The 144,179-nt window shown below is 40.5% G+C and overlaps 1 protein-coding gene across 1 annotated transcript; it reads left to right on the top strand.

Annotated features, from left to right (window-relative positions):
• The first annotated feature begins 23,779 nt into the window (after positions 1-23,779).
• On the top strand, positions 23,780-142,963 carry samd10b (sterile alpha motif domain containing 10b). Its single transcript, XM_061904372.1, has 5 exons — positions 23,780-23,960; positions 59,795-59,979; positions 90,229-90,397; positions 116,761-116,901; positions 139,943-142,963. Exons 1-5 carry the CDS (start codon positions 23,948-23,950, stop codon positions 139,963-139,965), a joined length of 531 nt encoding a protein of 176 aa, XP_061760356.1. The 5' UTR covers positions 23,780-23,947; the 3' UTR covers positions 139,966-142,963.
• Positions 142,964-144,179: the final 1,216 nt, after the last annotated feature.

Genomic DNA, 144,179 nt, shown 5'->3' with positions numbered 1-144,179 from the left:
AAAATGTGTGGCGCATTATGAAGCGTAAAATACGACAGCAGAGACCCCGGACTGTTGAACGACTAAAGCTCTACATAAAACAAGAATGAGAAAGAATTCCACTGTCAAAGCTTCAACAATTAGTTTCCTCAGTTCCCAAAAAGTTGTATATATATGTATATATATATACATATATATATATATGTATATATATATATATATATATATATATATATATATATATATATATATATATATATATATATATATATATATATATATATGTCTATCCATCCATCCATTTTCTACCGCTTATTCCCTTTGGGGTCGGGGGGGCGCTGGTGCCTATCTCAGCCACAATCGGGCGGAAGGCGGTGTACACCCTGGATGTCCAGGGTGTACACCGCCTTCAGCCTGAATGCAGTTGAGATAGGCTCCAGCACCCCCTGCGACTCCATCAAAAAGGGACAAGCGATAGAAAATGGATGGATGGAGATATATATATACACTTATATATATATATGTATATATATATATATATATAGAAGTCTGGGCTTCCCTGCTTAGGCTGCTGCCCCCGCGACCCGACCTCGGATAAGCGGAAGAAGATGGATGGATGGATGGATGGAGATATATATATATATATATATATATATACATATATATGTATATATATACATATATATATATAAGTGTATATATATATACATATATATATATATATATATATATATATATATATATATATATATAAATCTGATCTGATCATATAGCAGTTAAGATAAAAAAAAAAAAGTATTTTTGACAGACTTGATCCATTTGATACTGACAAATGTAATTCAATAAACTAAATGAATAATAATAGCTTCAATTTGATCAGCAATTTAGGAGCACAATACACTTTGATCTACTAAACAAAAGGAGCACAATACACTTTGATCTACTAAACAAAAATATTCAAAACATTTTGTGCTGACTTTTTTTCGTCAAAATGAGTAGGTCAGGATGAATGGCTCCAAAGAGCACACTTTGTTGTGCACAGCTTTTTGAAGCGGGGTTTGAAGCATAATAGTGGTTGAAACTAATAAAGCATTTGCGGCCCTGTGACATCGCCCTACTTTTTGAGAGGAACTGGATTGGTTTCAGTAAAACGTACAGTTATGAGATTATCAGACTCAACCATCGACTATGTGCTAACCTGTGCTAAGGACGTTTTTGAGGAGACTTTTGTTTTGTATGGAAAGAGACCTAATCTGAACCAGAGTCTGCCATATAGGGCGAGCTCGATTATATGCTACTTACAATATGTGTATTGCATTTGCAGCAATACCGTATTTCACATTATGACCATGTTGAAGTCAACATTCAAACTGGAGATTACAGTAACTGTAGAAATTAACATGGCATCCCTTGGGTTCCTCCCTTGAGGAGAAGCAGTGCCATACATCAATTGGTTTCAATCACGTTTCACTTCACACATTCTCACTCGGTGCCTTCGCGCAAGCCTTTACATTTTTCTTCATTTACACGGCCGGGAGCGTAGACATTATCATGCTCCTGGGAAAAGATGCTATCATGAAAATGGACTGCTTGGCAGATTTTAGAATACAGAACTTAGACTGTCAAGGACTAATTTTAAAGACAGAGTGCCTCAGCACCTCGATTAATCAAGCTCTTTCCATAAAGTCAGATTACTTTTAATAATATATACTATACAGCTTGATTTAACTTCAGTGGTTTGGATAATTGGTAGAAGACACTAACTGTCCGTCTCATTAGTGCTAATAAATTATTTTTATGAGTGAAAAAACACTTGTTCCTCAAGCACATATGGTCCATTTTCACAACTGTGTTATTTATTTACTGGACCTCTGCTAAGACAATCAAACATCTTCCATACAACTTCTACCAGAACAAGAAGTCGTAGTGTCGGCAATTGCAAATTCTACCTACTGTAATTGGAAGGCTATAAAGACTGAAAAATAGGGACGGTACTTTTATAGGTATCAACCAAAAACCGCCTGTACTACTCGGGATCTATTCAAGCTAAATCAAACAGTGCCATATTTCAATACCTTTGTTGCACGAGATGTCACGTTTGGTTGCAGACTCGGCTGGCTTACACAGGTGGTGGGCAAACAAGCACTGAAGCAGCACTTATAGTGGACTCAGTCAGGCTGTCTAAGAAATACTACAATTTTCCATGCCAATAAATCAAGTATGCCTGATAGAAAACACTTGGAAGTAAAGTTAGGCCCCTCTTTTCCAAAATACGCTAGCTCGATGCTAATATACATTAGATTTGCCATAAAAAGCCACTGACAGGCATTAGTGTTTTTTGCAATTTTAACACCTGCCAAATTTGGTAAGGAAAACTACAACAAAGATGCAAGTTACAATCAAACATCTGGTGTGTAATAAGTCAAATACTTACGGTATAAAATATTTGTAGGGGGCAAAAAAAGACTAGATTCTGCTTAATGACCAAGACTACTCAAATATTGGGGTATTTTCCTTAGTAAATTATATTCATGCAAGCAAATAATAACATGTGATTAATCATGACTAATCACAGGTTTAGAGATGAATTAATCCGACTAAAAAGAAGGTCCTGGGTTTAATAACCCTGCTCAAGGTCTTTCTGTGTGGAGTTTGCATGTTTTCCCTGAGACTGCTTGGGTTCCCTCCGGATACTTCGGTTTACTCCCACCGCCAAAAACATGCACCTGGGGATAGGTTGATTGGCAACACTAAATTGGCCCTAGTCTGTCAATGTGAGCGTAAAGGGTCTGTCTATCTGTGTTGGCCCTGTGATGAGGTGGCGACTTGTCCAGGGTGTACCCCACCATCCCCCCGAATGCAGCTGGGATAGGCTCCAGCGTCCCCCGTTTCACAGAGAGGGACAAGCGGTGTAAAATAGATGGATGGATAAAAAATATTTCTTGAGACCCAGAGGTTCCCAATTCTATGCTGCCGATTCTGATACCATGATTGAGATTGGTCGATATATGATAAATGCTTTTGTCAGTTTAACAATAGCACCATAACATTTAAAAAGTCCCTTATTATTTTTACTAGATACAATTGTTTGAGCAAAACAACATCAATAGTACACAGTAACGAAAAAAACCAAACAAAAATTACAACATGCTACCCATTAAAACCCTGTATTTTTGCCCTAATGTCCTCTGTCCATGGAATTCTTCCCTGAATTTAAAAACTTTGACAAAAAGAAGAATAACACTTTTTGGGGATGAATAAAATCATCAATTGAATCACTCTTGCATCGATCATATTCTCATACTACCCTTAATATCCACACCACCAATTAATGGTTTGATCCTATCCTCTTCTTACGTGTCGTGCAGTGAAATCAGAAAATATAGCAAAAACACTATTGACCAGCTTATCATAGCATTAATGGTTTAACAAAACACATTTGTTTTAAAACTGTCATTATTTGTCACAATTACTGTGTTTATCGACTTCAACATTTCTGGAGCCTATCTTAGCTACTCTCAGGCGGATCCAAGGGTACACCCTGGACAAGTCGCTACGTCATCCCAGGGCCAACACAGTTAGACAGACAACATTCGCACTCACATTCACACAATTTAGTGTTGGAATAATAACGCTGAAAATACATTGGAAATTTAGTGCCCTCTAGGCATCTGTGTAAATGTTGTATACAGCCGCTTTGAGATACTAAGAATTGCAGTTTATTTAAAGTTAAAGTGCCAATGATTGTCACACACATTAAATCACATAAAAGTACCAAAAAATGGTACCGTTAAGTGTTGATTCGTACTTTTGTTCACTTTCAGCAAAAGAGAAGCATCTATAAATACACCTGCACACAGAATTAAAATACTAATTATGTCCCTCCGTATCTGGAAATTGGATAACTTGACATCCCCCTTTTGGAATTCAATGTTGTATTTGGTTGGGTTAACCCCCTCACTTTTGGAATAATCGTTGTACTGGTAATGAGGTATGTCTGTGTGAAACATTGTGTAGTTGGTACATTTGCTGCAAACGTTAAAGGCCTACTGAAATGAGATTTTCTTATTTAAACGGGGATAGCAGGTCCATTCTATGTGTCAAACTTGATCTTTTCGCGATATTGCCTTTTTTTTTCCTGAAAGGATTTAGTAGAAAACATCCACGATAAAGTTCGCAACTTTCGGTCCTAAGAGAAATGCCCTGCCTCTACCGGAAGTCGCAGACGATGACGTCACCCGTGTGATGGCTCCTCACATATTTACATTGTTTTTCATGGGAGCCTCCTACAAAAAGTGCTATTCGGGCCTAGAAAACGACAATTTCCCCATTAATTTGAGCAAGGATGAAAGTTTTGTGTTTGAGGATATTGATAGCGACGGACTAGAAAAAAAAAAAACGCGATTGCATTGGGACGGATTCCGATGTTGTTAGACACATTTACTAGGTTAATTCTGGGAAATCCCTTATCTTTCTATTGTGTTGCTAGTGTTTTAGTGAGTTAAATAGTACTTGATAGTCGGAACAGTGTCTCCACGGGTGTCTTGACGCGCAGTGTCTCAGGGGAGTCGACGGCAGCTATGGACGGCACAAGCTCAGCTTTTCTCCGGTAAGAATTGACTTTTTAACCACGATTTTCTCACCGAAACCTGCTGGATGGCATTTGGTAGGGATCCATGTGGGATTGACCGCGCTCTGATTCATAGGAAAGTTTCACCACCAGGAATTTTAAACAAGGAATCACCGTGTGTTTGTGTGGCTAAAGGCTAAAGCTTCCCAACTCCATCTTTCTACTGTGACTTCTCCAATATTAATTGAACAAATTGCAAAAGATTCAGCAACACAGATCTCCAAAATACTATATAATAAAGCACACGAATTTTAGCTGTGTGTGTGTGCAGCGCTCATACTTCCTAAAAACCCGTGACGTCTTGCATTTTCAAGACGAAACTCCCGGGAAATTTAAAATTGTAATTTAGTAAACTAAAAAGGCCGTATTGGCATGTGTTGCAATGTTAATATTTCATCATTGATCTATAAACTATCAGACTGCGTGGTGGGTAGTAGTGGGTTTCAGTAAGCCTTTAAAGCTATTTTCCATTACTGCTTATGTAATAAAATGCATTTTGTCATGCGAGCATGTTTTACAGTGCAGTGTGTGTATTCATGTTCATCTAATGTGTGCATAGGATAGAAAACACAGAACATGTTCATATTTTTCACTGCAGCTATTTGTAGTAAGATTGAGTCAATTTGTAGAGAATATTCCAACTATTCAGACAGAAACAAATAAGATGATGTTCCATTTAAGTGTTTTGTCAATATTAAAGGACACAGAGACACAGGGTGTTGGTGGAAAGACGGACATGGTATGGTACATCAGCCACAGTACATCAACACACATAAAGCAACCAAGATGCGTCATTCAAACGGTCTAAGCAGCATCTGTGGGTTAATTTTAGCTCATTAAATCTTTGAAACAATGTCAGCAAATCAAACATCCTCATTTTTCACTATTGCACTCATATGCTAAGCTCAATTACCATTTCATGGCTGCAAGCACAGAGTGTGACTTACACTGAATAATTGCCTGAGAGGTTTCATGATTTATTTAGCTGTGATTAGCAACTGTGCAACAACAAAGAAAAGTGTCCTTGTAAACGGTCACCAGTTTTCACTTTATAAGCACTATCCAGCTGGAGAGATAGCATGATGCTCAAATGAAATTATTGATCTTCTGAGCGCAGTATAGCGACAAACCTTATACTGAAAGGATGGGGTGTGTTGAAAACTGACTGTGGAAAGGCGACAAAGCGTGACTTTGTATTTGAATAGTAATGCATGAAAGAACATGATGCTTGTAAACTGTGTGATTCATTAGGCTACTTGCTATGTGAACAGAATCAACTCATACACCCTTGTGCTGAAGCTACAAGGTCACCTTGAGTAAATGGCGTAAGGTAAAACGCCTCTTGAATACAAAATATATACAACCGCAAATAAAAGATGCTAACAAATTGGGATTTCCAATATTATTGTCCAACCGATGTTTTCAGCCAATATTGGAAAATAAATAGAATTACATCGATAATAGGTTTTCTGCCGTTGATGATATTGACAAGAGGGTGATAACCTCATTCAACTGTGGCATGTTACACAGAGCAACAAGCTTGTGAGGCCTTGAGTCATGTCTGCAGCTTGAAACTATTTGTAAATGTTACTTTGGGATTGAACAAATGCAATTTGCAAAGCGCTGGTTATGTAAGCGGCTGCAGCGTCTTTCTCCAATGAGGTACGTTCCGAAAAAACCTGCCACAAAAACTCTGTGTGCATGTCTGTTAGAGAAAGTACTGAGGATTGTCTGAAAAATTTGACTTTATCACAGGTTTACACTGTACTTACATTGTCATATTTGTAAAATTGTAGCCTTTAATGTGGTATAATGTTTATATTCAGACTTAAAGGTTTCATATTATGATTTTAATCCACATTTAACATACTTCATTGCGGTGCTTTCTTAGGTCAACATTAGCATACATGTTGTTTTACACACCCATTTTCAAGCCATTTTACGGACTATGCAAATGAACCCTAGGACCCCCCACCATACTTGCCAACCCTACCTGATTTTACGGGAGACTCCCGAAATTCAGCGCCTCTCCCGAAAACCTCCTGGGAGAAATGTTCTCCCGAAATTCTCCCGAAAGTCAGGCGGAGCTGGGGGCCACGCCCCCTCCAGGTCCATGCAGACCTGAGTGAGGACAGCCTGTTTTCACGTCCGCTTTCCCACAATACAAACAGCGTCTCTGCCCAATGACGTTATAACTGTAGAATGATCGAGGGCGAGTTCTTGCTTTCTTATGTGGGTATATTGTTAGGCAGTTTCGTTAACGTCCTCCCAGCGCGGTAACAAAACACAACAACAGCAGTCACGTTTTCGTCTACCGCAAAGCAGTTCGTCTGCCGTAAACAGCAATGTTGTGACACTCTTAAACAGGGCAACACTGCCATCTACTGTACATGCATATGGTTACAAAAATAGTGACAGTGAATAGAACAAAGATGGACATTTCAACCCTTAACTCAACAATAAGTAGATGAGTGTTATGTGTGTGTAAATGTGTAAATAAATTAACACTGAAATTCAAGTATTTATTTTATTTATTCATATATATATATATATGAATAAATATATATACACACATATATATATATATATATATATATATATATATATGCACACAACTCCATTTCCATATGAGTTGGGAAATTGTGTTAGATGTAAATATAAATGAAATACAATGATTTGCAAATCCTTTTCAACCGATATTCAATTGAATGCACTACAAAGACAAGATATTTGATGTTCAAATTCATAAACTTTACCTTTTATTGCAAATAATAATTAACTTAGAATATTATGGCTGCAACACGTGCCAAAGTAGTTGGGAAAGGACATGTTCACCACTGTGTTGCATCACCTTTTCTTTCAATAACACTCAATAAACGTTTGGGAACTGAGGAAACTTATTGTTAAAGATTTGACTGTGGAATTCTTTCCCATTCTTGTTTTCTGTAGAGCTTCAGTCGTTCAACAGTCCGGGGTCTCCGGTGTCGTATTTTACGCTTCATGATGCGCCACACATTTTTGATGAGAGACAGGTCTGGACTGCACGCGGGCCAGGAAGTACCCGCACTCTTTTTTTACGAAGCCACGCTGTTGTAACACTTGTCTTGCTGAAATAAGCAGGGGCGTCCATGATAACGTTGCTTGGATGACAACATATGTTGCTCCAAAACCTGTATGAACCTTTCAGCATTAATGATGCCTTCACAGATGTGTAACTTACCCATGCCTTGGGCACTAATACACCCCCATACCATCACAGATGCTGGCTTTTGAACTTTGCGCCTATAACAATCCGAATGGTTATTTTCCTCTCTGTTCTGGAGGACACCACGTCCTCTGTTTCCAAATATAATTTGAAATGTGGACTCGTCAGACCACAGAACACCTTTCCACTTTGCATCAGTACATATTAGGTGAGTTTGGGCCCAGCCAAGCCAGCGGCGTTTCAGAATGTTGTTGACAAATGGGTTTGGCTTTGCATAGCAGAGTTTTAACTTGCACTTACAGATGTAGCGACCAACTGTAGTTACTGACAGTGGTTTTATGAAGTCTTCCATGTGGTGATATCCTTTACACACAACGTGCCAACTCCGACTGGTTTTGGGTTTTGTAATTAAAGTATTTCTTATGGAGACTTTCATTAAGATTTACTGTATGAATTTGTAAATACACGATAATTTGGTGAAAACAGCTGAGATAGGCTCCAGCACCTCCCGATACCGCAAAAGGAACATGCGGTAGAAAATGGATGGATGGATGGACCGACAATAGGATTAAATTTGGTGGAAAAAAATGCAACGCAAACGAGCGGAATTTTAGGGTCCATAAAACGATTGCATTATATAGAAGGTCGCATTATATATGCCCGCTCTATATCGAACTTTGAGTGTAATTGTTATTGTTGAAAGAAATAGTAAACATTTTGATGCTGTGCAAAGTCTCCCCCCACCGTCCACCCCAAAAAGGTCCAGCAATACTTGAAATTATCAAAATACAAAAAGTATTATATTGTATTATGACTGTGCCGGCTACTACCGGTACATTACATATAAACTTAAAGCATCTACACAAAAGAGATATTTTTGTTTTTTTTATTAAAACACTTATCGGTGAAATGTATCGTATCCCTATTACCCGCCTCTTGCTAGCATTTATTTACGATTTAGAGTGCACAGAAAGACAAAGACACATGTGTGTTTGTCTTACACAGGGTTTGCAAATGATTAACAAAATTCTCAAAGTGCAGTTTTCCTTTAATGACTGCCAAACACAAATAGATGACAGTGAAACAGGAAGGGAGAATGGAAATATCTTACAGTGGGATTTAGAAAAAAAAACCCAACAGGGCCTAACAAAGCATAGCCTGGCCCGGTATCTTGTTCTTATTGTGTTTTGAAGAAGCAAAAGACAGCCAAAGATACCTGATATATATCATCATCCATGGTCATCTTTGGAGTTTAAAAGCAAACCTGCAAAATCTAATAAAAATGTAAACTTTGAGTGAACTCAGACTTAATTTTGAAGAAAGAAAACCCTCCACTAAAAAGTAATCACGGTCAAAGGAATTGTCTATGGGGCGCTGGAAACAGAATGACCGCAACATTGAATGCACCTGACTTTCAATGATGAAACCTAAGATGAAAAAAGATGATGAGCGATGGTGCAAATCTTACATCCTCTTTTTTTTTTTCTTCTTCTTTCTTCTTGCTATGTTTCAGTTCAATCTCCTGCTGCCTGGAGGCAAACTTTGCAGCCTGTTTTTCTACAACGTATAAGACAGGGGGTTAGGTGTAGAGACGGGCAGATCGACATATGGTCCAAGGAGATATGCATCCCATTCCTCCCTGCATGTATGTATGTATGTATGTGTATACAAATAAAATTGCCATATGGATGTGCGCGCGCACACACACACACACACACGCGCGCACGCATGCACAGACACAAGCATATACACAAAAAAAACACACACACACAGGTAAACATATGGAGGTTGCAGCATTGAAGACACAAGATGATGATCAAAAATCTAGCAAATAGACTCTCTCAAATAGGTATTGTCCTCGTTTTTGTACTAAATCCTGAATAAATGAGAGGAGATACTGCATTGTTTTAAAGAACAGGTCTCCTGCCGGCAGTGTATCTGCACAACTGCAAGCACTTCCCCGGGTCTATGATTAAGAATACAGTCCAAGACCGCAAACGTACAATATAAAGTGAATACTTCTCTGTCATTTGTAATCAGCAGTGCCAAGCTTCCTGTGGGAATTCATCAGACTTCTTTCACTTTCACCTGAAAGAAGCACCCCTTTCATATCAGATTAGCCACTGAAGAAAGCTCCATTGACGTCTCACTTCTTTGAAACTTTCTACGTATTCAAATACACCACCCAGGTTTTTTTTTGTGTATGTTTTCTTTCCATGTAGTGTTTTCTCAGCACTCACCAAAGGACAGCCATTCACCGTGACACCAGCTTTGGGATGGCTGATGCCACACTCCAGCATCAATAGCTCCTCTGTGTCTTTTCAGAAAGTCCTCCTTTCTTCTTGAAGAGCGCTCAAGCTCAGTAAGCTTCCTTTTTATTATCGCTATCAGGCCACAATGCACCACTGGAGCACAAGCATACTGCAAACTAAATGCGAAGTGGTATGCAGAAGTTTGAGCTCCTTTCTGTGTAATCATATCAAACCCTCTTGGCACTGGGACAAGCCATAAATGCTGGCTTGAGTACATAATGAATGTTTAATGGTGTCATCTGCAATGTTTATATGCCTTGCTTCACCTGTTCACAGCCCGACGACCAACCTCTTTAGGAAAATTACATGGATAAGTGTTGCTAACTTTGCCAACCAGTTTGCCCAACATCCCTCTCACTCAATCCACAGATGTAGATCTACCTTATTATTCACAGTGCTGACCAGCCTTCAAATTAAAGATACATGATTTGACTGCTCACTCTTAGACATGACCAAATGTCCTTTCAGGCCTACATGAGCACACTTCTAAATTAAGATCTGCGTCTCTGAGATTAAAAGTGTTTACAAATCTTTGGGCACATGGGTGAATGTGTGTGTGTGTATGTGTGTTTTTTTTCTTTGTAATGAAAAAGGGACGTTTTTTTCATGGAAAAGGGAGGTTTTTGTGGTTGGTGCACTAATTGTAAGTGTATATTGTGTTTTTTATGTTGATTTAATAAAAAAATAAAAAATAAAAAAAATAATGTTTTTTTGTTGTTGTTTTTTTTAAATAAAAATGAATACAAAATTATTCCACGGCCCGGTACCGGGCTGTGGGCCGGTGGTTGGGGACCACTGTGCTACACCACCCACTGTAAAAAGATATGCTATCCGCTAAACTACAGCTCTTGAATGTATACAGAGGGGGGTGGATCAATACAAATATCAACAGTGATGATACCAAGGGGCAGCACGGTGGGAGAGGGGTTAGTGCCTCTGCCTCACAATACGAAGGTCCTGAGTAGTCCCGGGCTCGGGATCTTTCTGTGTGGAGTTTGCATGTTCTCCCCGTGACGGCATGGGTTCCCTCCGGGTACTCCGGCTTCCTCCCACTTCCAAAGACATGCACCTGGAGATAGGTTGATTGGCAACACTAAATTGGCCCTAGTGTGTGAATGTGAGTGTGAATGTTGTCTGTCTATCTGTGTTGGCCCTGCGATGAGGTGGCGACTTGTCCAGGGTGTAATCCGCCTTCCGCCCGATTGTAGCTGAGATAGGCACCAGCGCCCCCTACAACCTCAAAGGGAATAAGTGGTAGAAAATGGATGGATCGATGGATGATACCAAGTACAGTATATAAGTATATGGTGGATACTACAGAGGCTAGATCAATATTTTTTATTGTGAAAAATCTGGTTGTTTTTGTTATGGTTTACAAATTCAGGAAATAAGTTACTGGACACAAGAGGACTTGAAGGGCAAAAACAAAGGATTTAAATCATAGCCAATAGTAGGAAATATTTTTGATATTTCATTTATTTTGTAACACTATCATTCTTTTGTGTTTGTCTGATTGTTAGTTGTGATAAAAAAATGCATCATTTATTGATCTTGAAAATTTTAAGTATCAGTTTACCCAAATTTGTAGTACTGCCTATAATTAACATAAAGTATTCAAATAACAGAAGAGCAAGTGCTCATTACATTTTAACAGAAGTGCAGCTATAACCATGTAACAGCACAAAGTAACCAGCTATTAACAGTAAATTAAAGAGGCTGTCTGCAGTATTTACTTAGATGCCGAGAGGGTGCTAACTTTCCAATGTATGATCTTGAATGGGATTGTGCTGAAAATTGTAAATTTCCCCTCAGGGATTAATTAAGTATTTCTGATTCTGATTCTGATTATGATATTTTACACAATTTATCCCACCCTCTTATGGCTTCTGTGACGTAATGACATACATAAAGACCTACGTAACATGTGCATGCGCATTACCTTTGGCTATTGTTGGCTAATGATAGCGATTTGAATAGCTAGCGTTAGCTGTCATTGAATGTATATTTTATCATAACAACAACATGACTGCAAATTCTTTGTTCCTTCTCTTAGACTGCTTTTGTATATGTGTGCGCGCTCCCACAAACATCCACTATTTTATCCAGGTTGGTAAAACGTTTTTCTTACATAAACTTAGTAAATGTGAAAAATATTGACAATTGTAAAACAAATGTGCGCTGTTAAACCACTAATGGTAACGCAAGCTAGCCAATTGTGTTGTTCTTATGTTTTTTGCTTAGAAAAATGTAACTGTAACAAAGTTGCAAACAGCACCTTTAACAAGTAGATTGATAATAGTATTTTAGAAAATAATACAACTGAATTAGGACCTTTGTAACCTGTTTGAAATATTTCTTTACCAGTTATATACCAAATAGTTTATCACCATACACATCGTGATCGCAGGAGGCTGCAATTTATACTGCAATATAGATCTTCGGCCATATTGCCCACCTCTACAGTACTGGAAATGCAGTTAATGCAAATGTAATTCTTTATGGAAAACAAATATCACAGTCACTGTCATGATCTTTTGTTTATGTTCCAGGTTGTTCCCTGTTTTGTTATTTGTGTGCTTGTTTGTGTCCTGATTAGGGATGTAGACCAAGAAATCCTACTTTTTGAGTACTGTTTCCTAATTGGGTCGGGCCATAAAGATTATGGGCACAGCAATCTGTTTTCTTTTATCCAACCAACCGTCATTGTTATAACACCGCCGCCGACAGCAGGGGATGAGGTGATGCCTGGTTGTCTCTAGTTAAGCGCTAAAAGTTAAAGGCCTACTGAAATGAGATTTTCTTATTCAAACGCGGATAGCAGGTCCATTCTATGTGTCATACTTGATCATTTCGCGATATTGCCATATTTTTGCTGAACGGATTTAGTAGAGAACATCAACGATAAAGTTCGCAACTTTTGGTCGCTAATATAAAAGCCTTGCCTGTAACGGAAGTCGCAGACGATGTGCGTGTGACGTCACAAGTTGTGGAGCTCCTCACATCTGAATATTGTTTACAATCATGGCCACCAGCAGCGAGGATGAAAGATTCGTGGATGAGGAAAGTGATAGTGAAGGACTAGAAAAAAGAAAAAAAGACGAGGGCAGTGGGAGCGATTTAGATGTTATTAGACACATTTACTAGGATAATTCTGGAAAATCCCTTATCTGCTTATTATGTTACTAGTGTTTTAGTGAGATTATATGGTCGTACCTGAAAGTCGGAGGGTGTGGCCACGGGTGTGGTGACCGCCAGTGTCTTCGTTGTAAGCCACGTTTCTCGACGAGACAAGGCAGCCGGGCTGATATTTTTTTGTTTTTCCCCTCCTCCATGGTGTAAGCATCCGACGGTCGGCGGCGGGCTTTGGGAGGAGGCAAGAGAGTTTGCAGCTGCAGGAGGCGAGGCACGACGCAAGCTCTCCGCTCATAACTACGGTAAGAGCCGACTTAATACCACCATTTTCTTACCGAAACCTGCCGGTTGACATGTGGTAGGGAACCATATTCGCTTGACCACTCTGTTCCATAGTAAAGCTTCACCATCAGCTTTCGGGAATGTAAACAAGGAAACAAGGAAACAGCAGCTGTGTTTGTGTTGCTAAAGGCGGCCGCAATACACCACTTCCCACCTACATCTTTCTTCTTTGACGTCTCCATTTTTAATTGAACAAATTGCAAAAGATTCAGTAACATAGATGTCCAGAATACTGTGTGATTATGTGATTAAAGCAGACTACTTATAGCTGAGATCGGTGCAGGATCAAAATGTCCGCTACAATCCGTGACGTCACGAGCACGCGTCATCATACCGTACACACAGGATACTTTGCGCGAAATTTAAAATTGCAATTTAGTAAACTAACCCGGCCGTATTGGCATGTGTTGCAATGTTAAGATTTCATCATTGATATATAAACTATCAGACTGCGTGGTCGGTAGTAGTGGGTTTCAGTAGGCCTTTAAATGTGTGGGTTTACTTATCAAAAATACATAAAAAATCGTCTCAATGCAATATTGGTCCATAGTAGTTGGAACCAAGCAACCTAATGTAACACTCATGGACTATAGCTGAAAGACAACAGCATGTTTGACTGCTAATTGTCGCGCCCCGGGCACACTCGTCTGTGCGCTCTGTTGATTTCTCTTCCAAGAGCGCACCTGCGTGTGCCACTCCTGCAGAAGCTGTGCCAGTGCACAGCTGCAATCAATCAGCACTCGTCACACCTGTAATTGATGAGCGTCCAGGGCTTCTTAAGCCAGCGCAGACCTGCATTTCGGGTCAGAACGTAGCTACCTGTTCAGTACAGTAAGCCGACATGCCAGCTCTATGCGCACTCCTTTGCTCTGTGTGTTTTGTCCCCTGTCGTGTTTATCGTCCCGTGTCCTCCTTGTCGTTCCAACAGCATTCCTCGATTCCCGCGTCACGAGATGTACGTCTCGTCTCCCCATGTTCCCTCTGCTTCCCTGACTGCTTCTTGGATCTCGACCTCCCACGTAGACACTGACCTTTGACGCCTCTCTATCGCCCCCGACTTCCTGCCTATCTCACGGACCGACGTGCCTACCCTGCCCCTATTGGACTTTGCCTCTCTCAACACTCCGGTAACACTCAGCAATTAATTCCCACACATAGTCACACACCATACACTTTTGGATTAGTTCACACACTTCATTTCCGATTATTATATATTGTGGGTATATAATAATTAAACATAGAGTCCCTCCTGTCTGTGCCGTCTCTTCCTCCTGTACACCATAACACTTATGAGTGAAAGCTCTTCGTCTAATCTCCTACAATCTAGTAGTGTTAAGTTTGTAGTTGTGAACCCTGCTGATACAAGATACTGTTATTGTTCTTCTCCCAACACATCACGGCTTTCTCGCTTAATTAGCACACAGACAACAGGTCCTCAATAAAGACTTTTTCTTTAGGGTTTTTTCTTAAAACACTTTAAACTGGATAACATAATATAAATGTCCTCATTAACTATCGTTTTTTAAACCATTTTTACTAAAACACGTAAATATTAGAAATTTAGCTTCCGTTGAAGCAATAACAGTTCCTTCTAAAGCACTTTATCTGCATCACTGTATGCAGGGGCGCCGCTAGGGATTTTGGGCCCCATGAAAATAATCTTTACAGGGCGCCTGTATCTTTACAGGACCCCTCTGTATTATAATTTCATCATCATTAGGGGCCTCTCTGGGCCCCCCTCCATCATGGGCCCTTAGAATTCGTCTCCTTTACCCCCCCCCCCCCTTTTCGGTGCCCCTGATTGTACGCATGTGTGCTGCCTGTTAGTTGGACATTACCTTGCATTGCAGACCTAGTTGATTTTTTGCATCTTAAAAAGCAGGTGTTGACAAATGACTTTCCTGCTGTGATGACGTGACATGATGTTGTGTTACCCCAATAAAAAAATATTCTTTCAACTTCTTTACAGTATTTACATCAAATGACATATACTACCGCTAAGAGTACCGATGAATATCAGTAAGGATTATTGGTATTGCTATCGGAATTGATAGAATCCTAAAGATATACATCCCCAGCCATGATTAGCGCTTGTGTCTGGACTTGACTCTTGTGTTATTATGGTGCGTTCCGTTCACCTTGCAAGTCGGAAGTCGGAGCTGGGAGTGACGTCACAGCCGACTTGTGAGTGTTCCAGTAACGAGGTCAAAAATCAAGATGGCCACATCGACAAAATCTATTTTTGTGCTTTCCATGTCTGAATATAAACAACTTAGGGGAAAATATGCACTCTTTCTGCAGCCTTTAAACACGGTGGATGAAGAGGAAACACATTGTTTAAAAACACATTAAATAAATGTAGTTTACGCTACAGTAATCTTACCATGTATAAACGTTCAACTATACATCATATATGGCTGTTTTAGTACGACAAAAATAAATCAGAAATGCTAAAAACAGATATTATAGATATCATTGTTTACATCCAGAGCAGCCGTCTTTGAAACCAACTTGGGCGGGGTGAGAACGCTCTGGAAAATCGACTTTCATGGGCGTTCCAGATTAAATTATGATTAGGAACGCGGAAACTGTGATTTCCCAGTATAAATGGAATGCACCAATGAAGTAGCTCTTTTCTTCCTCCCATGTCTCGTCCAGGTTAGTTTAGTTTGCCATGCAGTCTTTGTTTGGTCTTTGCGTTGAGTCCTGCAAGTCGTTGTTAAAAGTTAAAGTACCAATGATTGTCACACACACACACTAGGTGTGGTGAAATTATCCTCTCTAAACTATCCCATCACCCTTGATCACCCCCTGGGAGGTGAAGGAAGCAGTGAGCAGCAGCGGTGTCTGCACCCGGGAATAATTTTGGTGCTTTAACCCCCAATTTCAACCCTTGATGTGGAGTGTCAAGCAGGGAGGTAATGGGTCCCATTTTTATAGTCTTTGGTATGACTCGGCCAGGGTTTGAACTCACGACCTACCAATCTCAGGGTTTACACTCAAACCACAGATTAAACCTTTTTGAGGAGCACTCCACTGTTGCCTTCTCTTTGCTTCCCTGCAATTGCTGCCACATCCTGACCGTGACATTCACTACCTCATGACAGACACGGGCACTTAAATGGGAATGAGAATTTGTGCTGCAGGCACAACTTTTGATGACCTACTACTTCTACTAGTTGTGTCTTTCTTTTCTTTTGAAATGCCACCCAAACATTTTGCACCATTTTTGAGGTGCCCCCCAAAATGTGGCATGCTTTTAATGAGTGGACTTCGTTGGAATAACATTCAACAAGTTGAGTCAATGCATCAGTACCCAATCAGAAATTGATGCAATATTATTTTCCCAGTATTTTTTTATTTTTAATACAGAGAATTAATTAAATTGTGACAGGAATATTTATATCTAAAACTAGTTTATCAATGCTTGAATTGTATTGGAGCAATTGGTCTTTTACGTGTGACACTCCCAGGACTCTAGAATTTGGGGGAAATCAGATCTAAAAAATGCACTGCAAATGCACTGTTCTAAAATAGTCCATCATGGAGGTAATATGGTTGTTAAAACAACCAAAAAACACATAGTAAGATTCTTGCACAGTAGAGCAGTGTCTACAAAAATATTGTTGATCAAAAGGGAAGCAACTTAAAAATGTAACTACACATGGAAGCAAAATATAGATTATTTAACTATTAAAGCAATTACAGGTGGAGAACTATGGATGAGGATCATTCACAAAATCTTATATATGCTCTAAGTTAGAGGTTTCAAACGTACGGCCCGCGGGCGGGATCAGGCCCACGAACAGGTTTTATCTGGCCCGCGAGATGAGTTTGCTAAGTATACAAATTAACCTGACATTTTTGAATGAAAGAAACAGCTCTTCTACATGTGTCTACTGGATGTTGCAATTGCAATTCTTTGTATCTCTGTAGATCAGGGGTCTGCAACGCGCGGGTCCGGAGCCGCAAGCGGCTCTTGGATCACTCTGATGTGGCTCAGCTGCATACTTGCCGACCCCGCCATTTTTCCATGAGGTTTTCCGGATTTCAGTGCCTCTCCCAGAAGTGTCCCCAGGATAACAATCTCAGATTTTCACCCAGAAAACATTATTGAAGAAGTGCCGGGATGGCAATGCCTTAAATGTCCTCTCAACCATGTTGTCACGTCTGCTTTAATACTATGCCATCCGAGTGCCGGCCGGCCACATCTAGTGTGCGGCTGCTGACTCAATGATCAAGCGACTTCAAGGCATATTTGTTCAACAGCCATACAGGTTAAACTGATGGTTGTGATATAAAAAACTTTAACACTCTTAATAATATGCACCACACTGTGAACCCACACCAAACAAGAATAACAAACAAATTTCAGGAGAACATCTGCACTGTAACACAACATAAACACAACGGAACAAATACCCAGAATCCCATGCATCACTCACTTCTCTTTGCACTGCTTTGCATTGAACTGATCACTGACAACTGATAACAACACTAATTTTAGGTAACTCTCTAGGTGTAAGGTAAAGGAGCATGCACGCTCAAAACAAATTGCATCATTAGTCTGCAACTATGTATGATTAATGCAATATATTTGGAGATGAATCACTAAATATTTTTGACAGTCCTAGAATTTATGATTAAAAATCTAGTTTTTTTTAAAGAAACCTTTCAATGTGGATCTTCTACTTTACCTAAACTTTTGGAATTGCTTGACATGATGAAAAGAAGAAAAACTGTAAGAAAAATAATGTCAATTGAAGGTCACTGCAGTCACCTTTCTTTTTCCAAAAATAACAACACAACTGCCCTAATTCTCACCTCTTTAATGTCTTTAGGGGATGGTCTATTGGTGCACTGATACTGAGCAGTCTGCAAACATCTGAATGCCAAGAGAATCAATTACATGGGGTTATGCTGAGATTATACTAACAAAGACCTGATCACCACTTGCTCCATAAAGCTCCTCTTTAGTGGGCGGCCAGGTTTAGATATTTCTGGAAAAACATCTGTTTAATTTATAGTGAGCAAAAGTCACATGATGGGTATAGGTGTTAGACACGTACCATTCTTTTTTTTTTACCATTGTCAAGATGCCTTGAAGCAAGGCATTGAACTAGACCAGTGGTTCTTAACCTTGTTGGAGGTACCGAACCCCATTTGTTTCATATGTGCATTCACCGAACCCTTCTTAGTGAAAAATAAAATGTTTTTTTTTTAATTCAAGATAAAGTTATGTGTTTCTGGTAACACTTTAGTATGGAGAACATATTCTAAGTAACAAAGACTTAATTTAGAGGTTTTTGGACACTAGAGGAACATATTCTAAGTAACAAAGACTTAATTTGGAGTTATTTGGTTAGGGTTGGGGTTAGGGTTATAATGAGGCCATGCTGAATTAGGCATTAATAAGTACTTAATAATGACTAGTTAGGAGCCAATATGTTACTAATTTGCATGTTAATAAGCAACAATAATTAATGGTGAATATGTTCTCTATACTAAAGTGTTACCATGTTTTTTTTACTAGTGCACAAAATGAACCGTGCATGAACATCACCTTGTTCAAAGAACAAAACCAACACAGTGCATGAACTCACAACAAATTACACACTTGCAAATCAGTCTGACTTCTGCTGTTGCCGTATCTGTAATACGCCGATAAGGAGAAGTTTTTATTGAGACGATGAGTCGGGTGTGTTTTGACCTCCGCCGAACCCCTGAGACCGACTCACCGAACCCCTAAGGTTCGATCGAACCCAGGTTAAGAACCACTGAACTAGACTGTATCTATATTATTCAAATTTGAATAATGCTGTATAATAAACTGTATTTATATTATTCACAAGTAAAAAATACCTAAGTGTTCACAGTTTATTGTGAGCGAAATGTGGTGCTGAATTTGAAATAAAGTACTTTCTATTTTATTCTATTCTATTCTATTCTATTCTATTCTATTCTATTCTATTCTAAACTCGATATTTTTTTGGTATGTATCTCATGCAGTACATAAGTATTTGTGTAGCACCAATCGCTCTGACATGTGTCTATTAGTGCATATCTGTATGATTGTGTTATGCGTGTATGCTCGCATGAATGTGTGAATATCCGAGTGTATTTCTACACTTTTGAGTCAGAGGGTGATGCTGACACATCTTCTGTGCACTAGCATCCAGGTTTTGTGAGGATTGTGGGTCCTAGAATACGTAATCGTACAAGGCTACAACCTGCACAAATAAAATGATCTAGTTTTCATTGTAACTGCCAGAGAACAATAATACAGCAAGATGGTTTCTCTATGACAAGTTTCGGTGAACTTCAAAAGGCTCTGACATTCATCAAAGATGGACATTTGTCCACCTTCTTGTAACTCTAAAAACAAACAAACAAGCAAGCATTGATGTTTCTTCACGTATTTTCAAATTCAAATTCATAAAAGCACATATAAAGGAGGTCTTTGAAGAGACAGAGACAGATGGACTGTTTGTATGTTTCCGCATTGTTGTTGTTTTCTCCTGCCAACCAAAAAATGGACAGCTGAGGTTGTTGGTGATTTTTACACCGCTTACCCATTTGTGGGTCACACCCCATCTATTGTGGGGCAAATGTCCCTTAGTAGAGTCACGCTTCATCATAGCTCCTGGCGAGTGCATAATTGATAGTTATCAAGCTTTAACATACGGTGGTTTATTTAAGTAGTAAGTATTACAAGTTTGTACACTTATTTGATGATTAAACATGTTAAAATGTTTTCAAAACCTTCCCCATACAAGTGTAAAGTTAGTGGTTTCGCATAATGGCATTTGACCCTGGAACAGATAAATTAAATTGAAAAAAAATAATAAAATAGCAGTGGCAAATATTTCTTTTTAATATGAACACATTGGTATGGAATGATTTATCTGTTTAAAACATGCTTAACAATTTAAATTAGGGAACATCATTTGGCTACATTTGCACAATTCAACACATTTGCACAAAACTACAGTAAATTTTCTGTACGTCTATAATTGGTAATAGATTCACATCACCATAACTGTTATATTATGTAAATGTTTTGTAAATGATATGTTTATTTTTGTTTGCACTTTCTGTGTGAAAGAAAGGAAGGTATTGGAAAAATATCAGTGAGAATTTTGCAGTTAAAAAGGCACTAAATATATATATGTATATATATATATATATAAATGTATATATATATATATATATGTATAAATAAATATATATATATATATATATATATATGTATACATTTATATATATATATATATATATATATATATATATAAATGTATATATATATATATATATATATATATATATATATATATATATACACACACAAGCCCTGTTTCCATATGAGTTGGGAAATTGTGTTAGATGTAAATATAAATGCAATACAATGATTTGCAAATCCTTTTCAACCCATATTCAATTGAATGCACTACAAAGACAAGATATTTGATGTTCAAACTCATAAACTTTTATTTTTTTTGCAAATAATAATTAAGTTAGAATTTCATGGCTGCAACACGTGCCAAAGTAGTTGGGAAAAGGCATGTTCACCACTGTCTTACACTGCCTTTTCTTTTAACAACACTCAATAAACGTTTGAGAACTGAGGAAACTAATTGTTGAAGCTTTGAAAGTGGAATTATTTCCTATTCTTGTTTTATGTAGAGCTTCGAGAGTCATTCAACAGTCCGGGGTCTCAGCTGTCGTATTTTCCGCTTCATAATGCGCCACACATTTTCAATGGGAGACAGGACTGGACTGCAGACGGGCCAGGAAAGTACCCGCACTCTTTTTTTTATGAAGCCACGCTGCTGTAACACATGCTGAATGTGGCTTGGCATTGTCCTTCTGAAATAAGCAGGGGCGTCCATGAAAAAGACGGTTCTTAGATGGCAGCATACGTTGTTCCAAAACCTGTATGTACCTTTCCGCATTAATGGTGCCTTCACAGATGTGTAAGTTACCCATGCCTTGGGCACTAGTGCACACCCATACCAACACAAATGCTGGCTTTTGAACTTTGCGTTGATAACAGTCTGGATGGTTCGCTTCCCCTTTGGTCCGGATGACATGATGTCGAATATTTCCAAAAACTATTCAAAATGTGGACTCGTCAGACCACAGAACACTTTTTCACTTTGCATCAGTCCATCTCTAGATGCCATCCATCCATTTACTCACGCTTATTTCCTTTTGGGGTCGCGGGGGGCGCTGGCGCCTAACTCAGCTACAATCGGGCGGAAGGCTGGGTACACCCTGGACAAGTCGCTAGCCATCTCTAGATGAATCGTGATTAATCACAGAAAAAAAAAACACCCCAATATTTCGACTGAAATGCAATTTTATCGTCAGAAAATTAGACAGGAACATTGTTTAATCTAGCTCAGCGGTTCTCAAATAGGGGTATGCGTACCCCTGGGGGTACTTGAAGGTATGCCAAGGGGTACGTGAGATTTTTTTTTTAAATATTCTAAAAAGAGCAACAATTCAAAAATCCTTTATAAATATATTTATTGAATAATACTTCAACAAAATATGAATGTAAGTTCATAAACTGTGAAAACAAATGCAATATTCAGTGTTGACAGCTACATTTTTTGTGGACGTGTTCCATAAATATTGATGTTAAATATTTATTTTTTGTGAAGAAATGTTTCGAATTAAGTTCATGAATCAGATGGATCTCTATTACAATCCCCAAAGAGGGCACTTTGTTACGACTGGTTGGCATAGTGATGCCAAATTGGTCCCTTCGTGGATGTGTCGACATGAACACAGCAACGGTAAGTTTAAATGAATTATTAAACTTAACAAAAGCAGACTATGAACAAAAACACTGGAGCTAACAGACAAAATAAACCAAGGGCGCTAGCATGAAAGCTAGGAATAGAAAATACAAAAACTATACTTGGCACGAAGGCACACAAAAAAGAAAAACAATTAATCAGCGTGAGAGCTGGAATAAAACAAAGGCTTAGCGGAAAAGTTAGCGAGAATATACAAACGGGTAATAGACAGTCGTGAATGTTGCTCGAAGGCAAATTAGAGTCCCAGAAAGAATAATGAAAAGGGACGGTTTTAAATATGGGAAGTAATCAAAAAGTGACAGGTGTGCAGAAACCGTGATTAGCAGGTGGGATCAATGAGCAACCATGGTGACTGACTAAACAGGAAATAAGAGGGTAGAACGACAGAGTAATACAACAAGTGGAAGTATAAACAATAATATGTGGTGATCCAAGTCGCAGATCGCAACACACTTCAGGTTGATGATTACTTCTACAGTATGTGTAGAAATCTTTATTTATAATTGAGCCACTTGTTTATTTTTCAACAAGTTTTCAGACATTTTTCTATCTTTTTTTCCAAATAGTTCTAGAAAGACCACTACAAATGAGCAATATATTGCGCTGTTATACAATTTAATAAATCAGAAACTGAAGACATAGTACTGTATTTTACTTCTTTATCTCTTTTTTCAACTAAAAATGATTTGCTCTGATTAGGGGGTACATGAATTAAAAAAATGTTTTTTCAGTGATGTACCCCCTGTGTATATATATACATATGTATATATATACACATATGTATATATATATACATATGTATGTATATATATACATATATATGTATATATATATGTATGTATATATATATATATATATATATATATATACATATATATGTATATATATGTATATATATATATATATATATATATATATATATATATATATATATATATATATATATATATATATATATATATATATATATATATATATATATATATATATATATATATATATAGGCCAAGTCTACTTGGTCATAAGCCGGGGACCATATCTGGTCCCCGGGCTTTAGTTTGACAACAGTGATTTAATTTATTAATGGAGTATTAATTGTTACCAGTATTCATGTCATTCACTTTACGGGCATTCATTAGTCATGGCAGCTCATTTTAAATTAACTTAACTTAAGGACAATACATTTGTATATTAGACTTTTGCATAATGTTAGCCACGTTCTGCTTGAAGAAATGACATCTTTCAGATAGAAATAAAAACAAAATACAGAGAGTGACCTCAATCTGTGGTCCATCAGGTGCTGAGGAGAGGGGGCGGAGCTTAAGGGTTTGCCGCTTCACGAGTGCCGGCTGCTGGCTTCCTTGACAACAAATGGTCGAGGGGAGCGAAAGTGTGTGGTCCTGCTCTTTAGAGGACCTCTTCTTCGTTATTCGTCTGACTGCCCGAACATTTCCTTGCTCCGGCAGCGGAATGGAAGAACCCTGGTGACAGCACCACGGACAGACCCACGCTGAGACCGAGGATGGCGGTGGACGGTGAGCACGCTTTGTCTTGATGTGACCCAATACTTTTTCTTAGTACACACGGATGACAGCAATTATATTTATTCCATATGCCAAATAGGAAAGCTTCAAAACCTGGAAAATAGTTGTAGATAATGTATTTTGTCTTCAGTTTTGCCTTTCTGTATATTTGTTGTTTTGTGTCCATTAACACTTTTTCTCTTGAAATGTATGAATTGTCCATTCGTGACGTCATCACATGCTACTTTCATGAAAATATTTTCACTGTTGGTTTTGTTCTGCACTTGTTATATCTGCCTGAAATTCACCATTGTGTGGCAGCTTTTAAATTAAATACCGCCTGCCTCCTCTGAACACATTACATGCAGTATTTAGTTGAGGAACACAATAATAATGAAGTGGCTTTTATTTATTCACATTCTTTTGTTTGGCTGTAAATAGATTGTAAGGAGATGAATATTTTTGTGTAAACGAATGAGCTATTACCAGAAGATTGGCTTGTTTAAAAATGTATTTAGTTTTCATGGCCAAACCAAACTTATTTCGGTCCCCTGGGGGGTAGTTGCCCACATATGAGGTCCTCTCCAACTCTCCAAGGTTCTCATAGTCATCATTGTCACTGGCGTCCCACTGGGTGTGAGTTCTCCTTGCCCACTGGGTGTGAGTTTTCCTTGCCCTTATGTGGGTTCTTCCGAGGATGTCGTAGTCGTAGTGGTTTGTACAGTCCTTTGAGACATTTGTGATTTAGGGCTATATAAATAAACATTGATTGATTGATTGATTGATTTATGTCATTCAATATTTCAGATTGACACCGAACCCTATATTACAGGGGTCAGGAACCTTTTTGGCTGAGAGAGCCATACAAGCCAAATATTTTAAAAAGTATTTCCGTGAGAGCCATATAATATTTTTTTAAAGACTGAATACAACTAAATGCGTGCACTTAAGTAAGACCAACATTTTTAGAGTATTCTTTTTAATAACATTGTTATTCTGAAGCTAACCAACAATAAATAAAATACTTCTTACCATTGATGCGACATCTTGAACAGGTGCGGTAGAAACTGGATGGATGGATTAAAATGCATGAGAATGTTTTATATTTTGAACGTTATTTTTGACACTGTGATTACCAGCGGAATTATTCATTACTTACCGTGTTAAGCAATGTCAACTAAGATTTATCTGAGAGCAAGGTGCAGTCGTCAAAAGAGCCACATCTGGCTCTAGAGCCATAAGTTCCCTACCCGAGCTATATTATATAGATTTTACAGTTGTAACCTCAAGACAACTTCCCATTAAAGTAAAGTAAAGTAACAATGATTGTCATACACACTCTTGGTGTGGCGAAATTATTCTCTGCATTTAACCCATCACTCTTGATCACCCACTGGGACGTGAGGGGAGCAGTGGGCAGCAGCAGTGCCGCGCCCGGGAATAATTTTTGGTGATTTAACCCCCAATTCCAACCCTTGATGCTAAGTGCCAAGCAGGGAGGTAATGAGTCCCATTTTTATAGTCTTTGGTATGACTCGCCCTACTTGGTCATCAAAAAAAATAAGATATACTTAGTAATGATATGTTGAATTAAATCAATGTTATGTTTGCTTATGTGAGTGGTGCAAGCTGATGTGACAGCACAGGCTTTTGGCGTGTTGCTTAGTGGTCTCGTCCTCAATCTGCAGCCCCTGGTCCAGTCCCTGGGCAGTGTAAAGGGTTGACCATTGGTTGCACATACAACAAGAAGAAGGGCATATAAAACATTGTCATGGTCACGGTTATTGACAAGTGTCATAACCGTGCATCACCTTCAATAATGAAAGACCAGCCTTGATAGTTATGTTTTTTTTAGTAAGTCTATGATTAAAGGGGCTGTTTGCAACTTGCTCAAAGTTAAATTTTTCGGACCAAAGAATACAACACCACCACCATGTTTCCATTAGTGGTTTGACAGAATCTATGTATTTTAAAGGGTGTATTTTTCCACAAATACTCATTAAATTGAATACAAATGCATTGTTTGTCCAGGGAATTTATCTAGCATTCAGGCCTGTCGCTCACCGCTGTCTCGTCCACAAGTATACAAAGGGAGTGTGTGCAAGTAAAAAAAAAAAAACAGTCTCAGAAATGCTAAAGATTAACTAACAATTTGTAGTCATGTTTTTGTTATGATAGAATATATATTCAATGATAGCTAACGCTAGTAGCTAAACTTTGCTATATCACTATCATTAGCCAACATAGATAATGCGCACAAGCGTGTGTTATAGACTAGTGTTTTTTATGTCAATATGAGCTAAAAGTCAGAAGTCGAAAGAAGGTGTATAATACCAACAACACTCTGGAAAGTTAAAACCCTATGGGTATCCACATAAATGTAGCAAACAACCCATTTAACCCATTTTTAGCAGCCTTTCCTAGTTTTCCTATTTGGGTACACGCTGTATCCTAAACACATGACCATTTGATTCAGAAGCTTGATGTCTTTGCATTCAAATCGAAGTCATACTTTGAAACAATAGGGGAACTACACATAAAACAATACTGGATGTAATAATGCTATTAACTTACATTATGCCGTACAGTGTTTCCCACAGACTAGCCCACAGGCTACTAATTTGTGGGGGTGAAGGTGTGTCAAAATTACGTCAATGGCCTGTCAATGGGCTAGTCCATTGTATGTTAGAATTAAGTTTGCGGCATAAGAGACACGTACACTTTGTCCTGTATGGTTGTATTGCTTTTCTTCATTTCATACCAAGTTGTATTGTTGATTTAACATGATTCCTACGTGTATGTGCAACTCATGTGTTTATTATTGTACTTTCCTTTGTGTGCTTGGTTTTACTGTAACTAATTTCATTGTGGAGACGATCAAATAACCAAGTTGGAAGTTTTTAATCTCTAATTTAAAGGACTTTTTACCCATCGTTCAAGCTAAATTCCAGCATTGATGTAGGGCAAAAGATATATAAATGGGTTAAATGGGTTGTACTTGTATAGCGCTTTTCTACCTTCAAGGTACTCAAAGCGCTTTGACACTACTTCCACATTTACCCATTCACACACACATTCACACACTGATGGAGGGAGCTGCCATGCAAGGCGCCAACCAGCACCCATCAGGAGCAAGGGTGAAGTGTCTTGCTCAGGACACAACGGACGTGACGAGGTTGGTACTAGGTGGGATTTGAACCAGGGCCCCTCGGGTTGCGCACGGCCATTCCCCACTGCGCCACGCCGTCCCATATGTAATTAAACCAGGAGTGTACTGTAGAAAGTGCACATTCCCATACATTGGCAACTATAGGATGTACTGGAAACACTGTTGAACACTGATATACATTTTTCATTCATGAGTATTGAGTCTTTGTGTGCGTACTTGCGCATGGAGATTTTACTACAACTACAACCAATTTTACACACAACTATGTGCAGAAGTGGATCCCAGCGAATGAAACAGCCCCAAAATTTTGTTTTTAAGGTTTACTATTGCTGAAGTTTCCTCTGTGTCCTGTGATTGATTGGTAACCATTCCAGGGTGTACCCTGTCATTGTGCTTAAAGTCAGCTGGGATAGGCTCCAGCTCACCCATGACCCTTTTAGGACAAACTGTATAGAGAAAAGGAATAGTCCTATACGCGGTCCATATTCGTTAATATATTACGTACATTGCGTAAGTTGGTTACGTAAGTGAGTTGAAAAATAAAGCTAACTTAGAGCCATGTCTCTACTTAACAGCCATAAAAATATTGGAACCCTCGCAAATATATTACACTGTACAGGTATATATTAATTCATACATTATATTGCTTTAATTCATTGTCGCAACTTTTTTGTTCATTTACGCAATCCGGTAAACTTCCTCTGTTTTCACTTTATTAAACTGGCATGCAAGTGACGTCGAGGCCACATTGGGGTCACATTGGGGCCTGTTCATGTTTACACTGGAGTTTGATAAAGATCACAGTTTACTTGCAGTGTAAGAGTCACCTAGAAAAAGATCCCATTTTGAAAAAATCTCATATGGACCTGCAGTGTAAATGTAGTCAAATACATTTAGGGTTTCTGACACACAAGTATAAACATATTACAAACATTCTCTGCATTTTATTATGGACAAACAATGGATGTTTTTCACATGCTCCCAATCTCACAGTTATAGCGGATAATTGAGTATCATTGCCATTGATATTCTAATAGACTGATGAAATACATTGCTGCTGGCTGCAATCCCTTATTGTTTGCTTCTTGGTTATTTACAGAAGGTGTAATTCGTCATGTCTTTGTTAAAACTACTCAGGATATTTTTCATAGCTGAGATAACCAGCCATGGCCAATGTCCAGTGTGTATACTAAAGAGAGCCCCATCCGTTATTCATAGCAGGAATTGCCATGTTTTTGTAGAGTTGTGCTGGTGTCTCCAGTCCAATATGCTGGCCTGGCCATGCTCAGCATGAGGCTTTCCGAGATCTCTCGCTGTTCTTCAGAATTAATATCGGCTTCTTTCTATACAGCTAGACATATGTAAAACACACACACACACACACACACACACACACACACACACACACACACACACACACACACACACACACACACACACACACACACACACACACACACACACACACACACACACACACACACACACACACACACACACACACAAGCTGTGCTCATCACCATCCTGACAGTCCAGCATGAACAGGAGCACAGCTGGATCTTAGTGCAAAGGCAACCCATCTATTTATCTCCACCCGCCCCAAGTCTCTTTGTGCATCAAGCTAAAACATACACGGTCCAAAAGTAAATATACTTTATCACCATGAGGACACCCACTGGTTTATGCATTCTAGTTTCTGCTGCTTCAAGTTAGGCATTTTGGCCTTTGCCATTGTCTCATAATCATGATTATACCTGGATGAGAGAGTGTTCTAGCACTGCTAGAACACTCAAATCTGTATGTGCATGTCATTGTGTGCATTGTGTGTTTGTGTTGCCTTGAACAGGCAGATGAAGCAGAAGGGCAGCCAGGACCCCCTGTGGGTGGGAAGATGGAGATAGGCAGGGTGTTAGTTTAAAAGACAAACACACACTTTATTGCTTTCTTGGTGTGCCTTGCGTCACCTGCTGGGAATGTCCATTTGGCAAATCCAACACTTAGTACGTTTACATTTACTAAAGAAATTAGGTATGATGTGAATTGACTTAAAATCAGCTTCTAAAGGAGTCATATTATGACTTTTTTTCTCGACATTTAAAATACTTCCTTGTGGTCTACATAAGACGAAATGGTGTTTCTTTGGTCCAAATTTTGCAAAGTTTATGTCTTACAAACCTTTTTCAGGACACTTTCTTACTGTCTCTTCAGGATGCGCCGTCTTGTGGCAGTCTTTTTTGCGTGCCTCAACTTTGACTGCGTCTTCTCCTCGCCAGCGATGTGGTAGTTTTATCGCTTCCATTTTGAGTCTACTGACAGATATAAGTTAGAACTATACACTATATATACACTGTATTAGAAATGGCACAGCAGAGGATGCATGTATGAGCCAGTCTGCTCCACAACCAGAGAAAAGAGAAAAAGAAGGAGCTTATTGACTATGCTGTCGGACTACATTGGCATACGCGCAAAGATATACAGCTACATTTCTACCATAAATGAAGATATGCGCTGACGTCACAGGGCAGAGCAAAATCCAAGCAGCTCATTTTTAGAAAGAATGAAGGAATGCAATAATATTTTATAAATATCTCCGCCATGCTTCAATAGTTTGATTGAACATTTTTGGGATTTATGGGGATCTCGAATTCACAAAAGCAGGTACCATCAGGTAAAAAATGTTGGTTTTGAATAATAGGTTCCCTTTAAAACCCATGTAAAGGCCTTAATTAGATAGTGTTGCAATTTGTAAAGATCAGATTAACATACCAAGATCATGCGATTGGAAATCCGTTCCCTTCCTTTAATCTGAGAGCGTTCCATTCGCCAGTGTCAGTGGAGGATTAAGACACTGCTCGTACCAACATTAAACTCACCAGCGAAGAAGACAAAGCTAGAGGGAGGGAAACTGCTTACACCAACAATGCTCCAAATGAAAGATCCAGAAGCTGAAATAATTTAACATTTTAAAGCATTTGATCAAATAAAAGCTTACCCGTATATTAAGTGTCAGAATGTTCTCGAAGAAGACAGTTTTTAAATGTGACATGACCGCTAAGCTCATTCAGGTGTGTGAAACGTATCACACAGCCATATTCGAACACCAACACATTATTGTACTCAAGAGAATGCTGCAACTAACGATTATCTTGATAGTTAATTAGTCAATGATTATCTTATCGATTAGTCGACTAATCAGAAAATTGAAATGCTCGCGTATCACAGATGTACTGCCATGCAAACAAGGTCCACTTGGCAAAATGAGCAAGGTATTCATGTTTTCAACCTGAATAAGAGGAAACTTTACATGTTATCACTGGTGTTGTGTTTGCGATTGACCCAGTGATGACGTCACGACTATTGTCGACAAAGATAATTTTCGGCGACGAATCTTATTGTCGACTAATCGTTGCAGTCCTACTCACGAATGCGATGGAATTAAAACGTAATAAAAACATTTTTGTTAGTCAGTGACAGACCACAAATATATCTGGCAAATTACATAAAGCATATTGTCTGCCTGTCAATTAATATATTTTAGTGATTGAGAAAAACATCAAAAAGTAGCATTTTTAAATATACTTTATTTTGTGACGTAAGTGTTATGTCCAAATACTACATTGTGGACAATTTGATTGACATATAATCCAGCAGTTAAAAATAATTCACTGCATAGCAAAAAGTTAGTACTTAAATATTCAAAGCAATTCATCACAGTGGCAATGTTTTCAATGCCTTTGAGGAACACCATAACCTCCAAAACCAAAGATGTAATTTTTAAACACGTATTAACACATCACTAACAACACAAACTAGCTGAGGAAAGTTATAGTATCTGTTAGACTTGAGACTTTATGGTAGTGTTAACTATTCGCCTGTAGCCTGCTCATCCTCTACCCACAATCATGTCTGAAATTACCTCAACCGCCCTCTAACGTGCGGGACGCACTCAGCATTTCGCCAACAGTTGTATTAGATAGTATGTGTAAATAAGGTCTTCACATAGACAGTTACAAATAGAAGAAACCAATGTATCTGTAAAATTGGGCTAATTTTGTGCATGAAAACGTTGTAATTGACTCCAAATGTCTTTTTGTCCTTAGTTGTAAAGCATGACATGGTGAAAGTCTGTGAACCCTTTCACTTGCAGATCTTGTGCATGCATTTTAAAGAACGTGCAAGCCGTTGACTAACCGCCTCCCACCTCTACTCACAGCACGCTGTTTGTCACTCCGATTACTGTGCAGAGATGTAGAATATTGTTGAACTCATACATGTATATATGCAATCTTCTGATTCCCACAGCTGGCCCAACTGGCTCATTTCTGTATTTTTTTAAATTTATTTTTTATTACAGCAAGATAAAGATGCAGTGGACATAGTCCAAAAATGGTGCTCGTATGGTGTGGTGTGTCCTAATGATGATAGATAAAAGTCACCCTATATATAAGCTCTCTGAGCTGCCACCTTACCGTGGTAGAGGAGTTTGCGTGTCCCAAATTTCCTAGGAGCTATATTGTCCGGGGGATTCTATGCCCCCTGGTAGGGTCTCCCAAGACAAACAGGTCCTAGGTGAGGGATCAGACAAAGAGCAGCTCGAAGACTTCTATGGATATACAACAACAGAGACTCAGTTTTCCCTCGCCCGGACGCGGGTCACCGGAGCCCCCCTCTGGAGCCAGGCCCGCAGTTGGGGCACGATGGCGAGCGGCATGGGGCCCGGCCGGGCACAGCCTTAAGAGGCAAAGTGGGTCACCCCTCCAATGGGCTCACCACCCATAGCAGGGGCCATAGAGGTCGGGTGCGTTGTGAGTTTGAGCAGAAATATGTCATATAGGAATTAATTATGCACAATAAAACATTAACAATGTGCTATGTCACATGAATGTTTTTTGAAGTATTACCTTTGTGACATGAAAAAAACAAGTAATGTAAATAAACCCCGGTGTATACTTTTTGATATCAAAGTAAAACATAAAGCAGTTTAGCTAATGACGATAACGTCACATAAACAAGCTTCTCCAATGCCTCCTATCAGTACAACAGTTTGGCCAACAAACATAAAGAGGAGTGAAACCTCTCACATCGAATACACATTACTAACAGCCTGCGCTCAATTCAATGAGATGACAAAACATTTGAGCTAGTGTTGATGTTATTTGAACACTGATACAATTTGCAGTTAAATAAAAGACAAGTGAACATCCCACTAAACAAACGAAAGACTTTACAAACAAGTTGTGGTAACGTTCCTGACACATAACCTGCTGCATGTTTCCTCACCTCATTAACTCTCACATCAGCTGATGAACGCTGTATTGAGAAAATAAACGCAACATCAAATAGTTTTCTCCTTCGCTGTATACTTTTAGTGTGGGACAAGAGCGTCTGTCTCCAATATTGTCCACACCTGTCTCCATCTAAACACAGCAGTGCGCTCTTAAGCGCACGCCTGGAAGCGAGGGAAAATTATGTTAAACCAAACGCTTGGCTCTGTGTCCCCCGAGTGGAAATCTCCACAGCAAAGTCTGTGTCGTTAGTCCTCCATGATTATCAAGCCAAACGACACTAGCGCACATGTGCCTGACTCCGTGTTGCCTAAAAGGCATTAATAAATGACGGTTTTTCAGTAATTAAAAAATTAGATGGTGTTACTAACCGTCTGGAATTTTATCCCAAATGAGCATTATACCGTTTACTGTTACATTCCTAGTCCATTAACAAGTAACAAGTCAAGGGTGGTCACGGCATGTTCTTGCCGCCAATGTTGGTCAATTTTTTTAGGGCATGATGGCAAATGACTCGGGTGTTCGCGGCGGTTCTCGCGGTTGCCTTGGTTAAATTCAAGCCCTGCTGGTTTTGATGTTCATTGTTCTCATGGTCTGTGAGCACACCATGTTGGTGGAGAATAAGGAAGTGTTAAGTGTCTGGGGTAGTATGGAGACAGACATGTGTGCACGGAAGGGAATATGTGTTGGAATTGGGCTGGATGTTTGTATATCATTGGCAATAAAAGTTAAAAAGACTGTCGGACTTTGTGTCTCTTCTTCTTATATCACTTTAACCTTTTTTAATGTTAAAAAACAAAACAAAACAAAACATTTTTAAGGTGTGGCGACATATATTTTGCTGTGGCTGTGCGCCATGATCAAATACATTAAGGGAAAACCCTTAATGTGTAATTGCTGCATATGTTTTGTCATGGCTCTACTATTTGTAGTTTTTAAAATAAACTTTATACTCCTGACCATCAGCATCTAATGGTCATAAAACCTAGAGGATACTACGTTATAATGTATTTCCCTTAAATTATTTACTGTCATATCTGTATATTTGCTAAGTTAAGTATGTAATATATTTGTCAAGTGTTTCCCTGATCTCTGGCTGAATGGATGAATGAATGAATCACTAAATATATATCTACACTCACTGGCCTTTCAGGCAATGATGAGGTAGAGGAGAGCAGCTTTCAATAAAAATCAACAGCGGATTAACACGTGCGTGTGCGCTGTATTTTGGATGCTGTTCGTCACGCTCCGACTGTCTCATCTAGTCTGCCCTCTCCGCTCACCTTGGTATCCTCCAGTATTTCCACAAGTGACAAGGCCTCGCCTGTCTTATCCAGTGCCTGCTTCTTTAAAACAGACTTTTTACACACCCTATTCAGCTTTCGGTAAATTACAGTGCTCATAGGCGCGTGTCCAATTTCTCCCCTTTAATTAGGTAGACAGGGCAAATGGTCTGAAAAGGTGCAGGGATGGGAGAAAAAAGGATGCAATATTTTTTAAGCATTGTACCAATTGTAAAACAATTCATGCAGATCTTATAAGCTCTCATTAACCCCACTGTTGATACACATCAACAATTAACCGGAAAGTACTTTAGCTTAATGAAATATGGTATTTCATTAATTTTGACAGTTTACATCTTTAATTAGTTGTATCTTTTTCTGCCCACTTTTACCATCTAGCTTGTGGAATTGAAATTCACAAATACAGCATTTTCTCAGCTTCATCTTGTAATGATGACTTTCAGCCTGTAGTTTCAAGGAGAGCAGTTAGTATCCCCTACAAATCCCCCCTACCCCCACCATTTGCAATCTTTTCATTAGAGCCTCCTAAACAAACAGTCTAATTAAGTGTACCCTTATGTGATAAGGTGAGCCCGGAGCTTCCCACTCTTTGTTAATAGGTTGGCCTTCTCCTCCAACTAAGTGCTGGGGGTCAGTGCAGTCTGTGGTGCAGATTGCCCATTAAACCAAATGGCTTTTGGCTTCAACTTCCCTTCTCATGACTCTGGGAGCACAAATCACATTCATGCACTGGAAAAAATATTTCAATTGCCTCTCAAAGTCTTAACAGCATGATTTGTGGCTGTTCTCATCAACATGTGAGGCAGTTATAACTACTATAGCTTTCTCTCTACTCATTCTGTCCCTGCTACTGCTGACCCTTTTTAAATGTGCTGATTCTATGTTGCTCTCCATCTGTTGCCTTTCCATTAGCTTGCACGTTCTGGTTCTCCTTATGTTATCTAACAACCTGATGTGCATTGCAATAGTGAATGGTGTATATGCTGTTTTGACTATCTCAGTGCTTCACAAAAGGGCCATCAAATTACAATGTCACCCAGCAAGTTTTGCAGCCAAAGTGTGTTGAGTTGTTTGAATGCAGATCAAATTTGACTTACTTTAAATTACAGAACCAACTGCTCTCACACACTCTGCCACCCCTATTCTACATTTTGTTGCTGCATTTGTTTTTGCATGCCAATTTTAAAAACAGTGGTCATGTAATGAACATCCTTAACCATTCTCGGACATTGGCATAATATCTCATTATGACAACATGCCTTTACCCTAAAGATAGAGATGTCCTGGTACCTTTTATTGCACATGTCTCTTTTCTTTGATTTTTTTCCCCTTGTTTTAGTTTTTTGCTTGGTCAAGCTATGACTCGTGTGTCCATGACTCTGTGTACCCTTAGTGTACAATAATGCTCTTTTGCTTGTCTGCACCCTTTTGACCCGGTTTTGTAGAAATCCACCGAGATATGTGGCTGTTGTACCTTATCCTTAGATTAGCAGGGATTTGTCCAATCTGAGTGTCAGATAAAGGGCATGTGCCTAAGTGTTACATTGGAACAAATAAGGCAAAATCCTCATGTGATCCATGAAGTAGCTGCACCTGAGGGCCTTGCTATTCTCGACAGTTGAAAATGAACGGCCGTTATATCCATCTAAATTCTATTTCTCTTCATTTTTTTCTATATTTTCGCCCTAGTCTGCCTATGATGAGTTTTCACCTGTAAAAATTGTTAGATTAATCAAGAAATGACAGCTGTTAAAGCGGAAGCAAGACCAAAATGTTGTTGTAGGAGGCAGCTGAGGTCACAGAGCTGTCAGTCAGTTAGAGGGGGTGGACTATCTGCTGTCAGCCCAGCGTTGCGGTTTCGCCCTACATTTCAGGTCATTGGTGCTATGCAGGAGAATACATACACAGCCAGGCATACGTATACACATGCAAAATTCCTTGACCACCTCATTACGGTATTCACAATGCTGGCTTGCCGGTGACACTGAGAAAAAAAACTTGGAAAAACTGACACAATGTACAAATGTCTTTAAATTCCTCATTCATGAATGGTGTAGTATATTCCAAATAGGGCTGGGCGATATATTGATGTACACGAAATATCGCGCGTTAGCCTCTGTGCGATATAGAAAATGACTATATCGTGATATTCGAGTATACAGTCTCACACAGTTGCTTTTAGCTGCGGGCATTACATTACAGGGTCTTCTCACTCTTTCCCGTCTCTCCTTCTCACAGACAACAAGCGCACCTTCTTACATACGTCACATACTGTCATATCATACGTCACATACGTATACGCCCTCATGGAGCAGGGAGGTAGCAGACTGGGTAACATTAGCTGTGGTGCTAGCAGAGCCCTGCGAGTGGTAATACGAGAGAAAGAAGGTGCAAATGAAAGAAGAAGTAATTCCCAAGAAAAACAGCAGGGGGTCCATCGTCTGGCAGTGGTTTGGCTTCAAGTGGGAATATGTTGAACAGACAACCGTAATTTGTCAAGTGAGGGGCAAAAGCGTTGCTACCAAAAGTAGCATTACTAGCACAGTATTTTAGGTTTTAGCTAACTACAAACAAAGGTCGGTTAGTGTTCTACCTTTGCAAAAGACCAAAAGGCAAAGCTACTTGTAATTAGAATGTTTTGAGAATACTCACATAAGTCTGGTGTTTACTTTGTTGCAGTGTTTGGAATAATAATTGGACTATCTGCAGGAAATAGAGAAGTGTTATTCTATCTCCTAGTTTGATGTATTTTGCCAATGGCGATACTGCATTTCTCCACTTACCTGTCTCAGCAGTATTGCCTCAGATTTGCTGTGTGGCTTTTACACCAATTTCTGCATGTCTTACCTACCTTTCTTCTTCCTATGTCTGTTTGTTTCTTTCCCTCAGGGAATGGTTAGAGCTTCTTGCATCAAATCACTAAGGAGCACAACAAATCTAGATTACTTTAAAGTTTTGAGTTGCAATCTGTGGGCTTCTTGAAGAAGAAGATGCAACACAACCATTCCCTCCACCCAAGCTTTTTATGAATTAAATAGTGAACTATTTTTGCTACTTTCACTGGGCCAGTCTATCTCAATTGTAAATGCATTGGCACATTCCCTGGGTTTCCTTCTGAACCCCTTAATCCATCGTTGGCTAGGGAACCTTAAAGCAACAACACATATGTTTTTCCTAGTCCTCCCAACACTAACAGGACTTACCAGTATTTAAATAAATAAATTATATTCTCCATATTTAGAGACTATGACTATTGTGATGCATCATGTTGAAATAGTATGCATGTTTGAAATACACTCAAACCACAACCATGACCATAACCTTTGTGCATTTGGGCCATCAACCGAGAGTTAAGAACCTTCACAGTTGTGAAGTGTAATTCCAGTTATTGAGCATTTTTAGTATAACAAACTGAAGCTAAGCATGGTGCCCGCTAATGAACGTTCTGGGTGTATAGCAACACATTTCACATAAATGTAGTCTGATCATGTCCATCTCTCACTTTGTGAGGATACTGAGCTGGTTATCAACTAGCTCTCACTGTGGTCATTTATTAATCCCTCTGTTCGCAAACCACTTTCTTGATCGCTAACCATTGTATTTGTACAAGTATATGTGTGTAAGTGTATCTGCTTATACATTTAGTGCTATTAACTGGGTTATTTTAGCCATGCTACATCACTGAGACATTTCTGCTTTAATTTGTCACCGAGATCTTTGACACTCACGCATCAAGAGAAAGTTATGCTTGCATAATAGACATTGGTTAAGGACACTCTAAATAGAGTATTGATTAGTAAACCCTGCCCCACTCCGTTCACTCAGCAGGCCACAGCATTAGCACCGTCCTTTGATTTATGGATTCCATGTGACAATCCCAAAGAAGTGAAGTCCATTAACAATTGTGGCAGCGCCATTGAAGTGCAATGTTCTTTTTTGTTTTTTGTTGTTTTGTTTTTTTAAACAATAACTTGTTTCTGGCTAAAGAGGCCACCCAGCTGACCAGTTTCTCACTGGTCACAATTTGAGGGTGTTGAATACCTGGCACTGGCTGGCAGTCTATAATTGAAGTTAATTGTGTTGTAACATGTTATGTTTAGGTTGAAAAACAACTTTTACATCTGAATTGCTGTCTAGATGCGTGTTCTCACATGTACCAATAGATCTGCTAATCCTCACAGGCAGTATATTTAACCAGTATAGAGAACAGCTGTAAATAAACACAAAATATTTATAATTAAATGTGAGCTTCACCTAATTTTCACAAATTACTTTTAATTATTACTGTCCAGTGGTGAAAGTTGCATGTCAGAGCAAGTCTACTAGTTGGACTGATATGTTTCACCTGATCTTTACAACATCTTCCATTGGATGCAAGTGTCATGTTTAAAATTGTGTTAATAGTTACGCTCTGCCTGATGTGACCTTTTAATATAATTTTCCCAATAATGTGCATAGTCTGAGGCTAATTTGGATGGATTTGTTAAAGGTTTACATGAATTGCATGTTCCTCAATAGCAATTGTGTGCTCACTATTCATTTGATAACATTTCAAATTCGGCCAATACATCTCTATGTCAAATATATCAGGAAAACTGGGAATGAGAGGACATACAAATGGTTATATGCCTATTGCAAAATTGAAATAAGGCAAAATTGATCTGTGCATCCACATTTAATGACAGCGGCACATCGGTTCACGAGTTTAATTGGTTTTGTGACGAAGCTTGTAACCCAAAATAATAAAGATCAAACCATCCATTCATCAATTCATCCTAAATCAAATCTCAAATCAATGTTCCCTGTTGGAATGCAATTAAATCAAATGACTTGGTGCTTTGCCCTCCAAAAAAGCACAATTCTACATTAAACATTTTTTTGTCTATTCAAGCGATCGGCTGATTATCAGCCAGGCCAATTATTGGCACCAATATTTGGCATTTAGATGTGTATCAGTAACGGCCTGTTTTTTAATCAGTATCGGCCAATTGTTTTTCTTTTACAACTACAACAGAACCACATCAACAAATGCAATTCATGGTTATGGTTATAGTTTGAGTTTATTTCGAACATGCATACAATTACAACATGATACATCACAATATCCAGTTTCTCTTTTTTACATGTTTGAGAAGGAGTAGGAAGAAAAAGAGCTTATTTAATCCTTCCCTTTTTCCATTACATAGCAATAGCTAACACTTTTGTTCACTTCCTGTTCTCAATTAACATTACAAACATTTAATAAATAATAATAGTTACAAAAATAAGATTATCATTAAGTTCATAATGTTTATCATTGTTCTTCTTTGTAGTTTGCAAACACTATGAACATAGGGCTGGGTGATATATCGATCTACTCGATATATAGCGGGTTTGTCTCTGTGCGATATAGAAAATGACTATATCGTGATATTCGAGTATACATTTTCACGCAGTTGCTTTTAGCTGCTGGCATGACACTAGAGGCTCTAGTCACTCTTTCTTGTCTCCTTCTCACAGAGACATAAAACAAGCGCACCTTCTTACATGCATCATATACTGTCATACGCCCTCGCGGAGCAGAGAGGTTGCATCATGGGTAACGTTAGCTGTGGGGCGAGTGGTAATACGAGAGAAAGAAGGTGCGAATCTGGTAACAAATGAAAGAAGAATTACTTCCCAAGAAAAACAGTAGGGGGTCCATGGTCTGGCGGTGGTTTGGCTTCAAATGGGAATATGTTGAACAGACAACCATAATTTGTCAAGTGTGGGGCAAAAGCGTTGCTACAAAAGTAGCAGTACTGCTAATATGAGGCATCATTTGAAATGTCACCTGCTAGAGAATGAAGAGTGCTTTCTCCGCATGTCAACATCTCCATTCGGTGCCACATGCCCGCACCATCAAAATGCCGAGACAAACATTTCCAGATAAATACCATATGAAAAAAATAGTCAACAATAAAAGGAGATAATGTCTGCAGTAATCTACCACATAGCGAGGACGAACACTATTTGATTTCCTACTACGTAGTTGATTTTTAATTGACACTTATTGAAATATCTTGTGTGACATCATGCACAAAAGTGCACTTTATTTGTTTTTAACTATTGTAGTGGCGTTCAGTAAGAAAAGTGCACTTTAATTTAGTGTTGTTTTGATATGTCATCTTAGTGACATGCACAAAAGTGCACTAATAGCTTGTTTTAAAATGTCTCTGACAATCTTGCACTTTCTGTTTTGAAATGACCTGAATGTTTGTGCCACTGCTTAATAACTGTTTAGTAAATACAGTTTTGGTCAAGTGACTTATTTGTGATTTCCCTCTCTGCATGAAAGTTTAAAATGAGCATATATTAATGCAGTATGAACAAGAATGTTTAATGTAGACACATAGAATCATCATAATGGTGTGATTATACAAACCTTGTTTCCATATATGTTGGGAAATTGTGTTAGATTTAAATATAAACGGAATACAATGATTTGCAAATAATTTTCAACCCATATTCAGTTAAATATGCTACAAAGACAACATATTTGATGTTCAAACTGATAAGCATTTTTTTTTTTGCAAATAATCATTAACTTTAGAATTTGATGCCAGCAACACGTGACAAAACAGTTGAGAAAGGTGGCAATAAATACTGATAAAGTTGAGGAATGCTCATCAATCAATCAATCAATCAATCAATCAATGTTTACTTATATAGCCTTAAATCGCTAGTGTCTCAAAGGGCTGCACAAACCACTACGACATCCTCGGTAGGCCCACATAAGGGCAAGGAAAACTCACACCCAGTGGGACGTCGGTGACAATGACTCAGTGGGACGTCGGTGACAATGATGACTATGGATGTCGAGCGGGTCTAACATGATACTGTGAGAGTTCAATCCATAATGGATCCAACACAGTTGCGAGAGTCCAGTCCAAAGTGGATCCACCACAGCAGCGAGAGTCCCGTTCACAGCGGAGCCAGCAGGAAACCATCCCAAGCGGAGGCGGATCAGCAGCGCAGAGATGTCCCCAGCCGATACACAGGCAAGCAGTACATGGCCACCGGATCGGACCGGACCCCCTCCACAAGGGAGAGTGGGACATAGGAGAAAAAGAAAAGAAACGGCAGATCAACTGGTCTAAAAAGGTAGTCTATTTAAAGGCTAGAGTATACAAATGAGTTTTAAGGTGAGACTTAAATGCTTCTACTGTGGTGGCATCTCGAACTTTTACCGGGAGGGCATTCCAGAGTACTGGAGCCCGAAATGAAAAAGCTCTGTAGCCCGCAGACTTTTTTTGGGCTTTGGGAATCACTAATAAGCCGGAGTCCTTTGAACGCAGATTTCTTGCCGGGACATATGGTACAATACAATCGGCAAGATAGGATGGAGCTAGACCGTGTAGTATTTTATACGTAAGTAGTAAAACCTTAAAGTCACATCTTAAGTGCACAGGAAGCCAGTGCAGGTGAGCCAGTACAGGAGTAATGTGATCAAACTTTCTTGTTCTTGTCAAAAGTCTAGCAGCCGCATTTTGTACCAACTGTACTCTTTTAATGCTAGACATGGGGAGACCCGAAAATAATATGTTACAGTAGTTTAGGCAAGACGTAACAAACACATGGATAATGATCTCAGCGTCTTTAGTGGACAGAATGGAGCGAATTTTTGCGATATTACGGAGATGAAAGAAGGCCGTTTTAGAAACGCTTTTAATGTGTGACTCAAAGGAGAGAGTTGGGTCGAAGATAATACCCAGATTCTTTACCGTGTCGCCTTGTTTAATTGTTTGGTTGTCAAATTTTAGAGTTGTATTATTAAATAGAGGTCGGTGTCTAGCAGGACCGATAATCAGCATTTCCGTTTTTTTGGCATTGAGTTGCAAAAAGTTAGCGGAGATCCATTGTTTAATTTCATTAAGACACGCCTCCAGCTGACTACAATCCGGCGTGTTGGTCAGCTTTAGGGGCATGTAAAGTTGGGTGTCATTAGCATAACAGTGAAAGCTAACACCGTATTTGCGTATGATGTCACCTAGCGGCAGCATGTAGATGCTGAAGAGTGCAGGGCCAAGGACCGAACCCTGGGGAACTCCACACGTTACCTTAACGTAGTCCGAGGTCACATTGTTATGGGAGACACACTGTATCCTATTAGTAAGATAAGAGTTAAACCAAGACAGGGCTAAGTCTGACATACCAATTCGTGTTTTGATACGTTCTAATAAAATATAATGATCGACGGTATCGAAAGCAGCGCTAAGATCGAGGAGCAGCAACATAGATGACGCATCAGAATCCATCGTTAGCAATAGATCATTAGTCATTTTTGCGAGGGCTGTCTCCGTGGAGTGATTTGCCCTGAAACCGGATTGAAAGGTTTCACATAGATTGTTAGACGCTAAGTGTTCATTTAACTGCTCCGCAACAATTTTTTCGAGGATTTTTGAAATAAAGGGAAGTTGAGACACCGGTCGGTAGTTTACAATGAGGTCAGGATCGAGGTTTGGTCTTTTAAGAAGAGGATGAATAACCGCTTTTTTGAATGCTAGGGGAACAGTGCCCGGAGGAAAGTGATAAGTTTATAATATTTAGCACTGATGGACCTAATAATACAAAAAGCTCCTTGATCAGTTTCCCAGGAAGAGGGTCAAGTAAACATGTTGTTTGTTTTATTCCATTTACACTTTGTAACAATTCCTCTGATGTTATTTCCTCAAAACAAGAGAAACTATTTTGGAGGGCAGTATCCGCCGTATATACAATCCTATCAGTGTTAATAGAACCCAGTTGTAGCTGGGACGCATTGTCTTTAATCTCCTTTCTAATTACTTCAATTTTCTTACTAAAGAATTGCATGAAGTCATCAGCTGAGTGGGTGGAGCTACTGGAAGGAGTTCCTTGTTGGGTTAGCGATGCTACCGTACTAAACAAAAATTAAGGATCGTTTTTATTACGGTGGATGAGATTTGACTAATATTTAGCTTTAGCTAAGGTAAGCATGCGTTTATAAGTTATTAAACCATCACTCCATGCTTGATGGTGCACCTCAAGTTTAGTCATGCGCCATTTGCGTTCCAGCTTTCTACATAATAATTTCTGAGCTCTAGTTTCTTTTGTAAACCACGGGGTACGCTTTTTTGGAGCCTTTTTTAACTTTAGCGGTGCTATGTTATCAATGGTTTCGCGCAGGGCGTTGTTAAAGTTGTTAGTGAGGTTATCAATAGAGCCCACATATTTTGGGAATGGTGCCATTACCGAGGGCAGTAGGTCAGCAAGAGTTGTCGTTGTGGCCGTATTAATGTTGCGGCTGCTATAGCAGTTATTATTATTATTAGTTTGACGAACATGCGTCTGAACCTCAAATTTTATAAGGTAATGATCGGACAATACTTTAGTATACGGGAGTATCGTAACTTTGGAAACGGTGATACCCCTGACAAGCACTAGGTCTATCGTATTACCGTTGCGATGCGTGGGTTCATTTATTATTTGTGTGAGACCACAGCTATCAATTATAGTCTGTAGCGCTACGCACGGTGGGTCCGATGGGGTATTCATATGGATATTAAAGTCCCCCATTATGATTATATTATCGGCGCGTGTCACTAGATCAGCAACGAACTCTGAGAATTCATTGATAAAGTCCAAATAGGGCCCTGGGGGGTGGTAGATAACAGCCAGGTGTAGAGGCAGCGGTGTGACAGACCTCATAGTAAGCACCTTAAACGATTTATTTTTATTATTTATGTTAGGACTAAGGTTAAAGTTTTTGTTGTATATTAGTGCGCCCCCCCTCCACCCCTTTTAAGAGGACGGGCAATATGCGCATGTGTAAAGTTAGGAGGACATGCCTCATTTAGCGCAAAAAAGTTGTTTGGTTTAAGCCAGGTTTCGCTGAGACCGATGACGTTAAGATTGTTGTCTGTGATGATATCATTAACTAACAACGTTTTGGGAGACAATGATCTTATGTTTAAAAAACCTATATTATAGGTAGTGGGCTGTTTTAGGGAATTTTTGATCAAATGATCCGTAGTAGCAATATTAATAATGTTGTGTTTATTATGCCCTGTGCATTTAGTATAATTACGACCATATCTAGGAATTGATACGACGGGAATTTTCCGATTGTTTGATTGTTGCTTTGATAAACTGCACGCATCATCGTTTGCCCACTCAGTAGAACGCATGTTCCGATTGTTTGTTTGTTGCTTTGATAAACTGCACGCATCATAGTTTGCCACCTCAGTAAAACACATGTCCAACTCTGAAACAATCAAAGCAGAAAAAACTTGTTCTAATTTAACTGACTCCTTTCCCAGACCAGTAGTCTCGTATCTTCCATTTAAATCCGGCTTCAGGATGGAGGGAAGTGGTGTTCTGTGGGGATTAGCCTTCTGCTTTGTTTTTAGCCCTGCTCGACACCTGCGTTTCCGATCACACCGCTGGCGTCTGCTCCGTAGACGGCCCCCGCTGCTAATATACTCCCCTGCTTCACAGGCCGCTGGATGTAGCCGCCGAAGTATTCCCATGCTAGTTAGCACGTCTAGCAAGCACGCGTCTATCAGTCCAAAACGGCCAGATATGTCCACATCCAGAAGTGTCTGGCGGTCGTACGTGATCACGGAGTGACCACGATGTGAGCCAGCCATGAAGTTTGCAGAATTGTCCGGTATTTCTGCCAAATGTTCCATCTTTAGCAAGAGCTCCGCGATGTTGCAGCCCGTCCGGGCGCCGCCATCTTGGAACACTTATAAACACTAATATGGAACATCCCAAAGGTGTGCAGGCTAATTGGGAACAGTTGGGTGCCATGATTGGGTATAAAAGCAGCTTCCATGAAATGCTAAGTAATTCACAAACAAGGATGGGGTGAGGGTCACCACTTTGTAAGCAAACTGTCGAACCGTTTTAGAACAACATTTCTCAAAAAGCTATTGCAAGGAATTTAGGGATTTTACCATCTATGGTCCGTAAAATCATCAAAAAGTTCAGAGAATCTGGAGAAATCATTCCACTTAAGCGATGATATTACGGACTTTTGAACCCTCAGGCGGTACTGCATCAAAACCCGACATCATTGTGTAAAGGATATCATCACATGGGCTCAGGAACACTTCATAAAACCACTGTCAGTAACTACAGTTGGTCGCTACATCTGTAAGTGCAAGTTAAAACTCTACTATGCAAAGCCAAACCCATTTATCAAGTCCGTATGTTTAGTTGTTGAACTTAAATCCGTGGTGACTGGCTAGTTGTTTTGCTAGCAGCTACACTAGTATGTCGCGAGAGCGGCGATGCTGTGTACACATGATCATGTCCGTGTTGAGCAGATGCGTGAGTAGACATAGAGCTGGCATAGTCCTTCGACAACATGGATTCTTTTCCCCAAATTTTATTCTATTTGAGACACTTTTTATGGTTTTATTTCAGGATCAAAATGAGAATGAAAGGAATGAAATCTGGATTCTCACCAATGCTACTGTTTAATTTTTTTCTAGTCGCACAATCAAGTAAATTTATCGCACTGTACAGGCCTGTGACAGGACTTCTTTCCCTAGGAACAGATCCCAAAAAGAACAAATACCTAGGGAGTGTGGAGGGTTGACCTGGTAGAGCGTCGCCAAACTGCACCCTCGCCACAAAAGTCTGGAGGAACAGCTCACATCCCAGCCATGTGAGCCTGAAGCTAACCAGGGAGTGTCTGATTATATACCTCTTTCACTGATCCAATTTTGTACAATGAGATGTGTGTGCTGAAGCACAAGTATGGGATACAGTGTAAAACGTTTTGTCTGTAAAATATATCATTACATATAGTTTTTAATAACATTTATGAATTATTTAACTCGATAAACTGCTTTTTCTGCTAACCAACCTGTAAAACAGCAACACACACGCATAGTAGGCTCTTAACGACATTGACTGGTTGCATGTAAATTGCATCACAGGGTAACAACCTGGCAGTTACAGTTATGTAAATTGTTGGAGTTGAACGCATAACTTGCTGAGCCGAGTGTGTGCGTCTTCTGGTGCAATTGAAAGACAGGGAGCGGTTGTTGTCAATAATACCTATATTTTGTTTGTTTTGGTATGATTACGCCAGAAATTGAACCGTTTAGCTAGATAGTAGTTTTGTTGTTGATGTTGTTTTGGTGTGGTTATGGCCGACAAGAAGTTTTGATCGACAACATGATTGTTGATGCTTTTTACATGATGATCACATCCTTCTCCTCCTTAAAACGAATCGGCAGACGTCAACATTGTCTTATCTGTTGACCACTTGTCACCCGCCACTGAGAGAGTAGCATTGCAAAATGGAACGGAATTAATGGCTGTTTATTTTGTTTACAATTTAGTTTGGATTTTGTGCACAACATACATATTCCGTGCGCGGAGGATATGCAAGCAGTGCGCAATTGTGTAGGCCCACACCTTGGAGGGAACATTGCTGGTAGCTTTTCAATAATCAGCAGTGCACACCTGGTATCTCCTGGCCGTAAAAACAGCCATACTTTTTTGGGAAACCAAATATCTCTACATATTGTAAAACCGATACTAGCTTGCTTTTCCAAGAAATTAGCAATATCACTGGTCCATGAGTTTATGGAAGTGCTTTTATTAATCACAGTTTTTTACGATCATTTTAATTTGGAACAGTAATACTAACCGTCTGAGGTTTTACCCCGGTTTATCATTAATATCGTTACATCCCTAGATATAAGTTTTGAAAGTAATTTGTCTTGGACCTCCTTCTAGGAGGATCTCATGGCATGAACATTTCTTATCACGGTTATCATTATTATTGTGGTATTTTTAAATGTGCTCAACATTTTCAAAAATTACTTAAACTGAAATGATATCTCACACATCTAATACTTGTTCTTTGTGCCTCAGCCTTTTGATGGTTCAGTCTGCGTTTATTTTGATGAGAGCCAGTGTTGATGTTATTGGAACATTGACAAAGTTAGAATTTAACTAAAGGACAAGTGAGCATCTCGGTAAAAAAAAGGCAAGACTTTATAAACAAGTTGTGGCAAAGTTCCCCAGACAGACTGCTGGATGTTTCCTCTTGTCATTAACTCTCAGTCACAGCAGGATGCTTTGTTGAGAAAATCAAAGCAATGTCAAATATTTTCCTTCCCCGCTGTATACTTTCAGTATGGGACAAATGCGTCCATCTTAAATATTGTCCACATTTTTCGCACTTGCCATCTAACAGCAGCGCATTCTTAAAAGTACGCCAAAATTCTACAATATTGAAGTGAAGCGAGGGAAATAAAGTGAAACGAAGCTTTCGGCTCTGTTTACTCCGAAGGAAAATCTCCTGGAGCAGTGTCCGTGTAGTTGCTTTTTGCCGTGTTTTGTCGAGAAAAAACAGCGCTGGTGCGCATGCAGCGGCTTAGATTCCAGGAAGTGAGCAGTTTTCAGACGATTTTTCAATATCAAAAAATTTTAGCGCTGTTACTAATTATTATACCGTTTACTGTTACATCCCTACTAGAGCCTGGCTTATCCTGTTCTTCTTCCACCAGCCTTTAGTGCTCAGAGATTATATTCTTTTAGGGTTTAGATGACCTGTAGAATTATAACAGGACTGCCAACCCCACATGAGTTCTTGAACTCATTGTGTGACATAACTGCCCTGCAGTTTGAATCTAGAATCCAGCCAATAGCCACATGCTTGCTTGTAGAGTCTTTAGCGTCATTCAGACCTATTAGTCCAAACCAAAGCAGAAGATGATTATACAGATGCGGGAAGCCTGTGTCCTCATGCTGTCTTTGTGAGTCATATTCATATATGCTTTAGCTTGCCAGCCTGGACTAACACACACATTCACACAATACACTGATTTAGTTTGTGTTTTCCTCGCCTCATGAGAGTTGGTGTGTTATCTTCTATCAGCCTGTATTGTGGGTGCCTATACATGCCTAGTACAGTGACAGTGATAGCTTGTGAAAAGTAAACCTCAGCCCCAGCCTCTGCAACAATGTCTCATGTCAGAGTGGATAATGGACTGCAACGCATCATGGGAAAAAACCCTGGTTCTGGGTTTTATATATAACCCCCCAGCACGCTCTCAAAATTGAGTAATTTCATGGTTCATTCCTGGGGTTAGGGCAAGGTATAGACAATCGGAGGTGTTGTGAATAACTTTTACTTGACGTCATACATATTACGGCACAAACTAAAGCTGATTATGTACAGATGTACTAGAGACATGTTGAGAGTTGACACAGTTTTTCGGCCTGATGCTACACTTTTAAATTGGGTTTAGTTTGTGCTGCTGGCTTGAAGTACTAACAATAATAATATTGATAATAATGATAATAATAATAATACATTCTATTTTTAATGCAATTTCCATTCCAAAGAAGTCTTAAAATGCTAAAATCACTTCTATTGTGAAGTTTTTCCCCTAGCTGGTCATGAGGATCACAGTGAATTTTGCTGTTTCTTATAAAACTTAGACACTGAATAGAAAAGCCCTTTTTCTTATGTATAAGAGGTGTCATGTTTAGATAAAACTAATGCCAAAATTACTTTGATCAAATACACCATTGCACTGTTTTACCGATGCTTGAAATAAGGTGTATTATTCCATTCTATTGTTTTAAAGTGATGCCAAGGGGTTGGAGAAATCCAACTAAAAAACAATACTTGACCATAATGATGGTCTCTGCACATCGCCATCTGAAAATGTTATAAAATTAGACTCAGTAGCCTATATTGACAATATAAAGTTGTTTTCACCAAATAACTTACGCAATTGTTTGATATGAATGTTAACCATAACCATTCATGCATCACTAATTCTCTTGTCTCAAGGTAGGCCTAAAAAAAAAAGCTACCTGTTGCGACCTACTGATTTGGAAGAGTATTACATGGTTACTCTGACAATCTCTCAACAGCACAGATACTCAGCAACGGCACACTATTTGCGGATTATAATTATTGGCTTGCAAAAAACATTTTTTAGACCAATTAGGTGAAATTGCATAATTTCCCATGGCACACCAGATAATATCTCACGGCACACTAGGGTTGTCAAACTCCTTTTAGCTTAGGGGCTGCATGGTGGAAAATATTTTCCTAAGTGGGTTGGACGGATAAAATCATGGCATAATAACTTTATTTTACTTCAGCCCAAACTAGAACAACAAGAATATTCTGAAAATGTACAAATATTCCTCTTGACAAAACACTTCAAATTGGTTGAACATTCTGAGGAAAATTTGGTGCAGTTGCAAAAACACCATGAAGAACACAATGAATTTAGACTTAATCTCAGTGTATATACTTTGTACAAAGCAATTCTACTTTTAAGTCACAGCACACTGAGGACTGAAAACAAATAAAAATAAAGCATAAACAAAATCAATTCTATGCATCAACTAATAAATTTGTCATAATCACATATTAATTTTGTGCTTACTTCACAAGCCATACAAACTGAGGTAGAAACTATTCAAGAGGGTTGAGTTAATCCCCGCATTCCAGGCATCACTGTGTATTGATAGAAAAATAAAAGCTGTGCAATGTGTGAACAATTCTAACAAACCAAAAATAACAACTTAAAAGACTGACAGTAAATCACACACTGTTCACTTTCGTTCAATCTGCACAGAAGATAATAATTTTCATAGAACTATATCAATGTGCAGCCTCTCGTGTAGCATTTTAAGTGTGTTTACCAATTATATATTTTACTCTTGTTTGTTCTACATAGGGTCGAGGGGGAGGAGTCGCAGCTCCGCTTTACTGCGTACTTCTTGCTTGGTATACATGCTCGCACCGGTATAAACTATGTGCTTGCCTAACAGAATTGCTATTTCAACATCCAGTGGACACATTTAGAACAGCAGTTTCTTTAATTTAAAAATGCAACTCAATTTTATACGTACCAAACTCATCTCTTGGGCCAGATTTACATCACTGGTCTAACGTTTGCGCCCACACACATACACACACGCACGCACGCCATTTTACCATGAATTGATTAACATGGACCCCAACTTAAACAAGTAGAAAAACTTATTTGGGTGTTACCATTTAGTGGTCAATTGTACGGAATATGTACTGAACTGTGCAATCTACTAATACAAGTTTCAATCAATCAATCAATCAATCAATCAATCAATCAATCAATCAATCCACACACACACACACACACACACACACACACACACACACACACACACACACACACACACACACACACACACACACACACACACACACACACACACACCAGAGGTTGCTCTCAATTATGGTGCTCTTTAACTTCAAGTGTTCTTTTTGCTTCTTGTTACATCTTTCTATTTTTGAAGTTAGAAAATCTTACACTCAACATTGACATGTATTACAAATCCTAATGATATTGAAGTTCTCCAATATCTCTTTTTTCTATCTCGGGGTCAACTTAGTCTCACAGTGTAGTAAAATGCACAGTTGATAATCACAATTAATCGAGCCAGGATTTTCACATTTTATTTTAATAGTATCCTGGTACGTCTTCCTTCTAGAACTGTTAGTTTTCAGACGGGGCATAATTCAACTCCAGTTAGTGACAAATAGGACAAAGTAGATTTGGCAGTTGCCCAGTTTCTGTCTCAACACTTGGGTGTTGAGACAGAAAGGTGACAGATGACTCATGATTCTGACCAGGGATTATCCTCGAGTATAAGGGCACATTCCAAGACCTGACTTGCGGCTATTCTTCCATTTTAGTACCAGCCAGACTCCAAGACCAGGTGCCATTGTTTGCCTTTATCCAACCTGTCTGTTTGTATGATGTACTCACTGATCAATATTTCCAACTGACTTTCTTCAGGGATTATATTTTTTTGTCAAAAAAAGAGACAATTAAGAATGCTAAAAGTTTATAACCGCACTAATGTTTAATGTCAAATGTTGTAAATCTGACTTGTCAGAGAACATTTCTCATGTACAATCTCTCTTGATGTTTCCTCCCTCATTCCCAAAACATGCATTTAATGCAAGATAATGAAAGACTCTAAATTGTGTAGAAGTTATGAATATTTATTTTGTCAGTGTAGTTTAGAAAAAAATATAGGAATCTGAAATATTAACTGTGTTGAAGAGTCCATAATGGTTTTCACACTGTTCTGAACTTCAAAAAGCTATATGCTTAGCAACATGTTAGTTCATTAAAATAATCTAAACAATATATTTTTGTACAGTTATTATTAAAAGACTTGGCAAGAAGTCAGAAAAGGGTGGTCTCAAAGGGGTTGTTGAACGGTATAGTTATCTAATTACTTCCTTCTTACTTTAAATTTTCCACTATTCCTTCTGCCCCAGGGGGTTAAGTCGAACAAGTCTATTACAGCTTGCTATATGAGCGCTTTATCTTCTTTTTATGACTTCTGGAGCTTGAAAGATCTGGTGAATTGGCAGCAAGCGAGACATCAGTGGAATCGAGATGGAATGATGCTGCACTTCTTCACAGATGTATATTAAGTGTCGGTTGGATAATTGGGAAGCGCTGTATTTAACACATTATCAAATGAACTTGGTTAATGGTTTATTGATGTTTTTCCCTACTGTGCTCTGTCATCACATTCTACTGTCAAACTGCATAGAGTGAATGTGAAAGCGATAAATGGTAACATCTCACGCTCTTTCTTGTCTGTCTGGATTTGGCTCTTTTAGGTCTTTCTCCGCGATTGGCAGGTCTTTAGGGTTGCAAGGCGTTTCAGCTCCCCACGTTTCTTCCTCCTGTCTCCTCCCCCACAGTCTGACTGGCAATAATTATATTGGTTTGTCCCAACGACCGAAAAGACCTGCCAGCTGGAAAAAGGCAGAGATAAATTCAGAGGGGAAACAAGTTAAAGGAAGATAAAGTTACAAAGGGAGCTGCATATAGGAAATGGCTACACAAAGACAGCAACATCAGTGATTCCTGCAGGCTGTACTTCTTGTTTTCATATCTCCTTTTTTTTCTAAATCCATCGAGACTAGACAAGCAATGTGTTCGTGCTGCTGCTGACTTGAAAATACTTATATAGAGTTAACACGTTAGGTATCAATAAATGGTCTGTAGAAAAATACTTCTGGAAAATATGTTTTTCTTGGGTGGAATGGCAGGTTTGCTCATTTTTGTTTTACGTATCTTTTTGAAAATTTACTTGTAGGTTTACTCATGTTGCAGAGATAAGTAGAGCGATGGGGAAAGGGATAATAGGGCCCAAAATGAATTATGGAAAGGCATATAAAATATAACCGCTTATAAAAATGTATAGTTAGTAATAACTTCAGGGTTTCCCCAGATTGCCACTATATATGCGGCAGTGAAGGCTGGGCTTGGGGTGTGGTCAATATGACATCATTATTAATGACATGATCATTTTGATTTGCAATGAAGAATATATTTTCTTTACAAATGCTAAAAAAAATGTTTTATCCATATTCAAAAAATATTATTAATTTTAGTTCTTTATAATACCATTAATAACATTAATATTAACATTTTTTTCAATCAGCTCTAACACAAAGATTTTGACTTTTTCAACTGTGCTCTCTTTGTTCAATGCAGTGTCAATTGTTGCTGCCTATTGTAAAATGTAACAAAGGCTACACCAAATTCTGCCTTTCCTGAATGTTGAGATTTAGTTCACCAAATATGTACACAGTTCTTTGAGTTCGAATTGGAATAAAATAACGTGTTTTGTTTATATTCTTCACAATATAGTCACTGTAAAACTAACCACTCTAAAGAAAGTATGTTATATATACAGATTAAGTGCACAAACATGTAGGAATCACGTTAGATTAATAATATATTTTGGAATAAACTGAAAAAATCAAAACAACTATGCAGGATGACGGTAATGCCGCTAGTTTAATGCTAACGTACAGTGACTAGCTTATTGACAAGCTAACTAAAATTAGCATGGCCAATCGCAGGCACCTATACTGAACAATCCTTCATACTAACATTCATAACTTTCGACAATTTGCAGTCTCCAATGAAGCTAACATGCATACTTTCGGAATGTGGGAGGAAACTGGAGTGTCCTGAGAAAACCAGACACGGAAGCGGACAAATGCACACTCTACACAGCGATGTCCAAACGGAGGTTCAAAGACGCAGACGGCGTTAAGCTTGACATTATTGTTGGTAGTAATGTCAAAAGATTTAGGGTACTTTACATTGGCTTGAACAAAAACTGCATTAATTAACTTAAAATACTTTTTTTTTTTTTTTTTTCTCTTCTATCTTTTGCCGGGTGTCAACTCCTTTAGGTGCGCGACCAGCTGACGCGCTTCTGACACACAATTTAGATGCACGTTTTAATTTTGTTTTGTTTTTCATAATAAAGCAATGAGGAACGTTTTAATGATGAGCTGTTTTTGAAACGTTGTATAGCCATCCATCCATCCATGTTGGCCATGTTGGGAGTGGGATCACCTGACTAGTTGTGTTTAATGGCCATGTTGGCAGAGAGTCAGCCGACTAGTTGATTTTAATGGCCATGTTGGCAGGAGAGAAACGTGACCAGTTGTGTTTGATGGCCATGTTGGCAGAGGAGTCAGCTGACTAGTTGTGTTTAATGGCCATGTTGGCAGGAGAGAAACGTGACTCGTGTTCGGTGGCCATGTTGGCAGAGGAGTCAGCTGACTAGTTGTGTTTAATGGCCATGTTGGCAGGGTAGTCACTTGACTTGTTGTGTTTGATGGCCATGTTGGCGGGGAAGTCACTTTACTAGTTGTGTTTGATGGCCATGTTGGCAGGGTAGTCACTTGACTTGTTGTGTTTGATGGCCATGTTGGCGGGGAAGTCACTTGACTAGTTGGGTTTAATGGCCATGTTGGCAGGGTAGTCTCTTGACGAGTTGTGTTTGATGGCCATGTTGGCAGGGGAGTCAAGTGACTAGTTAGTTGTGTTTGGTGGCCATGTTGGCAGGAGAAGCAGCAGTTAAAATTAATGTACCATGTAAGCTTCCATCATTCAGAGTTTACTCCACATTTGACTCACACAAATATTGAAAGATACAACAAAATCAACATGTATAATGCACCTAGCATGGTATTTAAATATATAGAGTCAGCAATAAGGATGTGAAAAGTTTTCAGATTCTACAGTATTTGGAATGACCTCATTAGCTCTCTGTCGTCCTACAAGCTTTTTAGTGCATCAGATATTTCTCCTCCGCAAATATTGAGACTGCTGAGATCAGATGTGTAAGTGGAACAGCATTGGCTGTCAAAGTTGCATCCGATCTGAGAGATGACATCAGATGTGAATGTGGGACAGTCAGAGTTGCTAAGAATTAAAGGTTCATAGAAGTTTCCATAGAAACAGCTTTGGGTCATTGTTGGCCCTAATTGTGGAAACGTAGGTCGTGATACAGGAACTGCAATTTCTTAATATTAATGAAAGAAATTATAAAAATACAAATGGCCTAACGCCACAAATATCTTTTAACCTCTTAAAAACTAAGAATCATCTTTTGATATGATGTACTTAGTCCATAATTAAGAAACGTGTAATTCATGTATAGTGACATGCTAATTGTTATTTTTACACATTTTTTCCCAAATTCCATTGTATGTTATACTCTTCTGATACCAACAGATGTCAGTATAAGTGTCCACATAAGGTCCATAAGACCCCAATTCAGTAGTGTACACAAATTCGGAAATAAGAGCTCAAAGGTGCTGTCCACGCATGTGGACACTAAGGCCTCTAGAACTCTTCCCAACTTTTGTTTTAAAGATTTTGACGAATACCCACCCAATTTATTTCAAAACACAGATTTTAATTGAGGTCATTTTAGTGTCAATTAAGTGTCGATAGTGTAGCATTCATCCTTGCGGTGCCATCCTCAATCCGTGCTTTGTTTAAGATGCATTTTTAAGCTTGTTGTGCGCCGATGATGAGAAAGTTTGTTTTATTAAACACATGCATTAATGTGTTAACGTTGACAGCCCTAATAAATACCATATATTATTATTAATATTAATATAACATACATTAAACAATATAATTAAAACATGCGGAGTGGGTACCACTAATGCAGGAACAGCATCCTCTTTTCTGGCAAGACATTATATAAGATGTCTTTTGAAATAAATGATGTCTGTTCAGCCAGAAGAACATTTCAGGGTCAGGGGTCAATTAAATTTCCTGGCTCACAAGTTTTGTTCTAATCAATTCAGTGGTGTGTGATGTGGCTGTGGTCGGGGCTATTAAAGGGCAACAATGTTTGTACATCTAAAACACTTCTTTGTGGTCGAGGGAACATGTACTGTATTGTTAGCACATTATTGCATTATTGGAACAATTGTATTGTATATATTTTGGTGTAAATTCTGCCTAAATTTTGCACCACAGTCACATTTTTGACCCGTTTCTCAGTATGCCCACAAATCTGATTGTAAATTAATCCTTCCTGCCCCCCTCCAAAAATATCACAAATATAAACTGTTGGAAATATATATCTTGAAGATTTTATACAAGTATATATATATATACATATATGTATATACTGTATATATATATATACATATATATATGTATATATATATATATATGTATATATATATATATATACATATATATATATATATATATATACACATATATATGTATATATATACAGTATATACATATATATATATATACATATACATATACATATATATATATATATATATATATATATATATATATATATATATATATATATATATATATATATATATATATACACAATACGAAGGTCCTGTGAGGCAGACGCACTATCCCCTCTTTCACCGTGCTGCCCTATATATATATATATATATATATATATATATATATATATATATATATAGGGCTTCACGGTGGTAGAGGGGTTAGTGCGTCTGCCTCACAATACGAAGTTCCTGCAGTCCTGGGTTCAAATCCAGGCTCGGGATCTTTCTGTGTGGAGTTTGCATGTTCTCCTCGTGAATACGTGGGTTCCCTCCGGGTACTCCGGCTCCCTCCCACTTCCAAAGACATGCACCTGGGGATAAGTTGATTGGCAACACTAAATTGGCCCTAGTATGTGAATGTTGTCTGTCTATCTGTGTTGGCCCTGCGATGAGATGGCGACTTGTCCAGGGTGTACGCCGCCTTCCGCCCGATTGTAGCTGAGATAGGCGCCAGTGCCCCCCGCGACCCCAAAAGGGAATAAGCGGTAGAAAATCCATCCATTTCTACCGCTTATTCCCTCTGGGGTCGCGGGGGGCGCTGGTGCCTATCTCAGCTACAATCGGGCGGAAGGCAGTGTACACCCTGGAGAAGTCACTACCTCATTACAGGGCCAACACAGATAGACAGACAACATTCACACTCACATTCAAACACTAGGGCCAATTTAGTGTTGCCAATCAACCTATCCCCAGGTGCATGTCTTTGGAGGTGGGAGGAAGCCGGAGTACCCGGAGGGAACCCACGCATTCACGGGGAGAACAAGCAAACTCCACTCAGAAAGATCCCGAGCCCGGGATTGAACCCAGGACTACTCAGGACCTTCGTATTGTGAGGCGGATGCACTAACCCCTCCTCCACCGTGCTGCCCTATATATGTACATACATACATATATATATATATATATATATATATATATATATATATATATATATATATATATATATATATATATATATATATATATATATATATATATATATATATATATATATCCATCCATCCATCCATCCATCTTCTTCCGCTTATCCGAGGTCGGGTCGCGGGGGCAACAGTCTAAGCAGGGAAACCCAGACTTCCCTCTCCCCAGCCACTTCGTCTAGCTCTTCCCGGGGGATCCCGAGGCGTTCCCAGGCCAGCCGGGAGACATAGTCTTCCCAACGTGTCCTGGGTCTTCCCCGTGGCCTCCTATCGGTTGGACGTTCCCTAAACACCTCCCTAGGGAGGCGTTCGGGTGGCATCCTGACCAGATGCCCGAACCACCTCATCTGGCTCCTCTCGATGTGAAGGAGCAGCGTCTTTACTTTGAGTTCCTCCCGGATGGCAGAGCTTCTCACCCTATTTCTAAGGGAGAGCCCCGCCACACGGCGGAGGAAACTCATCTCGGCCGCTTGTACCCGTGATCTTATCCTTTCGGTCATGACCCAAAGCTCATGACCATAGGTGAGGATGGGAACGTAGATCGACCGGTAAATTGAGAGCTTTGCCTTCCGGCTCAGCTCCTTCTTCACCACAACGGATCGGTACAACGTCCGCATTACTGAAGACGCCGCACCGATCCGCCTGTCGATCTCACGATCCACTCTTCCCCCACTCGTGAACAAGACTCCTAGGTACTTGAACTCCTCCACTTGGGGCAGATGGCATTCCACCCTTTTCCGGGCGAGAACCATGGACTCGGACTTGGAGGTGCTGATTCTCATTCCGGTCGCTTCACACTCGGCTGCGAACCGATCCAGTGAGAGCTGAAGATCCCGGTCAGATGAAGCCATCAGGACCACATCATCTGCAAAAAGCAGAGACCTAATCCTGCGGTCACCAAACCGGAACCCCTCAACGCCTTGACTGCGCCTAGAAATTCTGTCCATAAAAGTTATGAACAGAATCGGTGACAAAGGACAGCCTTGGCGGAGTCCAACCCTCACTGGAAATGTGTTCGACTTACTGCCGGCAATGCGGACCAAGCTCTGGCACTGATCGTACAGGGAGCGGACCGCCACAATAAGACAGTCCGATACCCCATACTCTCTGAGCACTCCCCACAGGACTTCCCGAGGGACAAGGTTGAATGCCTTCTCCAAGTCCACGAAGCACATGTAGACTGGTTGGGCAAACTCCCATGCACCCTCAAGAACCCTGCGGAGAGTATAGAGCTGGTCCACAGTTCCACGACCAGGACGAACACCACACTGTTCCTCCTGAATCCGAGGTTCGACTATCCGGCGTAGCCTCCTCTCCAGTACACCTGAATAAACCTTACCGGGAAGGCTGAGGAGTGTGATCCCACGATAGTTGGAACACACCCTCCGATCCCCCTTCTTAAAGAGAGGAACCACCACCCCGGTCAACCGATCCAGAGGTACCGCCCCCGATGTCCACGCGATGCTGCAGAGTCTTGTCAACCATGACAGCCCCACAGCATCCAGAGCCTTAAGGAACTCCGGGCGGACCTCATCCACCCCTGGGGCCTTGCCACCGAGGAGCTTTTTAACTACCTCAGCGACCTCAGCCCCAGAAATAGGAGAGTCCACCACAGATTCCCCAGGCACTGCTTCCTCATAGGAAGACGTGTTGGTGGGATTGAGGAGGTCTTCGAAGTATTCCTTCCACCTATCCACAACATCTGCAGTCGAGGTCAGCAGAACACCATCCGCACCATACACGGTGTTGATAGTGCACTGCTTACCCTTCCTGAGGCGGCGGACGGTGGTCTAGAATCGCTTCGAAGCTGTCCGGAAGTCGTTTTCCATGGCTTCCCCGAACTCCTCCCATGTCCGAGTTTTTGCCTCAGCGACCGGTACCTGTCCACTGCCTCTGGAGTCCAATGAGCCAAAAGGACCGGATAGGACTCCTTCTTCAGCTTGACGGCATCCCTCACCGCTGGTGTCCACCAAGGGGTTTTAGGATTGCCGCCCCGACAAGCACCAACTACCTTGCGGCCACAGCTCCGATCAGCCGCCTCGACAATAGTCCACTCGGACTCAATGTCCAGCACCTCCCTCGTGACATGTTCGAAGTTCTTCCGGAGGTGGGAATTGAAACTTTCTCTGACAGGAGACTCTGCCAGACGTTCCCAGCAGACTCTCACAATGCGTTTGGGCCTCCCAGGTCTGTCCGGCATCCTCCCCCGCCATCGCAGCCAACTCACCACCAAGGTGGTGATCGGTAGAAAGCTCCGCCCCTCTCTTCACCCGAGTGTCCAAAACATAAGGCACTGGAACTGCGGCCTAGGGTGTCCTGGTGCCAAGTGCACATATGGACACCCTTATGGTTGAACATGGTGTTTGTTATGGACAAACTGTGACGAGCACAAAAGTCCAATAACAAAACACCACTCGGGTTCAGATCCGGGCGGCCATTCTTCCCAATCACGCCTCTCCAGGTTTCACTGTCGTTGCCAACATGAGCGTTGAAGTCCCCCAGTAGAACAAGGGAATCACCCGGGGGAGCACTTTCCAGTACTCCCTCGAGTGCTCCCAAAAAGGGTGGGTACTCTGAACTGCTGTTTGGTGCATAAGCACAAACAACAGTCAGGACCCGTCCCCCCACCCGAAGGCGGAGGGAGGCTACCCTTTCGTCCACCGGGTTAAACTCCAACGTACAGGCTTTGAGCCGGGGGGCAACAAGAATTGCCACCCCAGCCCGTCGGCCCTGGCCCTATATATATATATATATATATATATAGGGCCAGGAAAATAAGGAAAGAAAAGGCATATGAACAATAATATCCATTTTCTACCGCTTAATCCCTTTTTGGGGTCGTGGGGGGCGCTGGCGCCTATCTCAGCTACAATATATATATTATTATTTTAATCTGACTCTTATTGTTCATATGCCTTTTCTTTCCTTATTTTCCTGGCCCTGGTCCAAGGCAGCCTATTAAGTACATTGTCATGTTGTCATTTGTTATGTATTTACTATATATGCAGATGCCATTCTCCTTTATTGTCCACTACAGAACAAATCTAAGTTCGGTACAAATAGTCACCTTAAACCTTTAACTTTGAACTTTTCGTATGATGTGGGAAGCGTAGAATTGTCCCAAAATGTATACAATTTAAGATTTGGATGGAATTAGGTGATCTACCTGTACCACTGATGCACTAATTGATTGAATAAGAAGTGTGCCTAAAACATGTCATTCATATGCACTTCAAGTTCACTTGTATGATAACACTGCTACTCTTCATGTCATTAACATTGTTTTTCATGTATGACTCACACAAAGCATGCAATCTTTAATGAATGCAGGCACTTTAACCTTTTAGAATATTGTAATCAGCTGCTATTGTGCCTCACTTGAAAGAAAAGTACTCATGAAAGTCATTACAAAGTGACCATGTATTTGCTCCCCCTACTTACGTCCCTATTTCTTTCTCCTCCTTCTCAACCTTTTGCTCCTCACAGCGGCTTCCAGCTTCAGCTTTTGCCGCGCCTCCCTGGAACACACACTGTCGGCTGAAGAACTGAGCTACCAGCTGCCACGTCGCTCGGGAGGCAGCAACCTGACCTGGCACGACGGCCGCGGCCAGACGACGGCGCACGCACGCACTGTCAAACTTTTGCAGCAACCCGGCACGGAGGGCATCCAGGTATAAAGACGTCAAGCCAAAATGGGAGATTAGAGAATACTAAAAAAAGAGATTTCCATCCATCCATTTCCTACCGCTTGTTCCCTTTGGGGTCACGGGGGACGCTGGTGCCTATCTCAGCTACAATCAGGCGGAAGGCGGGGTACACCCTGATTTTTTTAACTATTTCAAAGTTGTTATAAAATTATACCTGTATCCTTTTCAAATATAGTATAATTGTTTATCTGGGTTGGCCCTGCGGTGAGGTGGCGACTTGTCCAGTCTTGTGTACCCCGCCTTCCACCCGGATGCAGCTGGTGTAGGCTCCAGCCACTCCCGTGACCCAGAAAGGGGAAAGCGGTAGACAATGGATGGATGGATGTTCTAATTGACCATGTATTCCCCACTAACATTGCAATGCACCTTCATGCTTGAGTGGTCTTGAGACACACTAAAAAGTGAAACAAAGGCGGTGGGCACATTTGCATTCAGGAGGCGTCAACACGTGTCCATGTAGTGCAACTTACTTATTTCCTGCAGATGAAATGAAAACAGAATATTACTGATATACCAACATTATTGGCTGTCAAAAATGGCCCAAACATAAAACTAAATGCGTGTATTACCAAAACAACACTGCTGAAATCGGATGTCATGATTGTATACTGTAAGCAGGAAGCACACACATATCTGGAGTGGAGTCAACATGTCAGTGGGGTGGACGCACTTCAATAAATCAGAGAAAGACAGCGATTTGCAAAACATGCAATCTGGAAATATCAAGGGGAGTATATTCTTGCTAAGACATTCTCCATGGCGGGTTTAATCACCTGAAATCCAAACATTTTGATCGCCATTTTGATTGTGTAAACAACACCGAACAGAAAAGGAAGGTCTTCTACGTTAGTCAATTATTTGACCTGTAGATAATTTTTTGTCATTTTATATTGTTGTGGCTAAATATTTTAATAATTTTATGATTGTTTCAGTTTTTCAAGGAAACATTTGGGCAATAACAGTGCTTTACATTTTTGTGAGGTTAGTGCACAGTCATACCCCTAAATTGTGATTTTGTTTGACTATTTATCTATAAATAGTGCAATTGTTTAGAACACAATATGTGTTTATTATTATTTATTATATGTTACCAATGTTTATTTCATTACAGTTTGCTTTTGTTACTGTACAGTATCTAAAAATCTGCACTGCAATCAAATAATTTCTCCATTGTGGGATAAATAAAGTTTATCTTATTCTATTCTATCCTATCCTATCCGATCCTAAACGATGATGATTGGCAAACATTTTTTTTCATTTTTTTTATTTTTTTTGGCCTTGGTTTTTTTTAATTTTTGGTTTTCAATTCTGGTCAAGAATTCGATGCAACCTTACATACAAAAAAATACAAATCATCAAAATACTGGTTGAGATGTCTGTGTTCTAATATCAGTGGAGTATGTTACGGGGCGGCATGGTGTATGTAGTGGGTAGAGCGGCCGGCCAGAAACCTGAGGGTTGCAGGTTCGCTTCCCACCTATTGACATCTTAAAAATCGCTGCTGTTGTGTCCTTGGGCAGGACACTTCACCCTTTGCCCCCGGTGCCGCTCACACTGGTGAATGAATGATAGGTGGTGGTCGGAGGGGCTGTAGGCGCAAACTGGCAGCCACGCTTCCGTCAGTCTAGTGGCTACTGATGTAGCTTACCACCACCAGGTGTGAATGAATGTTGAGTCCCACTTCTCTGTAAGTGCTTTGAGTGTTTAGAAAAGCACAATATAAATCAAAGTTATTATTATTAAATCTAAGTTATTAGTACATATGCATATTTGATTACAAATTCTGATTTGCCTGTCTGTCTGGGAATTTTGGTCAAATCTCTATTGGAACAGTTTGCATGTTCTTCATGTGCTTTCATGAAATTGTCTTAAGCTACTCTGAACTTGTTTTGTTCCACAACACCAAAACTTATATTATCTGTTCAAGTAGTTGTCCATCGGTCAGAATGTGAGTTTAAGTGGTTGTAGTTTTTATGTCTCCTGTCATGAGTTGTACAGTATACCCATCCCAATTAGGGACGGCGTGGCGCAGTGGGAGAGTGGCCGTGCGCAACCCGAGGGTCACTGGTTCAAATCACACCTAGAACCAACCTCGTCACGTCCGTTGTGTCCTGAGCAAGACACTTCACCCTTGCTCCTGATGGGTGCTGGTTGGCGCCTTGCATGGCAGCTCCCTCCATCAGTGTGTGAATGTGTGTGAATGGGTAAATGTGGAAGTAGTGTCAAAGCGCTTTGAGTACCTTGAAGGTAGAAAAGCGCTATACAAGTACAACCCATTTATTTATTTAATTAAGTACCGCTGTACTAATGAATTAAAGTATGTAAAGTACCATACTGCCTCTAAAAATTACCGGTAATTTTATTACGGACATGATGGCGCTCTGTCGTTATGTTGTGACATTGCTGGCAATATGAGCAGAGGCGCATGTTAGTCGACACACAAGCACAGAGCACTTACGAGCACACAGCATGGGGAAATAAAAGGGACAAAAAACTTTTATCTGACTACTGGTTTGGAAATAGTAACACACTAGATTTGTCGTTTATGAAAAACGATGTCATACTAGACTAACGTGTTACTAAGTAACGCGCTACCGGCATCAGTGGTCTGGACATATGAAAAGGCGAGAAATGCAGCCCTTGCAGAGAAAAAGACAAAACGGAAGAGAAGGGAGCACCAGCCACAGCAGTCAACCTCCTACATCTGCACCAGAGATTTCTACCCGCGGGTTGTGCTCAAGAGAGATAAAAAAAGGAAAGTAACAAGACATTAACAGTAAATGATCAAGTAGGTAAATAATCCATCCATCCATACATCCATCCATTTTCTACATAGTTGTCCCTAGGGATGGGAATTGATACGATTTTTCCGGTTACAATTCAACTTTTGATTGTGCTTAATGATTCAGTTCCTTATTGGATCTCTTATTGATTCTCATTTGGAAAAAAAAAGAACAAAAAGATGGATTAGATCAATTTTGTTTAGTTCAGAGGTAACGTGACCTTACAAAGCCAACAGTGAGGTCTTAAGAGGCACATTACATAAAAAAAAATTGATTAGTCAAAATAAATATAACAAATAAATATTCTTCTAAAGCAGGGGTAAAGAACCTATGGCTCTAGAGCCATATGTGGCCCTTTTGATGACTGCACTTGGCTCTCAGATGAATATTAGCTGACATTGTTTAACACAGTAAGTAATGAATAATTTTGCTGGTAATCACAGTGTCAAAAATAACGTTCAAAATATAAAACATTCTCATGCAACTCAAGATATATCAAGCCTTCGTTTGATATAATTTTGATGATTATGGCTTACAGCATGCATTTAATTTTAGCAAATAAAAGTGCTCTTCCCAACCGCTGGCATTGTTAAGGGAATAGTTAGGAAAATTGACAAGCAATTCCAAGGAAGTGATACACTGGGAAAAGGTTCTGAACAAGAACCTGTTTTTGATTCCAATCCTCACTTGTCCCTCATAATTTTGGCAAAATAATCCAATGGAAAATGACACAATGTGTTAGTGCAGTGTTTTTCAACTTGTTTTGAGCCCAGGCACATGTTTTTCATAAAAAAAATACTGGGGCACACCACCAGCAGAAAAGGTTAAAAAATTAAACTCAATAGCCTACAATAAAACATACAATAATTCTCATCAAACACCTGACACAATTTTTCGATATGAATTTAACCATTCATGCATCACTCATTCTCTTGTCTCAAGGTATGGCCTAAATCAATCAATTAATCAATCAATCAATCAATCAATCAATGATTATTTATATAGCCCTAAATCACAAGTGTCTCAAAGGGCTGCACAAACCACAACACAAACAACGACATCCTCGGTAGAGCCCACATAAGGGCAAGGAAAACTCACACCCAGTGGGACGTCGGTGACATTAATGACTATGAGAAACCTTGGAGAGGACCGCATATGTGGGCAACCCCCCCAGGGGAAAAAAAGCAATTAGTTACCTGCTGCCACCTTCTGATATGGAATTCAGAAGTATTACATAGTAATTCTGCCAATCTCTTGACAGCACAGACACTGAGCAACGGCACTTTATTAGCGGATTGTAATTATTGGTTTGCAAAAAAATATATGTAAGACCAATTAGGTGAAATTGCATAATTTCCCACTGCGGCACAGTGGTTGAAAAACAGTGTGTTCATGCATACGTCAGCAAACAAATTAGGAGCCATTTTAACCCGTTGGCTAACCTACAGCAGTTGTTCTCAACCTTTTTTCAGTGATGTACCCCCTGTGAACATTTTTTTAATTCAAGTACCCACTAATCAGAGCAAAGCATTTTTGGTTTAAAAAAAGAGATAAAGAAGTAAAATATGTCATCAGTTTCTGATTTATTAAATTGTATATCAGTGCAAAATATTGCTCATTTGTAGTGGTCTTTTTTTTTTTAACTATTTGGAAAAAAACATATAAAAATAACTAAAAACTTGTTGAAAAATAAACAAATGATTCAATTATAAATAAAGATTTCTACACATAGAAGTAGTCATCAACTTAAAGTGCCCTCTTTGGGGATTGTATTAGAGATCCATCTGAATTCATGAACTTAATTCTAAACATTTCTTCACAAAAAAAGAAATCTTTAACATTAATATTTATGGAACATGTCCACAAAAAATATATCTGTCAACACTGAATATTGCATTGTTGCATTTCTTTTCACAGTTTATGAACTTACATTCATATTTTGTTGGATTTTTGAATTGTTGCTATTTTTAGAATATTTAAAAAAAAAATCTCACGTACCCCTTGCTATACCTTCAAGTACCCCCAGGGGTACGCGTACCCCCATTTGAGAACCACTGACCTCCAGTACACTAAAACATTGTGTAGTATGGTCACTGTGTTATTTAATGCCAATATTGTTGTTTGATTGCGATAAGAAATGTATGTTTATTGTAACATAACATTTCCTGTTAAAATAAAGCCAATAATGACCCAAAATACATTTTGGTACCGATACCAAAATATTGGTATTGAGGCAACTTTACTCCTGCAATTGATTTTCACCAACTTCACCATAGTCTCCAGCTCCCCCTATTGCAGTCAAACCTTATAGAAAACGGATGTAAATAGTTATTCTTTTCAAATATCTGAACTTTTTGGGCATTTTGCTTATCGTTTACAATCGGCATCCTAATGACAGCGGACCTTGTACAGCAGGGTTCCCTAACCTTTTTTTCACCATGGACCGGTTAAATGTATGCAATATTTGCACGGACCAGCTTTCTACGTGTGTCAGATAGAAACAGCAAAAACATTAGCTTATGACTACAATCTGGCACATTAACATTTTATTTGGCCATTAATCTAATGTGCATCGTCCCGTGTACTATAACAAAGGACCACTGTTGTACAGTATGTGATGTTTTATTATATTTCTTGGCTCTCATAAAGTCTGCAGTGAGCAGTTATCACTAACATTGTTGAAAACAAAGTGAAAATTGTAATGCTTTTTTTAAACTAATGCCTAAAATTTGCAAAATACACAAATATTACATGTTATTACAAATGTGCCTTTTATTACCTTACATATATACTGTACTTACATCATTTATATAAAACCTTAATGGAGGTGTTCAGATGTTTTTAAGGGCTCTATAAGCAGGAAAGTGCAGCTCCCATAAACTCCATTGTAAGCGGACTTGTGATCGCATTTATTTACTATTGAGAATGCATTAAAAAAAAGTAATTCATTTCATCATGATTGTCAACGATACGCAACAATTAAAAAAAAAAAAAAGTGCTGTTCCCCTTTGTGAGTCTTGAATTTCACGGACAAATGTAACCTAGATTACCTTTTAGTGTTTTGAGTTGTCAAATTTTTCAAACCAAATCTCTAAAATTTGTAATGAAGGCTCAGATTACCCAACACATATGATCATTTCTTACTGAAATAAGGTTTAAGTTAGAGAAACCCAGTTCCGTAATTTACTGTCAAGTGAAGGGCAATTACTGGTAGCAAATAAATGTTACATTCCAAGTAGCTGGGAGGGAATACTACATCCATATGTAGAATGCACAGTATTTTATTGTCAGACACACAGTAGAGAACATCACCGCCTCAGAGTCAGTGACATATTAAATGTCACTGGTGATAGAAGGGCTAATTGTTTCTCTGTTCTTACCTGACAGAAACTTATGTAACAGGAAAGTGTAAGGGTTGTGATGTAACAGCGCAACGGCACATTGACTTTCCTTCTCTCTAATGCTTCTACTACAAGTCTTACGATAACTGTCTGAAACGGTCATTGAGTTCTGATGTGTTTTCTTTAAAGCTCAGTAGCAGCACGTTACTTCAGCTGCTGTTTTAATGGTTGGAAATCTGCTTGGTAGCTCGTCATCTCTGCAGTAGAACATTAGCACCGCAGCCAGCGTGCCATTAACATCCACATGTCGCTTTTGTGAAGATTTGAATCCTATCTGTGCAGCCCATGGAGGGACAAAACAAAGTGTTGAAAAAACATATTTCAAAGCGTTCCGCCTGTGTGTGACCCAAAATAGCACATGACACAACAGACTCATTTTCTGGCTCTAGCTGCTCACGTGAAAGAGAGCCGATAGACCAATGGAGTATTCCCTCTTGTCTAAAGGACATTTGCAACAGTGAGGCTATAAGATGTACATTTGCTTTACAAGAGTGTTCAGTAATTCTTAAAAGAGTTCCCCCTCAGCTATAATTGCTATAAAAGGCTGAATAAAAGATGAGCGGAAAGCTGTTTCCATATGATTACACAGCAGAAGGATAATTAAACCTCCTCTATACCATGAAATTTATCGTCTTCATTATTTAAAAAATAGCAGAGCGGTCCGTCTCTCTGAGTTGTGTGCATGTCTGTGCATCCATGCTTTGTTCTACAATCAAAGCCCGCGCCTGTCTTTTTGAGAATCTTTGGGCATGCACATGGTGAGTAGACTTCAGTCCTCTCAGGAGTGATGATTAGTTTATTCTTCATTTCACTGTTAATGCACACATCAGCTCTTAATGAGGTAACGTGAAGCCAGCTCAGTGTTGATTGAATTTAAAGTGTGACCTTGAGACTATTCCTGGTCTGTGTTACAATGTTAACAGAACACATTGTGTACTTCTCCATGCATGTGCACACTTAAACACATACACTTGCAGACCAGACACTCGGGAGAGTCAGAACACAAGCAAAATTAAGGACATCTACACATACTTTGGAATATCAACCAGACAACAGCTATGTGCTCACACAACTTTGTTTACTAATGCAATCACTCACATGCACTTTGCTCTCTCAAAACCACGTAGGACAGCTGCTAAGGGCCATTTTACCCCTTGATTATTTGGATTTCCCATAGTAGTGCGATGCTTTCAGTTACACTCTGCAGACGGAGGCTTTGCATGCTGAAAAGAAAATTAAACGTATCATGTATCATGTCAGAACAATGCCATGTGTTTATCTATTGACACAAAAAACAGGTGGTTCCTGAATTAATTATTGGCAAGTACTATAACTTTCAACTTCAAGGCATTGCAATTCATAAACTTAAAGAAAACAATGTGTGAGTTAAAAAATGCAAATTGTGATTAGAACTGTTAATCAATTTTCTTCTATTGATTCTGAGTTTAGTTGTATTTTTTATTTGTTTTACATTGTTAAATGTTGGCGTATCAAACTTGATCAAAAGGGTTGTTTTATTAACAAACATACCAAATCTATTGGCGGACTTATTGAGATGAACGATAGGTGTGTTTTTATTTGAAGCGTGACAGTGACAAAACACCTACATTTACATCTTAACCAAGGCAGAAACAGTGGCAGCTTTGCACAGTGTGGGTGTGTGTTTCCTCTTTGCTCTGACGAGAATGGAATGGAATTCATTGTCATAGCATCCAAAATTACAAAGAAATGTGTTTTCAGTACAAGCTGTCTAAGAGCAGACATTCAGTAGTCTGAGGAAAGGCTCAAAGCAGCACTGCTTGTACGTTGAGGACATTACAGTAATACAGGCTTTCATGTCTCCAAACATCCAAAAAGTTGCTAGATTTGTCGCAAGTCGCTTTTTAGAAATAAAGTCCATCCATCCATCCATCCATTCATTTTTTACCGCTTATTCCCTTCAGGGTCACGGGGGTCGCGGAATTGGAAAGATACTGTTATGTATACAGTGGGAGTAGTGATGGCACAGTTCCACAAGGGGTTGATGTTGCTTTATGTTTTATTATATATATATATATGTACAATATATACATGTATAATAATACACAATACTAAATATGTATATGCTAAACAAAAGAATGAAGTGTGACTAATCCAAAAGGGATGTATGGTGGGAGACTGTGTATGAAAGATTAGCTGTTGAGTATTCCCGAATTGTTTGATGAGGAAGCAGGGGCAAGCAGAAGAAGGTCCGTGGGGCTGAGAGAGGCGTTAAGGGGTCCGTGTGTAAAACAGGGGTCGAGGATCGAGGGAGGCAGTCCAAAGTCCAAAGGGGAAGTCGAGGAACACAGCTCGATTATGGAAGACACGGGAAGAACTTCGGGAAGACACAAGGGAGATCAGACAAGGGAACTTTGAAGACAGGAGAGCAATCAAGCACACGGGAGGGAAGCCAGACACAGGATGCTTACTACGAACAGAATACTGAGTTCCGGCCTGGATCTTTGGGTCCACTGGTCTTTATACAGCTTGTCCTCATCAATCCCAGGTGTGCAAATTGCTGATCGCCCACAGCCTTGCTGACATGTGGGCGTGACGCGGCCAGCACGTGCAGGGGCATGTGTCGGCGCGCTGCCAGCGGAGGTGCCGGCAGACCCAGCAGGTTTGAGCCCGCGCCGTGCCAGATACTAGATTTAGCGAGAAAGTCGCCAAATTGACAACACTGCGCTGAGGTGTGTGTGAAAAATAAAGACGCAAAGACCACCTTAGGTTGCTTCTCATTGGTTTACACTGCGTGGTGTCTTCTGTGGTTGCCTAGATCTAGGCACAAGAATTTAAGGATTGCATTGATCTGTCGTGTTCAGCCGCATACGACAACATTGCAGAAGTCTCATAAGATTAGAGCGGCCATATTTTGTAACAGATCTACAGTCAACCGATTCATGACTTTCCAACCAGACATCGACTGACCCCTAATACATATATAGATCGATCCAGAGGCTCACCAAACGATGTACTCATATCTGTAAAGTAGTATTGTACGGTATACAGGTACATAAAGTCCTTATAAAGTATTGCAGTACTAATTAATTGAAATCGGTACTATACTGCTTTTGAAAAATACTGGTACCACTTTTTCATCCACATGCTGCTGTGCGGCGGTGACTACAGAGCTGAGGCGCATGATGTTGAGTGCGTCAAAACGAACATACAAAGCGCATGCACGCAATAACATCGTGGAGCGGAAGAATGGCAAAAAATGACCGCTCTGCAAGTGCTACTTTAAAACACGCCTTGCCAAACGTGCCGATTAGTATTACCACCTTTGCTTCAAACTTAGGTAAACATTCAAATAATAGGCATTCAGATTTGCACAAGTAGTTATAAACAGGTTGTTACACCTTTCCTGCTGTTTGGCTCCCATGCAGATTGTAGTCGAGGAGCACAGGGCAGACTTCCCGCCAGGGCCAATGTTTTTGTTGGGGGTAACACCCTTCACTTTATCCGGCAATGAGTCTGCTCAGCACTACTTTCAGGTCAGAATGACGAGGCCGTAGATTTGTGACAATCACTTCATTATTAATTTAGCAGGACACAAATGGCAACTGGACCCGTTCATCACTCTACTGCACAGTGCACACTCTACCTCTCTCTTTCTTTACTTCCTCACTCCCTCACTGACGTCACTAAGCCGACACTTTGACATTCTTACAAACACAGATAAGCTACTCTCATAACATAGTTAACCAGCTTCCCTGCTGTGCACATGTAGATACGTAGATGAGCCCACAGCTTTTCGGGTTGATGCCAAATATTAGTTGTGTTAAAACTGCCCAATTAGTGTTAACAAATGCAAGTGAAATGACAGAATTGTGTAACAAATTCCTACAATTTGTGTTTTGTCTTTAACAATGCATCCATCCATTTCCTACCGCTTATTCCCTTTTGGGGTCGCGGGGGGCGCTGGCGCCTAACAATGTGTGTTTTGCATGCCACATGGCTTATCTGTGTACTTGTATCCATAGTTTACTAAAGCACTGATGAGGAGGTGCAACTATAAATCATGAAGCATATAATATAATGTCCATCCATCCATCCATTTTTCTACCACTTATTCCCTTTGGGGTTGCGGGGGGCGCTGGTGCCTATCTCAGCTATAATGTCAATACAACTTTTTATTCTATTCTAACATAATGATGGGCTTCACGGTGGTAGAGCGGTTAGTGCGTCTGCCTCACAATACGAAGGTCCTGCAGTCCTGGGTTCAATCCTAGGCTCGGAATCTTTCTGTGTGGAGTTTGCATGTTCTCCCCGTGAATGCGTGGGTTCCCTCCGGGTACTCCGGCTTCCTCCCACTTCCAAAGACATGCACCTTTGGATAGGTTGATTGGCAACACTAAAAATTGGCCCTAGCGTGTGAATGTGAGTGTGAATGTTGTCTGTCTATCTGTGTTGGCCCTGCGATGACGTTGCGACTTGTCCAGGGTGTACACCGCCTTCCGCCCAATTGTAGCTGAGATAGGCGCCAGTGCCCCCCGCGACCCCAAAAGGGAATAAGCGGTAGGAAATGGATGGATGGATAACCTAATGATTATAGCAGACTATATGTAATTTGGAAAATTGTAAATTATTCTTCGAGTGCGACAAGAAAAATCCCAATGTGTTTTATGCCTTTATTTTTATTTTAACCATCTAAATTTTTTCTTGGAGTGCAATAGAAAACCCGTGTTTACTGTAATGTAAGATTTTCTGTTAAAATAAAGCCAATGTATATATATATTTTTTAGTTTCCTATCTTTTAAAATTGATTGAAAAAGTATCGATATATATTTTCACACCGGTACAAAATTATTAGTATCAGGACAACCCTACTCTAAACTTAAAATCGGCAAATTGCCTTCTAAGAGATCGGTATGAATCCAAAATCGTTTAAGAAAAAAGGAAAACATTTGATTTAAGAACGATAAACTTTGTATGAAGTTTAATACGTTTAATAATAAAGATATTAAACAGTACTTCTATTTTCTATTTGGTCGAGAAAGGTTGTAACAAATACAAATGCTGCAAGACAATATTGTAGTATCTATGACACGTGTCTGAGTGCCTTTAACAGGTGGTGCTGTCATGTGTGAAGTGTGCAAGAGCGGCAGAGTGAACGGAATCGGGCGAGAGTTTGGGTGGCTGTGTGTTGAATTTCTAATTGTGAGTTGTCGCAAACAGCAACTCTTCTATATGTGTTTTGACTCCCTGAGTTTGTTACTGCTTGTTAAGAAAGCGTCTGAGAGTGAATCTCTGTCTGTGTAATCCCTTACAATATAATAACTTTCGGGCTTCACGGTGGCAGAGGGGTTAGTGCGTCTGCCTCACAATACGAAGGTCCTGCAGTCCTGGGTTCAACTCCAGGCTGAGGATCTTTCTGTGTGGAGTTTGCATGTTCTCCCCGTGAATGCGTGGGTTCCCTCCGGGTACTCCGGCTTCCTCCCACTTCCAAAGACATGCACCTGGGGATAGGTTGATTGGCAACACTAAAAATGGGCCCTAGTGTGTGAATGTGAGTGTGAATGTTGTCTGTCTATCTGTGTTAGCCCTGCGATGAGGTGGCGACTTGTCCAGGGTGTACCCCGCCTTCCGCCCGATTGTAGCTGAGATAGGCGCCAGCGCCCCCCGCGACCCCGAAAGGGAATAAGCGGTAGAAAATGGATGGATGGATGGATAATAACTTTCAGCTACAGCATGATTGCAAAAGCCACAACAAATAAACCCCACAACACAATAAAGCTGCATCACAACTTTTAAAGGGGAACATTATCACCAGACCTATGTAAGCGTCAATATATACCTTGATTTTGCAGAAAAAAGACCATATGTTTTTTTAACCGATTTCCGAACTCTAAAAGGGTGAATATGGCGATTTAAACACCTTTCAACTGTTCGCTGTCGGAGCGATGACCTTTCACCCGTGACGTTACAATGGGAAGCAATCCACCATTTTCTCAAAAACATTACACACACAAGTCAAATAGCTCTGTTATTTTCCGTTTTTTCGACTGTTTTCCATACCTTCGGAGGGTGTAACAACACGATCAGGGACGAATTCAAGTTGTCTTACGTGGAGTGTGCATCGATTAGCACGGCATGCTAATCAATGCTAACATGGCAGAAATGGCAAGAATGTGTGGATATCCTGCGACACTCAAAGCAGATGCATTTCCAACGATAAAGTCAACGAAATCACAAAGGTGAGTTTTGTTGATGTTATTGACTTATGTGCTATTCAGACATATTTGCGCACGGCATGACTGCCAGCTAATCGATGCTAACATATTATTTAGGCTAGCTATATGTGCATTTGTAGCTATATTTGCATCCAGCCTTTCCCTCCATCTACATTTAATGCCAAACAAACACTTACCAATCAACGTATTTAAGTTGCTCCAGTGGTCAAAAGATGCAATCGTTGGTTAGCAGGCGATCGCCGAATAGCTTCAATAGCTATTCGCTCAATAGCTTCAGTTTCTTCTTCAATTTCGTTTTCGTTATCTGCCTCCTCACTCCAACCATCCGTTTCAATACATGCGTATCTGTTGAATCGCTTAAACCGCTGAAATCCGAGTCTGAAACCAAACTAATGTCGCTATACCTAGCTGTGCTATCCGCCATGTTTTTTTGTATTGGCATCACTATGTGACGCCACAGGAAAATGGACGGGTGGATTTCCTGATAGTAAAAATCAGGCACTTTAAAGCCTTTTTACAAGTAATGGGTGAATGGGGCTATGGAAAACTAGGAAGCCAGTGGCCAAAATCATCAACCGGGATGAGGAAACATAAATGCTTCTGCACACCTGGGATGCTGTTCTTTATTGTCGATTCCAGAGTGTAGAACAGATACTGTATGGCCAGGTCAGGGAATTTTATTTAAAAGGGTAAATCTATTCCCAAAATGTTGGTTACTGTACTTTTATTTGAAAAAAAATACTTCAATGTTTAACATGCAAAAAATGTTTCCTCTTATTGATTCAACTTAAAGTGTTGGTTGCACGTTGCGATATTATTGTGGTATTGTCTTATAAAAAAAGACTTGATAAAAATGCCATAGTGTGTAAAATGAAGTGGCAGGAATGTTTAGGATAAACAATCTTAGTGTAATTGGACACAAACATAATGTTTAAATGTTCGAATCACAAACATGTATTTTCAGGTGCAAAACATTGAGCGGGAACATCCATTGTTTCAAGCGTATCAAGAAAAAAAAAATTACAGTGTCATGTCTTCAAAGTGAGAATGAAACAGCAAGTCTAAAACAATGTTCAGTTTAGTGTATTTCAACTTTTACTTTCTGAGACGCAGTGGACATATTTTTTTTATAAGTTTGGAAAATGCTTTTTTTCAGAAAAATTAACCGACAATTTAACTTTCAATATTAGAAATACCTCAAAGATTTATGTTTAGCCTCGCTAACTTCAAATATCTTTCCGGGGTAATGGTTTATTAATTAGCTTCTCATATTGTATTCCCTGCAGTGTGCCGTTTCCGTGCTCCCATCAGGCGCTTTCCCTCCGCACTGTGCGCTGTGACCAGCTCCGTGTTGGCCACAAAGATAGCGCACTTTGCTTTGCAGTACACATACTTTTTTTCACCTTCGCCAAAGAGGTTATGTTTTAGGCAGGGTTTATTTGTCTGTTTGTTAGCAAAATAACTCAAACAGTTACGGATACATTTTGATGTTCAGGAAATTTCCGAGTAAAACAATTGTAAACACACTCTTCCAAAATGCTTCCTCATTTTATCCCCTTTACGGCATTCCACACCCCACCTTGCTTTTTCGTTAAATACCGTAACACGTCACAAACTATAATACAGTTGAATTCCTAATAATTATCGATATCGACTGAAATAAAACACTTGTATAGAAATATCGTGATACTGTTTTCAGCCATATCGCCCAGTCCTAGCAGGAAATCCATGTTTTTAATTGGTCATTTGCTGCTAAGCCCGACCCTTACGTGAACACGGTAATGAAAAAAAAAAGGATGTAACTAATCAAGTTATTATCCAGTTTTACACATCTTTAATGTTTGCCTATGTTAAAACAAAAACATCCAATAACATAATTTAGATCACCCCCGTTCCCCTGTCTTCTTCTACAGTATGTTTGTTTTGTTTTTTTATCTGCAAGCCCAAGTCTAGGTAAAACTACTAAATTTGGTGTCTCAAATGGCTTCACAAAATACAAATTATGCATGTTTTCCATTTTAGTCATTTTCTAATTGTATATAAAATTGGAAGTTGGAAAAATTATTTGTTACGCTTTTTTTGTTTTGGGTCTGCATACAAATATTTAAAAAATTAGTACCGGAAGTTATTTTTATTGGTTATGCAATGCTGAAGGCTCGGAACAACGCTTTTAAGTCTGGCGACATGGTATCACTTAAAACAGCCAGAGCCAACCTGAACCGTGTCATTGGGGTTGCAAAGTGTACTCACAGTCAGAAAGTGCAGAACTTCTACAAGAACCCCACAAACACTAGACGAATGTGGCAGGGCATACATGTCATCACGGACTATAAAGCTACCCCCCGTCGCTGTGACAACATCATCAGCTTTCTTAACGACCTAAACAACCACTTTGCAAGTTTTGAGGCACTTAACACCACTCCGGTGAGGAAATCCATCCCTCGCCCTGATGAGCAGCCGCTCAACCTGGACACAGCAGATGTCTGAAGAACCCTGAGGAGAGTGAATCCCCGAAAAGCAGCGGCAGCTGATGACATTCCGAGCTCTGTTCTTAAGGGATGTGCAGACCAGCTGGCTGGGGTTCTCACAGACATCTTAAACACCTCACTAACCCAGGCCGTGGTACCATCATGTTATAAGACATCCACAATCATTCCAGTGCCTAAAAAACCCACAATCTCCTCCCTCAATGATTATTGCCCCGTGACACTCACCCCCATCATAATGAAGTGCTTTGATAGGCTGGTAAAGGAACATATTGTCTCCAGACTTCCCCCCACATTCGACCCGTACCAGTTTGCTTATCGCTCTAACCCCTCCACAGTGGACGCCATGTCCTCTGTACTTCACCTGAGCTTAGAACATCTGGAAGGAAAGGACACACATGTGCGGATGTAGTTTCTGGACTTCAGCTCTGCGTTCAACACCATCATTAATCACCATCAGCAATTGTTGAGCAAACTGGTCCCCCTTGGACTCAGTACCCCCCTATGCAACTGGCTGCTTGACTTCCTCACAGACAAACCCCAGTCTGTGAGAGTGGGCGACAGAACCTCCAATGCAATCTCCCTGAGCCCCGGCTCCCCCCAGGGCTGCGCCCTAAGTCCGCTGCTGTTCACATTGATGACCCATGACTGCTGTGCCAGGTCCACTACTACCCACATTGTGAAATATGCGGACAACACAACAATAGTGGGCCTCATCCGTGACAACAACAACATGGACTACAGGAGGTGAAACATGGAGGAGGTGAAAACATCTGGTTGACTGGTGCATAACCAACAACCTGGTCCTGAACGTCGACAGGACCAAGGTGATCATCGTCGACTTCAGGAGGCACCAGTCGAGCCACACGCCATTCTTCATCAACGACACAGCAGTGGAGATCGTAAGCAGCACTAAGTTCCTGTGGGTGCAGATAACTGACAATATGACCTGGTCCCCGACACACCGGAGCTGTTGTCAAAAGAGCTCAGCAGCGCATATACTTTTTGCGTTGTATGAAAAGAGCACAGCTCTCTCCCCACATTCTCACCACATTCTACGGAGGCACTATTGAGAGCCTACTGACCAACTGCATCTCTGTCTGGACTGGAGCCTGCAGTGCCTCAGACTGGAAGTCTTTGCAGAGCGTGGTAAGGATGGTGGAAAAGATAATCTGGATTCATCTTCCTCCTATCCAGGATCTCGCAAAAAGCTGCTGCCTGACCAGGGCTCAGAAAATCTGTAGAAACTCCTCTCACCCCCACCAAGGACTGTTTTCACTTCTGGACTCAAGAAAAAGGTTCCACAGCCTCCTTAGCAAAACCTCCAGGGTCTGTACCAGCTTCTTCCGTCAGGCCATAAGACTCCTGAACGCATCATAATAATCCCCTCAATTCCCCCCAAAAACAGATTAGCTTGCTGGAATATAAAGACGATACATCATACATCCATAAACGTGGATGCATATGCAAAAGTTCAATATATTTATCTGTACAGTAATCTATTAATTTATATCTGCACCTTATTGTGCTTTCTTCTGCACTACAACAAGCTAATGCAACAACATTTCGTTCTTATCTATACTGTAAAGTTCAAATTTGAATAACAATAAAAGGAAGTCAAAGCCTGAAATTTAAAAAAAAAATAGTACCGATAGTTTTTTTGTTTTTGTTTTGTATTATAAAATGATTGAACGAATGATACACAGATTCTCTTGCAAAATGTCAGTTAATGACGACAATATTGGATCCTTATAAGCAGAGGAAGTTTGAATATAAATCACTGCTAAAATGCAGTCTGCATACAATCTTTGGATCTTTAACCTATTTTACAGCTTCAAAACCCAGCAGACACAGACAATTTCAGTGAACGATGAGAGATATTGAATTCCTTTTGTCAAACCTTACCATAAAAGCATTACCTCCCTGGCATTGCTAGTATTGTAGGGCCTCATTGTCCACAAGAGATAAAGTTTAAAATGGATTTGTTTAAAAAGATTGCATTGCTCTGTGTTCACCTCCAAGCTGACCTATCTACTACTGAATTGATTTTTGATTGATTCACTCTGTACCATCTTTACAGCACACATTGTTTGCTATACAGGGTGAAGGAGAGAGGTTTGTGGTTGACCCATTATGCTGTCTGATGAACAGTATGTACTGTAGAAGCACCTTTGAATGAGATTGGGGAATTGCAGCAGACAAAATGTAGGAAGTTACAACGTGCCATGTACTTTCATTTTTTAGACAAAAAAGGACTCAGGCTGTTAGGGTGGAATGGGCCCTTGCAGGTTATTTTCCCCAAAGCTTGAAGGTCACAAAGCCAGTCAGATTTAATCTTTGCTCATGTTTTAAACCTAACCAAAAAGCTTTACTGAGTTAACAGTAAATAATATCTCAAGGAACAAATTAGCCTTGAAATTAAAGCTTCAAAATCATTTAGATGGTACACTGATTTGTCATAAGGGGAATAGTACAGTATCTCGTGTTAGGATCCAGCCAGAGGGACAAAAAAGGAAGGCAACAGAGGGGATACGTGAAGCGATCAAGTGGGAAATTTAATTCCAAAAATAGGGAGTAACAAAAAACTATGCCACTACCGAAAGAAGGCAGTGGCACGACAAATCTAGGAAAAAGAGAAAGACAAAAAAAAAAAATTATAAGGAAAGGGGAACACTTTATTTATTTTTTATTTTTTTTATTTAGCCAATAAAAAATCCAAATGAGATTAAAGACTATTTTTTAAGGGAGTCCTGGCCAAGACAAGTTACACATAAAATTACATTCACATCACACATTAAAATGACAGGATGGACATCAAGTAAACCAGTTATAGATAACTGAGGCTCCTTCAAATGCTCTGTTTAGATTTTAAAAGCATTTAAGGATGAACATTTAGTCAGCTTCCAGTCCCTTTGTAACATGTCCCAAGCACAAGGAGCTGCATAAACAAAAGCTTTTTTTCTCGAGATCAGTGCAAGCAAAAGAGACAGAGAGCAACAGCTGATCGTTGGATCTCAGTGCGTAAGAGTTCGTACATTTGTGTGTAATCAATGTACAAATGTAATCTGGCAATAGTCAGAGAAGAGCCTTGTAAATAAAAGTGTACCAATGACACTGTTTGTTCGTGGACAGAGAAGGCCGTCCCACCCGAGTACATGTCACAGTGGTGTGTCATGGCTCTACAGTGTGAGATGAACCTCAAATAAGCATTGTGAACAGAGTCCATCATCTCAAGACCAGAATGAGTAGCATTCATATAAAAAATATCACCATAATCTAGCACAGATAAAAATGTGGCAGACAAGCCACTTTTTTACACCAAAAGAAAAACATCTCTTATTATGGAAGACAATCCCAATTGAAGTTTTAGTTTCTTCACCAGTTGATCAATAAAAGGTTTAAAAGTGAAGGAGTCATCCATTAAAACACCAAGGTATTTATATTCATTCACCACTTGTATGACATTTCCTTCAAGAGTGGGCACTACCGGGGAAGTTTGAGGCACTGTCCTATGTTTGGTCTTGTCAGCATTGAGAACCAGTTTTAAGTCAATAAGTGAATTCTGCACAGAGACAAAAGCTTTCTGCAGGGAATTAACAGCCTGTTTAACAGATGATCCAGAGCAACAAAAAATTTTATCGTCAGCATAAAAATGCATATTAGCGTAAGAAAAATGTTGTTTGAGACCATTGATGTATAAGAAAATAAGAGGGGCCCCAATACAGATCACCGAGGCACCCCTTTATGAATAGTGACAAATTCTGAACAAAGGCCCTCATATTTAATACACTGGGTCCTATTTTTGAAAATCAAGCGACCGTATGTTCTGACAGTCCAATGAGAAACAGCCTGCCTTTTCAAATAGCGTGGTCCACAGTAGGGCTGGGCGATATGGCTTTTTTTAATATCTTGATATTTTTATGCCATATCGCGATATACAATATATATTACTATATTTTGCCTTTGCCTTGAATTAACACTTGATGCATATAATCACAGCAGTATGGTGATTCTATGTGTCTACATTAAAACATTCTTATTCATACTGCATTCATATATGCTACTTTTAAACTTTCATGCAGAGAGGGAAATCACAACTAAGTCAATTGACCAAAAGTGTATTTATTAAAGTTATTAAGCAATGGCACAAACATTCATGTCATTTCCAAAACAGAAAGAGCCCAGACACAAAACTGGTGTGGAAGGAACATTAAAATATTAATACTAACCGTTGAGAGTTTTAACACAGTTATCATTAATACTGTTTATTGTTACATCCTTCTTGGAGGTAATACAAGCGTACTACTACTTAAACAACATTTGAGACACATGTTTGGCTCATGGTAAATATAGGCCATTATAATAATCATATATTTTAAACGTCTTTGCTGACTCCCCCTCAGTAGGCATTTTTATTTGCGTCCTGTGCAGGGACTGACAGTAGTTAACACTCACGCACAAGCACAACTCCCGTATTCAAAAACATTTTGATGCAAAATTGTGCCAGACTAGACCGGGCTTGTTAGATAACACATTCGTATCAGCCAGAGACAGAAAAGATTTGGTGTCAAACAGAGGATGTGAATGAAGGATAAAACGTGTGGGAGATATGCGTGATCATGTATCAGGGTCTGCCAGAGTGGGATCGAAGAGACGGATAGAATCTAAAAAAAGCAAGTGAACTGAGATCATCTGACAGCCGAAAGAGATGCTAAGCAAAGCAAAAATTTGTCTAGGCCATATCTTGTACAGTATTGTTCTACACAGGAAAATTGTATACGTACACACTGTTGATGTAAATATTTTTCATGAATGCCTCTACATAGAGAACATTGGAGATTATTTAAACATCTTTGACATTTAATGCAGGCAGAAAAGTAAAGAGTTAAAATTAGAGATGTCCGATAATGGCTTTTTTGCCGATATCCGATTTTCCGATGTTGTCCAACTCTTAATTACTGATTCCGATATCAACCGATACCGATATATACGGTCGTAGAATTAATACATTATTGTGCCTAATTTTTTTTGAGGCCCTGCTGGATGCATTAAACAATGTAACAAGGTTTTCCAAAATAAGAGAAAAACTTCAACTCAAATTATGGTAAAAAGTGTCACCAATGCACTGCCATATTTATTATTGAAGTCACAAAGTGCATTATTTTTTTCAACATGCTTTAAAACAACAGTTTGTAGTTTAGAATATGATCTCCGTGAGATAATCCTGATACCCACTACAACTATGGGAAATACTATACTTTGACTTTCATAAAGTCTAAGTCTAAGAAAGTGCATTATTCTTTATTTTTTTAAAACATGCCTCAAAACAACAGCTACAAAAACAATGAAGGCACACTGTTTCAGTCCAGAGTATGCTAGAGTAATAAAGTAAACAATAACATAGTTCTCATTTAGTGCAAGACTGCCTGGCATACTGTACTGTATATCAAGAAATTATAAACTGGGCTCAATCTGCCCTGCTCTACCATATTTGTATGAGTAACATAAATGTGGTGAGTGCTTGAAGTGTCCTACCAGTCAGCCAGAACTTTTGAAATGCTGCATTGAGACGGGGCATCTCCGTTCATCGCAAGCTGCAAAGTGTGCGCCATACAAGGCAGACTATCCACACCAAACTCCACCGTCGTGCGTTGTCCCTGACCACAACGTGAGCTTTCAACCAGGGTGTTTTTTGTTGTATTTTTGTTTTTTGCCAGCGGAGTCTTTAAGCGAACACTGGGTGGTACTACTTTTTTCGGTGTTTTCTTTTCATCCATCTTCCGCTTGTATTCATCGTGTATCTCCTTATGATTCTTGAAGAGGTGGTAGATCAAATTGCTCCTATTAAAGAAAGACGTCTTGGTTGCTCCTCGCATAGCCAACTTTTTGCAGTCATTGCAAATTGACAGTTTTTTATCCGTAAGACACACTTTAAAATAATCCAAAACAATAGACATGGTGTCGTTAGTCAGTTACCGAACGAGCTCGCTTTTTAGCCACGGCTACAGCACCGGCAACAACACACTTGTTGTCATGCTCCGCTTGCGGCGGTTTGATGAGGTCATCAAGCGTCGCTAGTAAACCTCTCATGCCGCAGTCGTCAACTCCTGTGTTGTGTGTGGGAGAGGGCAGAAGGGAGGAGCTGCACACTGGGTTTATATCCTTGTTTTACCGGATATGTACCGCTGCGTACAACGGTGTTTTAAAAAGTCATTAATTTTACTTTTTGAAACCGATAATTTCCGACATCACATTTTAAAGCATTTATCGGTCGATAATATCGTACGTCTCTAGTTTAAATTAACACCTTATTTTAAAATACTACAAAATATATTTTTGTAGTTTTTTTTTAAATAATAATGATCAGGTATCAGTGCAAGGTTGATGTTGAATATTTGATATTCATGCAAGATGGCGACCTTACAATCTCCTTTTTTGGGCTGTATTAGAGGCCGGTATGGGAGCCCTGACTTAATACAGTGAAACTCTTTGAATTTGCCTCTGGAGTTAGTTAAAGGAGCAAGTCTACTGTACCAAACCAAATACTTTAGAATAATTTACTGCTGAATATGAGAAATTATGTCTTATATCCCACAAGAGTTCCATGTGACATAACTTGACTAGATACCAGGGCTGGTTGAGAAGCTAGTAGAGAAATCAGGTGCCCACATCGAATTTTAAAGGAAACCTCATGTTAAACGCTTTTCCTTTATTCATTCATTGTAAAAAAAAAAAAAAGGAAAAAAAGAACTACATATGCATTTTAAAATAGGGAAATACTTTCTAATCCTGTAACAAAGCATTTGCAGAATTGAAGAGTACATGCAATGCTGTAAAATGCTTGTCTAGTGCACCTTTCAAGTAAACAGGATGGGTGGAATTTAACCAATAACAAATATTTTTCCCAGATGGTCACATGGGGAGAGAACAGAGGAGGATCAAGGATGCATTTGGTGCATTTTTTTTAAATCTCTGCCAGGAGTGCCGTTAGTTTTGTCTATTTTTCAGTTAATTTGTTATAAAAGTAACTCAAAAAGCTATGGGCCTGTGGGCTGCCTATTGAGGTAGCCTATTTTACATTTTGTATTTTAGTTGACTAAAAAACTTGCTAAGTTTTTTATATAGGAGATAAGTTGATAACATAGCCTCTACATAAAAAAATGTCATTTAAAAAACACCTAAATACATCTATTTAATTTGTTTGAATCAGGTCCTTAAATCAGCAGCTGTACAATTATGAAATGATATTTCCGAGCAGAAAATATGTCTAGTATTTACATTTTGGACAGTTCATATTTGTTGACAAGCATACGTAGGATGAAGCCGCAGCGTGTTCACTTCATTTCTCACTGTCGTGTGTAACTGTGTCAGTTTGCACATACTTTTCAGACATGCTAAATAAAGATACAAAATACTTTAGCGCTTGTAGTTGAGTTTTAGTAATGATACATCACAAAGTGTGTGCTAAGTGAGTGCTGAATAATTATATTTACATTTTCTCCTACTAGTACTGTGGGCCTTTTAATGATCAGCATATATTCTGCATGTTTATGAAGACAAACACACTAAATGGATTGCTCTCCATGTTCTGCTCAGTAAAGAGACATATCCTCTGCGCACAAATTTAGTAGATCAGCTTTCCATGTGCGCTCACGTTTTTGCATGTTTTAACACACGCAAACCTTTAGTAAATCATATTCTACGTTTACTGAATTAGATTAAAACTAAAATACATTTTCACCAAAAGACTATGACTAAAATTTAATTTAAATTTTTTTGTCAAAATTAACACTGGTCCCTACAGCAAAAGTCCAGGTGTGGCTTCTCTGTGCAGGCTGCTTAGTCCAACATGGCTAACTCAACAGTAAATTGACAACATTAAGGGGTAAAAAAAAGAATAATATGTACACCGCAAAGTGGTCCGGGCGTTTGTGAGGCATCATTCCTCCTTCTACACCTTCATCACTCATAAAGGAGTGAGTACACATTAATGACAATGGTTAACTTATATTTATATATGTTATGGTAGCTGAGAATGCAAATTTGTTTTTCTAGTTCATAACAGTTCACAACAGAATGGCCTAGTGTGAGTACACCCTTATACTGTACTATACTATCCTATCCTATAGCCATCCATCCATTTCCTACCACTTGTCCCTCTTGGGGTCACGGGGGGTGCACCAGCACCCCCCGGATATCTCAGCTGCATTCTGGCGGAAGGCATTGTACACCCTGGACAAGTCGCCACCTCATCGCAGGGCCAACACAGATAGACAGACAACATTCACACTCACATTCACACTCTAGGGCCAATTTAGTGTTGCCAATCAACCTATCTCCAGGTGCATGTTTTTGGTGGTGGGAGGAAGTCGGAGTATCCGGAGGGAACCCACGCAGTCATGTACTATAGTATACCATAGTACCATTCTATAATTTCAAAATCCTCCACACATTAATTTTCTTCAGACACAGATGACTTGAAGTATTATACAGAAAAGCAGTTACTAAAAATGTTGTTTTATATATGCAGAAAGACAACTATGTGCGCACTTTGGCATGCCGATTATCTCTAACAATATGAACCCTAAGGTTTAAATGAATGACCTATGAGGTACACAGTACATACTGTATACTGCCCATCTTCCGTTTCCTGGTCCTTATCTTTCATTTCTCATTATATTTCCGCTCCATATTGAGCTTGAAATTCGCCGCCTCCCCCCTCATTCCCACTTCTCCCCCGCTGCTCCCTGTGTATGTAATGAATGAGGGAGCTCCTCCCACTGGACAGAATTAGGTCTCGGGTTGTGTGAACAGGATCAACAGAGAACTGGCCAGATGAGATACACTGTGATGAATGGTCGGAAAAAACATGCGAGAAAGGAGAGGCACGGAGAAAAGACAAATGGTAGAATGATTCCAAACTTATCACTTTGGTACGACGTTTCTCCACGATGAAGGTCATCATTTCTATAAAGTACCCCGGCAAACCATCTCGTCTAATGCTTTAAGTCTTGTTTCTTGTTTGCCCTTTTGAAACATAGTTTATTATATCTACGACAATCTATTGCCACATATGTACAGTAGGGAAGGGATTTGTATGGCCCTATTTCTGGGTGGGTCTTTCATGAAAGGAAGGTCGGGGTTAATCCTTTTGCAATGCAGTCTGTTAAAAATGATGAAAAGCGCCATGCTACATAGCAACTGACACTGTGGTCAAAATTGGAATTGGCACAAACTGTCAGAGTTATTAGTTGTCAAACCCCAAGATGCAGAGAAGGAGGCAGGCATTTGGTAAGTAAACATGATTTAATTAAATACTAAGACAAAAACAAAACCAAAAGGGTACAAACAAAAAGCATGCACGTGGGCGGATATAACAAACTAAGGGCTATGAACAAACAAATCGGAAGCAGGGAACAAAAAACAGTAAGCTACAAACATCTACCAAATATAGCTTACCGCTACGCTGCAATCACACAACCAGTAGGAATGACAAGTAGAAAATGACATTGACACGACAATAATCCAGCCCTGACTGGAGGAGAAAACAGGTCTTAAATAGTGGCTGGCTGATTGATCCCAGGTGTGGCCAGGTGCCAATCAGCCACAGCGGAGGGTTACACAGCGCTCATGGAGACAAACAGGAAACAGAACCAAAATAAGAGTGCTGACAGGAACTAAAGACAAATGCAGAGGAAAAACTAAGACATCGACCAAAACTGTCAGGGACAAGCCTGACACAAACCACATTTTAAGATATTCAACACTGGAGTGGATAGTTAAACCATAATGAATGGGGCCATATGAATCTTCTTCCTACTGAACATAATCTTAAATAAAATAAGCAAACTGAACAAACTCTACATGTAAACCATTCATCTTTTTGGCTTCCATGACAACCAAAATAATTTTAAAATGATCTTCATTCAATCAAACTTCAAGTTTCAGTGTGCTGCCAAACACTTGATTCTGTACTCAGATGCAAACTATCAATCAAAAAAAAAACAAGAGGAAGACAGAGCACAGCAATAATGTGTTGTCTGAAGTTAACAAATAGCTGATGATTGTCCTGCATGCACTTGCAAGCCTCACTTGCTCTAACAACCACTGTGATTAATCCTCATTATGAGGATTGTTACATTGATTGGATACATTTGCATGCTTGCAGCTTCACTGCGGACACATGTGGCCGCGTCCATATATCAGGGAGTATGTTTAGCTTCCCTCATTCACACTCAATCTTTTCTCACCTTTTCCAAGTCAGTTGCCGTCAACGAGAAGTTGATAGATGTATGTGTGTGTTGTCAATGATCAATTACACCGGAGGTCAGTAATTGAGCCATGGAATGAGTGGTCTGGCCTTTACTTGATTGGGTTGATTGGTGTTGGATCTGATGGTTAAGTAAGTGTAATGTAGAGAAACAGATCCAATTATCATGTCTGTTAATATATAACATAGCTGTCCTATTAATCAGTGTCTAACATGGACTGTATTGAAAAGTCTGCCAACTGGTTGCAAGTCAGAATTTTATATTAAGCTGCAAATGTGCGTGCATGCTGCACTTGTTTGCATGACATGTCTGCCTAAATAATCCCTATGACATGTCGTGCGTAATGAGGTAGAGTATTTGGCAACAGTTAAGTGTTTCTCTCACGTTTTATGCTTGGCTCAGCTGGTATGGTAATCCATGGATTTTGTATGTGTAAATGAGGTAGATTATAACAAAGGAAGAGCTGAGGAGTTCAATTTGACACCATGACACAGGCAAGAGTAGGGAATAAAATGTATACCGGTATTTAGAATTAGAATATAAATGTGTTGTTCTTTTTTTCACAGACGACTGCATAGAGAAATGTTAAAGGGCATGATGTTATGTTTCTAGGATGGACATATATGTATATATATATATATATATATATATATATATATATATATATATATATATATATATATATATATATATATATATTATTGTTACAATTGCACAAAAGACTGTCTCTGTAACGCTTGTTTTCTTTTTGTGTCATTGGGTTTATATATAAATATATGTACATATATGTAAATATAGAATGTATACATATATGTGTATATATACATATATGTATATATATATATATATATATATATATACATATATGTATAAATATATATATATAGATACCCATCCGTCTAAACATATGTATATATATATATATATATATATACTGTATATGTATATATATGTGTATGTATATATATATATATATTTATATGTATATATATAAGAAGTTGGGAAAGGTGGCAATAAATACTGATAAAGTTGAGAAATACTCTTCGAACACTTATTTGGAACATCCCACAGGTGTGCAGGCTAATTGGGAACAGGTGGGTGCCATGATTGGGTATAAAAGCAGCTTCCATTAAATGCTAAGTAATTCACAAACAGGGATTGGGCGAGGATCACCAATTTGTAAGCAAATTGTTGAACAATTTTAGAACAACATTTCTCAACGAGCTATTGCAAAGAATTTAGGGATTTTACCATCTACGTTCCATACAATCATGAAAAGGTTCAGAGAATCTGGAGAAATAACTGCACTTAAGCGATGATATTACGGACCTTTGACCCCTCAGGCGGTACTGCATCAAAAACCAACATCAATGTGTAAAGAATATCACCACATGGGCTCAGGAACACTTCACAAAACTACTGTCAGTAACTACAGTTGGTTGCTACATCTGTAAGTGCAAGTTAAAACTCTGCTATGCAAAGCAAATCCCATTTATCAACAAGGATTTGCAAATAATTGTATTCCGTTTATATTTACATCCAACACAATTTCCCAACTCATATGGAAACGGGGTTTGTATGTTGACAAGCATTCTTGAATTAATGTTAAAGTTAAAACACCAATGATTGCCAAACACACACTAAGTGCGGTGAAATGTTTCCTCTGCATTTGACCCAACCCAATGTTCACCTCCTGGGAGGTGAGACGAGCAGTGAGCAGCAGCAGTGGCTGCGCCCAGGAATCATTTTGGTGATTTAACCCCCAATTCCAACCCTTGATGCTGAGGCAGTGGGTCCCATTTTTATAGTCTGGGTTTGAACTCACAACCTACCAATCTCAGGGTGGACATTTCTAACCACTAGGCCACTGAGTCGGTCATAGTATTCGTAGGATGAAGTTCCACTGCAACCGCCTTCTTTCTCACAGTTGTGTGTGTGTAACTGTGTCAGTTTGCACACACTTTTCTGATGCAAAGATGCAAAATAGCCCTTGCAGTGGAGTTTTAATCTTGATAAATCACACTGCGTGTGTTGAATAATAAAATTAAAATGTTATCCTCCCAATAAGGCGTTCTGATGATTAGCATATATTCTGCATATTCTTGAAGACAGAAAAGCTAAATGGATTGTGCTGCTTATTCTGCTCATTTAAGAGACAAAAACCTCTGCGCACAGTTTTAGTAGATCAGCTTTGTGTGTGCTATCAAGTTTACATGTGTTTTAATTAGGGCTGTCAACGTTAATGCATGTGGTTATTGGACAAAATATTGACTAGAGGTAGTTTGTACAAAAATGAGATCAGCGCTGTCATCTGAAAAAGTAAATAAACTTGTTTGTGCAATCGAGAGTTAGCAATTAGATGAACGCCAGATGGAAAGACAGACCATAAGAAGGGAATCATGAGGCACCTTTTTTTTGACAACTGTCATGTCTCTCATAAACACACTGGCTTCCCATCGAGGCACCTTCTTTCTCTCACACACGCATGCACACCACACACACACACCCCTTTCGGCCGCACAATAATAGCACGACAAGTCACATCTGGTCCAACAAAATAATGGCTTATATTTGTTTGAACTAAGAAGTGCAAATGCTTTTGTAAATACAAACCCCGTTTCCATATGAGTTGGGAAATTGTCTTAGATGTAAATATAAACGGAATACAATGATTTGCAAATCCTTTTCAACCCATATTCAGTTGAATGCACTACCAAAACAAGATATTTGATGGTTGAACTCATAAACTTTGTTTGTCGTTGAGAAATGTTGTTCTGAAATTGTTCGACAATTTGCTTATAAATTGGTGACCCTCGCCCCATCCTTGTTTGTGAATTACTTAGCATTTCAAGGAAGCTGCTTTTATACCCAATCATGGCACCCACCTGTTCCCAATTAGCCTGCACACCTATGGGATGTTCCCAATAAGTGTTAGAGGAGAATTTCTCAACTTCATCAGTATTTATTGCCACGTTTCCCATGTTCTTTGCTGGCATAAAATACTAAAGTTAATGATTATTTGCACAAAAAAAAGGTGTATCAGTTTGAACATCAAATATGTTGTCTTTGTAGCATATTCAACTGAATATGGGTTGAAAAGGATTTGCAAATCATTGTTTTCCGTTTATATTTACATCAAACACAATTTCCCAACTCATATGGAAACGGGGTTTGTAGATAGATAGATAGATAGATAGATAGATAGATGGATGGATGGATGGATGGATAGATAGATAGATAGATAGATAGATAGATAGATAGATAGATAGATAAATAGATAGATAGATAGATAGATAGATAGATAGATAGATAGATAGATAGATAGATAGATAGATAGATAGATAGATAGATAGATAGATAGATAGATAGATAGATAGATAGTACTTTATTAATTCATTCAAGAGAGTTCCCTCAGGAAAATTAAAATTCCGGCAGCATTCAGCGGAATTGAGATCAAATTCAAAAAGTAAACAGTAAATAATGGGGGTATAAATGGAAATAAAATGGAAAATATCAAAATAAGTTTAAAAATAAAAAAGCAACAATTGCAATAAAAATATAACAGTAAAAATAAGAATATAACAACAGAAGAATTGCATTTATTTCCAAATATTGAGGTATTTTCTTAAGCAAATTTTATTCATGCAAGCAAATAATAACCCATGATTAATCACGATTAATTATGTAATTAATCATGTGATTAATCGTGATTAATTACAGGTAAAGGGTGTGATTTTTCTGATTTGAAGAGAAGCTATGCAGTAGTGACCATGTTAATAATGCGCTATGTAAAGTTGTTTATGGACCTCTTTATTACATTATCTATTAATACACTTTACATCTGTACCCAGTTTGCTATGTTATTGCAGAGACTTTCAAAGTGTGCATTGAATTTTTGCTATTCTTACTGTCCCCAAGTTTTGAGCAAATCAATGACTTGCAGTTCAGTAAAATATTTAAAAAATGTTCCTGTATGACATTCTTACTACCAAATTGCATTTACTGTATTTCCAAGTATTGGGGTATTTTCTTAAGCAAATGTTATTCATGCAAGCAAATAATAAACTGTGATCAGTCATGATTAATCATGCGATTAATCATGAATAATTACAGGTCAAGGGTGTGATTTCTCTGATTTTAAAATTAATCACTTGACAGCCTTAGTTTTAATACATGTAAACCTTCAGTAGATCAGGCCCTATGTGTATTAAAGATGCTAAAACCAATCAGGTCAGTTTCTGCTGAATCATCTAAATAACACATTTACATTTTAGCTTTGTGTTTTATGTGACAAAGCAAATTAGTGTAACATCTAGCGTAACACTGCTTCAATTTTGATCATATAGCTGTAATAATGGATTCATGTTATCTTTTTAATAATGCTGAGGGCCAATACAAGTTTTTACAAAGGGCTGACAGTGCGGGCAGACACTTTGGAAAGTTTTTAAAACACATTTGCACTGTATGAACACGTGGTTGAAATGATGTGTCACTTTGTACAGGATAGGTCTACATACTTTTTTTATGGAAAAGGTGAACAATTTTTATTACGCCTAAACTTTATTTTAAGTTCAATTGCTTTTATGTACATACACATCTTCACTAAAAATGTGGTAGATTAACTTCAAAATGTGTTCTTAAAATGTCCAGCTCACCTAATATGTGCAGTTTGTTGCACCAATTTGTGAGGCATTTTTTAGACTAAAGTCATATTTCAGATCATTTTTAAATAATTTATAAATATGTACAATCACCGTTTGAATAATTGCAAATTTATTGAATGATCATTGTTATCTTAGTGAAAAGTGACTCTTTAGCAGCACTCTTATCTCTGCTTTTGTTGGATTGGGCAGGTGTACACAATGTTGTGTCTGATGGCGAGTGTATATAGATGCATAATTAAAAAGCAGCTAGATCAAGGGGCCTAGTGGGGCTATGTTCCTGCTTTTACAAATACAGTATAAAAATGTTTTCCCTGGCTTTTGTTTGGTGTTTGTGTCTACACACTCCACACGTACAAACGTCTCTTATACAATAAGTTGTGTGCTTGTTTTCAGCTGCATCCAGGTGAAGCGTTTACTGTGTATCACACCAGCCCAACGTTGTCGAGTCTGTCCAAACCTGTGGTGCTGTGGACTCAACAGGACGTCTGCAAGTGGCTTAAGAAAAACTGTCCTCACAACTACCTGACCTATGTAGAAGCCTTCTCTCATCACGCCATCACAGGTACACTTCTAAAAATGCATGACAAGAACGGCAGGAAGGGGTCTTGTTTAAATAGAACGTCCGTCAACCTTATGCACCACTAGCAGCAGTGTTTGTCAGCTTACCTTAAAAAAGTAATTCATTATTTATTTTCCCAAAAAGTAATGGAGCTAGTAAGTCAGTTACCTCATCATAAGAGCAATTGGTAACCCAGCCAAATAAATGTGATGTTATTTTTTCATGTTATATACGCTAAACATTTGATCTATCTAATAAAACTACTATAGACAGAATTTTAGAACATTTGGCATTCATCACAATAATTTGCAGTGTACCATATGATATGCATAGAAATAAAGACGTATGGAAAAATAAATATCCCGTAAATAAACAATATTAAATATTGAATCAATACAGTACCACAAATTTTTACTCAGGTAAAAAGACACAAAGAAAGATGTGGCCTTCATGTAGTGTCTATTCTCTGTACCTATATACCACTAAACAATAAAAAAAACACCTATCCTATATGTATGTATAAATATTAAGTTTGCAATGATACACAAAATTCATGGTTCGGTTTGGTTCAAAATTTTAATGACACGGTTTGATTTTTTTTTTTAATACAAAAAAAGAGACATATCCAAGCTTTTCTTTAACTTGTAGTTTATTAAAATGATCAACATTTTTGTTGAATGTACAATTTTGACATTAAGCAGGAGTTTGTATGTTCTCCCCGTGACTGCCTGGGTTCCCTCCGGGTACTCCAACTTCCTCCCACCTCCAAAAACATGCACTTGGGGATAGGTTGATTGGCAACACTAAATTGGCCCTAGTGTGTGAATGTGAGTATGAATGTTGTTGTCTGTGTTGGCCCTGTGATGAACTAGCGACTTGTCCAGAGTGTAGACCGCCTTCCGCCCGAATGCAGCTGGGATAGGCTTCAGCTCCTCCCGCGTTCCCGAAAGGGACAAGCAGAAGAAAATGGATGGATGAGTATCTGGTGCAACTATACCTGCCACGTTTTGTACTGTGTTACTTGCCACCATGTAAAAAAAAAAAAAAAAAATTTAATTAATGCACTGTTATGCACTAGGCAAAGAGAAGGAGGCGGCAGCAAGGCAGAACTGCGTTTTGAAAGTTTATTTAAACCTTTAATGAATGTGTGGGATGTGTATGCTACCACTAGTGAGTGAATGCTGACTATGTGTGGAATTAACCAATGTGAATTTACCTGACGTTGTTGTCGGTGCGTGTTGGATGTATCGTTCGTCGAATCCAAAAGGGGTGAGGCGAAGGGATAGTCAGCGGGAAGGCAAGCAGTCAAGGGCTGGAGAGAGGCAACGATGTCAAGGTCCAAGCAGTGGTCAAGGATCGGGGAAGGCAAGCAACATTCCGGGAGGAGGTCGTGGGGCAAGGACACAATCACTGAAGACATTGTGGAAGACACAAAGGACATCAAGACGGGATTGAGGAAAACACAAACAAGGCGAGCAAGGAATGAGGGAGAGGTGCCAAACGTGATGCTTACTCATGTGAGATTGGCTACGTTCTGGCGAAGGTCTCCTGGCTTCACTGGTCTTTTATGCCGCTCCCTCTCGTCAAGTCCAGTTGTGTTCATTATTGATTTTGTGCAGGCTTGTTGCTGTGTGGGCGTGCTGCTCTCAGCACGAGCGGAGGCAATTTCAAAATAGAACAAAACCATATGTAAGAAAAATATATATGCTAATACTATACTTAATAATAACAGATTTGTTTTAAATGTATATTCACATCCCTTATCAATGAATATACGTATCATAGCAAATCTTGCAAAACATTCGGATTGTTATAGGCGCAAAGTTCAAAAGCCAGCATCTGTGATGGTATGGGGGTGTATTAGTGCCCAATGCATGGGTAACTTACACATCTGTGAAGGCCCCATTAATGCTGAAAGGTCCATACAGGTTTTGGAACAACATATGTTGTCATCCAAGCAACGTTATTATGGACGCCCAAGCTTATTTCAGCAAGACAAGTGTTACAACAGCGTGGCTTGGTCAAAAAAGAGTGCGGGTACTTTCCTGGCCCGCCTGCAATCCAGAGCTGTCTCCTATCGAAATGTGTGGCGCATTATGAAGCGTAAAATACGACAGCGGAGACCCCAGACTGTTGAATGACTGAAGCTCTACATAAAACAAGAATGGGAAAGAATTCCACTTTCAAAGCTTCAACAATTAGTTTCCTCACTTCCCAAACATTTATTGAGTGTTGTTAAAAAAAAAGGTGATGTAACACAGTGGTGAACATGCCCTTTCCCAACTACTTTGGCACGTGTTGCAGCAATGAAATTTTTAAGTTAATTATTATTTGCAAAAAAAAATAAAGTTTGAGTTTGAACATCAAATATCTTGTCTTTGTAGTGCATTCAATTGAATGTGGGTTGAAAAGGATTTGCAAATCATTGTATTCCGTTTATATTTACATCCAACACAATTTCCCAACTCATATGGAAACAGGGTTTGTATATGGTTACACAGCTTTGCTTGGTTTATGGTTCTAAAGCTTAGGTTGCTCTGCTGGAAGGAGGTTTGCAGCCAAATATCTCCAAAGAAGATTTCAAAGGCATTTATGTGTAGTCATGAAGGGACTGCGGACTATTTTTGGTGATGAAAAACTAAGCCATGGAATGGAGAAAAATGATGGGTCATTGACGTCTATGTTTAAACAATACATCCCTCATCTAGAGACAAAGATGTTTATTTGAAAATGCAACATGCCAGCCAGCATGTTCTCTCAATTTTAATTTTAAGATTTTAATATCAATTATGTACCATTGAGGCTGTAGTTAGGCATATGCTGTAGTTAATTGTGGTTTAATTAATGAGATTACAAGAGCTGATCATTTCCAGTGTAAATTTAAAAAGGATGCACATCCAATTGTCCTTAAAGTATTCACTTTCTGAATTCCAAATGTGTTTCTGTGTCATTACCAACATTTTTTTTGTCAAAATGAGACCTGTTTTTTTGTTGCTGCTGATGCATATGGCCAATGTCAATACATGTTTTGCATATGAATCCTCACACTTGCACATTCACTAAAGGATAGTGGATCCAGCAACTGCCTAGAGATGGATTCTTTCTCTGTATCATCTTTTGTTTAGTGACCCAGACGTAATCATGTCATTCACTGTCTCTCAGCAAGCACACCATCACAGCAGAGCAGGCTGCCGGAGGGGATCCAAGTTGATATTCAATTTTCACTTTAATATTTGGGCCACTATTTTATGTTTTGAATTAATCGTTTTATCACAACTTGGTCTTTTTTTATGGTCATGCAGAAAAGAAAAATCGAAGAGATCCATGCACAGCACATTCATATGCAGACATGTAATATGTCAGAGAAAATGTGGAAATCTGCGTTTTTAAACATTCATTTTCGAGTCAAAATACTACTTTCGCATTTTAAAAAAAATGAAAGATTGATACAAAATATGATGTAAAGAAAATTATGGTATTTTGTTTATTTTCCCAGTTTTAACAAGTCCCAGAAGTGTTAAGATACAAGTAAGCTCGGAGCAAGCCAGGTTGCAGGTTAAACGTAAAATGAGCATCCATCCATCCATTTCGTACCGCGTATTCCCTCAACGGTCCATCGGCAAAACTTCTTTTGTGCCTACCACTGTCATGTCTTGTGATCATGTTTTGTTTAGTTTGGTTCCGTTACTTCAAGACTACATTAGTTCCTGTTTTTTCACTTCCTTGTTTTTTCACCATGGCGACCCATTAGTTTTCACCTGTTTCACTCTGTTTTCAATCATGACATATCTATTTAGGGGCTTCACAGTGGCAGAGGGGTTAGTGCGTCTGCCTCACAATACGAAGGTCCTGAGTAGTCAGGGTTCAATCCCGGGCTCGGGAACATTCTGTGTGGAGTTTGCATGTCCTCCCCGTGAATGCGAGGGTTCCCTCCGGGTACTCCGGCTTCCTCCCACCTCCAAAGACATGCACCTGGGGATAGGTTGATTGGCAACACCAAACTGGCCCTAGTGTGTCAATGTGAGTGTGAATGTTGTCAGTCTATTTGTGTTGGCCCTGCGATGAGATAGCGACTTGTCCAGGGTGTACGCCGCCTTCCGCCCGATTGTAGCTGAGATAGGCACCAGCGCCCCCCCACAACCCCCCAAAGGGTAATAAACGGTAGAAAATGAGTGAATGGACATATCTATTTAAGCCTGGTTTTTCAGTTGGTTGTTTTAGCGTCATTTTTTGTTCCATGCTCAGTTCACTCTGTTTCATGCCATGTTTACTGCTTCATGCAATCTTCATAGTTCATGCTGCTCTGCTCTCGTCACCGTAAGTATTTTTGCTTTATGTCCATAGTTCTGCCTTAGTGTTAGTTTTGTTCCCTGCGTTTAGTTTTGTGTCTCCCCCTAATGCGTGCCTTTTGTTTGCACTTTTATAGTATAATTAAAACATGTATTTACCTTCACGCCATGTCCGGTCACCTTCTTTTGCATCTTGGGAAAACTATCCACGCCGAAAACTGCACCAAAGTTCTTACTTTGACAGTATGACACCAGCATCAAAAAGTTTTTCCGCAAAGGAGTTGGACGAAGGAACGTGGGAGGTGCTCCGCACCATGGAAGTGGAAACGCTGCGCTATTCCCACATGGAGCGCAGGGATTTGATATGGGGGCCTGAGGGCGAACTGGTGCCAATCAGCTCTGTGTGTCCCGGGGATGTTGGCATGTCGCCCCAGTCCCGGAAGTGCTGCCTGAGACAAAGGACGTCAGAGAAGGCTTCTGCGAGCGGACAGGATGCGTTGTCCTTGCAAACTCTTCCCCCTCCAAGCAGTAACAGGCTTCAGCCTGCCTGGCTTCGTCCTGATGACGTTACAGACCAGGATTTTTTTTTTCTCAATGCTTTTTGTTTTAATCACCCGGCCCCAAGAGAGTTTAAGATCAAGATCTGAACAGTATCAGGACTTGTTTTTGATCATCAGGTCTTGTCAGTTACAGACATCCAGATTTCATGCCCTGCTCCCCAAGACTCAAACACCCTTCAGTCACTAAATTGTTCTTTTTCCCGCCCATACAACCCCAGGTGGGTGATAAAAAAAATAATTTTTGGACAATTTAGAGGGGAGGATTCTGCCCCCCTCCTGACTTCCCTCCACCCACCCCTAAAAACGGTTCCATACCGCAAGGAGCGCGTCTGGTATCTGCTCCTTGAGGGGGGGTGGGGGGATGGGCTAGGGCCATGAGCTGTGCTGGTGGGGGGACTCAGCTGCACCCAGCCAGGCAGCAACTTCCGGCCCGGCCACCACTACCTGTTTTAGGCCTGCCAAGCAGCAACCTCCAGCTCGCCAACCCCCACCACGCCAAGCTCCACCACGTCAAGCTCCACCATGCCGAGTTCCACGCCTAGCACCAGTATCACGTCAAGCTCCAGTACCTGCACCACGGCGCCAAGTGCCGCCAGTAGCAGCTCCACGACGCCAAGTGCCGCCATTAGCAGCTCCATGACGCTATGTGCCGCCATTAGCAGCTCCACGACACCAAGTGCCGCCAGTCGCAGCTTCACTATGCCAAGTGCCGCCAGTCGCAGCTCCATGACGCCAAGTGCCGCCATTAGCAGCTCCACTATGCCAAGTGCCACCAGTCGCAGCTCCACGACGCCAAGTGTTGCCAGTCGCAGCTCCACAACGCCAAAACCCAAGCAAAGACCCCACGACGACGACGACGCGCGCTGCTTCCACGCCTGCCACAACGACACGCGCTGCTGCCATGCTTGCCACGGCGACGTGCGCTGCTTTCACGCCTGCCACGACGACGCCTGCCACGACGACGCGCTCACCTCCCAGTCAACCACGGATGTGGCCGTTCCCTGATTGTCCACCACACCAAGTACGGCGACCTCCTCGTCGGCCACGGACGTGGCCGTTCCCGGGTCCCCCACCTCATCAGGTGTAGCGGCGTTCTACGCGTCGCTGCCACCTGGCTCGGGGGCACTTGGTCTGGCGACCCACTGCCAAGTCCCCCTCCCAACCTCCCATGACTCTTGATCCTGCTTTGTTTTTTTTTGTTTTTTTGGACATCTTGGATCGGTCCTTAAGGGCGGGCTCTGTCATGTCTTGTGATCATTTTTTGTTTAGTTAGGTTCTGTTATTTCAAGACGAATAAGCGGTAGAAAATGGATGGATGGAAGGTTCTGTTATTTCAAGACTCCATTAGTTCCTGTTTCTCAATCCCTTGTTTTGTCACCATGGCGACCCATTAGTTTTCACCTGTCCTCATGAGACTCACACACCTGTTTTCAATCATGACATATCTATTTAAGCCTGGTTTTTCAGTTGGTCGTTGTGGTGTCTGTCATGATCCGTGGTCCGGATCATGTTTTGTTTAGTTATGTTCTGTTAGTTTTGGACTCCCTTAGTTCCTGTTTTGTGCACTTTGGGTGTTTGTTTTGGTTTCCCTGGGTTCTAATTGGTTTCACCTGCCTCTGATTAGTGCTCTGCACATTTACCTGCTGTTGAAAACTAATCAGAGAGCTATTTAGTCGCGTTGCTCACCACAGTCGGTGTGGCTTCATTGTTTGCGGTATGCCACTGTCACTTTGGTGTATTCCTGATCTGATCCTGTGCTAAGCTGTTATTTTAGCTTCCCGTGCGATCGGCACGTTTTTCCTTGGTTTGTTTCTGTCTTTTGGTACTATTATGATTAAATTATCATCTCCTACCTCACGCTGTCGTCCACAGCTGTCCGTCCTGCATTCCGGGAGAAAAAACCCCGACCAGACCACGCCACCTATTGACAGAACGAAGCCACCTTCCGTTTTTCCGCAAGCGGACTACGAGGAGATGGAGACACGCCGGCGAAGACAGAAGCCATCCAGAAACGCTTCGCCTCGCCGTCAGGACGCGTTGTTCCCCCAAAATCCTCCTCCATACAGCAGGGCTCCTCAAGCAGCCCAGTCTTCCTCGCCGCCTTTGTATGGTAATCACTTCGCCAAACAGTTCACAGACTGGGCTATAAGCCAAATGAAAACCCGCGTCGAGGACGCAGCTACGCAGTCCCCCTCTGATGTCGTCAGTCAAACGGCAGTGGGTAATGACGTCAGAGGCATTTTTTTCAGTCACCTCCGCCCCCAGTGACTCTGACTCCGCCCCTAAGGACTCAAGCCCCGCCCACGTCACAGACTTTTTTTCCTCAGCCCTTCCACACAATCTCAGGTGAGGAGGGGATGTTTCTACCCTCCTCCTTACCTTCCCCCACCCACCCCGAAAGACGGTTCCAGACCGAAAGAGGCGTGTCTGGTATTCGCTCCTTGAGGGGTGGGGGGGCTGGTGCCGGGAGCTGTGCTAGTGGGGTGGCTCCACTGCGCCCAGCCAGGCAGCAAGCTCCGGCCCGGCCAACACCAAGAGTCTTTCGGCCTGCCAAGCCGCAACCTCCTGTTCGGCCACCGCCACCAGTCTTTCGGCCCGTCAAGCCACAACCCTCATCTAGGCCACCTCCACCTTCACCAAGTCCAAGGCTAGCACCAAGTCCAAGGCTAGCGCCAGCACCAGGTCCAAGGCTAATGCCAGCACCACGCCAGACTCCAGTGCCTGCACCACGCCGAGCTCCAGTTCCGCCAGTAGCAGCTCCACGCCGCCAGTAGCAGCTCCACGCTGCCAGTAGCAGCTCTACCCCGCCAAGACCCGCTACCAGCCGCACACATGCCTGCCACAAAGACGCGTGCAGCTTCCACTTCTTCCTCATCTGCTGCTGCTTCCACGCCTGCCTCGTCTGCTGCTGCTTCCACTCGCCTGCTGCATCCGCGCCTGCCACAATGACAATGAGCGCTGCTTCCACGCCTGCCACGACGACGACAACGCGCGCTGCTTCCACTCCTGCCACGACGACGCGCGCTGCTTCCACGCCTGCCACGACGACGACGACTCGCGCTGCTTCCACGCCTGCCACGACGACGACGCGCGCTGCTTCCACTCGTGCCACGATGACGCGCCCACCTTCTTGACGGCCACCAATGTGGCCGTTCCCGGGTCGTCCGCCACGCCTAATTCGCCCACCTCCTCGCCGGCCACGCATGTGGCCCTTCCCGGGTCGCCCGACTCGTCACGTGCAGCGGCGTTCTACACGTCGCCACCACCTAACTCTTCCCCGGTGGATTCGGGGACACTTGGTCTGGCGACCCACCGCCAGGTCCCCCTCCGACTCTCCCACGACTCTTGATCTTGTTTTTTTTTGTTATTTGGACATCTGGGAACTTTCCATTATGGGGGGGGGCTCTGTCATGATCCGTTGTCCGGATCATGTTTTGTTTAGTTATGTTCTGTTAGTTTTGGACTCCCTTAGTTCCTGTTTTGTGCACTTTGGGTGTTTGGTTTGGTTTTCATGGGTTTTCAAAGCCTGCACATTGGAGTTCAACCCAGTGGACGAAAGGGTAGCCTCCCTCCGCCTTCGGGTGGGGGGACGGGTCCTGACTGTTGTTTGTGCTTACGCACCAAACAGCAGTTCAGAATACCCACCCTTTTTGGGCACACTCGAGGGAGTACTGGAAAGTGCTCCCCCGGGTGATTCCCTTGTCGTACTGGGGGACTTCAACGCTCATGTTGGCAACAACAGAGAAACCTGGAGAGGCGTGATTGGGAAGAATGGCCGCCCGGATCTGAGCCCGAGTGGTGTTGTGTTATTGGACTTTTGTGCTCGCCACAATTTGTCCATTACAAACACCATGTTCAAACATAAGGGTGTCCATATGTGCACTTGGCACCAGGACACCCTAGGCCGCAGTTCCATGATCGACTTTGTAGTTGTGTCATCGGATTTGCGGCCTTATGTTTTGGACACTCGGGTGAAGAGAGGCGCGGAGCTTTCTACCGATCACCACCTGGTGGTGAGCTGGCTGCGATGGTGGGGGAGGATGCCGGACCGACCTGGCAGGCCCAAACGCATTGTGAGGGTCTGCTGGGAACGTTTGGCAGAGTCTCCTGTCAGAGAAAGTTTCAATTCCCACCTCCGGAAGAACTTCGAACGTGTCACGAGGGAGGTGCTGGACATTGAGTGCGAGTGGACCATGTTCCGCACCTCTATTGTCGAGGCGGCTGATCGGAGCTGTGGCCGCAAGGTAGTTGGTGCCTGTCGGGGCGGCAATCCTAAAACCCCTTGGTGGACACCAGCGGTGAGGGATGCCGTCAAGCTGAAGAAGGAGTCCTATCGGGTCCTTTTTGCTCATAGGACTCCGGAGGCAGTGGACAGGTACCGACAGGCCAAGTGGTGTGCGGCTTCAGCGGTCGCTGAGGCAAAAACTCGGACATGGGAGGAGTTCGGGGAAGCCATGCAAAACAACTTCCGTACAGCTTCGAAGCGATTCTGGACCACCGTCCGCCACCTCAGGAAGGGGAAGCAGTGCACTATCAACACCGTGTATGGTGCGGATGGTGTTCTGCTGACCTCAACTGCGGATGTTGTGGATAGGTGGAAGGAATACTTCGAAGACCTCCTCAATCCCACCAACACATCTTCCTATGAGTTTGCCCAACCAGTCTACATGTGCTTTGTGGAATTGGAGAAGGCATTCGACCGTGTCCCTCGGGAAGTCCTGTGGGGAGTGCTCAGAGAGTATGGGGTATCGGACTGTCTTATTGTGGCGGTCCGCTCCCTGTACGATCAGTGCCAGAGCTTGTTCCGCATTGCCGGCAGTAAGTCGAACACATTTCCAGTGAGGGTTGGACTGCGCCAAGGCTGTCCTTTGTCACCGATTCTGTTCATAACTTTTATGGACAGAATTTCTAGGCGCAGTCAAGGCGTTGAGGGGTTCCGGTTTGGTGGCCGCAGGATTAGGTCTCTGCTTTTTGCAGATGATGTGGTCCTGATGGCTTCATCTGACCGGGATCTTCAGCTCTCAGTGGATCGGTTTGCAGCCGAGTGTGAAGCGACCGGAATGAGAATCAGCACCTCCAAGTCCGAGTCCATGGTTCTTGTCCGGAAAAGGGTGGAGTGCCATCTCCGTGTTGGGGAGGAAACCCTGCCCCAAGTGGAGGAGTTCAAGTACCTAGGGGTCTTGTTCACGAGTGAGGAAAGAGTGGATTGTGAGATCGACAGGCGGATCGGTGCGGCGTCTTCAGTAATGCGGACGTTGTACCGATCCGTTGTGGTGAAGAAGGAGCTGAGCCGGAAGGCAAAGCTCTCAATTTACCGGTCGATCTACGTTCCCATCCTCACCTATGGTCATGAGCTTTGGGTCATGACCGAAAGGATAAGATCACGGGTACAAGCGGCCGAAATGAGTTTCCTCCGCCGTGTGGCGGGGCTCTCCCTTAGAGATAGGGTGAGAAGCTCTGCCATCCGTGAGGAACTCAAAGTAAAGCCGCTGCTCCTCCACATCGAGAGGAGCCAGTTGAGGTGGTTCGGGCATCTGGTCAGGATGCCACCCGAACGCCTCCCTAGGGAGGTGTTTAGGGCACGTCCAACCGGTAGGAGGCCAAGGGGAAGACCCAGGACACGTTGGGAAGACTATGTCTCCCGGCTGGCCTGGGAACGCCTCGGGATCCCCCGGGAAGAGCTAGACGAAGTGGCTGGGGAAAGGGAAGTCTGGGTTTCCCTGCTTAGGCTGTTGCCCCCGCGACCCGACCTCGGATAAGCGGAAGAAGATGGATGGATGGATGGTTCTGTCTTTTGGTACTATTATGATCAAATTATCATCTCCTACCTCATGCTGTCGTCCGGAGCTGTCCGTCCTGCATTCCGGGAGAACAAACCCCGACCCGACCACCCCACCTCGTGACAGGCGTCATTGATTGTTTCGTGCTCGGTTCACTCTGTTTAATGCCCTGTTTACTACTTCATGCAATTTTCATAGTTCATGCTGCTCTGCTGTCGTCACCGTGTTATTGCTTTGTTTCCATAGTTCTGCCTTAGTGTTAGTTTTGTTCCGTGTGTTGTTTGTCTCCGCCTAGTGCGCGACTTTTTGTTTGCACTTATATAGTATAATTAAAACAGGTATTTACCTTCACGCCATGTCCCATCACTTGCTTTTGCATCTCGGGAAAACTATCCACGCCAAAAACTGCACCAAAGTCCACGTCTCAACAACCGCGTCCTTTGTGGCTTAAAGTTGTGTTGCCAGCGTTGGTATCCGCTATTCTTGTTTCAATGACTGATGGCAATGATGCCACAGATGGTAAGACAGACTTGAGTAATGCTTAACATCATGATCATTAAAAGTGCTGTGTTAGTAAGCGAGGTTGCAAACTCATTGTAAACAAAGGCCAAACATGGCAAAAGTTAACTAAAAGTCTGATGTTTGGAAAATTGATGCTGGAGTCACTGGCGCTGGTCTTAGCTGGAGAAAACAGTTGATAAAATACCACTAAATCTTCTGTTCGACAAGATTGATAAACCTGGCTTTGCGAAATGTAAGATTTTCTGCAAGAAAAAAATGATGGGAGCGTGGCCGTTTGGCAATTAACGATAATGTTGCTGGATCGAAACACAAGTTGGGTCCCATTCAGAAGACAATCTATGCTTTACCAGGTTAAGTGATGATAATTTCATGAAGCAACTATCTATTATTCATATTAGATATAAACTGCAACTTGAACTGTAAAATTAAGATAAACAGTTACAGCATTTGTCTTATGGCATATCTTCTGTTCGATGTTTTGTCTGTTGGCTTTAATTACATATTTTGAATACCCATCCATCCATTTACTACCGCTTATTTCCTTTGGGGTCGCGGTGGGTGCTGGTGCCTATGTCAGCTACAATCGGGCGGAAGGCGGAGTACACCCTGGACAAGTTGCTACGTCATCGCAGGGCCAACACAGATCGACAGACAACATTCACACTCACATTCACACACTAGGGACAATTTAGTGTTGCCAATCAACGTATCCCCAGGTGCATGTCTTTGGAAGTGGGAGGAAGCCGGAGTACTCGGATGGAACCCACACATTCACGGGGAGGACATGCAAACTTCACACAGAAAGATCCTGAGCCCGGGATTGAACCCCAGACTACTCAGGACTATTTTGATTATGAAAAAGACAAATATAAATTATCACTGTGAAAGCTGGGACTTTACGCATTTTCGATGGGAGACAGGTCTGGACTGCAGGCGGGCCAGGAAAGTACCCGCACTCTTTTTTTTCGAAGCCATGCTGTTGTATATCGTCCTGAATGTGGCTTGGCATTGTCTTGCTAAAATAAGCAGGGGCGTCCATGAAAAAGACGGCGCTTAGATGGCAGCTTATGTTGTTCCAAAACCTGTATGTACCTTTCAGCATTAATGGTGCCTTCACACATGTGTAAGTTACCCATGCCTTTGGCACTAATGCACCCCCATACCATCACAGATGCTGGCTTTTGAACTTTGAGTCGATAACAGTCTGGATGGTTCGCTTCCCCTTTGGTCCGGATGACACAATATCAAATATTTCCAAAAACAATTTGAAATGTGGACTCGTCAGATTACAGAACACTTTTCCACTTTGCATCAGTCCATCTTAGATGATCTCGGGCCGAGAGAAGCCGGCGGCGTTTCTGGATGTTGTTGATAAATGGCTTTAGCTTTGCATAGTAGAGCTTTAACTTGCACTTAGAGATGTAGCGACAAACTGCATTTAGTGACAGTGGTTTTCTGAAGTGTTCCTGAGCCCATGTGGTGATATCCTTTAGAAATTGATGTCAGTTTTTTACACAGTGCCGTCTGAGGGATCGAAGGTCACTGTCATTCAGTGTTGGTTTCTGGCTATGCCGCTTACGTGGAGTGATTTCACCAGATTCTCTGACCCTTTTGATGACATTATTGACCGTAGATGTTGAAATCCCTAAATTTCTTGCAATTGCACTTTGAGAAACGTTGTTCTTAAACTGTTTGACTATTTGCTTATGCAGTTGTGGACAAAGGGGTGTACCTCGCCCCATCCTTTCTTGTGATAGACTGAGCATTTTTAGGGAAGCTGTTTTTATACCAAATCATGGCACCCACCTGTTCCCAATTAACCTGCACACCTGTGGGATGTTCCAAATAACTGTTTGATGAGCATTCCTAAACTTTATCAGTATTTATTGCCAGCTTTCCCAACTTATTTGTCGCATGTTGCTGTCATCAACTTCTATAGTTAATGATTATTTGCAAAAAAAAAAAAAGTTTACCAGTTTGAACATCAAATATGTTTTCTTTGTAGCATATTCAACTGAATATGGATTGAACATGATTTGCAAATCATTGTATTCCGTTTATCCGGTATCGGACTGTCTTATTGTGGCAGTCCGCTCCCTGTATGATCAGTGCCAGAGCTTGGTCCGCATTGCCGGCAGTAAGTCGAACACATTTCCAGTGAGGGTTGGACTCCGCCAAGGCTGTCCTTTGTCACCGATTCTGTTCATAACTTTTATGGACAGAATTGCTAGGCGCAGTCAAGGCGTTGAGGGGTTCCGGTTTGGTAACCGCAGGATTAGGTCTCTGCTTTTTGCAGATGATGTGGTCCTGATGGCTTCATCTGACCGGGATCTTCAGCTCTCGCTGGATCGGTTCGCAGCCGAGTGTGAAGCGACCGGAATGAGAATCAGCACCTCCAAGTCCGAGTCCATGGTTCTCGCCCGGAAAAGGGTGGAATGCCATCTCCGGGTTGGGGAGGAGACCGTGCCCCAAGTGGAGGAGTTCAAGTACCTAGGAGTCTTGTTCACGAGTGGGGGAAGAGTGGATCGTGAGATCGACAAGCGCTCCATGTTCAAACTGCTTCCACAGTGGAGTGTTTTAAGTCTCGTCTTAAGACCCACTTTTATTCTTTGGCTTTTAACACTACGTGAGTTGTGTGGTCCTCTGTTCTCTGTTGTCCTCTGTGTTTTTTATACACTTTGATTTCTATTTTACTGTTTTAATTGATTTTGCCCTTTAAAATAGTTTTTAATCATATTTGTTTTTATATTGTTTTTATTGGTTTTATATTTATTTATTTTTTGTTTTCATTCAGTCATTGGTGGAGTATAATATATATATATATATATTTTTTTAATTTAATTTTATTTATTTATTTTATTTTTTTTTACAATTGTTTTTAACATGGCTGTGCAGCACTTTGGAAACGTTATTGTTGTTTAAATGTGCTATATAAATAAAGTGGATTGGATTGGATTGGTGCGGCGTCTTCAGTAATGCGGACGTTGTACCGATCCGTTGTGGTGAAGAAGGAGCTGAGCCGGAAGGCAAAGCTCTCAATTTACTGGTCGATCTACGTTCCCATCCTCACCTATGGTCATGAGCTTTGGGTCATGACCGAAAGGATAAGATCACGGGTACAAGCGGCCGAAATGAGTTTCCTCCGCCGTGTGGCGGGGCTCTCCCTTAGAGATAGGGTGAGAAGCTCTGCCATCCGGGAGGAACTCAAAGTAAAGCCGCTGCTCCTCCACATCGAGAGGAGCCGGATGAGGTGGTTCGGGCATCTGGTCAGGATGCCACCCGAACGCCTCCCGAGGGAGGTATTTAGGGCACGTCCAACCGGTAGGAGGCCACGGGGAAGACCCAGGACACGTTGGGAAGACTATGTCTCCCAGCTGGCCTGGGAACGCTCGGGATCCCCCGGGAAGAGCTAGACGAAGTGGCTGGGGAGAGGGAAGTCTGGGTTTCCCTGCTTAGGCTGTTGCCCCCGCGACCCAACCTCGGATAAGCGGAAGATGATGGATGGATGGATGATGGATGGATGTATTCCGTTTATATTTACATGTACAATTTCCCAACTCATATGGAAACAGGGTTGGTACATTAAGTGTCAAAAGACAGCCAAAATAAGTTTGTTGGTGAGAATAAATCTAAAGGTAAAATACAATATCGAAATCCATTTAACTGCAGGAAATGTAGTCTTCATTTTGAAAAAATTTTTTAGGGGTTGCCGCACATCGTGCCAAGACAAATTTTCCTCTTTTTTTCAACCTCACATGGCTGAATATGCATGTTGGAAAATGCAAAGATCATCTTCCCTGGAAATTGATGTATCGTGTTGTATGCATGCATGATCGAAAAAAAACAAAGTCATGCTGTACAGGAATTAATATTTCTGCACAGCCTGGTAGCAAATGCAGCAAGGATCGGTAGCGGTCTCCAGACCGGTGGTTGGGGACCACTGGTATAGTGGACATACTAAACTGGACTGGAACTAAGTGTGTGGATGTATGTATATACTTTATGTGTAAGTAATGCATAGCTGTATGTAAATGTGAGCCTACCATGCATATATGTATGTGTGCAAAGTGAGTAAATGTGTATAGTTGTTATGCATGTATTATTAGAGAATTGCAAGTCTGTGTCATTTAATTGTTATAAATGCTGACAACGACAAGGGGCCACATAACAGGTGGAGAAATTGAAAGGGAAAAACAAAAACATAAAAAAGAAGAGTGTTGGATTCGACAAGACGACAAATAAGTGAAATAAAAAGGACAACGAGAAAGGAAAATAATTAACATAGCTAATGATTCTCCGAAAGAAAGATGAAATTGTTGGTGTTTACCTGAGCACGATCATGACGCACATGCATATTGTGAAAGACCGAGAAAAAAGATAGAGGGAATTACAAAAAAGGGGGAAAAAAATACAACTTTAACCGTGCTTCAGATGTGAATAATACAGCCACGGCGAGGCTTCCAGATCACGGTAAAGTTGACCGTTGATAAAAACTTTATCCGCTTTGAAGATAGCAGCTGCATCCTTCGGCGATAAACTTCTTTCGAAGTGGGAACAGATGGCACCGTCTGTCGAGGATCTCCTTGGGGAACTGGTCCTTAATGCTGAATTTGGATTCCTTCAGCTCACCTGCTTCTTCTGCTTGAAGTGTTCAGATTTTGCCATGGTGTGTCTCGGCCTTCTATTCTCTGGCTTTTTTTGCTTCAAGCCGGTGGACGCGATGGAAGGTGATGTTTCTGATGGTGATAGCTTGAGCCACTGTTCCGTAAAGGACATCGCCGTTTCCTTGGTATCTTCTTCCGTCTTTTTCGGTATGCCCGCCAAGACCAGATTGTCCCTCATGCTTGTCGCCTGGAGGTCCAGCATCGTCTCCTTCATGGTCTTGTTTACCGGGTGAGCACTGTCGGTGAGCAGAGTCCAAAAGAGCAACGTTCTCTTGGGCTAGACAAACGACCTGTTGAAGTCCGAAGTCCAAACCCTCTCGGATGGCTTGGACCTCCTTGTGGAGCATCTTGTGCGAGGTGGTCACCCAAACAAATTAGCTTCTTGTCGATGGAATTCAAGATAACAGAAAAGCTTGAACCCGGCGAAATACTCTTCAATATAGCCTGCGAGTGCCTCCAGATTTTAATATTTTCATGTCGTTTGCTTATTTTTCCTTAGTTTAATTTTGGCGAATGTTTGAATGAATCACAGTTGTTTGACAGCTTTGTGATCCGCTTGACTATTTTTTCCGGCATCATGTCCGCTCTCTCGAGACTACATCATTACTGACCCCACGAGACTACAGCATTCTATAAAAGTAAATTTTGATTGATCGAAGAGGTGCGCCGAGTCCCATCGAGTGCTGCTATGTTAGTACCACTGTTGTCTTTTAATATCGCTCACGCCAAAGTCTCACCAAGGTGAAGATGTGACGTTGGTGAGCCAGGAGTCGAAAAAATTAAGTGCATAAATAGTGTAATACTCTCGACTTAAACATGACACGGGAAGTTACTGTTAACCCAGAAACAGTAATCCAGTTGATTATCTTTTATCGATCTCCATATCGATTGCCATCGCACAATAATAAGAGATAAGACAAATAATGCACTGTAATACGTTTGAGACATGAATAACAATTAATTTAGGCCAAAAATATGTAGAGTATGGTTTCAAAAAAGAAGCAGCAAATTTGAATATTGGCGAGGGAAGACTGTAATGTAATAATAATGTACAACACTTACTTTGTAGTGTGGCCTTCTATGAGCTATTCTTCAACTTGCTTTTCCATCAAACAAACCATCAACAGCTTCTCCATATTTACGTGGATGGATATCATTATTATTGTTATTATTTACTATTATTTTAACGTTGGCTCATACAAAAACAGGATTCAAGCAACTTTATTTTAATACCAGCACACATGAGATGGCACAAATCATTCATATCACGTACAAACTAACTGCCACGCCATGTCTGTTGCATGTTTTTTTACAATATACTTCTTACAATCAATATCTCTGTCTGTTATTCTCAGCATTGACATTCACACTCACTTTCTTTGTTCCCATGGTTGGAAAATATTATTATGTCAACTCTTGCAATAAGCTTAAGCTAGCAAGTAGGGCTGGTCGATATATCCAATATACTCGATATAGCGTGGGTTTGTCTGCGGTGTAGAAAATGACTGTATCGTGAGCATTCGTGTATAGTTTCTCACGCAGTTGCTTTTAGCTGCAGGTATTACACTACAGACGTTTCTCACTCCTTCTTGTCTCTCCTTAAAATAAGCGCACCTTGATATGTCACATACTGTCGCGTGTGCAACGTCATACGCTTTCGCGGAGCAGAGAGGTAGCGGCATGGGTGAAGTCAGCTGTGGCGCTATCAGTGCGATTGGTAATTCGAGAGAAAGATGGTGCAAATCAGATAAAAAATCAAGGAAGAATAATTCATTCGCACTGAAAACAGCACGGGGTCCATCGACAGGCGGTGGTTTGGCTTCAATCGGAAAGATGTTGAACAGACAACCTTAATATGTCATGTATGCGGCAAAATTTTTGCTACAAAAAGTAGCATCAATACTAATGTGTAGCCTCATTTGAAAAGTCACCCGCTGGAGAATGAAGAGTGCGTGAAACTCTGCATGTCAACATCTCCGGGCGGTGCCACATCCACAAAATGCACAACCAACCAACACTGACCCAATTCAGCCTGGCGTCTTCCATTTTCAGATCAACATTGTAAAAAATTGTCAACAACAGAAGGAGATAACGTCAGCAGTAACTTACCACATAGCGAAGGATATCCAGTATTTGATTTCCTATTATGCTGCTAATTTTTATTTGACAGTTTTTTTTAATATCTTGTGTGACATTGTGCACAAATGTGCACTTTATTTGTTTTAAACTATTGTAGTGGCGTTCTGTACAAAAAGTGCACTTTCATTTAGTGTTGTTTTGAAATGTCATTTTAGTGACATCATGCACAAAAGTGCACTAATAGCTCGTTTTAAAATGTCTCAGCCAATATTGCACTTTCTTTTTTGGAAATGACATGAATGTCTGTGCCACTGCTTAATAACTGTTTAATAAATACAGTTTTGGTAAATTGATTTAGTTGTGATTTCCCTCTATGCATGAACGTTTAAAATGAGCATATATTAATGCAGTATGAGCAAAAATGTTTTAATGTAGACACATAGATTCATCAATCTGGTGTGATTATATGCAGTAAGTGTTCATTCAAGGCTAAGGCAAAATATCGAGATACATAACATGTATTGTGACATGGCCTAAAAATATCAGGATACTAAAAAAAGGCCATATCGCCCAGCCCTACGAACAAGTAAAACCAGATGTTTTGGGGTGGATCTTAAGGGCTTCATTGTGACAACCGTTATGCATAGTTGTGGGGACACTCGTAATTCAAAAGTATGCCCATATCTTAAAGCATACCAATAAGCAAGGAGACAGTTCCTATCTCAAAACACTTGTAAATTGAGGTACCACTTCACACCTCTACTTACCGTATTTTCCGTACCATAGGGCAAACCGGATTATAAGGCGCACTTTCAATGAGCGAGTCGATTCAGGTCTATTTTCATACAAAAGGCGCACCAGACTATAGGGCGCATTAAAAGTGTCATATCTGTATTTTTTTCACACTTCCTTGTGGTCAAAATAACATGTAATGGTGGTTCTTTGGTCAAAATGTTAAATAGATTATGTTTTACAGATCATCTTCAAGCTGCTTTCTGACAGTCGGTTCAGGATGTGGCATTTTGTGGTCGGTTTTATTTACGTGGCTCACCTTCGGCAGCGTATTTTCTCCGTCATCTTTATTGTAGCAGTGTAGCTTGCAAGGACGGGAGTGGAAGAAGTGTCAAAAGATGGCGCTAACTGTTTTAATGACATTCCGACTTTTCATAAATCAAAAACGGAACAGCATCTCCTCATCCGTGATTAGCTAGTGCAATAACAACACCGGAAATGTTTCCCGTGAAAAAACGTCTGCCCGGAACTCTCTAATAACTAAAGTTCCTTGGGTGAATTAATGTTAACTCACTGCAAAGGTATGTTTTAGCGCTTTCATGGCAAGTTTACTGACAGCTAAAAGGAAGAACTTTACACTACTTTATTTTAGTAATGGCAACAGCGGAGAATGAATGTCCCATAACAAGAACATTGACAAAAAGAAGAAACTTATCGACTACGATTTCGCCACGGACTACAAAGGCGGATGCGCGCAGATTTTCAGGACTTATGCCGATCCCAAATACAGCTCAGCAGGTACCAGAAGGTAAGAAAATTTGCTTTTGCATAATATTGCGAAATAAAACGCCAGATAATATGTCTTACATTATACACACACCATAATAATACTCGTAATATTTCCAAGATGGCGGCGCCCGGACGGGCTGCGACATCGCGGAGCTCCTGCTAAAGATGGAACTTTTGGCAGAAATACCGGACAATTCTACAAACTTTATGGCTGGCTCACATCGTGGTCACTCTGTGATCACGTACGACCGCCAGACACTTCTGGATGTGGACATATCGGGCCGTTTTGGACTGATAGACGCGTGCGTGCTAGACCTGCTAACTAGCACGGGAATACGTCGACGGCTACATCCAGCGGCCCGTGAAGCAGGGGAGTATAGTAGCAGCAGGGGCCGTCTACGGCGCAGACGCCAGCGGTGTGATCGGAAACGCGGATGTCGAGCGGGGCTAAAAACAAAGCAGAAGGCTAATCCCCACAGAACACCACTTCCCTCCAATCTGAAGACGGATTTAAATGGAAGATGCGAGACTACTGGTCTGGGTAAGGAGTCAGTTAAATTAGAACAAGTTTTTTCTGCTTTGAGTGTTTCAGAGTTGGACATGTGTTTTACTGAGGTGGCTAACTATGATCCGTGCAGTTTATCAAAGCAACAAACAAACAATCGGAAAATTCCCGTTACTGAGGTAGCTAACCATGATGCGTGCAGTTTATCAAAGCAACAATCAAACAATCGGAAAACTCCCGTCTTATCAATTCCTAGATATGGTCGTAATTATACTAAATACACTGGGCATAATAAACACAACATTATTAATATTGCTACTACGGATAATTTGATCAAAAATTCCCTAAAACAGCCCACTACCTGTAAAATAGGTTTTTTAAACACAAGATCATTGTCTCCCAAAACGTTGTTAGTTAATGATATCATCAGAGACAACAATCTTAACGTCATCGGTCTCAGCGAAACCTGGCTTAAACCAAACAACTTTTTTGCGCTAAATGAGGCATGTCCTCCTAACTTTACACATGCGCATATTGCCCGTCCGCTTAAAAGGGGTGGGTGGGGTCGCACTAATATACAACGAAAACTTTAACCTTAGTCCTAACATAAATAATGAATATAAATCGTTTGAGGTGCTTACTATGAGGTCTGTCACACCGCTGCCTCTACACCTGGCTGTTATCTACCGCCCCCCAGGGCCCTATTCGGACTTTATCAATGAATTCTCAGAGTTCGTTGCTGATCTAGTGACACACGCCGATAATATCATCATAATGGGGGACTTTAATATCCATATAAATACCCCATCGGACCCACCGTGCGTAGCGCTCCAGACTATAATTGATAGCTCTGGTCTCACACAAATAATAAATGAACCCACGCATCGCAACGGTAATACGATAGACCTAGTGCTTGTCAGGAGTATCACTGTTTCTAAAGTTACGATACTCCCGTACACTAAAGTATTGTCCGATCATTAACTTATAAAATTCGAGGTTCAGACGCATGTTCGTCAAATTAATAATAATAATAACTGCTATAGCAGCCGCAACATTAATACGGCCACAACGACAACTCTTGCTGACCTACTGCCCTCGGTAATGGCACCATTCCCAAAATATGTGGGCTCTATTGATAACCTCACTAACAACTTTAACGACGCCCTGCGCGAAACCATTGATAACAAAGTTAAAAAAGGTTCCAAAAAAGCGCACCCTGTGGTTTACAGAGGAAACTAGAGCTCAGAAATTATTATGTAGAAAGCTGGAACGCAAATGGCGCACGACTAAACTTGAGGTGCACCATCAAGCATGGAGTGATAGTTTAATAACTTATAAACGCATGCTTACCTTAGCTAAAGCTAAATATTACTCAAATCTCATCCACCGTAATAAAAACGATCCTAAATTTTTGTTTAGTACGGTAGCATCGCTAACCCAACAAGGGACCCCTTCCAGTACCTCCACCCACTCAGCTGATGACTTTATGCAATTCTTTAGTAAGAAAATTGAATTCATTAGAAAGGAGATTAAAGACAATGCGTCCCTGTTACAACGGGGTTCTATTAACACTGATACGATGGTATATACGGGGGATACTGCCGTCCAAAATAGTTTCTCTCGTTTTGAGGATATAACATTAGAGGAATTGTTACAACGTGTAAATGGAATAAAAAAAACAACATGTTTACTTGACCATCTTCCTGGGAAACTGATCAAGGAGCTCTTTGTATTATTAGGTCCATCAGTGCTAAATATTATAAACTTATCACTTTCCTCGGGCACTGTTCCCCTAGCATTCAAAAAAGCGGTTATTCATCCTCTTCTTAAAAGACCTAACCTCAATCCTGACCTCATGGTAAACTACCGACCGGTGTCTCACCTTCCCTTTATTTCAAAAATCCTCGAAAAAATTGTTGCGGAGCAGTTAAATGAACACTTAGCGTCTAACAATCTATGTGAAACCTTTCAATCCGGTTTCAGGGCAAATCACTCCACGGAGACAGCCCTCGCAAAAATGACTAATGATCTATTGCTAACGATGGATTCTGATGCGTCATCTATGTTGCTGCTCCTCGATCTTAGCGCTGCTTTCGATACTGTCGATCATAATATTTTATTAGAACGTATCAAAACACGAATTGGTATGTCAGACTTAGCCCTGTCTTGGTTTAACTCTTATCTTACTGATAGGATGCAGTGTGTCTCCCATAACAATGTGACCTCGGACTACGTTAAGGTAACGTGTGGAGTCCTTGGCCCTGCACTCTTCAGCATCTACATGCTGCCGCTAGGTGACATACGCAAATACGGTGTTAGCTTTCACTGTTATGCTGATGACACCCAACTCTACATGCCCCTAAAGCTGACCAACACGCCGGATTGTAGTCAGCTGGAAGCGTGTCTTAATGAAATTAAACAATGGATGTCCGCTAACTTTTTGCAACTCAACGCCAAAAAAACGGAAATGCTGATTATCGGTCCTGCTAGACACCGAACTCTATTTAATAATACAACTCTAACATTTGACAACCAAACAATTAAACAAGGCGACACGGTAAAGAATCTGGGTATTATCTTCGACCCAACTCTCTCCTTTGAGGCGCACATTAAAAGCGTTACTAAAACGGCCTTCTTTCTTCTCCGTAATATCGCTAAAATTCGCTCCATTCTGTCCACTAAAGACGCTGAGATCATTATCCATGCGTTTGTTACGTCTCGCCTCGACTACTGTAACGTATTATCATTAAAAGATTACAGTTGGTACAAAATGGGGCTGCTAGACATTTGACAAGAACAAGAAAGTTTGATCACATTAGGCCTGTACTGGCTCACCTGCACTGGCTTCCTGTGCACTTAAGATGTGACTTTAAGGTTTTACTACTTACGTATAAAGTGCTGCACGGTCTGGCTCCATCCTATCTTGCCGATTGTATTGTACCATATGTCCCGGCAAGAAATCTGCGTTCAAAGGACTCCGGCTTATTAGTGATTCCCAAAGCCCAAAAAAGGTCTGCGGGCTATAGAGCGTTTTCCGTTCAGGCTCCAGTACTCTGGAATGCCCTCCCGGTAACAGTTCGAGATGCCACCTCAGTAGAAGCATTTAAGTGTCACCTTAAAACTCATTTGTATACTCTAGCCTTTAAATAGAATCCCTTTTTAGACCAGTTGATCTGCCGTTTCTTTTCTTTTTCTTCTATGTCCCACTCTCCCTTGTGGAGGGGGTCCGGTCCGATCCGGTGGCCATGTACTGCTTGCCTGTGTATCGGCTGGGGACATCTCTGCGCTGCTGATCCGCCTCCGCTTGGGATGGTTTCCTGCTGGCTCCGCTGTGAACGAGACTCTCGCTGCTGTGTTGGATCCGCTTTGGACTGGACTCTCGCGACTGTGTTGGGTCCATTATGGATTGAATTTTCACAGTATCATGTTAGACCCGCTCGACATCCATTGCTTTCCTCCTCTCCAAGGTTCTCATAGTCATCATTGTCACCGACGTCCCACTGGGTCATTATTGTCACCGATGTCCCACTGGGTGTGAGTTTTCCTTGCCCTTATGTGGGCCTACCGAGGATGTTGTAGTGGTTTGTGCAGCCCTTTGAGACACTAGTGATTTAGGGCTATATAAGTAAACATTGATTGATTGATTGATGGTACGTTGAAGCACAGTACAATCCATCAAGTGGTGCGGCTACATATCTTGCCAAAGTCGTACTAAACCATTTTGATGTATTTTTGAGCACCGTGTAAAATGTTTTATATTTTCAATGGAACATATAACATTTTGGTGTTGTTTACTTGAGTCATATTGCAGTCTACACATAAATCTTATGTGTGATTGCCATCATGTTGCAGCCTACACATATCTCTTATGTGTGACTGCCATCTACTAGTCACACTAATCATTTCACCATGTACCAAATAAAATAGCTTCAAGGTCAGTAAGCTTAGGCGCACCGGGTTATAAGGCACACTGTCGAGTTTTGAGAAAATGAAAGGATTTTAAGTGCGCCTTATAGTCCGAAAACTACGGTATACACAGGAGAAGTAATTTACTTGCTATTTAATCCCATTGTAAACAATTTATTGAATTGATTCATTGGTATACAATGAAGTTGCTTAAAACCATTGCCTTTATAAAATAATAAAAAAAAATCTTTCTTTTCTTTGTTTTCACAATGCCTTTCAGGCTGCTTTCAGAAAAGCCTCTCATTTGGAATTGAAACTGTTAATAAGCAATTTTCTTTGAAGCCAAATTGAGAGTAGTGATCTCCATTGAGCAGCTTTTGTTTTTTTCTCTTTTTTTTTCTCCCGCTGACAGCGCTGCACTCCCTATCTCCATGCAGTTAATGAGAGCCGTAGCACGTCTGTGGGGAATTGATTTGAATTCCATTCTACTGCTTTGTCTCATTTATGCACGCAGATAGCAAGGGCATTGTGACTCTAGGACGTACTGGTGCGCGTCTCAGAAATCACACACAAGAGAGGTCTGTGGAGGGAGAGTTGGCATAAAAAGGTTAGTTTGGTTTGTGCGGATAAAAGCGCAAGGTGTGTTTGGGAAATGTGATTGGGGATACTATGCATAAAATCATTAGACGGTTATTGTTGCAATTCAGAAGGTACTGTATGTGTCATCACATAATCAGGTGGTTTCGCACCAGGTGCTGGAAACTAAATTTGCTTGCCTGTACATTGGAATTGTATGGCGTGGCTTGTATGCCATATATTGTATATTCAATCTTAAATATGTTTTAAAAATAGGTGGATTAGAAGGGAAACTATGAATTTGAATGTGTGATATGAATACGCCTGTATTCAGACAATAACGTTTGTTTGGTAACGCATTGTGTTCACCAAGGAGAAATGAATGTCTTCATCAGCGGTTCCAAACAGTGGAGATGGTCCAAGCAGGAAATGAGGGTTTGACTAGAGGTGTAATTGTGTGGGCGTGAGGCAGACATGCCAACTCAACAAAATTCAAACCATATTTCAAATGGTGGATGATGTTCAAGCCAGATAACTAACAATCACACACATTTTCACCCTCCTGTTTCTCCTTTGAAATATGACAGCCAACTCTCTATTAAAGGTATTTATATTATATAAGTTCTAAAATGGGACAGTGGATATACTAATCTGATTACGTGATTATTTCCTGATATGGGTTTGAAGCAGATTATCAACTACTTTGCCGAATGTGTCACTAGAGATTTTCAGGTGTGCTGTGGGACATAATCCCAGTTCATTTAATTGGTTCAAAAATTATTATTTACAAAAAATAACATATATATTTTCATCTACCTTTGCTATGCTAATGAGGCACAGTAACATGCTGAACAATTACGTGCGCTTCCACTAAATGGCGAGGGTAAATATTTACGAGGGGTGCTGAAAAAATTTGTCAACATTCAAATCACAATCCCTGTTTATACCGATTCTAATTGGATCCATTATTTTGAAATATCGATTTAAAATGTTTTAATAACATTTTTATGAAGGCTACCTATTATTATTTAATCTATATTTAAAGCATTTCCTTGTGGTATCAATATTATGGATTGTATATGCTTTGGTATACATTTTGTGTAAATTTTTCTCCACAGTCCCTTTTATAAATGTTTTTTTGAGTCTGTCTGCATATTCCTTCCTTCAGTAAAACCACACTACACCCTCTTCGAAAGTATCATAATTTATCTTCGTACACTGTTTCAATATATATTTTGAAGTCGTCACCGCTATTTCCTGACACTGTCGAAATTAAAAATTTTCACCCGGTCAAAACAGTATGTACACCCATGGGATGAACTACAATTGAGGACATCGAGGTCATGTCCTCTGTATTTTTTTAGTGACAAAAAGATGATGATATGACTGACTGCAAATATACAGTGGGGCAAAAAAGTATTTAGTCAGCCACTGATTGTGCAAGTTCTCCCACTTAAAATGATGACAGAGGTCTGTAATTTTCATCATAGGTACACTTCAACTATGAGAGACAGAATGTGAAAAAAAATCCAGGAATTCACATTATAGGAATTTTAAATAATTTATTTGTAAATTATGGTGGAAAATAAGTATTTGGTCAACCATTCAAAGCTCTCACTGATGGAAGGAGTTTTTGGCTCAAAATCTCACGATACATTGCCCCATTCATTCTTTCGTTAACACGGATCAATCGTCCTGTCCCCTTAGCAGAAAAACAGCCCCAAAGCGTGATGTTTCTACCCCCATGCTTCACAGTAGTTATGGTGTTCTTGGGATGCAACTCAGTATTCTTCTTCCTCCAAACACGACAAGTTGATTTTATACCAAAATGGATACATGGATGATACAACAGAGGATCGGGAGAATGTCATGTGGTCAGATGAAACCAAAATAGAACACCATGACATATCCAAGAGAACTATGTTAGATGACAAGACTAACCAACCTTCACCTTGCCCTAACAGGGCGGGCCTTGCTGCGTTTGAATGGGGAGAAGCTCGAGAGAATGGGAATTGTCCAGGAGACACTAAGGCAAGAAGTCCTCCAACAGGTCCTCCAGCTTCAGGTTAGGGAAGAAGTTCGCAACCTACAGCTCCTTAGTCGAAGTAAGTATTGTACGTTTGTATTTCTGAGAGTATTTTTATTATGCAGTGGAGCGCTGGACAACAAAAGGAACGCTTATGATTTTAAATGTCCGAAGTACTTCGGCTAAATCCAGCTAAGTTTGTCTGATACCACGCAAGCCTGCTGTGACTGACATACATGGACATTAAAGAGGCAGTGTGTGGGTTTTACGGATGGCAGCACCTAATCGTCTGCATCGTCTCTAGCACACAGTAAACATTTTTACCAGCCAATCATCAATAAAATCACACAGTTAATCAGAGCTGGCTTGGATCCATAGCCCAGGTTTGTGTATGGAGTGAAATTACTGCCAAAACTCCACAAACACAAAAATGATTCACAATTTAAAAAAAAAAAATGTTCCACAAACACACATAAGGATTTGCAAGTACAAAAACATTTTTCTATGGTTATTTTTCCACTTCCCCATGAAGACACGATCGGTCCACGCATTCGTGAAGCTTTGTCACTTTCGTCAACTTCTTTTTACAGCCATTATGATCTTGCCCGCCGTCACAAAGTTACCATGGTTTTCTTTTTGGGAATGTTTATTTAATTAACAATGTCACACCCTGGACAAGTCACCACCTCATCGCAGGTTTTATATTATTGTTCCCTTTTATTCCTATTGGAAGCTATTTGTTTATACAAAACATTCAAATATTGCAGAACATTATATTGTGAGTCCAGTGACGTAGTGTTCACACATGCGTGGACCAGTTGTGTCTTACGGCATCGATCGTCGTCTTCTTCCTCTTCTTCTTCTGTTATTAATGGTTGACGAACTGTCGCAAATCAGTAGCTCAATCGGCCTTAATTTGACTAAGCAGAGCACCACCTGTCGTTGAAGAGTGCGGAATACAGTTTCTGCTGGTGAGAAACATAAAAATTGTGCGTGGGGAACAAAAAGTGGAAAAACTATGCTAAATTATTAACTTGAAGAAAATTGTTTCCAACATGAAAAAAAGGAATTGTCTCCTTGCAAATCGTTTTTAACTTGAATAAAATGTTTTTTCTACTTGCAAATTGTTTTTAACTGGAAAAAAATGTTTTTTCTACTTGCAAATTGTTTTTAACTTGAATAAAATAGTTTTTCTACTTGCAAATTATTTTTAACATGAAGAAAACAATTTTTATTTTTATTTTCTACCTTTTGTGTATTTGTTTCTTTGACATTCTGAAACATTTTTGAGTGTTTTGGCAGTAATTTCATTGCATACTTCACATGTAATCTATTTTAACAGTCATTTGTGTGTGAGAGATTTATGCAACAAATAATCAAAGATGCATATGTCTCCAAAGTGAAAGTTTTATAATTAGTTTGAGCTCCAAAATTCCACAGCAATATGAGGGGAAATACAGAGTGTATAGAAGCAATAGTGGACTAATAAGATAGATCTGGAACAGGACTGTCACCCTGTAATTTCACCAGCAGGAGTATACTTGTATCCATTCATTCGAGAAAGTGAATTGAGATTTAAAAATGTAGTCAGTCCAGCTAAGTAGTGTAGTAGACTAAAAACATAATAAAATAGTTGAAGCACGTACTTTTTCAGTGTATCCACTTTCTAATTAGCAAATGCAACTAATCAGCAAGACTTCATTAAGCATTCTGGATGAAGGAACAAGAGACACACAAAACAACACAGCATTTGTAAAACTAATTGTAATTTAGATCAATTTTAGATTCATGTATTCACTTGACACGCTGGTTTGAGCTTCTGCTGATACAAATCAGTTCCAGTTGGTAGTAATAATTTACAATTAAACTTAAGAAAAAGTACAATTAAGAATAAATGCCAAGGCCAGGCTCACTTAGACATTATTTATGAAATAAGTAGACAGACCAAACAACACTAAACGAACCAAGACTCTCATGTCTTATCATTTAAATTCATTATTCATCCAACAATGCATTTGTAATTAGAAATGATGATTGATAAGATTTTTACAGTTACGATTCCACTTTCGATTCTGCTTAACGATTGGGTACTTGATTGGTTCTCTTATCGAGTCTTATTTGGTAAAAAAGATAATATGATGGATTACCATCAAATTTGTTTAGTTTAGAGCTAACAGACCTTACAATCCAACAGTGAGGTCTTAAGAGGTGTCATGTTCTGTGGTCACGTTTTTGTTTAGTTATGTTCTGTTTGGTTTTTGGACTCTTTGTGCACTCTTGTTTGTTTTGTCACCATGACGACCAATTAGTTCACCTTATTCATTTGGACTCACGCACCTGATTCACTTGGACTCACGCACCTGTCAATAATCATGTCACTATTATTTAAGCTTGTAATTGCCAGGCAGTCGGTCTGGCGTCATTGTACTCTGTACTCTACACTCTGTTTCATACCTGTTTCATGTCATAGTTCATGCTGCCCTGCTCACGTCACCACAAGTAAGTGTTTGTTTATTAATGCTACAGTTAGTGTCTTTTGTTTTTATGTCCATAGTTCTGCCTTTGTGATGTTTTTGTTTTCTTAGCCAAGTTTGTTCTCCGCCTTGTGCGTACCTTTTGTTTGCACTTTTTCATAGTAATAGATTAAAAATGTCTTTACCTTCACGCCATGTCCGGTCCAGTTTCTTTGCATTCTGGGGAAAAAAACCACATCATAGTCCAAGTTTTGACAAAGAAAAGCATAGAAAAAAAACTTAACAAGAATTAAAAATGTGGAAATTACACAAGAAGGTAACATACCGTGACATTTTTAAAACTCTTAAGAATCTTTGTCATCTACCTAGAAAATATACCATGCAATAAACCGTGCAAAGGTTTGTTTAGATTTACAATGTGAAACTTATACAAATCCTGTTTCCATATGAGTTGGGAAATTGTGTTGGATGTAAATATAAATGGAATACAATGATTAGCAAATCCTTTTCAACCCATATTCAAATTAATGCACTACAAAGACAAGATATTTGATGTTCAAACTCTTAATTAATTTATTTTTTTGCAAATAATAATTAACTTTGAATTTCATGGCTGCAACACGTGCCAAAGTAGTTGGGAAAGAGCATGTTCACCACTGTGTTACATCACCTTTTCTTTTAACAACACTCAATAAACGTTTGGGAACTGAGGAAACTAATTGTTGAAGCTTTGAAAGTGGAATTATTTCCCATTCTTATTTTATGTAGAGCTTCAGTCGCTCAACAGTCCGGGGTCTCCGCTGTCGTATTTTACGCTTCATAATGCGCCACGCATTTTCGATGGGAGACAGGTCTGGACTGCAGGCGGGCCAGGAAAGTACCCGCACTCTTTTTTTGCGAAGCCACGCTGTTGTAACACGTGCTGAATGTGGCTTGGCATTGTCTTGCTGAAATAAGCAGGGGCGTTCATGAAAAAGATGGCGCTTAGATGGCAGCATATGTTGTTCCAAAACCTGCATGTACCTTTCAGCATTAATGGTGCCTTCACAGATGTGTAAGTTACCCATGCCTTGGGCACTAATGCACCCCCATACCATCACAGATGCTGGCTTATGAACTTTGCGTCGATAACAGTCCGGATGACACGATGTCGAATATTTCCAGAAAATATTTGAAATGTGGACTCGTCAGACCACAGACCCCTTTTCCACTTTGCATCAGTCCATCTTAGATGATCTCGGGCCCAGAGAAGCCGGCGGCGTTTCTGGATGTTTTTGATAAATGGCTTTCGCATTGCATAGTAGAGCTTTAACTTGCACTTACAAATATTGCGACAAACTGTATTTAGTGAGTGGTTTTCTGAAGTGTTCCTGAGCCCATGTGGTGATATCCTTTAGAGATTGATGTCGGTTTTTGATACAGTGCTGTCCGAGGGATCGAAGGTCACGGTCATTCAATGTTGGTTTCCGGCCATGCCGCTTATGTGGAGTTATTTCTCCAGATTCTCTGAACCTTTTGATAATATTATGGACCGTAGATGTTGAAACCCCTAAATTTCTTGCAATTGCACTTTGAGAATCGTTGTTCTTAAACTGTTTGACTATTTGCTCATGCAGTTGTGGACAAAGGGGTGTACCTCGCCCCATCCTTTCTTGTGAAGGACTAAGCATTTTTTTGGGAAGCTGTTTTTATACCCAATCATGGCACCCACCTGTTCCCAATTTGTCTGCATACCTTTGGGATGTTCCAAATAAGTTTTTGATGAGCATTCCTCAACTTTATCAGTATTTATTGCAACCTTTCCCAACTTCTTTGTCACGTGTTGCTGGCATCAAATTCTAAAGTTATTGATTATTTGCAAAAAAATAAAATGTTTATCAGTTTGAACATCAAATATGTTGTCTTTGTAGCATATTGAACTGAATATGGGTTGAAAATGATTTGCATCTAACACAAATTCCCAACTCTTATGGAAACGGGTTTTGTATAATGACATCGGCTCATGGCATGCAACATGACATATTTTAACCTTATTTTGATATACTGTTGATGTTTATTGCTTGCAGCTTATGACAACCTTAATTGAAAATCTCAGAAAATGTGGTGGGGTTTTTTTCAAACTGTAAGCAATGATCATTAAAATTGTATTAAATAAAGCAGGAGTGTCAAACGTACGGCCCGCGGGCCGGATCAGGCCTGGGAACAGGTTTAACCGGCCCGCGGGATGAGTTTGCTAAGTATACAAATTAACCTGAAATTTTTGAATCAAAGAAACAGCTCTTCTACATGTGTCTACTGGGTGTTGCAATAGCAATTCTTTGTATCTCTGTAGATCAGGGGTCGGCAACCCGCGGCTCCGGAGCCGCATTAGGCTCTTGGATCACTCTGATGTGGCTCAGCTGCATACTTGCCGACCCCCCCATTTTACCGGGAGATTTTCCAAATTTCATTGCCTCTCCCAGGAATTAACCCAGGATAACATTCTGAGATTTTCACCCAGACAACAATAATGATGGCAATGCCTTAAACGTCCTCTTGACCATGTCGTAGCGTCCGCTTTAATACTATGCTATCTGAGTGCCGGCCAGCCACATCTAGTGTGTGGCTGCCAACTCAACGCACAAGCGACTGCAAGGCATAGTTTTTCAACAGCCATACAGGTTACACTGAATTTTGTGATATAAACAACTTTAACACTCTTACTAATATGCGCCAGACTGTGAACCCACACCAAACAAGAATGACAAACACATTTCGGGAGAACATCTGCACTGTAACACATTATAAACGCAACATAACAAATACCCAGAATCCCATGCATCCTTGACTCTTCCAGGCTCCATTATACACCCCCATTACCACTCCCCCATCCCCGTGCATCAGTTGAGGTAGGGGGTTGGGGGGGCGGGGTTTGGTGCTTCAGCTGACCGGGATCTTCAGCTCTCACTGGATCGGTTTGCAGCCGAGTGTGAAGCGACCGGAATGAGAATCAGCACCTCCAAGTCCGAGTCCATGGTTCTCGCCTGGAAAAGGGTGGAATGCCATCTCCGGGTTGGGGAGGAGACCCTTCCCCAAGTGGAGGAGTTCAAGTACCTAGGAGTCTTGTTCACAAGTGGGGGAAGAGTGGATCGTGAGATCGACAGGCGGATCGGTGCGCCGTCTTCAGTAATGCGGAGGTTGTACCGATCCGTTGTGGTGAAGAAGGAGCTCTCCCTTAGAGATAGGGTGAGAAGCTCTGCCATCCGGGAGGAGCTCAAAGTAAAACCGCTGCTCCTCCACATCGAGAGGAGCCAGATGAGGTGGCTCGGGCATCTGGTCAGGATGCCACCCGAACGCCTCCCAAGGGAGGTGTTTAGGGCACGTCCAACCGGTAGGAGGCCAGAAGACCCAGGACACGTTGTGAAGACTGTCTCCCGGCTGGCCTGGGAACGCCTCGGGATCCCCCGGGAAGAGCTGGACGAAGTGGCTGGGGAGAGGCAAGTCTGGGCTTCCCTGCTTAGGCTGCTGCCCCCGCGACCCAACCTTGAATAAGCGGAAGAAGAGGGAGGGGTGGATGGATGGACATTCACATAAATTGTTCAAAATTACAATAAAGAAAAAATTGGCCGGGGTCTGGGCTGTAAATGTGTGGTTTCAAGAAATATAATACCGAGCGCATATCATTATTATGTCAAGATAATGGCACTAGCATTTACTTAATTTAAGTTTATTTTTCAACATATTGAGAAAAAAGTTCTCATTTGTTTTTTCTATCAAGAAAAATGCACTTGTTATTAGTGAGTATATTGTAGCTGAGATAGGCGCCAGCGCCCCCCCGCGACCCCGAAAGGGAATAAGCAGTAGAAAATGGATGGATGGATGGATACTTATTTTAAGGTATTTTGGGGTTCAATAAGGTTTAGTTAATTTTACTTGTTTTGGATAGTCTTGACAAGCCAAATGTTCTTGTTCTACTGGCTGATAATTTTGCTTTTTACAAGTAAAATACCCCTAATTTGTATTTTTTTTCCTTGTTTTTGAACACTGACTTTTTGCAATGCAGCTTCAAAATTATAAGGTTGTGAATTCTCATTTGTCCAAAAATAGTCGTATTCGTTGTCTGCTCCCAAGTATACCATGATTGGGAAAACACTTGCGTTTATTTCTGCAAGTAGGAACCCACATTTTTTTCCTGAAAGTCAGACGTGCGTTGCTATAGAAACAGAAATCAATATGCTGAAATAATCGGTCAAATGATCAAATTAGGGTAAATATTGAACAAACTAAATTTTGTTATGAATGTGTCTCTTACTACATTATATATATACTTGCAGTGTGTATATAAAATGTTGATGGAGGGTTTTGAAGCTGTTTTGGAGGGCTTTGAAGGCTACAACAGTGACTCCTAGTAGCCACATGTTTCAAGCGTATTTTATTATCTTTAGAATACTAAAAAAAGGACGTGTGCTTTTGTCTTTCATAATGATTGTGAACGATAAGCAAAATTCTAAAACAAGTGCAGTTCCCCTTTAAGCTAAGACGTAATGCAGCTTTGTCTCCATTTGAAGCCTGTGGGGTAACGTTTGAATATGCAATAAGCACAATTGCAAAAAATGACACAGAGCTGTGATTGGATTTGAGATGTGGGACAGAAAAATACAAAGGCAGACAGTGACAGATCAGAGGATAATGAAGCAGTGCGGAGGGAGAAAATTTTGTCTGACAGAGCATTTATTTGCTGCCCGAGTGTCTACGCTTTCCATTCTGTGCTAATCTGTCTTTGACAGGCACACTTGCTAAAAGAAGCATAATAGCATCTCACAGTCCATGTACATTGTCACTGTACCAATTGACGTTATTCTCCACATCATAACTTGTGGGTCAAGCTGAGAAAATTCAGAGAAGAGCTACAGTAGCAGAGTTGTCAATATAAACATAGTGTTAAAGAGAATAATTTGGCCACAATGAAGCAATACAATCTTGTGTGTGCCACATGATGTGAACATCCATCCATCCATCCATCCATCCATCCATCCATTTTCTATCGCTTGCCCCATTTGGGGACCTGGGGGGTTGCTGGAGCCTATCTCAGCTGCATTCTGGCGGAAGGCGGGTACACCCTGGACAAGTCGCCACCTCATCGCAGGGCCAACACAGATAAACAGACAACATTCACACTCACATTCACACACTAGGGCCAATTTAGTTTGCCAATCAACCTATCCCCAGGTGCATGTCTTTTGACGTGGGAGGAAGCCGGAGTACCCAGAGGGAAGCCACGCAGTCACGGGGAGAACATGCAAACTCCACACAGAAACATTCCGAGCCCGGGATTGAACCCAGGATCGCTCAGGACCTTCGTATTGTGAGGCAGATGCACTAACCCTTCTTCCACCGTGCTGCCTGATGTAAACATATGAACACTATTTAAAACTGACGACTGACAACTAAAAGCTGACAAACCTTTGAATTTTTTAACTAAAACAGTGTGTATGTATGTAGTAATATGAAGGGCCTGATCTCAGATTTATGACTCCCCCCTCCCCCAACCACCTGAGACCCCCCAGTGTGTCTGTCTGCAGAACAGGTGAACACACAGCTAAATAGGTTACACACAGGCTAGGCCGGGGGTCCTGACGGTGTGAGCCCCAGGGTGCTCAAAGCCTGCGCCCCACAGCTGTGTGGTGTGCTCCAGCACATCTTCAACATGAGCCTTAGACTGCAGAAAGTCCCCACACAGTGGAAAACCTCATGCGTGGTCCCCATCCCCAAGTGCACGCGACCCAGCACGTCAAAGGACTACAGGCAGTACATCTAAGAAGGACAGTTCCAGACTGGAGAACTTGATCAGGCGGGCCGGTTCTACGATTGGAATAAAACTGGACTCACTGGTGACGGTGGCAGAGAAGAGGACTGTGGACAAACTAGTGAGCATCCTGGATGATGCCATGCAGTCACCCTCTGTATAGCATTATCAGCAGCCAGAGGAGCCTGTTCAGTGCTAGACCGCTTCATCCCAAGTGCAGGACTAATAGACTCAAAAACTCCTTTGTCTCACACGCCATTAGACTGTACAACATCCCTCTGGGGAGGGGGGCGTCGGGTACTAGGATAACAGGGGATGCATAACAATAACAGAACAATACTTTTTCGTAACATGGTCACTACTGCCTAGTTTCTCTTGTTATATTCTTATTTTGCTGTTATATTTTTATTCTCATTGGTGCTTTTTATTTCTATTCTTATTGTAATATTTTTCTATTTTGTTTCCATTTATACCCCCGTTACTTACTTTTTAAATTGGTCTCAACTCTGTACACTGCTGCTGGAATTTTAATTTTACTGAAGGAACTCTCCTGAAGGAATCAAAGAAGTACTATCTATCTATCTATCTATCTCTCTCAACAATGTTTGCAGTGCAAGATGCAATGCTTGTGTGTCATCAACTTGTAAGGATCACAAAGATTCATCATTGTATTTATTTTCATTACATTTATACTCAGCTGGAAGTAATATTCATGTGCAGAGGACAAACGTTTTCCAGGATGTATCATATCAAATATAAATCAGTACAATCAATAACCACATTAAACGTGTGTGCATTTAAGCAAGGTGTGTTGCAATGCCATGTAGATGCGGCGCGATGGAGTGATGTCAGATGACTCCTATTAACATGTGGGGTTTTGAGGAACTTTTGAGAAGAAAATATTCTTGTGTTACAAACTTTTGTGTGGGGTTGCCTCCTTATTTGTGATGATTCCAATCTGATTTTCAGATTCTTTTGTATGCGTTGCAGCGGCACCAAAGTCAATGTGACAGCATGTGCATGTCATAAAAAAATACCGATAACCGTATCATGTGTCCAAAATCTTAATTAGGAACTGGTACCAAATAATATCACTACACATCCTTACCAATGATGTTAATTCTTTTCATTTGTAAAAAAGAAACTTGCAATATGCTTTTTCTTGCATCTGAGACATTTCTGTGCACTTTCAAAAGAGTGGGTTTTGTTGTCGTTACACTGCAGGATTGCTTCTTAAATGCCCCAAAAACGTGGCACATTGTATATAAGTTTGCTGCAGCCTACTCAGTGGCCGAGTGCAGTGATTTTCAACCACTGTGCTGTGGCACACGAGTGTGCCATGAGATAGTGTCTGGTGTGCAACTTCACCTAATTGGTCCAAAAAATATTTTTTGTAAATCAATACTCATAATAATGTGCCGTTGTCTAGTTCCTGTGCTGTGTAGAGCTTGGCAGGTGTCAGAGTTTGTTGGTGACAAACCCCAAGATGCAGAGAAGGAGGCAGGCATGGAGTGAGAAAACATGATTTAATTTAAAACACTAAGACAAAAAACAAACAAAGGGTACAAACAAAAACCATGCACGTGGGCGGATAACAAAAAAAAAGGCCTAGCGTGGAAGCTAGCAGGTATCGAGCAAGAAACAGAAGTCGTACTTATAATATGAAAACAAACTTGGAAGCAGGGAACAAAAGACAATAAGCGACAAACTACTATCAAATATAGCTTACTGAAACGCTGCATTGACACGATATGATAAGACACGACAGGTAGCAACGACAAGAGCGACATCGACAAGACAATAATCCAGCCCTGACTGGAAGACAAAGCAGGTACAAATAGGAGTGGGCTGATTGACACCAGGTGCGACCAGGTGCCAATCAGCCGCAGCTGAGGGAAAACAGCACACAGTGAGACAAACAGGAAGTTGAACCAAAATAAAGGTGCTGACAGGAACTAAAGGCAGGAAATACTAAACACACACAGAGGAAAAACTAAAACACAAACAAACTGTCAGTGGCAAGCCTGACAGCAGGGTAATCTTGTACTACTCCATATCAGTAGGAGGCAGCAGGTAGTTCATTGCTTTGTAGAAGTCGGAACGCGTTGAGGATGGTGTGTCGTAATCCCAATATGCAGAGCACAGCGGGAGGCAGCATGCAGGTAAAAAGGTATGTAACGCTAAAACCAAAAATTTACAAAAAGGCAAGTCCTGCTAGGAAAAGGCACTGAAGCATAGGGATGGCTATGCAAAACGACAGTAAAACTGAACTGGCTAAAAAGTCAACAAAAACAGAATGCTGGATGACAGCAAAGACTTACAGCGTGTGGATCAAAGACGGCGTCCCCAAAGCACATCCGTACATGACATGACAATCAACAATGTCCCCACAAAGAAGGATAGCGTACACACAACTTAAATAGTCTTGATTGCGAAAACAAAGCAGGTGCGGGCAATAGCACTCAAAGGATGGTGTGTAGCTACTACAGGAGAACACCAACAAAACAGGAAGGGTCACTAAAATAACAGCGCAAGACAGGAACTAAAGCACTACACACAGGAAACAACAACAAACTCAAAATGGTGGAGTTTCATTTTTTTAACCTTTTCTGCTGGTTGTGTGCCTCCACATTTTTTTTTCATGAAAAAAATGTGCCTTGGCTCAAATAAGGTTGAGAAAAACACTGGCCTCGTGGTTAGAGTGTCTGCCCTGAGATCGGTAGGTTGTGAGTTCAAACTCCAGCCAAGTCATACCAAAGACTATAAAAATGGGACCCATTACCTCCCTGCTTGACAGTCAGCATCAAGGGTTGGAATTGGGGGTTGAATCACCAAAATCATTCCTGTGCGCGGCCACCGCTGCTGCTCACTGCTCCCCTCATCTTCCGGGGGGTGATGAAGGGTGATGGGTCAAATGGAGAGAATAATTTCGCCACACGTCCTGTGTGTGACAATCATTGGTACTTTAACTTTAACATATGATGTACAGTAAATTAATTTCTCCATAATGAAAGCTGCATAGAACATGCAAAACCTCATTTAAATAGGGCAGTCTGCACCTCTTTTGCACGTGTTATCAATTGTACACCCAGTCTTAGTAGATCCCACGCTATATGCCCACTAATAGTACTCGCAATTACAAACCCCGTTTCCATATGAGTTGGGAAATTGTGTTAGATGTAAATATAAACAGAATACAATGATTTGCAAATCATTTTCAACCCATATTCAGTTGAATATGCTACAAAGACAACATATTTGATGTTCAAACTGATAAACTTTTTTTTCTTGCAAATAATCATTAACTTTAGATTTTGATGCCAGCAACACGTGACAAAGAAGTTGGGAAAGGTGGCAATAAATACTGATAAAGTTGAGGAATACTCATCAAACACTTATTTGGAACATTCCACAGGTTTGCAGGCTAATTGGGAACAGGTGGGTGCCATGATTGGGTGTAAAAGCAGCTTCCGTGAAATGCTCAGTCATTCACAAACAAGGATTGGGAAAAGGTCACCACTTTGTGAACAATTGCGTGAGCAAATAGTCGAACAGTTTAAAAACAACATTTCTCAACGGGCAATTGGAAGGAATTTAGGAATTTCATCATCTATGGTCCATAATACCATCAAAAGGTTCAGAGAATCTGGAGAAATCACTGCACGTAAGCGAGGATATAACAGACCTCCGTTCCCTCAGGCGGTACTGCATCAAAAAGCGACATTAATCTCTAAAGGATATCACCACATGGGTTCAGAAACACTTCAGAAAACCACTTTCAGTAACTACAGTTGGTCGCTACATCTGTAAGTAAAACTCTACTATGCAAAGCGAAAGCCATTTATCAATGATACCCAGAAACGCCGCCGGCTTCGCTGGGCCCGAGCTCATCTAAGATGGACTGATGCAAAGTGGAAAAGTGTTCTGTGGTCTGACGAGTCCACATTTAAAAATGTTTTTTGGAAACGGTGAACATCGTGTCCTCCAGGGCAAAGAGGAAAAGAACCGTCAGGACTGTTATAGGCGCAAAGTTCAAAAGCCAGCATCTGTGATGGTATGGAGGGTGTACTAGTGGCCAAGGCATGGGTAACTTACACATCTGTGAAGGAACCATTAATGCTGAAAGGTACATACAGGTTTTGGAGCAACTAATGTGGTCATCCAAACAACGTTATCATGGACGCCCCTGTTTATTTCAGCAAAACAATGCCAAGTCACTTGTTACAACAGTGTGGCTTCATAGTAAAAGAGTGCGGGTACTGGACTGCCTTGCCTGTAGGCCAGACCTGTCTCCCATTGAGAAGGTGTGGCGCATTATTAAGCCTAAAATATTACAACGGAGACCCCGGACTGTTGAACAACTTAAGCTGTACATAAAACAAGAATGGGAAAGAACTCCACCTGAAAAGCTTCCAAAATGTCTCTCCTCAGTTCCCAAAGGTTTATTGAGTGATGTTAAAAGAAAAGGTTATGTAACACAGAGGTGAACATGCCCTTTCCCAACTACTTTGGCACGTGTTGCTGCCATTAAATTCTAAATTAATTAATTGTTTTGAAAAAAAAAGTTTATTACTTTGAACATCAAAAATCTTGTCTTTGCAGTCAATTAAATTGAATATGGGTTGAAAATTATTTACAAATCATTGTATTCCGTTTATATTTACATCTAACACAATTTCCCAACTCATATGGAAACGGGGTTTGTATATAGTTTGCTCATGCTGTTTAGCTCGTGGTATATGGATCTCAGTAGATCAGACTCTAAGTTTGCAAAAGTTCAATGGTGGAAGCTAGGGGCAAAAATTGCTGTCATAACATACTTTTAAAGAAAACAGCAAAGTTTCAGGTCATGGTTAAATAACTAGAGATGAGTTATTGCATTTCTAAAGTCGCAGCAATAAAGAATTATACGTGTGGAAATTCAAATCACAGCATCAAAGTGGAATGCAAATGCATGGATAGGAAGTAAAAAGTAGTTGAACCTTCGCTACTGTACTTTGCATCGTAAAATACCAGTGTGCACCTCTCCCCCCTTTCATCTGAGAAATGTAGTGGCTCTCACATTTGGAGCTTGAGCCTTGTGCGTGTTTTTTCACTTCTTCTTATTTCCATATTCCATATATTTTCAGCCTTGGTGGATTTTGTAGTCTGTGCAGTGAAAGGTAAAATGGGCAGCCTTCTACAGCCCAAAGCCTCTTGGCTGTCTCGGGGTAGTACAGTGGGAGCTTTTGCAGGGTTGCTGTAACATCTGGAGCGCTTTGGGATTGTTTGGGGGAAGGGGTAGTGGTGTATTCAGATCAGAGTCAGCAGGGAATCAAGCCTCCTCCTACTGCACATCCTCTCCTTGTTGGTTTATCATTATATTAAATTGCCACTTCCTCCCTTCTTCTAGACACATGGATTTTTCATCAAAGTCTGTTTTGGAATGTGTGCTTGCCATCTGCCATGTCTCCACATCTCACTGGTAATTAGCTAGAACCAGATGATGTTAACACACCACCTCTGACCTTTATTCTACTACAAAAGGCAACACGCGGAAGATGCAATTGTGTTGCTTGTTCTTACATTTACTTGAAGAGAATGAATGAGCGTTTGACAAAGACTGTGGAAGTGTCTCTGCATAGATACTGGCTACTTACTGCATGTGTGTCTCGCATCTCCCCTCTTCCTCCTAAACCACATGAGCTGTGATAACTCCTTTGGGAGCTCATTTAAAATATTTTCCATCAGAGAAGTGTTTCCGCCTGCGTCTACAAAGCGCCTCGAGTCATTTCTCCAGCCTCACCATCCTTCTGCTCCCCCTGTGTCGTGGCTCAGGTTCACTCGAGTGCCACACTACATCTGTCTGGGCTCAGAAACAGGTGGCGCGTCTTTGTCGGCCATCAGGGGAGGTTAGCTTGCAGCTGAAAATGCCAACAGTTTAGTCGAGGATAGTGCGACTGTCTAATGACACCCCACGTCAGGAGTTGGCTCGTTGTCAGGGAAACCAGCTGGTTCCCTCTGTTGTTTTCGGAAATAAAGATAATGACATTGCAGAGGAAGGCTTGGTTTTTTTTTGGCTGATCCTTATGCATTGTTGTCGTGTATCTACAAGCTCCTTTCGCATAATTGTAAGCATCAAAATATCACAAATAGTTATAACTAACAATTATATGTTTATTTCCGGTTTCTTTATTTTTATGTGTATGCCCCTAAATCAAATGATAGTATAATAATTAAAAAATAATAATCGAGTCAACATTTAAATAAAAAAGACTTAATTATGTCCAAAAAAAATATTGTGATGAAAGTGAGTACCGTATTTTTCCGAGTATAAGTCGCTACGGAGTATAAGTCGCACCTGCCGAAAATGCATAATAAAGAAGGAAAAAAAACATATATAAGTCGCACTGGAGTATAAGTTGCATTTTTAAGGGAATTTATTTGATAAAACCCAACACACCAAGAATGGACATTTGAAAGGCAATTTAAAATAAAAAACTAATCGTGAACAACAGGCTGAATAAGTGTACGTTATATGATGCATAAATAACCAACTGAGAAGGTGCCTGGTATGTAAACGTAACATTATGGTAAGAGTCATTCAAATAACTATAACATACAGAACAGTGGTTCTCAAATGGGGGTACGCGTACCCCTGGGGGTACTTGAAGGTATGCCAAGGGGTACGTGAGATTTAAAAAAAATATTCTAAAAATAGCAACAATTCAAAAATCCTTTATAATAAATGATAAATGGGTTGTACTTGTATAGCGCTTTTCTACCTTCAAGGTACTCAAAGTGCTTTGACACAACTTCCACATTTTACCCATTCACACACACATTCACACACTGATGGAGGGAGCTGCCATGCAAGGCGCCAACCAGCACCCATCAGGAGCAAGGGTGAAGTGTCTTGCTCAGGACACAACGGCCGTGACGAGGTTGGTACTAGGTGGGAATTGAACCAGGGACGCTCAGGTTGCGCACGGCCACTCTCCCCACTGCGCCACGCCGTCCCTTAAATATTTATAAATATATTTATTGAATAATACTTCAACAAAATATGAATGTAAGTTCATAAACTGTGAAAAGAAATGCAACAATGCAATATTCAGTGTTGACAGGTAGATTTTTTATGGACATGTTCCATAAATATTGATGTTAAAGATTAATTTTTTTGTGAAGAAATGTTTAAAATTAAGTTCATGAATCCAGATGGATCTCTATTACAATCCCAAAGAGGGCACTTTAAGTTGATGATTACCTCTATGTGTTGAAATCTTTATTTATAATTGAATCACTTGTTTATTTTTCAACAAGTTCGTAGTTATTTTTATATCTTTTTTTTCCCCCAAATAGTTCAGGAAAGACCTCTACAAATGAGCAATATTTTGCCTTGTTATACAATGTAATAAATCAGAAACTGATGACATAGTGCTGTATTTTACTTCTTTATCTCTTTTTTTCCAACCAGAATTGCTTTGCTCTGATTAGGGGGTACTTGAATTAAAAAAATGTTCACAGGGGGTACATCACTGAAAAAAGGTTGAGAACCACTGATATAGAACATGCTATATGTTTACCAAACAATCTGTTACTCCTAATCGCTAAATCCGATGAAATCTTATGCGTCTAGTTTCTTACGTGAATGAGCTAAATAATATTATTTGATATTTTATGGTAATGTGTTAATAATTTCACACGTAAGTCTCTCCTGAGTGTAAGTCGCACCCCCGGCCAAACTATGACAAAAACTGCGACTTATAGTCCGAAAAATACTGTACACTCCCCATTTTTATTATAGTATCGTCATCTGGCAACCTGCTGCCACCTGTCTTCTTTTTGTTGCCGTGCCTGGTTTATGGGGCACGAGGCGAAGCCACCTGCGCGCACACCTGATATTCACATTCTCCTGACTACTTAAGCTCTCTTATCCGTTTACTTTGCGCCAGTACATTCTTGATGATTCACCCTTCTCCTCTGCTTTGGCTCCACTCACGCTTTTTGTTTCCTGTGGCTCCTGTGTATAGGGTTCATTTTTACCTGGGGACAGAGTGGCAGTGCCAGCAACCTGAGGGTTCCTGGTTCAATTATTGCAAACCTCGTCACGTCCATTGTGTCCTTGAGCAAGACACTTCACCCTTGCTCCTGATGGGTCATGTTTAGGGCCTTGCATGGCAGCCCCCGCCAACAGTGTGTGAATGGATGAATGTGGAAATAGTGTCAAATTGCTTTGAGTACCTAGAAGGTAAAAAAGCGCCATGCGAGTACAAGTACAACCTCTCCACACCTTTTGTGTGCAATTTCGGTTTCTCCACACCTTATGAGTCCATCCATAGTTATTTTCCCTCACTCCTCTTTGAGTGCGCATTTTTGTTATTTTTCTCTTTGCTTTCTTTCTCCAGCTAGGTATAACTTCTCAAGGGACACTAATAGAGAAATGGAACTTAACGCTGTAAAAACAAATACAATATTTTTACAACATTTAACAGTATTTTTTCACAGTAAAATACTGTAATTAAAATCTACTGTAACATTATAACAAATGACTGTCATAATTACAAAACATTTATATTCCACAGCAATTTCAAAGGAAAATACTGTAATCACAATCCTCTATAACAGGGGTTACCAACGCAGTGCCCGCGGGCACCAGGTAGCCCGTAATGACCAGATGAGTAGCCCGCTGGTCTGTTCTGAAAATAGCTCAAATAGCGGCACTTACCAGTGAGCTGGCTCTATTTTTTAGATTTTATTTATTTACTAGCAAGCCGGTCTCGCTTTGCTCAACATTTTTAATTCTAAGAGAGACAAAACTCAAATAGAATCCAAGAAAATATTTTAAAGACTTGGTTTTCACTTGTTTAAATAAATGTATTTATTTTTTTACTTTGCTTTTTATAACTTTCAAAAAGAAAATTTCAGAGAAAAAATACAACCTTAAAAATGATTTTAGGATTTTTTTTATATACCTTTTTACCTTTTAAATTCCGTCCTCTTCTTTCCTGACAGTTTAAATCAATGTTCAAGTATTTTTATTTCTTATTGTAAAGAATAATAAATACATTTTAATTCAATTCTTCATTTTAGCTTCTGTTTTTTCGATGAAGAATATTTGTGAAGTATTTCTTCAAACTTATTATGATTAAAATTCAACTAAATTATTTTGGCAAATCTAGAAAATCTGTAGAATCAAATTTAAATCTTATTTCAAAGTGGATTTTAACTATTTAAAACATGTCATCAACATTTTAAAATTGATCTTAATCAGGAAAAATTACTAATGATGTTCCATAAAAAAAATTTCAATTTTTATTTTTTCAAAAAGATTCGTATTAGCTAGTTTTTCTCTTAACTTTTTTCGGTTGAATTTTGAATTTTAAAGAGTCGACATTGAAGAAAAACTATGTTTCAAAATGTAATTTTTATTTTTTTTGTGTTTTCTTCTCTTTAAAACTGTTCAATTAAGTGTTTTTTTCATCATTTATTCTCTACAAAAAAACTTCCTTAAAAGGAAGAAAAAAATGTATGACGGAATGACAGACAGAAATACCCATTTTTTTACATATATATATATATAGATATATTTACTAAAGGTAAATTGAGCAAATTGGCTATTTCTGGCAATGTATTTAAGTGTGTATCAAACTGGTATTCCTTCACATTAATCAGTATCCAAGAAGTAACTCTTGGTTTTAAAAAGGTTGGTGACCCCTGCTCTATAATATCATAAAAAAATAATGTAAATTCAAACTGATTTGTGTCTTAAGGGTTTCCATAGATTACATTGCTCACTATTCTACAGTAGGTGGCGGTATGCTGTTAGAACGAGAGAGTAATTAATACAACTATGTGGAGGTCTTTCTTCTCCGGGTTCGTTGGACCACCAATCATCGACATCTCTGGCTCTTTCAGGTTTACAAAATAGTTTTATTTTACAATAAAAGTGCAATGTCTTTTGGGTGCTTTTCTGGTCCTTCTTCTCAAGTGAGCACACTAAAGGTTTTTATCCAGTGTCGTGTCTCGCTCTCGCTCGCGCTCGGCTTCGCTCTCCACCATCCAACTCTCCTCTCCTTCCTGACTGCTGCCTTTAACAGAGCGACAGGTGATCAGACAAATACTCTCAGCTGTGTCATCTACGCACCTGCCACTAATCTCGAAGCCGATCCTGGCACATCCCGCTTCGCTGCAGGTCCGCAAGCCACGCCCCCCCACAAACTGCAATTGTGAAGTTACAGCATATAATTTTTAATGTATTGTAATCAACCATATAATTTCACCTGTGAAGTTACACAATTTGTTGTAGCTTTATTGCAATTAAATGTAAAAACTCACAGTAAATTGCTGTAAAGATAGTTCACAGTACATTACTGCACATGTTACCGTTAAAGAAATGTAGTTATTAGCCAGTAATTTGCTGTGACTTTGGAATTATTTTTTTTTACAGTGTAGATATACTTTGAAGTAGTCAGTGTATAGCTTGTACAGCAGTAAAGATTTACTGTACACTGAAATTGACTCAACACTCAGCCATTAAGCTGCCATGAATTGATTAACTTGGACCCCAACTTAAACAAATTGAAAAACTTTTTGGGGTGTTACCATTTAGTGGTCAATTGTACGGAATATGTACTGTACTGTGCAATCTACTCATACAAGTTTCAATCAATCAATCAATTATTGTCTACGTGGCTGCAAAATATGTGAGTAACAAGATAATTTCTTGGCAATAGTCAAGTGTGGTGGTGATAGCCTCTCGGTTTGGGACTGCCGACTAGGTTCTCTAAGGGAAAAATAAATTTCTAAATGCACTGTGTTCCTCCGCGGTGATGTGCTGCGACCGTCTCCGCATCGGCTTGGAAAGGCTTAGGATGAAGGTGGCACGTGGATCTGTGCCAGGCTCTCTTAGGGTGTTTGGGATGACCGCCCGAGCTTTACAGCGTCCCCATACCTCGCTTTCTCCGGGGCCGTGCACTTCAGTGTTCGCTGCGCCCGCTAACATATATGAGCATGACCCTCATTACGTGTATATATAGGCCGCGTGGAACTTTCCAAACATGATAATGACCCTAAGGTGCCTCCTCCAGACATAATCACAACTGAGCGCCATGTGGGGCATCCTCAAGTGCAAGGGGTAGGAGTATTAGGTGTCTAACAAATACAGTAGATCAGTGGTCCCCAACCACCGGGCCACGGCCCTGTACCGGTCCGCAGACAATGATTTTTTTAAATTATTAAATCAACATAAAAAAACACAATATATACATCATATATCAATATAGATCAATACAGTCTGCAGGGATACAGTCCGTAAGCACACATGATTGTATTTTTTATGAAAAATAAATAACCCTCCCAGTCCGTGGGACAAATTTTCAAGCGTTGACCGGTCCGCAGCTAAAAAAGTTGTTAAATATTTTTTACATTTAACACAATATTAACATTTTGAACACATCTCGATTCACTTTTGTCAGGCTTGCCACTGACAGTTTGTTTGTGTTTTAGTCTTTCCTCTGTGTATTTAGTATTTCCTGTCCTTAGTTCCTGTCAGCACTCTTATTTTGGTTCAGCTTCCTGTTTGTCTCCCGGAGTGCTTTGTTTCCCCACAGCTGCGGCTGTTTGGCACATGGCCACACCTGGCGTCAATCAGCCCACTCCTATTTGTACCTGCTTTGTCTTCCAGTTAGTACTGGATTATTTATTTGTCTTGTCGATGACTTCCGTATTGTCTCTCCTATAGTGTCGTTTCATGTCGAGTCATTGCAGTGTAGCAGTAAGCTATCTTTCGGTATCTGTTTGTAGCTTACTTTTTTTTGTTCCCTGCTTCCGTTTTGTTTTAACTCTACAAGTAACGACTTCATTTTTCCTGTTTGCTACCCGCTAGCTTCCACGCTAGGCCCCTTTTTGTTTCTTGCTAGCTTCCATGCTAAAGACCCTTTTGTTTGTTACCCGCCTCATGCGCAACCTTTGTTAGTACCCTTTTGTTAGTTCTTATTCTATATTTTAATTAAATCATGTTTTCTCACTCCATGCCTGCCTCCATCTCTGCATATTGGGGTTCGTCACAAACAAACTCTGACAACTTTATTAATATTATTTTGAATATGTAATAAACATCCTGTAAAGGGTGCCCTCGAGTGGTTTCTTCAGACCACCTCACACTGCCAGGAATTCAGGGTATAACACTGTTTTATTTTGTTCTCACGAGGTGCGAGCCTTTTGCTTCCCAGCAACAAGTCTTTTCTGTGTCTGCCCAGCAGCACCTCCTACTCCAACTACTCGGCTCATCACGGCTGCTGCTAATAAAGGCGACAGGTGATTAGATAGCAAGGCCCACCTGGGCCATCTACGAACCTGTCGCTGTCTACGAGGCCGGTTTTGGCAACACCCCGTTCCGCCACGCCCCCCTCCACACATCTTTTAACTGAGTTCAATTGACTAGTACATAGTTTTTAAACAATATTATATTATACTACAAACTTGTATTATGATACACTAGTTTAGTTTAGTAAACTTTTCTGTCCACTTGTTTTGCAGGACTGCCATTTTTCTATTACTTAATCAGTGTACTGGATTCGCATACACATTTCTGATGTGCAGTGTTGTTGAGTGGGATAAAGTGTGCAAAAATGTCAATGTGGAGTGAGAGAACGACACACATGAACTAATCAAAAATAAGTGGTACTACAATCAGGAAGGGTCAGCACGGTGGAACAGGGGTCAGTGCGTCTGCCTCACAATACGAAGCTCCTGAGTAGTCCTGGGTTCAATCCCGGGCACAGGATCTTTCTGTGTGGAGTTTGCATGTTCTCCCTTTTTCTTTGTGGCTTCCCTCCGGGTACTCCAGCTTCTCCCACCTCCAAAGACATGCACCTGGGGATAGGTTGATTGGCAACACTAAATTGGCCCTAGTGTGTGAATGTGAGTGTGAATGTTGTCTGTCTATCTGTGTTGGCCCTGCAAAGAGGTGGCGACTTGTCCAGGGTGTACCCTGCCTTCCGGACGATTGTAGATGAGATAGGCTGCAGCGCCCCCCGCGACCCCGAACGGAATAAGCGGTAGAAAATGGATGGATGGACAATCAGGAAGAAGGTGAAGAAAAAGATGGATGTGACTAAAACAGTCAAGGGTACCGGAGATAAAGTAGTGCTCACCTTGTTCCAAAAGATAGTCGCTTCATTGATACGGAAGACTTTTGAACTTGTGGGTGGCTGATTTCCCCCAAGATAATTATAATTTGTGTAATTTACAACAAATAGTGTTGAATGCTCACAGCCAGATTTGAGTTTCATGTGAAAATTATGTAGCATTTGTTTGAAATCTTTTAATTTTAAAAATGCCAGCATATTACAAAGGATACAAAAGACGTTGACTCTTGTTTTGCACAATTGCTCAATTTATTATTACAATACACAAGCCCTTGCTCAATACACGTGACACAAAGTCGAGCCATTCCTCCCCTGTATCCAGTGCCATTAATTGCCACAAACCACCGGTCCGTGCGACTGGCCAAGCTGATGCTGGAGTCCCAGGAACACAATGTGACAGCAATAGGTGGAAGCAATTATTGCCTGGATGAAATAACAAACATCCTCAAAATATGAAGCATGAGTTCACTCTTGAAACATCTCAACTTTGCCGTCGAAAAGGGCTCACAGCAGATTTTTGTGCGTACACACGCTTAATACATGAGGCCCCTGCAGTTTACCCAGCACATATCTGTCTTTGGTCTATTACAGAACATAGTACAGTAAAGAAGAATAAAGAATACATTGGTTTTTTTTGTGTTTGAAAGATGTCATGTTTTTAAAGTAAATGACAAGACCTGAAATGAAATGTATGACTTGCTGGAGAAGTGGCTTGTATTAGACTTTCACAATGCTCCATCCTATAAGTACTTTCAAAGTGAGATACACTATATTGCCAAAAGTATTTGGCCACCGGCCTTGACTCACGTATGAACCTGAAGTGCCATCCCATTCCTAACCCATAGGATTCAATATTGATGTTGGTCCACCTTTTGCAGCTATTACAGCTTCAACTCTTCTGGGAAGGCTGTCCACAACGTTGCGGAGTGTGTTTATAGGAATTTTCCACCATTCTTCCAAAAGGTCACACACTGATGTTGGTCGAGAAGGCCTGACTCTCAGTCTCCATTGTAATTAATCCCGAAAGTGTTCTACCGGGTTCAGGTCAGGATTCTGTGCAGGCCAGTCAAGTACATCCACATCAGACTCTGTCATCCATGTCCCTATGGACCTTGCCTTGTGCACTGGTGCACAGTCATGTTGGAAGACGAAGGGGCCTGCTCCAAACTGTTCCCAAAAGGTTGGGAGCATGGAATTGTCCAACATTTTTTGGTATCCTGGACCATTCAAAGTTCCTTTCGCTGGAACTTAGGGGCCAAGCCCAACTCCTGGAGTGGCCCCCTTCCTCTTCCAACATGAGGTCCATAAAGAGTCTGGTGTGGATGAACTTGCCTGGCCTGTATAGAGTCCTGACCTGAACCCGATAGAACACATTTGGGATGAATTAGAATGGAGACTGAGAGCCAGTGTGTGACCTCACCAATGCGCTTTTGGAAGAATGGTGGAAAACTCCTATAAACACACTCCGCAACATTGTGGACAGCCTTCCCAGAAGAGCTGAAGCTGTAATAGCTGCAAAAGGTGGACTGACATCATATTGAACCCTATGGGTTAGGAATGGGATGGCACTTCCAAGTTCATATGTGAGTCAAGGCAGGTGGCCAAATACTTTTGGCAATATAGTGTATATACTGCCATCAATATTCACGGTGGATTTTAACAAAGAGCTGTTTTGATTCCATATGAACCCTAATCATGTCCTTCCCTCTCTTTCTGTCCCCTTCCCTGCAGCCTCCTTTGGAAACTTTTCTTAGTTCATCCCTTTGTCCACTTGGCAGCCTTTGCCCCCGTCCCCTGCCACACACACACACACACACACACACACACACACACACACAAAAAACCTCCACGAGCCTTGGAAGAGCTTCTGTACTGAGATTGGTGAGCGGAGAATCAAGCGGACAAGCCGAGAGACGCCATGCCAACCAGTCTGGTGGATTGTCTTTCAGCATCGGTTTAGCGGGCCTCAAGGCGGAGACAAAGACCCGCTCAAGGCCTGCGTACCAACTGTAGCATAGTGAGAAGGTGGGAGCATGGTGTTGTAGCTAACTAACAATGGTTTATGCCTACTTTCAGCAACTCCATTCTTAGTGGACTTAAATGTGGGCTCCTCATGCTTTGTGGAAAAAATTACCAACCGCTTCCTCTATTTACTCCACATTGATTGATCAATATACTCATGGTCAGTATGATTCAGTACACAATAGTAATGAACACTGTTAAAGCTGCTGTGTCACAAATAAGTGGCAGCCGAGAGAACGAACGCGTTCTAACCATCTGCTAGCGTTATATCCCGCATTTTTCCTGAGTCCACCATGTCAGCTACACCACACTAAACGGACACAGCAAAACCGTATGGTACAAAAGCAGAGTTTGGGGAAGTCTATGATTTTTCTCACCTTTGAAATCATTTCGCTCTCCAAGGTATCCTCCTTTGCGTAAGACCAAACGGCGATTTTTTACACTTTGTAACTTCTAATTATGAGAAATATAGACATTAATCTGTCATAACGTTTTTAGCATTCAATCAGACATTATTGTGAGGTTTTGAATTAGTATTCCTAAAAATAGATATACCGGCACCCAGACACATTTTTTTTCTCTAAATGTGGCTCCCGAGTCAAAATAATTGCCCAGGCCTGGTTTAACACAAGTATCCAACATTGTAACATTTACAAGTCAGAAAAGATTAAATTCATCGTTGGTCCCCTTTAAACTACTAATGTTAACATGTGCTAGCCGTTTGTGATGTTTTTTATTTTTTTTTGGATTAATCATTTTTCTTTAGATTTAGACCAAGTGACATACAGCAGCTTTCCTATGACCATCTTCTTCCAAACTGATCTTTTTCAATGCATTCTTTTCTCAAGGTTGGGGGGTACATAATGTTGAAGTTACCTGTCACTTTTCAGGCAATTGATGCTGAGAACATGGTTTCACTTATATAATGACATGGTTTTGCCATTTTTCAAGCAAAATTGACTGTAATTAATTCCATCTAAGCTGTAAAATGAATGCTGCTTGGAGATGATTGGATGTGGTTTTGAGTAAATTGTACTGATGTCCTTCTACTGTAAACTAATCCATCATTCACAACCTACAGTGCATTTTCCTCTCAGGATTTCAGCTTTGAAATGACAACACTGGCGGATGAGTAATGGTAGATATTACGATCACACTTTTTGTACTGTGATTGAACTAGACTTTATACCTTGTAGAAATACAGTATATACATTGTAAGGGTTGTAAAATAGGATACTCGGAGGAGCTCAGTGTTGTTTCAGTGGGACAAATCCCAAGGACACGCAAGTGTAATGTGGTGATCTCATTGTCTACGCTTGATGAAGCAATAATATAAATATAAATTACACAAAGACGAATAGCTGTTACAGATAAGTGTGACATATTGAAATGAGTTGTTTGTAATATGTGTGCTAAGGGGAATGCTTTGCCTATTACAGAAGCAGCATTTAGCAGATTGTGACTGTAAAGTCATGGTGATGAACACAAAGAAAAAGAATGTTGTATTGTTCCCACCCTCTCCTCTCGGTGTGACACTGTGATTTTACATGCTTCTAAATCATGTAATACTGTGACAGTCTCCCACACATAAGATTCCGTCTCAAGTGAGCAACTTGGACGTCAGTTTTTGTAGAGGCAGACATCCGTGTAGGATAATAATTTTATATTTGCATACGTCAGTAGATAATCATGACCCATCAGACACCTTCACTGCATCTGGTCTTTGGAAGCCAGATGCCTATGGCCTGTGATTGAGTGTTGAAAGGGAGAACGACTACGGTATTATTTTTCAATGATCTGACTATCTGTGTATATGCTGTAGAGTGTACATCATTGTCTGTAGGGAAAGTAAAACGATGTATGTCTGCCTCACAGATATGACAGTGGACTTTTCTACAATAAACTAATGCAGTTAAATGTTGAATCTCCTGTTGTTGAAGACAAAATGCTGTTCAAATGCCACCCCTTCAGTTCCCTTAATTGGTTCACATACTTTGAAACAAATTCAATAGCGGAATATCTAACACAGGGGTCTCAGACACGCGGCCCCCACCTTAATATGAAAGTTTAATGTTAGTGCGGCCCACAAGTTTTATACGAATGGCGCTTGACAGTGTTGTGTTATTTGGGTCCAAAATGGCTCTTTCAACATTCTGGGTTGCCTACCCCTGTGTTAGTGGAAAAGCGGCAAATGAGTGAAAGCGACAGATAAGTTGCCATGGAGACGAGGGTTTTCTTACGTGCCTGGCTGCAGTCACACCGCGACACCTGTTTGTCAGTAATAACAGTCCTGGACCATTTCAAACCGTTAATTGCTTTTATTATTGTTTAATTTGCATTGCTTCACACGATGAACACTACACATATTTTTATATGACGCCGGATAACACTCCGGGAGCCGTCACTTTTTTGCGCTCGTTATCCCGGTACTTTCCCGGCTATTATCCGCCGACCGCCGTGTTGCTGTAGGGAGGAAAAGTGGAACGACACACATTGCGGAATTAACATTATTCTCCGTGCGTGGGCTAAATATTAATATATTAATATATTAACTTATTTGCACAGAGAAATTTGTGGTGCATAAGGGATACAATTTGAAACGTCATTATACAACTACACATGCCTAAGAGTATGCAAAGATTTTTTTAAGAAATAATTTCTCGCGGCTCAGCCTCACCCAGACTCTGCATCCACTGGCCCCTAGGTAAATTGAGTTTGAGACCCCTGATCTAACACATGATTTCTGACATTTAAAGAAGCCGTTCTGCAACATTATTCACGCACATAACACAACCAAGTCTCCTAATTGAAGCCTGTTAATTCTTATCTTCTTGAGCTGGATCTTAGCCCTAAGGTAACGCTGAATTTTAAATAAGAAACACCTTGTTGGTCTTACTCAGCGGAAGGAAGGTGTTTGTCCCCCCGTGCATCCACTGTTGGTCTTCCTGATGCAACTTCAAAGCTTGTGAGGATTAAAAATACATGCAGACTTATTCCACTGGAAGGCATGTCCTGTACCGATGTATTACTAGGACGAGTACTGTGTAAACGGAAGCGGAGAGCAGGGCCCTTATCTATCAACAGTCGCGTAACTTTCCTACTAAATATGGCCGTGCGATTAAATCCGGAAAATTGCGTACAAATGGAATAATTCAGATGTATTTAATTGTTTGCACGCACAAATCCAAGCACTATTCTTTGTTACACTGTAATCAAGCCTGTGCCACGCCCCCTTATGCATATTTAAATCATATTGAGAATAGTCCCGTGCTTGAGCTCCAGCACCCCCCGTGACCCCAAAAAGGGACAAGGGGTAGAAAATGGATGGATGGTGAAAAAAATTAAGAAATACCATATCTGAACTCACAATTTGCAGCACCCGCAAAAAGCCAGGGGTACATGTACCACTCATAGTCGGTTGATTCAATTAGAAGTGTTGGACAAACCGTTTCATCGCCGGGACAGGTTGGCTAGCTCAGGGAGGTCGGCCAAACTTGTCTCACAAGTTCTAGCTTCTCTTGAAGTGTCCTTGAAAATTGCCTTGCAGGTATATATATGCAACCTAACGTTTTGCTCTAGTTTCTCTGCCAGCCAATTGTGGCTGTGTGCCGCTTTGTTGATTTGCATAGCACTTCCTGCTCTTGCAACTCACAACGTGTGAATGGATACTCACTTGTGACCTGTTCAACGGTTCAATGTGTGGCAGCCTAGGGAGGCCAACAGTCAACAAGTCATGATCTGATTAGGTATCTTAATTGTATGTTACCCGTTCACCTACACTGCACAGACCGCCGCTGATTCAGAAGGCCTGAATTTAAAAACTCAGAAAGTTCTGATATAAAAGCAGCAACACTGGTGCCTAATATGATATGAAGCGTGTATGATGAATATGTTTATATAATTAGTGAAAGTAAATACAAATGAAATTACAATTTTTTAGTACAAC

This window comes from Nerophis ophidion, linkage group LG06 (genome assembly GCF_033978795.1).
Source record: "Nerophis ophidion isolate RoL-2023_Sa linkage group LG06, RoL_Noph_v1.0, whole genome shotgun sequence".
Taxonomy (NCBI): Eukaryota; Metazoa; Chordata; class Actinopteri; order Syngnathiformes; family Syngnathidae; genus Nerophis; species Nerophis ophidion.
This window is presented reverse-complemented; position numbering and strand designations above follow the sequence as displayed.

Excerpts from the sequence above, each read along its gene's own strand:
- samd10b (XM_061904372.1), top strand. Across the intron at positions 59,980-90,228 it reads CCGGCACGGAGGGCATCCAG|CTGCATCCAGGTGAAGCGTT; the intron begins GTATAAAGACGT and ends GCTTGTTTTCAG. Across the intron at positions 90,398-116,760 it reads CTCTCATCACGCCATCACAG|GGCGGGCCTTGCTGCGTTTG; the intron begins GTACACTTCTAA and ends TTGCCCTAACAG.